Source organism: Mytilus galloprovincialis, chromosome 4, assembly GCF_965363235.1.
Source record: "Mytilus galloprovincialis chromosome 4, xbMytGall1.hap1.1, whole genome shotgun sequence".
In the NCBI taxonomy this organism is placed as follows: domain Eukaryota; kingdom Metazoa; phylum Mollusca; class Bivalvia; order Mytilida; family Mytilidae; genus Mytilus; species Mytilus galloprovincialis.
This window is the reverse complement of record NC_134841.1, coordinates 71,984,963-72,129,141: the sequence shown is the minus strand read 5'-3', so window position 1 is coordinate 72,129,141 and position 144,179 is coordinate 71,984,963. Positions and strand designations below refer to the sequence as shown.

At 32.9% G+C, this 144,179-nt stretch overlaps 3 protein-coding genes and 4 long non-coding RNA genes across 10 annotated transcripts in view; 2 read left to right on the top strand and 5 right to left on the bottom strand.

Annotated features, from left to right (window-relative positions):
- Nucleotides 1-11,401, top strand: part of LOC143072877 (uncharacterized) — a 16,447-nt gene extending 5,046 nt beyond the window's left edge. Inside the window, exons 2-4 of one of the 3 annotated variants that reach the window (XR_012977343.1) lie at nt 7,039-7,176; nt 9,464-9,514; nt 10,885-11,401. This is a non-coding gene — a long non-coding RNA (uncharacterized LOC143072877). The other 2 variants (XR_012977342.1, XR_012977341.1) reach the window with 2 other exon arrangements.
- Nucleotides 11,402-19,058: 7,657 nt separating this feature from the next.
- Nucleotides 19,059-23,009, bottom strand: LOC143072876 (uncharacterized). Its single transcript, XR_012977340.1, has 3 exons — nt 22,838-23,009; nt 20,428-20,477; nt 19,059-19,202 (listed from the first exon to the last, which is right to left on the bottom strand). It is a non-coding gene; the product is annotated as an uncharacterized LOC143072876 (long non-coding RNA).
- Nucleotides 23,010-49,380: 26,371 nt separating this feature from the next.
- LOC143072875 (condensin complex subunit 3-like) lies at nt 49,381-76,148 on the bottom strand. Its single transcript, XM_076248007.1, has 23 exons — nt 76,079-76,148; nt 73,074-73,178; nt 72,050-72,274; nt 71,402-71,630; nt 70,837-71,067; nt 70,161-70,353; nt 69,537-69,686; nt 68,590-68,706; nt 67,702-67,915; nt 66,675-66,851; nt 66,271-66,378; nt 65,897-66,016; nt 63,634-63,849; nt 60,603-60,784; nt 59,703-59,877; nt 57,635-57,805; nt 55,721-55,841; nt 55,029-55,145; nt 52,727-54,557; nt 51,635-51,730; nt 51,108-51,194; nt 50,651-50,722; nt 49,381-49,571 (listed from the first exon to the last, which is right to left on the bottom strand). The coding sequence occupies exons 2-23, from the start codon at nt 73,170-73,172 to the stop codon at nt 49,541-49,543; spliced, it is 4,962 nt and encodes a 1,653-aa protein (XP_076104122.1). The 5' UTR covers nt 73,173-73,178; nt 76,079-76,148; the 3' UTR covers nt 49,381-49,540.
- Nucleotides 76,149-81,070: 4,922 nt separating this feature from the next.
- Nucleotides 81,071-87,367, bottom strand: LOC143070746 (universal stress protein YxiE-like). The gene is made up of 4 exons (XM_076244914.1): nt 87,216-87,367; nt 83,001-83,108; nt 81,847-81,965; nt 81,071-81,514 (listed from the first exon to the last, which is right to left on the bottom strand). The coding sequence occupies exons 1-4, from the start codon at nt 87,295-87,297 to the stop codon at nt 81,323-81,325; spliced, it is 501 nt and encodes a 166-aa protein (XP_076101029.1). The 5' UTR covers nt 87,298-87,367; the 3' UTR covers nt 81,071-81,322.
- A 20,225-nt stretch (nt 87,368-107,592) lies between these two features.
- Nucleotides 107,593-110,756, bottom strand: LOC143070745 (uncharacterized). The gene is made up of 3 exons (XR_012976676.1): nt 110,629-110,756; nt 109,607-109,666; nt 107,593-108,215 (listed from the first exon to the last, which is right to left on the bottom strand). It is a non-coding gene; the product is annotated as an uncharacterized LOC143070745 (long non-coding RNA).
- Nucleotides 110,757-130,458: 19,702 nt separating this feature from the next.
- LOC143072873 (uncharacterized) lies at nt 130,459-135,331 on the top strand. Of its 2 annotated transcripts, none has more exons than XM_076248006.1 (2): nt 130,459-132,039; nt 133,735-135,331. In XM_076248006.1, the coding sequence occupies exon 1, from the start codon at nt 130,748-130,750 to the stop codon at nt 132,023-132,025; it is 1,278 nt and encodes a 425-aa protein (XP_076104121.1). In that variant the 5' UTR covers nt 130,459-130,747; the 3' UTR covers nt 132,026-132,039; nt 133,735-135,331. The 2 variants fall into 2 exon arrangements, with proteins under 2 accessions (XP_076104121.1, XP_076104120.1); XM_076248005.1 differs by having other exon boundaries at nt 133,732-135,331.
- A 5-nt stretch (nt 135,332-135,336) lies between these two features.
- Nucleotides 135,337-142,882, bottom strand: LOC143072874 (uncharacterized). Its single transcript, XR_012977339.1, has 5 exons — nt 142,478-142,882; nt 141,039-141,101; nt 140,473-140,540; nt 138,526-138,590; nt 135,337-136,091 (listed from the first exon to the last, which is right to left on the bottom strand). It is a non-coding gene; the product is annotated as an uncharacterized LOC143072874 (long non-coding RNA).
- Between the last annotated feature and the right edge of the window lie 1,297 nt (nt 142,883-144,179).

The following is a 144,179-nucleotide window of genomic DNA, read 5'->3' as shown; positions in this document are numbered from 1 at the left end:
CCTATAAAATTACAAGACCAAAAATGGTGACCCAAGTTTTTATGCATACAATGACTTATACTGATGTAACTCGATTCAAAATACAAGTGTGCCAAAAAGTTTAGAAATCGGGAGATATGCCATTCGGTATCGTGTTACGAGTTTAAACGTTGAAAATCTTTATCGATACATTGAATTCGTTTCGTCTAACGTTATAGCGTAGAAACGTCACGTTCCGTAATATAGCGTTACTGATGTAAACAAGATGTCCACAGCTCCGACTGCAAGGGATTTCCTTCTGTTAATTTGAGTTTCCATATAGTGTACAAGCAATTCAGGTATGCAACTTGTTTATTTTATCAAGTTTTACCATTTGTGATACATTTTTCGTACTTGAGCGCTCTGGTATTGTCTCTATCGTCCCCGGGTAATCTACCCGGGAGCTTGCACCATTGAAGGTAATGGAGGGCGAGCTGGACTCAGTGACAACAAAAAAAAAATAAAAAAAAAATGAGTCACTGAGACCAGGGCTGGACTACACACTTTGTATGTCTATCACTACTTTATATATCTGTCACCACACTTTATATTCTGTCACCACACTTTATATATCTGCCACCTCACTTTATATATCTGTCACTGAACTTTCTATATCTGTCACCACACTTTATATATCTGTCACCAAAATTTATATTTCTGTCACCACACTTTATATATCTGTCACCACTCTTTGTATATCTATCACCACACTTTATATATCTGTCATTACACTTGACATATCCATCACCACACTTTATATCTCTATCACCACTTTAAATATCTGTCACATGACTTTATATATCTATCACCACACTATATATATCTATCACCATACTTTATATATCTGTCACCACACTTCATATATCAATCAGCACACTTTATATATCTCTCATTACACTTTATATATCTATCATCATACTTTATATATCTGTCACCACACTTTATATATCTGTCACCACACTTCATATATCTGTCATTATACTTAACATATCCAACACCACACTTTATATATATCCATAATGTCTTTATATATCTATCACCCCACTTTATATATCTGTCACCACACCTTATATATCTGTCACCACACTTAACATATCCATCACCACACTTTATATATCAATCACCTCACTATATATATCTATCACCTCACTTTATATATCTATAATTACACTTTATATATCTATATTTACACTTTATATATCAATCAACACACTTTATATATATTTCACCACACTTTATATATCTATCACCACTTTATATATCTGTCACAAGACTTTATATATCTATCACCACACTTTATATATCTATCACCATACTTTATATATCTGTCACCACACTTTACAATCTGTCATTATACTTAACATATCCATCACCACAATTTATATATCCATAATGTCACTATGTATCTATCACCCCACTTTATATATCTGTCACCACACTTTATATATATATCACAACACTTTATATATCTGTCACCACACTTTATATATCTGTCACAACACTCTATATATCTGTCACCAGAATTTATATATCTATCACCACACTTTATATATCTGTCACCACACTTAACATATCCATCATCACCCTTCATATATCAATCACCTCACAATATATATTTATCAACTCACTTTATATATCTATCATTACACTTTATATATCTGTCACCAGACTTTATATATATCTGTCACCAGACTTTATATATCTATACCCACACTTTACATATCTGTCACCACGCTTTAAAAATCTATCACAACACTTTATGTATCTGTCATCAAACCTTATATACCTGTCACAAGACTTTATATATCTATCACCACACTTTATTTATCTGTTACCACACTTTATATATTCATCACCACACTTTATTTATCTGTTACCACACTTTATATATCTCCCCAAACTTTATATATGTGTCACAATATTTTATATATATGTCACCACACTTTATATATCTGCCACCACACTTCATAAATCTTTCACCACGCTTTTAAAATCTGTCACCACACATTATATATACATCACCACACCTTATACACATGACCACACATTATATATACATCACCACACCTTATACACATCACCACACCTTATATATATATATATATATATATATATATATATATATATATATATATATATATATATATATCACCACACTTTATATATCTGTCACCAGACTTCATAAATCAATCACCACACCTTATATATCTGTCACCACACTTTATATATCTGTCATCAGACTCTGTCACCACACTTTATATATCAGTCACTATACTCTGTCACCACACTTTATATATCTGTCACCAGACTCTGTCACCACACTTTATATATCCACCACCTCACTACATATATATCTATCACCTCACTTGATATATATTTTACTCCATTATTTATGACTTTATAAATCTATCACCACACTACATATATCTGTCTCCATACTTTATATATCTGTCACTACACTTAACATATCAATGATCACACTTAACATATCCATGATCACACTTTATATATCACTCACCTCACTATATCTATATCTATCTATCTACTCACTTTATATATCTGTAACAACACTCTATATATCTGTCACCACACTTTATTTTTATCCACCAGACCTTATCTGTCACCACACTTAACATATACATCATCACACTTTATATATCAATCACTTCACAATATGTATCTATCACCTCACTTTATATATCTATCACTACACTCTATATATCTGTCACCAGACTTTATATATCTATCCCAACACTTTATATATATATCACTACACTCTATATATCTGTCACTAGACTTTATATATATATCACCACACTTTATATATCTGTCACCATACTTAACATATATATCACCAAACTTTATATATCAATCACCTCACTATATCCATATCTATCACCACACTTTATATATCTACCTCCACATCTAATATATCAATCACCTCACTTACTATATCCATCACCACACCTTATATATCAATCACCTCACTTTAGACATTTGTAAGTACACTTTATATATCTTATCACCACTTTATGTATCTATCACCACATTTCTATATCTATCACCACACTTATATATCCATCACCTCTCTTTGTACATCTGTTTCTACACTTTACATATCTATAATCTTACTTTCTTTATCTATCACCTCACATTCTTTATCTATCATCTCACTTTCTTTATCTATCACCTCACTTTTTTTATTTATCACCTCAATTTATATATCCATCACCTCGTATGATATAGCCATCACCACAGTCTATATATTTATCACCTAACATGATATCTTCACTTCATTTATCTATCACCACCTTCTATATACATATCACCTCAATTCAATTTATTTTTTTCTATCCCCATACTTAATATGTTTGGTATATTCTCTTACTGTATAAGGCTATCACAACTCTATGTGTATCTGTTAAAACCATGTTTATACCAATTTGAAAGTGGATATAAGCATACTAACGATTGATTTATATTTGCAGCAATCTGTGTATGTTTGCTGAAAACTAAAAATGATTCAGTTCGGCACCTATCATTGTAACTATTTGTTTTTCAACATGGTTGATTTTGTTGCACAATCATACACATTTCAATTTTGAAAACTATTATTGTCATCGTAGAAAAGACTGGTGTTTGTGTGTGTATCTTTTCAGAAAATGGGTGGGATTCTTATTGCTATATAGAGATATTTGAAAAACAAACAGAACATATTAAAGCACACCACATGACTGATATCTGGATAGTATATATATACAGCCTAGCGATATATGTAGGACTGTATCTGTAGAACACCAAATTGAGGAATAGATATCTATGACCACACTCTACATATCTATCACCACTCTGTATAATTAATAACCTTACTGTATATATCTATCACCACTCTGTATCATCAATCACCAAACTGAATATATTTTTCACCACTCTGTATCATCAGTCACTATATTGTTTATCTCTATCACCACACTAGACATCTATCCCCACTCTGTATCACCAATTACCACACTGTATATAGCTATCAACTCTCTGTATGTATCTATCACCACTCTGTATCATCAATCGTCACAGTGTATATATCTTTCACCACTCTGTATCATCAGTCACTATATTGTTTATCTCTATCACCACACTAGACATCTATCCCCACTCTGTATCACCAATTACCACACTGTATATAGCTATCAACTCTCTGTATGTATCTATCACCACTCTGTATCATCAATCCTCATAGTGCATATATCTTTCACCACTCTGTATCATCAGTCACTATATTGTTTATCTCTATCACCACACTAGACATCTATCCCCACTCTGTATCACCAATTACCACACTGTATATAGCTATCAACTCTCTGTATGTATCTATAACCACTCTGTATCATCAATCGTCACAGTGTATATATCTTTCACCACTCTGTATCATCAGTCACCATATTGTTTATCTCTATCACCACACTAGACATCTATCCCCACTCTGTATCACCAATTACCACACTGTATATAGCTATCAACTCTCTGTATGTATCTATCACCACTCTGTATCATCAATCCTCATAGTGCATATATCTTTCACCACTCTGTATCATCAGTCACTATATTGTTTATCTCTATCACCACACTAGACATCTATCCCCACTCTGTATCACCAATTACCACACTGTATATAGCTATCAACTCTCTGTATGTATCTATCACCACTCTGTATCATCAATCGTCACAGTGTATATATCTTTCACCACTCTGTATCATCAGTCACTATATTGTTTATCTCTATCACCACACTAGACATCTATCCCCACTCTGTATCACCAATTACCACACTGTATATAGCTATCAACTCTCTGTATGTATCTATCACCACTCTGTATCATCAATCCTCATAGTGCATATATCTTTCACCACTCTGTATCATCAGTCACTATATTGTTTATCTCTATCACCACACTAGACATCTATCCCCACTCTGTATCACCAATTACCACACTGTATATAGCTATCAACTCTCTGTATGTATCTATAACCACTCTGTATCATCAATCGTCACAGTGTATATATCTTTCACCACTCTGTATCATCAGTCACTATATTGTTTATCTCTATCACCACACTAGACATCTATCCCCACTCTGTATCACCAATTACCACACTGTATATAGCTATCAACTCTCTGTATGTATCTATCACCACTCTGTATCATCAATCCTCATAGTGCATATATCTTTCACCACTCTGTATCATCAGTCACTATATTGTTTATCTCTATCACCACACTAGACATCTATCCCCACTCTGTATCACCAATTACCACACTGTATATAGCTATCAACTCTCTGTATGTATCTATCACCACTCTGTATCATCAATCGTCACAGTGTATATATCTTTCACCACTCTGTATCATCAATCACCCTACCCTTTATATGTATCACCACTGTGTATTACCTTTCAACACTCTGTATCATCAATCACCCTACCCTTTATATGTATCACCACTGTGTATTACCTTTCAACACTCTGTATCATCAATCACTTCACTGTATATATATATTACCACTCTGTGTCATCAATTATCACACTGTATAATAATCACTCTGTCATTAATCACCTTACTTTATATATCTATCATCACACTGTATATATTTATCACCACACTATATACAACTTTCACCTAACTCATCATATGTCAAAACAACTTATGTATCTATCACCACACTTTATATATCTATCATCAAACTTTATATATCTATCATCACACTTTATACATCTATCACCTACCTGATCATATGTGACAACACTTTATATATCTATCACCACACTGTATATATGTCACCACACTTTGTATATCTATCACTTCATTCTATATAAGAAAGACCTCATTTAATTGATACACCATCTCAGTTTATATATGTATCATCTTATTTAATATATCTATCAATACACTGTACATCTATCACTACATTTTATACATATATCACCACACTGTGTATCTGTTACCACAATTTGTATATCTATCATCTCACTTTATATATCTTTCTATTAAATTTATATATCTATTTCCTCATTTTATATATATATGACATCCCTGAAAAATTTTATTGACCTCACTGTTGATATTTTTTCACCATATTTTATATATGTATCCCCTCCACATATGTCATGTATGTATCTTTTAACTAACTGCACTGTTTAAATCAATCACAACACCATTGATATATATGTCACCACATAGTATATATATATATTTTACAGATCTAACATTGTTGGATTGATGTTTAGATGAGTTGTATATACATTATGTACACAGCCATGTATCACCATCATTGATGGCGATCCGATGGATTAATCTGTTGGAAAGTTGTCACTGACTCAGACGTACTTATATATATATCAGCAGGGTTAAAGAACATCAGTTGTTAAACCTGTTAGTCAAATGCGTTTTGTTTAAAAAATACTTTTTCACTTTGTTGGTCTTTTGGAAAATGTTGTTTGTGCTGTTTTTAGACCCTTCTACAACGAAATTTGTTTGACATGCACACGTATAAAAATTGCGGTTTTTATCCAACGCAATCATAGGTTTGAACGTAGTTTTCAATTTAGACTCGTTTATATATATATATATATATATATATATCATCCTTTTGTTTATATATCATCACACTGTATATATCTTTATACTATTCTGTGGACCCTTTACCTCACTGTATATACACATAATCCCACTATAACTAAGTCCACACTTATCACCTATCTATATATATTTATCACCATCATATCATATTTATAGTAACACAATGATTATATCTATCATCATTCTTTATCTATTTTTCACAAGACTGTATACTATAACTTGTTGTATTTTCTCTAAGTCAGAGAAATGTACTGGTCATTGTATAATTTGCAGTGGAAGGAGATATGCAGATATGCAATGTCCACTGAGATATGTTTGTATAAGCTTGTATACTTGTTATGTAGCAATTATCAAATTCATTATTTATATTTGTGTTCTTCTTGCAGAAATACCAAACAACATTTTGCAGGGATTTAGAGGTCATTGGTGAAAATGGAAAAAAGGAAATGGTTCATCTAATTTTAAGTGAAATAACAAGAATAGTTAAATGATTTACAACCAAGCAGCACTCAGAAATAGTGATGGTAAAGTATTTTTAGAAAATAATACTCGAAAAAAGATATATACAGTGTGGTGCTTTATAAATTACCGTATATATTCTTCCATTGCTACAGTCGCTGTATTTAGCACCACATTCTTCATATATATCACAACAGTCTCAATAGGGACCCCCATACTATGATTATCTATCACTACAGTCTCAATAGCTATCCCCATACAATGATTATCTATCACTAGTCTCAATAGCTATCCCCATTCTATGATTATCTATCACTACAGTCTTAATAGCTATCCCCATACTATGATTGTCTATCACTTCACTCTCCATACCAATGCCAACAGTCATTATGTATATATCATAATAGTATCATAATATTCTCTATGTATATCTCGGGATAATACAAACGCTACCCCCTTACTTTATTTATCAATCACCTCACTTCATATATTAATCACCACACTCTCTATATATATCCCCAACTCTCTGTATCCGCCCCAAAAGTCTCTCTGTATATCTCCACAAAATAAACACCTATCATCTTACTTTATTTATCAATCACCTCACTATATGTATCAATCACCACTCACACACTCTCTATATCTATCCCCCACTCTTTTCTGTATACCACAAAAGTCTCTCTGTATAACTCCACATAATAAACACCTATCACCTAACTTTATTAATCAATCACCTCACTTTATGTATCAATCACCACACTATATATATATCCACAACTCTCTATATTCGCCCTAAAAGTCTCTATGTATATTTCCACAAAATAAACAACTATCATCTTACTTTATTTATCAATCACCTCACTATATGTATCAATCACCACTCACACACTCTCTATATCTATCCCCCACTCTTTTTTGTGTACCCCAAAAGTCTCTCTGTATATCTTCATATAATAAACACCTATCACCACACTTTATTTATCAATAAACTCACTTTATATATCAATCAACACACTCTTTATATATATCCCCATAATCTCTGTGTCACTCACCACACTGTCAATATCTATACCCACAGTCTCTATGTTTTTGACCACATTATCAACACCTATCACCTTACTTTATTTATCCATCACCTCCCTTTATATATTTATCACCACACACTTACTATATATATCCCCATACTCTCGATATGTATTCCCACAGTCTCTATGTTTATGACCACATCATAAACACCTACCACCTTACTTTTTTTAATCAATCACCTCACTTTATACATGAATCACCACACACTCTCTATATCTATCCCCAAACTCTCAATATCTACCCCCATAGTCTCTATGTTTATGACCAAATAACAAACACCAATCACTTTACTTTATTTATCCGTCATCTAATTTTATATATCAATCACCACACACTCTCTATATCTATCCCCATACTCTCAATATATATCCCCACAGTCTCTATGTTTATGACCACATTTTAAACACCTATCACCTTACTTTATTTATTCATCACCTCACTTAATATAATGATCACCACACACTCTCTATTTCTATCCCAATACTTTCAATATCTATCCCCACAGTCTCTATGTTTATGACCTCACAATAAACACCTATCACCTCATTTTATTTATCCATCACCTCACTTTATATATCAATCACCACACACTCTCTATATTTATCCCCAAACTCTCAATATCTATCCCCATAGTCTCTATGATCATGACCAAATAACAAACACCAATCACTTTACTTTATTTATCCATCATCTGATTTTATATATCAATCACCACACACTCTCTATATCTATCCCCATACTCTCAATATCTATCCCCATTGTCTCTATGTTTATGACCACATCATAAACACCTATCACCTCATTTTATTTATCCATCACCTCACTTTATATATCAATCACCACACACTCTCAATATCTATCCCCATACTCTCAATATCTATCCCCAATGTCTCTATGTTTATGACAACATCATAAACACCTATCATCTCATTTTATTTATCCATCACCTCACTTTATATATCAATCACCACACACTCTCTATTTCTATTACCCCTTCTCTATATCTACCCCCCACAGTCTCTTTGTATATTTCTACATATTAAACACCTTTACTTTATTAATCAATCACCTCACTGTATATTTTCACCTCAATTTATATATTATTTCTATCACACCACTGGGTATACCTTTCAAAGCCCTATTTATATCATTTTAAAAGTAGATATGAGCATGATAATAATCCACCTTTCTGTACAGAAATCTGTTTATGTTTATTCAGATTTTAAACTAAAAATGACTCAATTTTTATTATTTTTTTTTCTTCAGAAAAGTGAAACTAGATTTTTGAAAGATAGAACATAGAAGAAAAAGGAAAAGGTAATCTTCATTAAAATTAAAAGTATTACTCATAGTTATCAAAGGTACCAGGATTATAATTTAGTACGCCAGACGCAAGTTTCGTTTCTACATAAGACTCATCAGTGACGCTCATATCAAAATAGTTAAAAATCAAACAAATACAAAGTTGAAGAGCATTGAGGATCCAATATTCCAAAAGTTGTGCCAAATACGACTAAGGTAATTTATGCCTGGGATAAGAAAATTCTTAGTTTTTCGAAAAATTCAAAGTTTTGTAAACAGGAAATTTATAAAAAATGACCAAATAATTGATATTCATGTCAACACCGACACTTTACTCTTTACATATGTATGTAAAGAGTTAATAAGCAATTAAACAATCCTGGTTGAAATGAAATAATTTAAAAGAAATGTTTTTTAAAGAATAACTGCTCCAACATATCGTGCAATATTTTATGTAAATATCATGTCAGATATCTTTTCAATAAAAGTAGCAAATATGGTATACTAACTGTCAGTCAAAGATTCTATCATTCAAGATGAGTAAACCTTAAAAATATATTGTTTCAGTGTTATTGTACTTGTAACTATGTCTACATGATACTTCTGCTGGCACACGCATAATGTATATACCACCACATATTATGTATCTACTGCAACACATAGTATAATTATGGCCACATATAATATATCTACCGCCACACATAATCAATCACCACACTACATAAGTCATTCACCACAGTCTGTGTATTTATCACCACAATATTTTTGTCTATCACCACACTATTGTCTATCACGACACTATGTGTTGTCTGTCACCACGCTATGTTTGTCTATCACCACAATTTGTTTGTCTATCACTTCAGTATGTTTGTCTATCACCACACTATTGTCTATCACCATGCTTTGTTTACCTATCACCATGCTTTGTTTACCTATCACCACACTATGTATGTCTATCACTTCGGTATGTTTGTCTATCACAACACTATATATTTTAATCATCACAGTTTACATATTCACCAACACATTCTTATTACCAATACTTGATAAAAAGAAATAGTTATGATGAAGCCTTGTTTTCTCTCACATTGTCATTTCATAAAACAAAAAGGTAAATCATTTGAGTCATGGTTCTGTGTAAAGTCATTACTAAAGAAAAAAATAATTTTAACTTTTCATTTAAATGATTGGTCTCACAAATGAATTGTATTTCTGCATTACAAATTTTACAATTTGATACAATCTTGGGATTATGTTCTGTTTTTGCACTGATGAAACACGCTTTATTCTTAGATGGAAAATAAATAACAACTGTTTGAGGCATTGAAATTCTGTATTGTATTGGACTAATTATATATTCAACTGAACCATATATTATTTTGTAGGTTAAACAAGATTTAGTGTTGCCACACAATTAAGAAAGAATACGAACAAGAATTCTTTACAGAACAGGGGAGACTATTTTACTGTGCTTAGATCTGTGTTTTTGTTATAATTAATTAATATTGTAATTTGTTCTTGGATAAAATATCTGCAATGTGGAGGACAACTGAACTGTGTTCTTATATATTGAAGACGTGCAATGTTTTAAATGCATTTAAGATGAACTTTTTACTACTCGGAAAATGGTTATCATTAAAGAAACAAACATAGAATTCATTTACATGAATACATTTTATGTTCTATGTATAAAATGTTATCTAAAAGGTGAAAGTAAACAGATTCCTGGCTGTTTAAAATCAAATCAAAGCAGTTTTATTGTGTAGTTAAGAATGTGTATACGTTGTTCATGCATTTATGTATTTGAATATTTAGAATTGTACAATGTATTGAGTTTAGTGGATCTTTCATTCTATGTTATTTAGGTTTGATTTTCATGAAATAAAAAGTTCTAAAATTTTATTATAACTTTTACTTTGTATCAATGTGACAATTTTCCAGCAACAATCCTATATGATTGCTTTTCTGTATATATAATGAAATTCCTCATCTCTTTATTGACAAGAAATAAATATTGTGTCTATGATGATGATAAGAAAATGTAAACAGTCTTATGATAGGGAGACTTGGAAAATCTTGAAATAATTGTATATGAAGCTCATAAAATAGAGTCAGTGGTTTCCTAAAATATTCAGATTATTCCAGAGGGAACATCTACAATCTTTTATGCACATTTTATATGTTATCGACTGTTAGTAGATATAGGAAGATGTGGTTAGACATGCATAGGTACTTTAGTCAGGGTGAAATATATCCAAAAGACACTTATAGAGTAGGCTGTATGTGTTGAAATTCTCCATGAAAATTTATTCAGTAGGCTGCAAGTGTCAAACTTTGAGGACATCTACAATGCTTCATACACATTTGATATTTTACTCACTGCAAGGGATATATAGGTACATGAAATCTTTCCACAAACATTTATACAGTAGGCTGCAAGTGTTGATATTTGAGAGGGAAAATCTACAATGCTTCATACATATCGGGTATTTTCCCAACTGCAAGATATATATTAAAGAGGAACGAAATATACAAGAGGAACAGTCAAACTCATAAATAGAAAATCTTAGGTACATTAGTAAGGATCAAATCTTTCCATCAACATTTATGCAGTAGGCTGCAAGCGTTCATATTTGAGATAGATCATCTACAATCCTTCATACACATTTTGTATTTTACTGACTACAAGACATGTAAAAAAAACATGAATATGAAATATTTTCAGGAAAATTATAAAGCTGTGGTTTGTGCTCATAGTTGAAGGCCGTATGGTGACCTTTAGTTGTTATTTTCTGTGTCGATTTGGTCTCTTGTGGAGAGTTGTCTCATTGGCAATCAATACCATATCTTCTTTTTTTATAATAAGGAGGATGTAAGTGTTGATATTTGAGACGGAACATCTACAATCCTTCATATATAGATATAACAAGATGTGATATTAGACAAATCTTCATCCAAGTCCCAAGTTGTAAAAGTAACCAATTATAACATGTTTAAGTCAAAGTTCGGTTTTCAACACAGAGTTTTTGCTCACACCGAACGGCAAGCTATATAGGGCCCAAACTATTGTGAACCATTCAAACGGGAACACAAACGAATTTATCTAAATGAAAAAAACGAGAAACACTTATGAACCACGTCAACAAACAACAACCACTGAACATCAGGTACCTAATGAGGACAGGCGAATAACAAATGCAGCGGAATTAATTTTTTTGATAGGTACCAAGCTTAACCCTTAACAGAACAACAGTGTGACATCACAACATAGAAAGACTCACTATGAAATATGAATTAAAATGGGTTAACTTAATAAAAAAAATTCTAAGGGTTCCGCGGAACCCAGTGTCTCGCCTACTTTTGCTGTAAATCGCAGGCTCAACAACAATGAGGAAAAAAATCAATAAAAATATTCCTCTTGATACTATCTTATGATTGTAAGAACCTTCTGTCCAAGTTTGGTAAATATCTAGGATAGTTAATGAATCTAATAAGAAAAATTTAACTGCAGACTGTATGTAAATTAACTGGAAGAAAATCTAAATCCATTTAAAAGAAAAATACAGAAAAAATGGAGTTATCTTTTTACAAAATTTACTTCTGGATACTATCTTATAAACATAAATAAGCTTATGTCCAAGTTTAGTACAAACCCAGGATAGTTTAAGAAAGTTATTAAAATTTTAAAAACTTTAACCACAGAGTGAATGTAATGTTTCGCCACAGAAAAACTAAGTCCATTTAAAAGTAAAATACGGAAAAAATGAATTTATTTTTTTACAAAATATACTTCTGGATACTATCTTGTGATCACAAACAAGCTTCTGTCCAAGTTTGGTAGAAATCCAGTATAGTTTAAGAAAGTTATTAAAATTTCAAAAACTTTAACCACAGAGTGAATATTTGTGGACGCCGCCGACGACGACGCCGACGACAGAATGTAGGATCGCTTAGTCTCGCTTTTTCGACTAAAGTCGAAGGCTCGACAAAAAACATATAACCACAAACTTGAATGTATACACTGAAGGAATGAGTTTGATATATGCCACAATGATAATACAAAATCATTAGAATAAGGGATTATATGTTAAACAATTTCACATGGATAACCACAACCTTTATTGTAAAGGATCACGTTTGGGAGTTTACCGACTACAGGAGCTATATTGATACTAAGGTATAACTGAAATCTATCAATGTACATTTATACAGTAGGCAGTATGTGCTTGAATTCGAGAAACAACACCTACAATCCTTTGTGTACATTTGATATAATACAAATTGCAGGATAATGGTCAGAACTTGTTCAGTAGGCAGGATGAGCTTAATTCGAGAAACAACACCTACAATCCTTTGTGTACATTTGATATAATACAAATTGCAGGATTATGGTCAGAATTTGTGAATCTGCACAAACTATCGTATCGTTTATGTTGGCACCACCCACAAAACATAAACCGTTAGTTCTTTATCTGTATTTTTATCTTCAAGTTGTCTTTGTGTTTACTTTTGTAGGACATGTATCTGCTCATTATATTACTCGTTGTAATTATCACCATCTACTCTAAAACTCCTAACCGAAATGTAATAATCTTTTGGCATAATGTTAACTTTCTAATGTTGTAGTGCAATTTATATTGTAGTAGATTTTTTTAAGCATGAACGTATTTTACAATAGATTTATTTGAGAGATACACAGTGTTAAGGATTTGTATAGTGAGAAGGATTTTGCGGTTTATACAAATTCTTGCCAATATTTATCCATAAATTCTGAAAACCCTTTATTACAATAATTTATACCTTCTTATAATCTTAACCATATTACATGTTAATGGATTTTACACTCATTTTCTGAAACCCTATATTACAATAAATTAAACTTTCCCATTACAATAAATTAAAATTTCTCATAATCTTAACCATATAATCTTTAAGCATCTCATTCTTTTATCAGATTTTTTATAGCGTATACTTTATACACTTGGAGATTCACTTATATTCCCATGAAAAGCCTGAAATTAACAGGTACGCAAGCTCAAAATATAATTGTAGTTATCTTTATTCGTTTTGGCATTACTTATATCTCAATTATTATATAAATTAGGTTAAATCTTAAGGAGTTAATATACAGTTACACGAAAGGCTGTTCTCTCAGTCGTATTGATTTAAATCAAGAAAGGATTTGTCTTCAGAATAACCGATATTGCTTCAATTTAATACGCCGTTTCACACTGTGTTCCTTTTTTGAATAGCAGGTACACTTGTTCCAAGTTGAGGAGTAATTTTTAATCAATTATGCGACAGTTATATCAGTTGTCCATATAGCACTTGACCCTTTTTCAACATGGTATTGAAAAGTCCAACATTATAGGGGTAAATCATATGTCAGCTGGTGTTCGCACACCAAACTTCAAGATCATTTAAGATCGACAGGTTATATTTTATAAAGTATCATCATTCATCGAAACATTTAACAGAGTGTTATAAGCAATTAAGATATTTTCTTCATTTCATTGTAAAATATGTTATAAATCTGAACATCGGACAGACGCTAAATCAATTTTTAGTCAAGCAAATCTGTTAATGCTACATCCATTTCTATGATTACTGATAGAATAACTGAATGCAAACAAACAGAAAAATATATTGAAAACTTCTTCAAATCTTGTATCTTGTACGTTTTAACAAATTACAAAGTTTAGTCATATATTTTTTTAAAGTTTATTCATATGTATCATGACAAATGTACACGTATCAAGTTGAACTTCTAACTAATTTTACTACTGACTTCTGTGCGTGAAATATTCGTCGCTGGGCGTTGAACATTTGTTCTAAAACAGTTGTTAGCATGACACGGGTTATGTTCTTCTCATATATGTTATGATGGTATGATGCTAAACCCCTAACGGGAAGGATTGTGCCTGATGTTCATATGATGAAATCATAATCTTTCAGTCAGTTTAATTGAAGTCTGGAGCTGGCATGTCAGTTAACTGCTAGTAGTCTGTTGATATTTATGTATTATTGTCATTTTGTCTATTTTCTTTGGTTACATCTTCTGACATCAGACTCGGACTTCTCTTGAACTAAATTTTAATGTGCGTATTGTTATGCGTTTACTTTTCTACATTGGTTAGAGGTATAAGGGAGGTTTGAGAACTCACAAACATGTTTAACCCCGCCGCATTTTTGCGCCTTTCCCAAGTCAGGAGCCTCTGGCCTTATTAGTCTTGTATTATTTTAATATTAGTTTCTTGTGTACAATTCGGAAATTAGTATGGCGTTCATTATCACTGGACTAGTATATATTTGTTTAGGAGCCAGCTGAAGGACGCCTCCGGGTGCGGGAATTTCTCGCTACATTGAAGACCTGTTGGTGACCTTCTGCTGTTGTTTTTTATTTGGTCGGGTTGTTGTCTCTTTGACACATTCCCCATTTCCATTCTCAATTTTATGCAACAGGAATTAATCAATATATATACCATTAAAAAAATCAAGTACTCAGAAAACGTAGAAAAGTTGTTCCAGCTAATGATTTAGTAACAAACAAATGTGGTAGTCGTAAGAGGTAATACTTAATTAAATTCCATAAGAGTGAAATTATCTTTATTCATGATAGCAAGTTATCTATGTCAAGTAATTTTATATCACAACCAGATCTGAGCTTAAATCATGCCTTGAACATTCAACGATCCGTGTATATGAGAGAGTCGACAATTTGCTTAAATAAAATGACTATCTTCAGTTAAAAACCAAATCCTCTAAATATTTGCGGCTTCTGGTTGGTACTCCACAACATATATATTTTTTTATCTTTTTATCTGTATCTCTATTATTAACAAATATCAGTCTTTCTTCAATAATTCTAAACCACCCACGGAAAAAGATATATTCAGTGAAGATTTTTGGTGTGGTTTGTGTTGCTAAGTCTTCAGTTTTTTTATGTTTTTTTAAAACTGTTGTTTGTGTTTGTGATTTGGTCTTTTTCTTTTTTATCCCTGGCGTTGTCCCTTTATTTTCTACGTCTCAGTTTGTAAGTCCCTTTGGTATCGATCGCCTCTCTTAAGCTTAACTTCTGCGAGGTTTTGAATAACTGCATCTGCTGTATGTTCCCTTCAAATCGATTGATAGTTGTGACTTTTTGAATCGCTATACTACATTTTCAATCAAATGGTAGAAGTTTTTTTTATAAATAGCCATTTATTATCAGCAACTAATAATTGTATGTCCACTTCGGTCAGGAAAATGATGAATACGGCATATATACTTGTAAAGAACTATGACGAAATCATGTTAGCTATATATTTTCTCCATAAAACTGTATATTAATGTTCGGCAAATAAGTTAAAATGCATGACTGTAGTTTTTCGTATTTTTCGCCATTGTCCATAGATTTGTTCGTGTGTTCTGTACAAAAGTGTATTATCAAAAGACATTTTCTTCATGAAAACTGAATATCAATGTTCGGCAAAAAAAGTTAATAAACGCATGACTATTTTTTTGTATTTTTTTCCCCAATTACCCTTAGATTTGCTCGTGCACATGTGTTGTTATGAACAAACATGTATTATCAAAAGACAGTAAATACCGTGTAGATTCCATTCACTACAAACAAGTTAAAAATATCTAACGGTACCTTTATGATTTTTTTGCTTTGAATAATTAAGACTTGATTTTCTCAATGCTAGTATGAAGAGATCAACTCTTTCGACATATGTCTTTCGGGATTAGATATTTCACTTTATAATAAATTCCAAGTATTACCTAAATTATGAAATAACGTCTTTTGAGTAACAAACAAGTTTTAACTGATCAACTGTATAAATTCTTCAATGGTTTCAGTACATACAAATAAACAAAAAAATATTCAGAACCACGGCTGATACAAACTGGTTCCTAGAATTCGAAACAATACCAACTGCCTATATCTCATAACCATAAACAAAACATATACAGACTATATGGGATTCACAGACAATAAAAAGACTAGATGTATCTTACAACCATAGAAATGCAAAGACTGTTTTAAAAACCATGTGCAGACTATTTACATTCAGATAACTTTAAAGAACCACAGACAATACATTCAGACTGTGAAGGAGAACCACAGACAAAACACACTAACGTACCTTACAATTAGACAATACTTAAGAACACATGCAATACATATAAGTTTGAGCGGATTAACGACCAACTATAATGTAAGTTTTTTTTACACATTGTTGTCAATATAATCGAATTTTATACATGTGAGAGGTTAAGCTAGCTATAAAACCAGTTTCGTTTAAAGCAACCAGTTTCAAAATCAGAAAATGTCTGTACCATTTCAGTAAAAAGACAGGTATTATACCAAATATGTCCGTTTTTTAAGCATTGTTATAAATAAATGGAATTTGATGTGACAGTCATTCAAGCAAGAGGTTTAGCGCTATAAAACCAGGTTAAATCCACCATTTTCTGCATTTGAGAATGCAGGTACAAAATCAGGAATATACAAATACAAATATAACAGTTGTTGTTTATTCATTTGATGCATTTCATCATTTGATGTATTTCATCATTTGATTTTGCCATTTGATTGCTTTCCTTTTTGAATTTTTACTCGGAGTTCAGTATTCATTTATTTCACCTTTTATGCATTCTGTTTGATGTGTTTTTGCCTTTGATCAGGAACGTTCCATTTCTGCTTTTCCTAGGAGCTCTGTATTTTTTTATTTTACTTCATACAAATCAAGCATATTCTTTTTGCTCTGCATGTTCTTAATTTGTGTCACGGAAGGAGACCCATATCATGCGTTATTCTAATACATGAAGAAAATCTTGAAGTAATCTTTCAATTAAACATTGTTTTACACATGCTTAAAACTTAAAAACTTGAAATATGGTATGTTTATCAAGAAGATAACTATCCAATGGAGACTTTCAACAATGGCAAAACACATACAATATTGTATAATGTAGTTCAAAGGAGAAAACCAACCATGTCAGTGAGTAGGTTAAAATCAATCCAGTTTAGTCTGATGTAAAATCATTCTGTAATTGCCAAAAGTGCATTTGATATAAAACATGTATAAGGCAATTTCCTATAAAAATTTAATTTCCAAGGGACATTACTAATAGTGAAAAAGTGGATTTGAAATGAATTTCAATCTAACCCTAATACTTGCTAAGATAAACCTTCAATATAAATTTCGTAGCAATCCTATGAATGATGTAGATTTGAAAAGGCTTTCCATGCAATATTTCGTATAATTTATATTTCCAAGGGGAATAGCTCCTTCAATAATAATTATTTGGAACTGAATATGACTCCCCTATAAAAAGAATTATAAACACTAACTTTCATAGGAGCTACATTCAGTTAAAGGGTAATCAAGTATAAAGGTATATTAAAACTGCTTCTGCATCTTCTAGTTGTTACAGATACACATGTTAGAAAATGGTTAAAAAAGATATGCATTTGTCACTTTACTAGGAGAATCCAATGTTGTCAAAGAACACCAAGCATGAGAGGGAGAATTGACATAAAGTATTTTTTAAAGAACATAATATAACATGATTTATTGTACATAACTCTTTAATACTAATTGAATATAACTATAACACAAATCGAAGTGCAGTACAAATAATCTCCTCTGTTCTGTAGACATTCTTGCCTCTCATTCTTTCTTAATTGTGTGGCAGGCACTAAATCTTGTTTAACCTAAAACATAACAATATGGTTCAGTTGAATAAATAATTATTCCAAAACAATACAAAATTTAAAAGTCCCAAACAGTTGTCATTTGTTTTCCATCTAAGGACAAATAGGAGTGTTTCATCATTGCAATGGCAGAATTCCAAGACAGTATCAAAATGTAAAACTTATAGAAATACAATTCATTTGTGCGACCAATCATTTAAAGTTCAAATCATTTTTTTCTTGGGTAATTACTTTTCTTTGCTTTACAACTGCGATGATTAAAATATAAAGTGTGGTGATAGACAAACATAGAATGGTGAGAGACAAACATAGTGTGGTGATAGACAAACGTAATGTGGTGATAGACAAAGATAGTGTGGTGATAGAGAAACATAGTGTGGTGATAGACAAACATAGTGTGGTGATAGACAAAGATAGTGTGGTGATAGACAAAGGTAGTGTGGTGATAGACAATAGTTTGGTGATAGACAAACATAGTGTGGTGATAGACAAACATAGTGTGGTGATAGACAAACATAGTGTGGTGATAGACAATAGTGTGGTGATAAACAATAGTGTGGTGATAGACAAACATAATATGGTGATAGATATACACAGTGTGTTGATTTATTATGTGTGGCGGTCGATATATTATATGTGGCCATAATTATATTATGTGTGGCAGTAGATACATAATATGTGGTGGTATATACATTATGTGTGTGCCAGCAGATGTATACTGTAGACAATGCTTCAAGTGCAATAACACTGAAACAATATATTTATAAGGTTTACTCATTTTGAATGTTACAATCATTGACCCCCAGTGAGTATATCATATTTGCTGCTTTTACTGAAAAGATGCCTGACATGATATTTACATAAAATATTGCATGACATTTTGGAGCGGTTATACCTTAAAAAACATTTCTTTTAAATTATTTCATTTCAACCAGGATTGTTTAAGTGCTTATTAACTCTTTACATACATATGTATAATACTTTGCTAATTAACTCTTTACATACATATGTATAATACTTTGCTAATTAACTCTTTACATACATATGTATAATACTTTGCTAATTAACTCTTTACATACATATGTATAATACTTTGCTAATTAACTCTTTACATACATATGTATAATACTTTGCTAATTAACTCTTTACATACGTATGTATAATACTTTGCTAATTAACTCTTTACATACATATGTATATTACTTTAAATTTCAATGAAGATTACCTTTTCCTTTTCTTCTATTTTCTATCTATCAAAAATCTTGTTTCACTTTTCTGAAGAAAAAAAATAATAACAATGATAGGTGTCACATTGAGTCATTTTAAGTTTAAAATCTAAATTAACATAAACAGATTTCTGTACAGAAACATGGATTATTATCATACTCATATCCACTTTCAAGTTGGAAGTTGAGAGATATACCCAGTGGTGTGAAAGACATAATGTATATATTGAGGTGAAAATATTAACAGTGAGCTGATAGATATTTTGAGTGAGGTGATACATATAAAATGAGCAATTGATTTACAAAGTGAGGTAATTGGTATTTTCAGTAAGGTGATATGATATATTGTGTGGATATATACATAGAGAATTTTGGGTAAATATAGAGAAAATGGGGATATATATAGAGAGTATGTGGTGATTGATATATGTAGTGAGGTGATAGATAAATAAAGTAAGGTGATAGGTGTTTATGTTGTGAAGAAAAACATAGAGACTTCTGGGTTAGATATAGAGAGTGTGTGGTCATTGATAATTTTTGCGAGGTGAAAGTATATAAAGTACGGTGAAAGGTGTTTATAAAGTGGTCATAAAGATATGGACTGTGGGGATAGATATGGAGATTATGGGCATATTATACGTATATAGAGAGTTTGATGTGATTGATATATTTAGTGAGGTGATTGATAAAAACAGGAAACTGATAGGTGTTTATGATGTGGCCATAAACATAGAGACTAGTGGGATAGATATTGAGAGTATGGGGATGGATATAGAGAGTGTGTGGTGATTGATATATAAAGTGAGGTGATGGATAAATAAAGTAAGTTGATATGTGTTTATAATGTGGTCATAAACACAGAGACTGTAGGGATAGATATCGAAAGTATGGGGATAGATATAGAGAGTATGTGGTGATTGTTATATAAAGTGAGGTGATGGATAAATAAAGTAAGGTGATAGGTGTTTATAATGTGGTCATAAACATAGAGACTGTGGGGATAGATATCGAAAGTATGGGGATAGATATAGAGAGTATGTGGTGATTGATATATAAAGCGAGGTGATGGATAAATAAAGTAAGGTGATTGGTGTTTATAATGTGGTCATAAACATAGAGACTGTGGGGATACATAACAAGAGTATGGGGATATATATAGAAAGTGTGTGGTGATTGATATATAAAGTGAGGTGATGGATAAATAAAGTAAGGTGATAGGTGTATATAATTCGGTCATAAACATAGAAACTGTGGGGATAGATATCGAAAGTATGGGAATATATATAGAGAGTGTGTTGATTGATATATATAAAGTGAAGTGATTGATAAATAAAGTGAGGTGATGGGTGTTTATTGTGTGGAGATATATACAGAGAGACTTTTGAGGTAGATATTGGGAGTTGGGAATAACAAACAAATGGAAGTTTTTAGCGACCTTGACTGGCTATACAGCCCTTGCACGGTTGGTGGGGATATATATATAGAGTGTGGTGATTGATACATAAAGTGAGGTGATTGATAAATAAAGTAAGGTAATCTAAGGTGTTTATTATGTGGAGATATACAGAGAGACTTTTGGGGTAGATATAGAGAGTATGGGGATATATATAGAGAGTATGGGGATATATATAGAGAGTATGGGGATATATATAGAGAGTGTGGTGATTGATATATAAAGTGAGGTGATTGATAAATAAAGTAAAAGGGAAGCTTTTGTATTATCCTGAGATATACATAGAGATTATTATGATATATACATAATGACTGTTGGCATCAGAATGGAGAGTGTAGTGATAGATAATCATAGTATGGGAATAGCTATTGAGACTGTAGTGATAGATAATCATAGTATGGGGATAGCTATTGAGACTGTAGTGATAGATGGTCATAGTATGGGGATAGCTATTGAGACTGTAGTGATAGATAATCATAGAATGGGGATAGCTATTGAGACTGTAGTGATATATAATCATAGTATGGGGATAGCTATTGAGACTGTAGTGATAGATAATCATGGTATGGAGATAGCTATTGAGACTGTAGTGATATATAATCATAGTATGGGGATAGCTATTGAGACTGTAGTGATAGATAATCATAGTATGGGAATAGCTATTGAGACTGTAGTGATAGATAATCATGGTATGGAAATAGCTATTGAGACTGTAGTGATATATAATCATAGTATGGGGATAGCTATTGAGACTGTAGTGATATATAATCATAGTATGGGGGTAGCTATTGAGACTGTTGGGATAAATGATCATAGTATGGGGGTAGCTATTGAGACTGTTGGGATATATATGGAAAGTGTGGTGATGAATGCAGCGACTGTAGCAATGGAGGAATATATTAAACACCACACTGTATATATCTTTTTTTGAGTATCATTTTATAAAAATACTTTACCATCACTATTGCTGAGTGCTGCTTGTTTGTAAATCATTTAACTATTCTTGTTATTTCATTTAAAATTAGATGTACCCATGTCCTTTCTTCCATTTTCACCAATGACCTCTAAATCCTTGCAAAATGTTGTTTGGTATTTCTGTAAGAAGAACACAAATATAAATAATCAATTTGATAATTGCTACATGATTAGTTTACAAGCTTATACAAACATATCTCAGTGGACATTGCATATCTGCATATCTCCTTCCATTGTAAATTATACAATGACAGTGAATGACCAGTACATTTCTCTGACTTATAGAAGATACAACAAGTTATAGTATACAGTCTGGTGAAAAATAGATAAATAATGATGATAGATATAATCATTGTGTTACTATAAATATGATATGATGGTGATAAAAAGATATAGATAGGTGATAAGTGTGGACTTAGTTATAGTGGGATTATGTGTATATACAGTGAGGTAAAGGGTCCACAGAATAGTATAAAGATATATACAGTGTGATGATATATAAACAAAAGGATGATATATATATATATATATATATATATGCTGTGTGGTGACATATATAGCAATGATGTTGTGATTGATTTAAGCAGTGCATTTAGTTAAAAGATACATATGTGGAGGGGATACATATATAAAATATGGTGAAAAATTATCAACAGTGAGGTCAAGAAAATATTTTCAAGGATGTCATCTATAATACTAAAATTACGAGGTCCAATTTGTCAGCTGTCATCACGTAAAAACGATGAATCAAAGAATTCAACTTTATATATAAATAATATAGTACAAAGGTGTAGATTAAAAATTACACCACTCCAGGCCCTTTTGTTTTCCACGTAATTAATATTGCTAATAATTAAGAAGTTCCGGGTCGAGTCCGATACCGATACCAATAGTATATTCATCTGTTTAATTTTCTGCATTTGACAGGCGCACCACCAAACGGTGTATTCAGGATATGCTGTATACACGGGTCATAATCACAGGGTTGACAATACTAAATTGTCAAATTGTTACCTATTGTAGTATTTTAATCAGTAAGACTTTATAAGATAACAATACGAATACTAAAAATAAGGCGTATAGGTACAGTTTTCAATTTGTTAGCGGGCATGACGTAAAACAGCGAATCAAATAATTCAACTTTATTTATAACTAATATAGGACAATGCTGTTGATAAAACAAATACTCCATCCCAGGACTTTTCATTTTCCAAATAATTAATATTACCAATAATTGATTAGTTCCAGTTAGACGGGTTCAAACAGAAAGATTTGAAAGCAGAGAAAACTGTGATAGCTATATCTTATAATCGGCATGACTTTATCAGATGACAATACTAATACAAAAATAAGTCTTGCGCATAGTTATATACTTTAATTCAGTCACGGACCCATGATATCACGGGTGTGTTCTAGTATATATATATAAAATGAGGAAATAGATATATAAATTAAGGTGAAAGATATATAAAGTGAGATGATAAAGTGAGATGATAGATATACAAATTGTGGTGACAGATACACAGTGTGGTGCTATATGTATAAAGTGAGGTGATAGAGATATAAAATGTAGTGGTAGATGTACAGTGTGGTGATAGATATATTAAATAAGGTGATATAAAATGAGGTGGTATATTAATAAAATGAGGTCTTACTTATATAGACTGAGATGATAGATATACAAAGTATGGTGACATATATACAGGGTGGTGATAGATATACAAAGTGTTGTGACATATGATCAGTTAGGTGATAGATGTATAAGGTGTTATGATAGATATATAAAGTGTGATGATAGATATATAAAGTGTGATGATAGATATATAAAGTGTGGTGATAGATACATAAAGTGTTGTGACATATGATGAGTTAGGTGATAGATGTATATAGTGTGGTGTGGTAATAGATATATACAGTGTGTTGATAGATATATAAAGTAAGGTGATTAATGATAGAGTGATACTAGATTATGCCACTGTCCCAGATTAGGGGAGGGTTGGGATCCCGCTCACATGTTTAACACCGCCACATTATATATGTATGTGCCTGTCCCAAGTCAGGAGCCTGTAATTCAGTGGTTGTTGTTTGTTTATGTGTTACATATTTGTTTTTCTTTTATTTTTTTCTAACATGAATAAGACCATTAGTTTTCTCGTTTAAATTGTCTTATCGGGGACTTTTATAGCTGACTATGGGGTATCGGGTTTGCTCATTGTTGAAGGACGTATGGTGACCTATAGTTGTTAATGTTTGTGTCATTTTGGTCTTTTTGTTGGTAGTTGTCAGTTGTCTCATTGGCAATCATACCACATCTTCTTTTTTAAATATAGAGTGTGATGATTGATGATACAGAGTGGTGATAGATATATACAGAGAGGTGAAAACTGATACAGAGTGATAATAGATATATACAATGTTGTGATTGATGATACAGAGTGGTGAAGGATGATACACAGTGGTGATACATATAAACAATATGGTGACTGATGATACAGAGTGGTGATAGATACATACAGAGAGGTGATAGCTATATACAGTGTGGTAATTGGTGATACAGAGTGGGGATAGATGTCTAGTGTGGTGATACATATAAACAATATGGTGACTGATGATAGAGAGTGGTGAAAGATATATACACTATGACGATTGATGATACAGAGTGGTGATAGATACATACAGAGAGTTGATAGCTATATACAGTATGGTAATTGGTGATAACGAGTTGGGATAGATGTCTAGTGTGGTGATACTGATAGAGATAAACAATATGGTGACTGATGATACAGAGTGGTGAAAGATATATACACTATGACAATTGATGATACAGAGTGGTGATAGATATATACAGTAAGGTGATTAATTATACAGAGTGGTGATAGATATGTAGAGTGTGGTCATAGATATCTATTCCTCAATTTGGTGTCCTACAGATACAGTCCTGCATATATCGCTAGGCTGTATTTATATACTATACAGATATCAGTCATGTGGTGTGTTTTAATATGTTCTGTTTGTTTTTCAAATATCTCTATATAGCAATAAGAATCCCACCCATTTTCTGAAAAGATACACACACAAACACCAGTCTTTTCTACGATGACAATAATAGTTTTCAAAATTGAAATGTGTATGATTGTGCAACATAATCAACCATACTGAAAAACAAATAGTTACAATGATAGGTGCCGAACTGAATCACTTTTAGTTTTCAGCAAACATACACAGATTGCTGTAAATATACATTAATCATTAGTATGCTTATATACATTTTCCAATTGGTATAAACATGGTTTTAACAGATACACATAGAGTTGTGATAGCCTTATACAGTAAGAGGATAAACCAAACATATTAAGTATGGGGATAGACAAAAATAAATTGAATTGAGGTGATATGTATATAGAAGTTGGTGATAGATAAATGAAGTTAAAATATCATGTTAGGTGATAAATATATAGACTGTGGTGATGGCTATATCATATGAGGTGATGGATATAAAAATTGAGGTGATAAATAAAAAAAGTGTGGTGATAGATAAAGAAAGTGAGGTAATATATAAAGAATGTGAGGTGATAAATAAAGAAAGTAGGGTTATAGATATGTAAAGTGTAGTAACAGATGTATAAAGAGAGGTGATTGATATATTATATGTGGTGATAGATAATAGAAAGTGTGGTGATAGATACATAAATTGAGGTCATAAGATATATGAAGTGTAGTTACAAATGTATAAAAAGATGTATATTGGGTATGGTTATAGATATATGAGGTGATGTAAATTAATGTGTAGTGACAAATTATAAAAAAAGGTGACAGATTTATAAAGTGTGGTGACAGATATATATAAAGTTAGGTGAAAGTTAGTTGATTGATATATGAAGGGTGGTGATATATATAATATATTGTGTAATCATACGTTTTTTGATTGAGTAAAGTCTGCCAATTGATATTTTATCGTATGTTTTTCTATGTTGTGATGTTATGCTATTGTTTCAGAAAAAGGGAGAAGGTTTGGATCCATTAAAACGTTTAATCCCGCTGCAAATGTTTGCACCTGTCCTAAGTCAGGAATCTGATGTACAGTAGTTGTCGTTTGTTTATGTAATATATACGTGTTTCTCGTTTTGTTTATATAGATTAGACCGTTGGTGTTCCGGTTTGAATGGTTTTACACTAGTAATTTTGGGGCCCTTTATAGCTTGTTGTTCGGTGTGAGCCAAGGCTCCGTGTTGAAGGCCGTACTTTAACCTATAATGGTTTACTTTTTAAATTGTTATTTGGATGGAGAGTTGTCTCATTGGCACTCACACCACATCTTCCTATATCTATATATATATAAAGTGTGGGGACAGATTTATAAAGTGTGGTGACAGATATATTGAATGAGGTGATAGATGTATTTAGTTTGATGATAGATATATAAAGTATAGTGATAGATATATAAAATGAGTTGATAGATATATATATAGTGACCTGATGGATATATTAAGTGTGGTGATGGATATGTTAAGAGTAGTGACAGATATATAAAGTGTGGTGACAGATATAAAATGTGTAGTGACAGATGAATGGTGTAGTGATAAATGAAGAATGGGGTGATAGATGTATAAAGTTTAGTGAGAGATAAATATAAAGTGAGGTGATTGATATATAAAGTGAGGTGATAGATATATAAAGTGTGGTGAACGATTTATAAAGTGTGGTGACATATATATAAAGTGAGGTGATAGATATATAAGGTGTGGTGATGTATATATAATGTTTGGTGACAGATATAAAAAGTGTGCTGAAATATTTATTAAGTGTGAAGACAGATATATCAAGTGTGGTCACATATATATAAAGTATGGTGACATATATATAAGGTGTGGTGATAGATAAATAAAGTGGGGTGACAGATAAATTAATTTGGGTGAAAGATACATAAAGTATGGTGACAGATATATAAGGTGTGGTGACAGATATATAAAGTGTGGTGACAGATAAATAAAGTGTGGTGTCAGATATATAAAGTCTGGTGACAGATATATAAGGTGTAGTGATAGATATATAAAGTGAGGTGATAGATATATATATATATATATATATATATATATATATATATATATATATAGTAACGTGATAGATATATAGAGTGATTGATATATAAGGTGTGGTGACAGATATATAAAGTGTGGTGATAGATATTTAAAGTCCGGTGACAGATATATAAGGTGTGGTAAAAGATATTTAAAATGTAGGGATAGATATATATAGTAACGTGATGGATATATAAAGTCTGGTGATGGATATATAAAGTCTGGTGATGAATATGTTAAGGGTGGTGACAGATATATAAAGTATGTGACAAATATATTAAGTATGGTGACAGATATAAAAAGTATGGTGACAGATATATATAGTGAGGTGATTGATATATAAAGTGTGATGATGGATATATATAGTGAGGTTATTGATATATAAAGTGTGAAGATGGATATGTTTAGTGTATTGACAGAAATATGAAGTGTGGTGACAGATATATTAAGTATGGTGACAGATATATATAGTGAGGTGATGGATATATAAAGTGTAATGACAGATATATAAAGTATAGTGACAGATATATTTAATCTGGTGACAGATATATAAAGTATGGTGACAGATATATAGTGAAGTGGTAGATATATAAATTGTGGGGATAGATATAAAGTCTGGTGACAGAAATATAAAGAGAAGTGATAGATATATATATATTGCGGTGATGGATATATAAAGTGTGGTGATGGATATGTTAAGTGTAATGACAGATATATAAAGTATGGAGACAGATATATAAAGTATGGTGACAGATATATATAGTGAGGTGACATATATATAAAGTATGGTGACAGATATATATAGTGAGGTGATTGATATATAAAGTGATCAGGTGATAGATATATATAGTGAGTGAGTGAGGTGATTGATATATATAAAGTGTGATAATGGATATGTTAAGTGTTTTGACAGAAATATTAAGTCTGGTGACAGATATATAAAGTATGGTGACAGATATATATAGTGAGGTGATGGATAAATAAAGTGTTATGACAGATATATAAAGTATAGTGACAGATATATAAAATATGGTGACAGATATATATAAAGTATGGTGACAGATATATAAAGTGTGTTGAATGATATATAAAGTGTAAAGTGTAATGACAGATATATAAAGTATAGTGACAGATATATATAGTGAGGTGATGGATATATAAAGTGTAATGACATATATATAAAGTATTGTGACAGATATTTAAAGTATGGTGACAGATATATAAAGTATGGTGACAAATATATAGTGGGTTGATGGATATGTAAAGTGTGGGGATAGATATATAGTCTGGTGACAGATATATAAAGAGTAGTGATAGAATGGTGATAGAGATATACAGTGTTGAACAAAGTGGTGATTAATACAGAATGGTGATGATTAAATAGTGTGTTGATAGATTAATAGAGTGGTGATAAATATACAGAGTGGTGTTATATATATTCAGTGTGGAGATTTTAATATATTGGTGATATAGAGTGTAGTGATAAATAAAGTGAGGTGATAGATATTTATATTGGTGATACATATAAAAACAGAAGGATGATAGATATATACACTGGTGATAGATGTTTGCAATGGTGATATATATATACAATTGGTAATATATGTTTACATTGGTGATAAAAAATAAATATTTTTTTTATTATGAAGATTTTTTCAACTCGTTTTATGGCATTCCCGACCTGATGATTATTTTCATTTAATCTAGGTGTGTTTAGTTTTATCTTAGTTGTTCATTGGTCAATATTTGATTATGACGCCAAATTTTCAGGCTTTTGAAATTCCCATTGTGACGACATGAAGACAGAAAAACAGATTTCACCACCTAATCTCTTGCAATACCATATTTATCCACTCTTGACAGTGTCAAAATTAATTGATTTTGATATCACCTAAAGGAATGTGTACATTTTTATAGTCATGCACCCAAAACTACTGTTATAAACGTCATTTGCCAATTTTTTTTACGGTTATTTGTGATTTCCAGATTTCCCAGGGATTACAAGTATCACCCTCATACATGACCAGGGGTAGGAGGGGTCCTGATCCCTTAAACATGAAATCCCGATTTTTAAATAAATTTAAATTCTGACATGTATCCAGAAATTCAAAAATAGAATTCCTGTATCTCATTATAGATCCCAAAATCCTGAGCCTAAAAACACCAGATCCTGGAGTCCCGATAAAGGTCCTCTCCCCCCCATATACATGCATGATCCATATCCATCTTTTTAAAACTTCATGGACGCCGCAAGAAATCATTTGGTCACCTCCTATGAACACTGACATGATAATTACACATGAAAAGTATTTATTGTCGGACTCTTTTGAACCAGATCACATTTTGTAGTTTGAAAAGGAAAAGGAAAGGGGGGGGGGGGGGTGAAGCCTCCTTTCCTAGTTAAAATGTTATTTTGCATTTTGAGTTGATCATGTATGTTTTCATTGTTACAATGCATTATTTTTCAAACCTTTCACGTGTTTTTGTTATGTGTGCTCTTAAGGACTCGAAAGAGAGCCACTTCAGCAAATGAGCACGACGTGTATTTTCTTTCGCAGATAAATGTAAATAAAAGCGTACAAATTTATCTCCACATAGGAGATTTTTTTTCAAAAAGTGAAAGTAGAAATAACCGGATCCGCCCAATTCCGGCCGTGCATGCGCACAAATGCGAGGTTACAGTCCGGGTTACAATATCTATAACCTTGTATATTATATACCTCCATGTAGCCCCTCGGACTTCCTGTTTACTTTGAAAGTTGTTGACCTACAAATTAATGTTGACGTTTGAATCATCTACAGCAAACATCATTATGTTTAAATTTAACAAATACTATTTTTTAATAAGTGCACAATCTTTGAGAATGATTTAAATAACCAGTGAAGGATATCCCTGCTTATGCGTAGTGTGGCATTCCAACAATGACGTCACTAAAAAATATAATGTAGGTTGGATATATTTAGAATATCTCGTCATACTGATTTTTCAGGATTGTAAAAGAAACGTAAATAGTGTAAAGGAGAGCTCAATATACGATAATTTCGAGAGAAACAGAAGGGAAATGTGTAAAAAAGTGTTTAAAGTCAATTTATTCATTTGTGTCTCCCCATTTCATCATTCTCAGTAAGATTTGTTGGGGGGTTTTCCACACTATTATAAACAAAATGAATGATGTGAGGGAATGTCACTCTGGTCAACCCCATTGGGGATTGACGTCTTGAAGCCGTCTTCCCCAATAAATGAAGACATTTATTTTATATTTACAATACATACATTTATTACATACAATTTATTTACTGTAATTTTTTATTTACAATGACACTTTCTACAAATCAAGTAAGTGGTTTTTAAAGTCCGACACATTTTTGATGAACGAAATTACGTCCTCTACGGTTACGTGTACATACAGAAGTTCTTAGTATTTAAGTTACAGTTAGCAAACTTTGCTTTTGATGTATCAATTTGGGTCAAGTTGTATAGCTGTATGAAATTTATGTCTTGATTTTGTTTAAGTTTCGCCGGTTTAAAACGCATCCCAATTTTTTAAGTTTTTCACCCTAACAAAATGGTTTAAAGTATAATGACAGTAATAAGAGTAGGTGTGCAGTTAAATACTTTTAAAAAGTGAAACCATTGAACTATATGTTTCGCCTTTGACACTCCTAATCTTGAGTAGTATCTTTAAAAACATCAAAAACATTAATACGTAAAACTATTCAGGTTATACACCATTTGATTGTTGAATAATAATATTTATTATTTATCAGTATTACAAGTATTGTTTAGTACATATGAAAGAATTAAGCAAAACAACTAAAGAAGATTTAAGTTTAATAAATCTAACGTACATTGCTGTTTTTCATGTAACAATAACGTAATGTAACCGTAGCCTCAGTAATTATTGTTACATTCGTAATTAATCGGTTCCTCATCCAACTTTGCATTCCGGCAATTAGTCTCCAATGTAACAATAATATTTTTATTGTTAGAGGGAAAACGGTAGTATTTAATTTTCCCAGCATTAGGTTGGCCTTTTGTGTACCCAAGGCAGGTGAAGGAAGTCAAATTAGGAGCGCTGTGATTGGATGTAAGGGTACAATATATTTTTTATTTATCTATGAATAACTGCAGTGTGTATATTTACAATATAAATTTTAAAACCTATTGAAATATTTTCTAGAGAATTATTCGAAAAGACTTGCAAAATTTCATAAAGGACTAGGTCCGGTAAGTGTGTGAAAGATTTTAACTAATTAAGTCATTAAAAACGATCCGATTGAAGCTTAAATATGAAAAATCTCTCAAATATGCCAAAAAACGTCACTTTTGAGATTGTTTTTGTCAAAAATGAAAGTGGCCGCATCCGTGTTCATCCTCAACCTTTATATATGTTATGTATTATCATAAAATACAACTTACATTGCAATATTAAGGATGAACACGAATGCGGCCACTTTCGTTTTACACGGAAACCGTCTAAAATTTAACTAAAATGATAGAATTTTGAAGATTTCAGTAATTTAGCATGACTTAATGGTGCTACAACCCGATATATGTGCATTGTATTGTCAAAAACAACCCATATTTATGTAGCAGAAGCATTCAACTGTCTAATAAATAACTAAAAGTTTACATTTTAACAATTTTGTAAAACTGTTATATTTTTGGGCCAAAAAGGGGCCTTACCGGACCTACTCCTTTGGTGCAAAATGACGGTGGGCATGGATAACATAAACAAGCTCCGTTGGAAGTTGGTCATGATACTATTTGGCTTTAATTTTTAAAACAGAGTAATAAAGTACTAACACAACATATAACTGTTTTATCCAGGTTTTTATCTTAAAAAGTGGTAAATTTAGAAAATGTTAACATTGTCGCCAATGGCAGAATAAATAGTACCGTTTTCCCTATACTGAAGATAGCAAGGGAAATCAAAGTCACTCAAACTTCAATTCTTTTATACTATTTTGAAGCTTTTGATTAGTACAATAGAAATTTTTCACTGAGAACAATACTGTGTTGAGAAAAGTGCTGAGTCATCATGATAGGTCAAATTGATTGGTAATGAATGATATAAAACTTTATTCTAGGATGTCAATATTAAATATATTGTGTAAAACGCACCATATTATAGTTCTTTTGTATTTGATTTCACCTTTCGCAATGATTTTTTCAATTGGAAACACCAGAATTCAAGTCGCGACAAATATTTTTTACTGAAATTTCCATGTAACCGTAGCCAGTGCCATAAACATATTGACAATGAGACAACCTCTCCATAATAGACCAAATGACACAGAAATTAACAACTATGGGTCACAGTGCGGTCTTTAACAATGACCTAAGCCCAAAATGCATAGTCAACTATGCAAGGCGCCCAATTTACATTAATGTAAAGCAATTCAAACGAGAAAACTAACACCGCCACATTCTTTATATACTGTCCCAAGTCAGGAGCCTGTAGTTCATTTATTAACGTTGGTTCATGTCTGCCATGTTTGTTTTCTGTAAGTTGTTTTGTTATTATTTAGGCCGTTAGTTTTTCTCATTTGAATTGTTTTTATTTTTTATGTAGGAGACTTTTATAGCCGATCATACGGTATGGTTTTTACGGTTGCCTATCATAACTTAGATCCACTACATTTACACTTTGGTGGATATTTATCTCAGATGGCATACAACATCTCCTTATTTTATATATTCATATACTAAATGTGTTTTAGAAAATAAGAAGCCTATGTTAACTTCTGGTCAAAATGATACCTGTTCTATGAAATAAGTTGTGTGTTAGCTTTCTTGCAGTAATTATAATATAAAAAAGAAGATGTGGTATGATAGCCAATGAGACAACTGTCCACAAGAGACCAAAATGACACATACATTAACAACTATATTTCACCGTACGGCCTTCAACAATGAGCAAAGCCCATGCCGCATAGTCAGCTATAAAAGGCCCCGATATCATGGATATGACAATGTAAAACAATTCAAACGAGAAAACTAACGGCCTTATTTATATAAAACAAGAATGTGTCCATAGTACACGGATGCCCCACTCGCACTATCATTTTACATGTTCACTGGACCGTGAAATTGGGATCAATACTTTAATTTGGCATTAAAATTAGAAAGATCATATCATAGTTAACATGTGTACTAAGTTTCAAGTTGATTGGACTTCTACTTCATCAAAAACTACCTTGACCAAAAACTTTAACCTGAGCTTCACACTATCTTCCTCTTTGTTCAGTGGACCATGAAATTGGGGTCGATACTTTAATTTGACATTAAAATTAGAAAGATCATATCATAGGGAACATGTGTACTAAGTTTCAAGTTGATTGGACTTCAACTTCATCAAAAACTTTAACCTGAAGCGGGACGAACGAACGGACGAACGGACAAACGAACGAACGAACGAACGGAGGCACAGACCAAAAAACATAATGCCGCTCTACTATTTATTGTAGGTGGGGCATAAAAATGAACGAAAAACAAATATGTAACACATAAACAAACGACAACCACTGAATTACAGGCTCCTGACTTTAGACAGGCATAAACATATTAATGTGGTGGGGTTAAACATGTTAGCGGGATCCCAACCCCCCCTCACCTTGGACAGTGGTATAACAGTACAGCATAAGAACGAACTATAACCAGATGCTCCGCAGGGCGCAGCTTTATACGACCGCAGAGGTTGAACCCTGAACGGTTGGGGCAAGTATGGACACAACATTCAAGCTGGATACAGCTCTAAATTTGGATTGTGATTAAATTGTTTTGTTTTTTTTGCCTTTGAGCAATTCACTATGCTGTTGAATATTAATCCTCTCAAAAAAATGTTTGAAGAAATTTTCTTTTTATTTATGAAATCTGAAATGAGAAAAATTTAACCCCCCCCCCATTTATCATAAAATATTAAAATGTAACAAAAGGTGCTTGTTATGACTGAATGGTAAAGATTGTTTTAATTTATCAGTTGGTAGTAAAAGTGAATATACATTGTATATTGTATAAAACTGATTTAAGTTGACTCCACTACTATTCTGGACAAAGAAAGATAACTCCAATCAATTGAAAATTTCTTGCTTTTGCACAATACTGTGCAATTAGATATTTCTGGGCAATACTGTGCAATTGAAAATATTTGCTATTGCACAATACTGTGCAATTGAAGATTTCTTGCTATTGCGCAATACTGAGCAAATGAAAATTTCTTGCTATTGCAAAATACTGTGCAATTGAAGATTTCTTGCTGTTGCTGAATACTGTGCAATTGAAAATTTCTTGCTATTGCACAATACTTAATATAATAATTTTGGATCCTGATTTGAACCAACTTGAAAACTGGGCCCATAAACAAAAATCTAAGTACATGTTTAGATTCAGCATATCAAAAAAGCCCAAGAATTCAAGTTTTGTTAAAATCAAACTTAGTTTAATTTTGGACCCTTTGGACTTTAATGTAGACCAATTTGAAAACGGGACCAAAAATTAAGAATCTACATACACAGTTAGATTTGGCATATCAAAGAACCCCAATTATTCAATTTTTGATGAAATCAAACAAAGTTTAATTTTGGACCCCGATTTGGACCAACTTGAAAACCGGGCCAATATTAAAAAATCTAAGTACATTTTTAGATTCAACATATTAAAGAACCCCAAGGATTCAATTTTTGTTAAAATCAAACTAAGTTTAATTTTGGACCCTTTGGACCTAAATGTAGACCAATTTGAAAACGGGACCAAAAATTAAGAATCTACATACACAGTTAGATTTAGCATATCAAAGAACCCCAATTATTCAATTTTTGATGAAATCAAACAAAGTTCAGTTTTGGACCCTTTGGGCCCCTTATTCCTAAACTGTTGGGACCAAAACTCCCAAAATCAAACCTAACCTTCCTTTTATGGTCATAAACCTTTTGTTTAAATTTCATAGATTTCTATTGACTTATACTTAAGTTATGGTGCGAAAACCAAGAATAATGCTTATTTGGGCCCCTTTTTGGCCCCTAATTCCTTAACTGTTGGGACCTCAACTCCCAAAACCAGTCCCAACCTTCCTTTTGTGGTTATAAACCTTGTGTTTTTTAAATTTCACTGATTTCTATTTACTTAATATACTAAAGTTATTGTGCGAAAACCAAAAATAATGCTTATTTGGGCCATTTTTTTGCCCCAAATGCCTAAACTGTTGGAACCAAAACTCCCAAAATCAATCCCAACCGTCCTTTTGTGGTCATAAACCTTGTGTCAAAATTTCATAGATTTCTATTCACTTAAACTAAAGTTATAGTGCGAAAACCAAGAAAATGCTTATTTGGGCCCTTTTTGGCCCCTAATTCCTAAAATGTTGGGACCAAAACTCCCAAAATCAATCCCAACCTTCCTTTTGTGGTCATAAACCTTGTGTCAAAATTTCATCGATCTCTATTCACTTTTACTAAAGTTACAGTGCGAAAACCAAGAAAATGCTTATTTGGGCCCTTTTGGCCCCTAATTCCTAAAATGTTGGGACCAAAACTCCCAAAATCAATCCCAACCTTCCTTTTGTGGTCATAAACCTTGTGTCAAAATTTCATCGATTTCTATTCACTTTTACTAAAGTTACAGTGCGAAAACTAAAAGTATTCGGACGACGACAACGTCGCCAACGTGATAGCAATATACGACGAAAAATTAAAATTTTTGCGGTCGTATAAAAATCAGTTGAAAAAGGCTCAACTCATCAGATGGACAAAAATACAAATGGTAGGGACTCTGTGGGATTTTTTAAAGTGAAATAATTACACAAAAAACATGTATTATTTGAAATATATAGATGGTAGAAATATAATAGGATTAAAGTTTTTTTAATTTTTTTTTTTTTATTTACATGTACAAGTGTGGACACAGATGAGTGTGGATAGTATGTTTGGATGTTTGACAGTGTTTTATGATAAATGTAGTTGTATGATTTTCCTATATGTGTTATTAACTGTGTTGCACGATGACAACCAACCTGAGCATTAGGAAAGTTGTTTATTTTATATTTAGTTTAGTTTTTATGTTCAAAACGGGCATGGAAGAGACACTAATTGCACTAGTTACCAAATGATTATGATAGAATATGTTCCACATCTTTGATTTTGGATACATTTTATAGTTAGGAGAGCAACACATAATAGGTTCAATTTTTCGTGACTTTTTTTAAATTGGGAGATGATATCTGAGAACATGATAAAAGGAGCCTGTAATTCAGTGGTTGTCGTTTGTTTATGTGTTACATTTTCGTTTTTTCTTTATTTTTTGTACATAAATAAGCCTGTTATTTTTCTCCTTTGAATTGTTTTACATTGTCATTTCGAGACCTTTTATAGCTGACTATGCTGCATTAGCTTTGCTCATTGTTGAAGGTTGTGTGGTGACCTGTAATAGTTAATTTCTATGTCATTTTGGTCTGTTGTGGAGAATTGTCTCATTGGCAATCATATCACATCTTTTTTATATGTATTTGCTAACTATTTGTATGGTTCTATTTATATATCTTTGTGGTGGCTTGTCAGTATCATTAGTAAAACACTTTAAAATGTTGAATTGATCCTCAGATTAGAAGACATTTATTGGTTTTTAGTAATGACAATGCCTCACATGATGCTTGGGCCTGATGAGCTAGAAAGTAAGCTTCTGTGCTGTTTTCTATCAATTCTTTGATAATATCTCCTTCAAAGCTGGTTAAAGCAAAACAAATTTGGTCAATGGACAAATAATGTTTGGTTCAACTTACATTGTACATTTAATAATACACTTAGACAGAGAGCTACATATAAATCCAGTGATATACTTTGTACTACAGGTCCTTCATGAACATCCATCAACCAGAACCATATCTCAATAACATGCCATACTACATGGTTGGATCAGAAGTCCTGAAAAAGACATGTTTTTTTTTATCGTATTTAAAGTGTATATGCATAGGTTAAAACTTTCACAAATTTGTGGTATAATCACTCAGTGTCTGGCAATTATCAATCGCTTCATGCACAAATTTATATAGGTTGAGCATAAGTGCCCCTCTGTTGGAAATAAAAACATACCTGCACCTAATTTAATTCAACTGATGAAGAAACATTCAAAACTATAAAATGTTATCCAAGACTTGTCAGTGTCTATATATAGCTATTCACCATCGCCACTGAATCAGTGATATATGTACACATAAATACATGCAAGACTAAAATTAAAGTATATATATAAGACTAAAACTGACATTCGGTCTTTACCTTCATTCCCCAAGTCGTGTTCAAATCTGATTCATAATAAAATAAAAATTACACCCAATGAAATCAAAGGCGAATTAAGAGCCCCCCCCCCCCCCCCCCCCCTTGTCTGGAAAAATATGGTTGATTGTTTAGAGAACCACTGGAGCATGGCCGGAGTGGGCCCTCTCTTAGACAGTCAGTGGACCCCCACTTATGAAAATTACTGGATTCGCCACTGGAAATATCCTTCTAATAGACTAGCGTTTAAATCCCAGTTTTCTAATATGGTAGCTAGGTGGAATCTAAAACTAAAAAAATTGAAAAAAAAAATATTTTAAATATTTCAAATGCATGTACATGTGATAATACAAATTCTCCAAATTTCACTGTATTTTCCCTTTTGATGTTTTTCAACTACAGCCAGTTTGGTGTGGGTTGATGTTTGATGTTTGATTGTTGTACATGTTATATATCGACATGAGATTTGTTTATATAAATAATACTTATTTCCCTAAATTCAAATAAAATAGATGTGAGAAATTAAAAGAAACCATATGCAAATATTAAAAAATTATTCGCATTTGTTCTGTTGATTGATAGTGGTACACATATGAAGAAATGGTGAAATCACTTATATATAGTTCTGATCAAAAGTTTCATGATAAACATGCATGGTAAATAGTCTAAGTAGTAGGTTGTTTGAAGTTAGCATCATATTCAACTGTGACAGTGAACATCTTTTTCAGGTCTACAATCCATATAAAAATCTGTATATATGTGGTATAATTTCTAATGAGACAGCTTTCCAGAGGTTAAAATAACAAAGTAATTATAGGCATCCATACAGCCTTAAAAAGTTAGAGAAAAAACAGTCTAGAAATGTTAAGCAACAATTAAATTAAGAAAAGTAATGGCCTGATTTGCATCTTATAAACAACAGGTTTGGAACCCTCCCCCCAAAAAAATTCAAAGAGCAGATTGCTCTGAGGGATACGATTGCCGTTGTTTCATTGACACATGTACAAATGTATACATGTAGCTGGATAATATTATTTTCAAAACTAATTCTACTGCACATGTAAAATAGTTACAAAATAGCCAGTCCCGGATAAAAGTGTATGAACAATGTAATTAGGCCTATTGTGTTTTATTTTTGTACTATCAATTCCAAGTTTACTTTCCACAGCAGTCACTGAGACTCAGAGTGAGAGAAGATATTTCACTTCGTATCTTATCACGTATTTTCCTACGTTAATTCTAGGAGGAACACCATTTCTAACTCTTTAAATATTTAATTTCCTTTCGGTCAGTGATCATGACTCCTTTCCGTACACATTTATCTGTTTAAATTGCGATCGTTTTCAATATAATACACTTTATTGACAGAACGAGCTAATACTCGACGTATTGTTTTGATTCAGAATTCACGGAAGTTACTTCCGGAAGGGAGACAACTCGAAACAATAATTTGGAAGACTCCATTTCGCCTGAAGGGGTGTTCTACGATGTGGACTATATTTATTTTAATTTAAATGATGCATATGATTTAAAATTATGCAATAACAATAACTTTCAATAGCAGACATACATAGAAAAGATCCCATGAGTTAACCAGATGCTCCGCAGGGCGCAGCTTTATACGACCGCAGAGGTTGAACCCTGAACGGTTGGGGCAAGTATGGACACAAAATTCAAGCTGGATTCAGCTCTAAATTTGGATTGTGATTAAATAGTTGACACAGCATAGGTTTCGGACACAGAATGAATGTGGTCTATTAATGAACTTAAAATATATTTTGCCTTTGAGCAATTCACTATGCTGTTGAATATTAATCCTCTCATAAAAATGTTTGAAGAAATTTTCTTTTAATCTATGAAATCTGAAATGAGAAAAATGTAACCCCCCCCCCCCTTTTTTTTCACATCCCCCTTTCCCTTTTTCCAAAACTGATCTCAATTCAAATTTCTAATGGAGTTTGCAACAATAACTACTCATTTAAATACATCATAAAATATTAAATATAACAAAAGGTGCTTGTTATGACTGAATGGTAAAGATTGTTTTAATTTATCAGTTGGTAGTAAAAGTGAATATACATTGTATATTGTATAAAACAATGATTTAAGTTGATTCAACTACTATTCTGGACAAAGAAAGATAACTCCAATCAATTGAAAATTTCTTGCTATTGCACAATATTATACAATTAGATATTTCTTACTATTGCGCAATACTGTGCAATTGAAAATATTTTCTATTGCACAATACTGTGCAATTGAAGATTTCTTGCTATTGCGCAATACTGTGCAATTGAAGATTTCTTGCTATTGCTGAATACATTGCAATTGAAAATTTCTTGCTATTATACATTACTTAATATGATAATTTTGGATCCTGATTTGAAACAACTTAAAAACTGGGCCCATAATCAAAAATCTAAGTACATGTTTAGATTCAACATATCAAAAAAGCCCAAGAATTCAATTTTTGTTAAAATCAAACTTAGTTTAATTTTGGACCCTTTCTACTTTAATGTAGACCAATTTGAAAACAGGACTAAAAATTAAGAATCTACATACCCAGTTGGATTTGGCATATCAAAGAACCCCAATTTTTCAATTTTTGATGAAATCAAACAAAGTTTAATTTTGGACCCCGATTTGGACCAACTTGAAAACTGGGCAAATAATAAAAAATCTAAGTACATTTTTAGATCCAGCATATCAAAGAACCCCAAGGATTCAAATTTTGTTAAAATCAAAATAACTTTAATTTTGGACCCTTTGGACCTTAATGTAGAGCAATTTGAAAACGGGACCAAAAATTAAGAATCTACATACACAGTTAGATTCGGCATATCAAAGAACCCCATTTATTCATTTTTTTTATGAAATCAAACAAAGTTCAATTTTGGACCCTTTGGGTCCCTTTTTCCTAAACTGTTGGGACCAAAACTCCCAAAATCAAACCCAACCTATCTTTAGTGGTTATAAACCTTGTGTTTAAATTTCATAGATTTCTATTGACTTATACTTAAGTTAGTGTGTGAAAACCAAGAATAATGCTTATTTGGGCCCTTTTTTGGCCCCTAATTCCTTAACTGTTTGAACTAAAACTCCCAAAATCAATCCCTTCCTTCCTGTTGTGGTCATAAACCTTGTGTCAAAATTTCATAGATTTCTATTTACTTAATGCCCCAGTCCCACTAGACCACGATCGCACCACGCTCTCCGCGATCTAAAATAAATTTAGATCGTGGTGAGGTCGCGGTATGAGCGGCATGAAAATGTAAATTTTCGTTGCTTTCACGATGCTACTACGTCCTCTCTACGCTTCTACAAAGATCCCGCTACGATTATACCACGTTCGAACCGCGCTTATTCTGCGACCTCACTACGCTTATTAAGATCTTTCTACGCTCTTCACGTTCTCACTACGACCATACCACGAGTTATCCGATTGCAACACGATCTTACTGCGATTATAACACGTTCTTACCACGATTATACTACGTTCATAGTGCGATCTTACTACGTTCTCAGCAATAACGTCAACATCGTGTTCCATATCAATACAGTTCAATTCCTTCTATTTATGATTAAAATCGTAGGTAGAGTCATACAGTCATGCCACCAAAATCTACCAGAACACGTGGGCATGGTGGTAGCCTAGGAGTTGATGTAGAGGCAGAGGGAGCAAAGTAACGAATCCTGATCAAGCAGAGATGTCGGACCGACTAATCCAACCTAAATTACAACCTATTTCTGGTCCATAAAGCTCAATGACGATATTTTAGTGCACGATAGCAGAGATGACATAGATGTATCAATATATATAGGAAGATGTGGTATGAGTGCCAATGAGACAACTCTCCACCCAAGTAACAATTTATAAAAGTAAACCATTATAGGCCAAGGTACGGCCTTCAACACGGAGCCTTGGCTCACATCAATCAGCACGCTATAAAGGACCCAAAATATTACTAGTGTTAAACCATTTAAACGGGAAAACAAACGGTCTAATCTATATAAAAACGAGAAGCATGGTTGAGCTGTTAGAGCAAATGGATAATTACATTCAAACAAACAAAATCTAGGGAGCTTTTTTATATATTATATGTGAAAATGACAATGAGAATGATGGTCGTAGTGTGAACGTAGTTAGGTCGTAAGAAGAGCGTGATGAGGACGGCAAGAGCGTGCTAGAATCGTACTATGGTCGTGAACAGCGTGGTATAGTCGTAGTGGAAGCGTAGTTGGATCGCAGTGTGAACGTGATGGTCGTAGTGAGGTCGTGATAACGTCGCTGTGCGATCGTAGCGCAGTCTCTCCGAATAGAATCACGCTTTCGCTACGCTCTCGCTACGATTGTACAGCGACCTTTGCGATCTTACTACGATCTTAGTGCGCTCTCATTACGCTTCTACTACGACCTGATTTTGCCACGACCGCACCACGATTGTTTTGAACATGTTCAAAGTTGGCCACGCTCTTCACGATCTTGAAGACCTCACCACGACCGGTATACGACCTTACTGCGATCTACACGATCGCACTTCGATCATCAAAATTTGCATTTTTTTCACAGATCGTAGTGCGATCGTGGCCTAGTGGGACAAGGGTATTAACGAAAGTTATAGTGCGAAAACCAAGAAAATGCTTATTTGGGCCCTTTTTGGCCCCTAATTCCTAAAATGTTGGGACCAAAACACCCAAAATCAATCCCAACCTTCCTTTTGTGGTCATGAACCTTGTGTTAAAATTTCATAGATTTCTATTCACTTTTACTAAAGTTAGAGTGTGAAAACTAAAAGTATTCGGACGACGACGCCAACACGATACCAATATACGACCAAAATATTTTCAATTTTTGCGGTCGTGTAAAAAATAATTAATTGAGTGGGAAATCCAGAGCAACCATTCAATCGAAAACCCCTTGAAGTCAAGAAAACTATACGCATGCGCATAATTTCCAAAAAAAACCTGGAGCAAGAACGTATATTAAATGTTTATTAAACGACCTAGATAGTTCTCTATTTCTTTATGGAAGTACAATCTCAAATATCAGTTTCATAAAGGTAAAATATAAGAAAAACTCCACTTCAGTTCTTATATGACAGAAAGAGATTGATCGGAATTCAGAGAACTCTCGCATTTTATCAAAACTGGGAATTACCTCTAACGTGTTTCTAAATTTATAAAAACACTAAATATAAATACTGCTTAATTCTGATTTTCCGTGTTGTTAAAAACACGCATATAAGTCAAGGGAATTATCAAACATGAAGATTATGAAAAGAACATTATAGGAAAGTTGTTAAAGTTCAATTCCTTTGTTTGTTTTTACCTTTTAAAGCAAGACAATCATAAGAATCTGAGATGTTCCTTAATGTTTAGAACTAGAGGCTCTAAAGAGCCTGTGTCGCTCACCTTGGTCTTGTGCATATTAAACAATGGACACGGATAAATTCATGACATAATTGTGTTGGTGATAGTGATGTGTTTGTAGATCTTACTTTACTGAACATTCTTGTTGCTACAATTATCTCTATCTATAATGAACTTGGCCCAGTAATTACAGTGGAAAATATTTTCTAAAAATTTACAAAAATTTATGAAAAATGTTAAAAATTAACTATAAAGGGCAATAACTCCTTAAGAGGTCAATTGACTATTTTGGTCATGTAAACTTATTTGTAGATCTTATTTTGCTGAACGTTATTGCTGTATACAGTTTATCTCTATCTATAATAATATTCAAGATAATGACAAAAAACGGCAAAATTTCCTTAAAATTACCAATTCAGGACAGTAACCTAACAACGGGTTGTCCGATCCATGTGAAAACATCAGGGCAGATAGATCTTGTCCTGATAAACAATTAAACCCTGTCAGATTTTCTCTTAATGCTTCGGTTTTTGAGTTATAAGCTAAAAACTGCATTTTACCCCTATGTTCTATTTTTAGCCATGGCGGCCATCTTGGTTGGTTGGCCAAGTCACGCCACACATTTTTTAAACAAGTTACCCCAATGATGATTGTGGCCAAGTTTAGTTTAATTTGGCTCAGTAGTTTCAGAGAAGAAGATTTTTGTAAAAGATTACTAAGATTTACGAAAAATTGGTTAAAAATTGACTATAAAAGGCAATAACTCCTTCAGGGGTCAACTGACCATTTTGGTCATGTTGACTTATTTGTAAATCTTACTTTGCTGAACATTATTGCTGTTTACAGTTTATCTCTATCTATAATAATATTCAAGATAATAACCAAAAACAGCAAAATTTCCTTAAAATTACCAATTCAGGGGCAGCAACCCAACAACAGGTTGTCCGATTCATCTGAAAATTTCAGGACAGATAGATCTTGACCTGATAAACACTTTTACCGCATGTCAGATTTGCTCTAAATGCTTTGGTTTTGAGTTATAAGCAAAAAACTGCATTTTACCCCCATGTTCTATTTTTAGTCATGGCGGCCATCTTGGTTGGTTGGCCGGGTCACGCCACACATTTTTTAAACTAGATACCCCAATGATGATTGTGGCCAAGTTTGATTTAATTTGGCCCAGTAGTTTCAGAGGAGAAGATTTTTGTAAAAGTTAACGACGACGAACGACGACGGACGACGGACGCCAAGTGATGGGAAAAGCTCACTTTGTCCTTCGGGCCAGGTGAGCTAATAAAACGATTGACGTGAGGGCAATGCTCTGAGCCACCGGTATAAGTTTACAGATTGCTTGAAAGCAATCGTATCCCAAAAATTGTTCCAATGAAGATACAGGAAGATGAAGGCAAGCCTGGAGGGGATTCATTACATTTGGAACAACTTTTCTGAAGGATGGATACGTATAAAAATTAAAATATGTAATAAGATTGCCAATAAGACAACTACCCACAAATGTTCAAATGACAAAGCAATTATAGGCAACCATACAGCCTTCAAAAATGAGGGAAACTGTCCCGACATGAAAAGTATGCATTAATACAATTGAGAAGAGTAATGGCCTGAGTTCACAATTCCACTAATAAACAGGTCGGGAACATCTACCCTTCAAATAAACCAGATACTCCAAAGGGCACAGCTTGATACAGAGGCCGAACCCTGAACAGTTGGGGCAAGTATGGACACAACATTAAAGCCTGATACAGCTCTGAATTTGGATTGTGATCAAATAGTCAAAACAGAATAGGTTTCTGACACAGAAAGAATGTAGTCTAAGAACTTAAAACATTTAATTTTAAATTGGACTTATAACTATTGTGGTCCTTTATCCAAAATCTTAATACATGGTTTGAGCACTAGTTGCAGAAAAAAAAATCCTATATATAGACTTAGGGGTCGACTATTTGATATTCTGGGGGAGGGGGCAGGAGGATTTGTTTTTGATCGGTTATTTATTTTTGTAATCTAAGAGGACAAATTATTCATTTTCTGCACTATTGAAGCAAGATTTTTCATTTTCATTAAAGCAAGGGACTAGCTGATTATTCATTTTCACAACTGTATTTATGATATTCGAAAACATACAATTTTTAAATGATTTGTTTATTATAAACAACATATTTGTGTTTCCTTTAAATTTTTATTTTGACATTTTTTTTTTGCATACCTAATGCTATAAATTTTTATTTTGACATTTATTTTTTGCATGCCGAATGCTATAAATTTTTATTTTGACATTTTTTTTTGCATGCTGAATTGATGTGCACGCAACTGCGTGTTGGCGTATAGGGAGCTACGCGCCTGAATACAATCTAATTAAATATATTAAATAACTGGGAATCCTCCCCCTTTATAAGTAGAGACAATCCATAACCTAAAATGTACATCTCAGAAATATTAATCTTAAATTTATATAAATGAAAAGTAAGCTTCCATAAATAAAATTCAACAATGTTTCTTAAAATTGGTAAAAGTGGTATAGTCATACCCCAACATGTTGACCATATATAGACAAACAGTTCACTTGCATTCGATTCGCATTTGAACTATGTGTTTTTTATTGTAAACCGTTTCAAATGTGAATTAAACTAATTCAAATTAGTTAATGTCAATCCAATTTTTGGATCGAATTTAAAGGGGGGTCATATTTAAGTTTGTTTTAAAACAGGGAGATTAGCTAGAGATCAATCAGATTTCATTTAGATGGACTTGTCAGTAGATACAAAGAATTTGGGGGAGGGGGAGTAAAAGATTGGAAAGAGAAAAGTATTTTCTGTTTATTGAACACTTGAAATTTAAAATATAACATCTAATTCTTCCTCGGTTTATCTTTCTCTATTAAAAAAAATGGGAATAGATTTAATAAAAAATCTGCCATTAAATTGCAATTCTACAATAAGTCTAAACCTAAAAAAAAAGTTATCAATTTAAAACTTACCAATGAAAGTCGTATTTTCCCCTTTCTTTACCCTACAATAAACTTTCCTAGGATCCGTGGATTGCGAATATCGTCCACATATAAAACGTTAACGTAAATTAATGACGTCATGTGTTAAAACAGTTATTGGCCAATCAAATCGGTATATAGAATTTAATATGCACGCGCTCAGGATGACCCTTTAACCCGAACTCCTACGTCGTTCGGGTTAACTAGATACCATTGAGATGGGAGCCATCTCTGTGGGCCCCGCTGTCAATAACGTGGGGTAAATAAGTTGTATGGATAATCTGATATGAAGCATTATTTGAAGTCATTACACAGTCTCATGTGTGATTTTATTCTAAGATTTTAAGTTAAAACTGATAAATATTCTCAACTTACTTTCATAGTATAATAGTGATATGACTCGGGAGGTAGAGCGGACACAATTTGTTAAGAACAACTAACGGATGGACAGACCGACGGACTGATCTTTGACATAGGATGCATACATTATGACATATTCTCTGGTGTTGGTTAATATATATATATGTTAAGTTGAAAATGTTTATCGGGTATAAAGTATGAAATAATAACAGCTGTCCTCTCAAAATATAGTGTGGATCAAATTTGTTAGCGATGGACAGACCGACAGACAGACAGACCTTTGACCTAGGAAGTTGTACATGTATACATCATGACACACCCTCTGGTGTTGGTTAAAATGGATGTCAAGTATAATATTTGAAATCATAACGGTTCTCAAGATATAGAGCGGACACGATCTTCACCACAGGACAAGGGGTTGTCAACTGAAACCAAAGTTTTTGACCTTGACCTTTGACCTAGGAAGTTGTACATACATCATGACACGCCCTCTGGTGGTGGTTAAAATGGATGTCAAGTATAAACTTTGAAATCATAACGGTTATCTAGATATGGAGTGGACACGATCTTCACCACAGGACACGGTGTTGTCAACTGAAACCAAAGTTTTTGACCTTGACCTTTGTCCTAGGAAGTTGTACATACATCATGACACACCCTCTGATGTTGGTTAATAAACATAATAAGTATTAAGAATAAAATCATAACGGTTATCTAGATATGGAGCGGACACGATCTTCACCACAGGACACGGGGTTGTCAACTGAAACCAAAGTTTTTTTTACCTTGACCTTTGACCTAGGAAGTTGTACATACATCATGACACGCCCTCTGGTGGTGGTTAATAAACATGTAAAGTATAAAGTATGAAATCATAACGGTTCTCTAGATATGGAGCGGACACAAAATTAAAGTGTTACGGACGGACGGACGGACGGACTGACGGACTGACGGACTGATGGACGGACGGACGGACAGACAGAGGTAAAACAGTATACCCCCCCTTTTTTAAAGCGGGGGTATAATGATCAGTAAAGAAGGCGAGACATTTCAGTGTGTGCACTCTTGTTTTATTGACATATTTGTTTTTTTATAGTGAATAAGATCATAACACAATGTTGACTGCTGTACCCCTAGTTTTAACATTTTTACATATTATGTGTTTGTTTTGTTCACACATTTTTGTCAATGTAATGAAATTTTATGCCACTGCCATACCAGTGAGAAGTTTATCTAGCTATAACACCAGGTTTAATCCACCATTTTCTACATAAGAAAATGCTTGTACCAAGTCAAGAATATGAGTTTTTTTACAATTGTTTGATGTGTTTGAGATTTTGCCATTTGATAAAAGGACTTTCTGATTTGAATTTTCCTTGTTTCTGTATTTTTGTAATTTTACCTATTGCTGATCATTTATGTGATTTGAAGTGTCTATTTATCTATTATAATTTTTAACATATTATGCAAATTGTACCCAAATGTGAAAATTGTAATTAAAGGGCGATTACTCCAATAAACAGTCACCAGACCATTTCCTCCATAATGTCATCAAAGATCTTGCCTTGCTGATAATTTTTTCTTATATAAGTTTCTATCTATCATTTATTATTTTTTAATATGTAAGGCAAAACACATAAAATAGGGTAAAAATTGTCATCAAAGGGCAATAACTCTTATAAGGATAGGAATGACAATTTTTACCATGAGACTTAATAGACCACTTTCGAGTTCATCCGTCACCGGAAAAAACTCGTCAATTATACGCGCTTTTATCACCGTCATTTGTGCGTTTTGGGGCGTCGTCACTTCCCTTCCAATGTTGAGCGAGTGGTTGGAAAACTATAATTCTATATTATACGAATTATTCGGCAAATTGAATTCTCAAAATTGACAATCAACACTGCTGTCATTAGGGAATTGTCAGTAAGTACCTACAGAGCAACCATTATTTCTAGTTTATCCTGCACAAAGACGATCACTAAGACGCTTGATGAACGTAAATAGTGCAGGGATACAGGCGACCCCCTCTATCTGGTAAATGACGTCATAAAGGCGTGCATAATTGACAAGTTTTTGCCGGTGACGGATGAACTCGAAAGTGGTCTATTGTAGAACTTGCCTAGCTACTCATTTTTGCAAATAAAAGTTTTTCTCTATCTATTAAAGTTCTAAAGATAATGGACAAAAATAAAATTTGTAATTAAGGACAATAACTTCTATAATAAGTCATTTGACAGTTTGGCCTATATGGACAATTGGTAGAGCTCAACATTCTAAACATTTTTGATGTGTGGGCTTGAAATGAGGTGTTTTTTGTTGTGTTTTTACACTTTCTCTTAAACTACTCTGTCACAAAATATGCTGTGGTTAAGCTAGTTGTATCTGTCCACACAACTCCCCTCTTTCCTTTTTTCAGAAAATATGTTGAAACAATAAAGCACAAGGTTAGAATTATTTAATTTAAAATAATAAAATGTCAGAACTTTTACAAAAAAAAAAATATGAAACACTTGAAATAGACTTGTACGTATAAATTAAGAAAGTTTATATTGATGCTCTGGTATCAATTATATCAAACTCCTGCTGTCATCTAATGCTTATCAATCTGACTGTTTGCTTCTCAGAGTTCTCCTGTACAAATAAATATATGATTTCCATGAATGCATACATTTGCAGTATTTCTAATGTCAACTAAAACATATATGCATATTAGCAGTGTAGAAAAATATAGAAAATATTTGTATGAGGCTGAGAAATGGAGGGAAATGCAAGGCTTAGTTGAGTAATGTTCACCCTGTTCCTAGCAGAGTACCAATGTTTAATATATGAACAGTTAAGTGTTTTTGTTTATCAAAACCTTCAATAATATATCAGGTTCAACGTGGACGAGACCCCCATTCCTTAATTTTAGAAAATTAGTGGTTTTTATTGTTTGTTTTTTTTTTGGTCAATGTTTTCATGAGATTTCTGTTTTGTATTTTTAGCAAGTTTCTAAGGGAAGCAAGTAGATGATTTAAAATGTTGCAAAATTTCAGAGGTTGTTGTTTTTTGCTGTGTAATATATTTATTTTTGTTCATTACTTTGTACACAAATTAGGCTGTTAGTTTTCTAGTTAGAATTGTTTTACATTTGTCATTTCAGGGCCTTTTATAGTTGACAATGGGGTTGGGCTTTACTCATTGTTGAAGGACATACAATGACTTATAGCTGTTAATTTCTGTGTCATTTGGTCTCTTGTAGAGATTTGTCTTATTGGCAATCATGCCACATTCTTTTTATACTCTCTCTGGATTTTTTACTGGCAAAAATTTTCATATTGTACACTGTGTTATAGATTTTTGTTTTTGTTTTTGTTTTATTGAGTAATAATTTAGTCAAATGCCAGACCTGTAAGTCAAAACTTACAAAATAACACTTCTAAGATGAATTATAGAACAAAATCTCATCAACAAAGAAACAATTTTGTATCAGATAGAAGTTTTATCATAATGATGCTTTACTTGATTCAAAGTTTCTTAGGTAATCCATATTTTATTCTTAGAATTCTAAAATCAATAAAGCTATGAGATCAAAAACACTGTATATCAAATTATACACGATGTTGGACCCTGCCTTAGGTATTATAAATCAGTAAACTCACTATGAAGAGTATACTTCCTACTATTCACAAGTCTTTGAAAGTTATCTAATTTGTTTTTTATAAACTTACCTTGATCTAGGCTGATTGGTTTCTGGTACCTTGCTATCTTGTTTGGTTCTTGTTGATTTTCCTTTCTTCTCACTGGAAATTTAGAAAAATATTTAAACCATTTTAAAAACAAATAGAAATCAATGTCTTTTAACAAAATAACAATGAACATTTTTTCCCCCAATATTTTGTTTATTTTTGTTCAAAATACAGGTATATGTACAGTGGTTAGATGTGATACTTATATATATGAGAGCTTTTAACTTATTTTAAGTATATAAATTAAACTGAAAGAAAACGAAAACAAATTCCTAAAAATAATTATACCTATCAACATAACATAATAATTCCCACCATAACAAAGCCTTTAACCTCTTCTTTTTTTAAAGATTATTTTTTCACAACTGTCAGGTCAGATGTGTAAAGAATTTTTAAATAATCATTAATTAATTGCCATTGTCACATTGAAAATTCTTACTTTGAAACTTCCTCTGTAGCCTTCTTAGTTGGTTTTACAGCTGACCTTGTTCCTCTAGATGGAGATTCAAAAACAGTATCCATATCACTAAAATTAGAGAAAAAAAAATAAAAAAAAATGTTAAATCATTTTTATTTTAATACACAATAATGTCAAGACAAAAAAACTAGAGAGTAAATTAAGTATCTCTCTCTTATAATGCCATGATAAAAATACTAAAGAGTAAAATAATATTCTCTCTTCACAAAATGAGACATATTCCAGGCTGCCAGGACACACATATTGGATTTAATACATTTTTAGGTAAAGGTTGGTCGCCCCATCTCAATTTTAAACAACAATTATAGCAATATAAGTAAGATTTTATAATCATACCTATAATATCTGTAAAAATATTATCTAAGAATTTCTGCAAACAAGCCAGGTATAGTCAACTACAGGATCAGTATTCATCATAAACACTTATAACATTCTTTGTCATTTTTAAATATAAGATTACATTTTTTAGCACTATATTTCATCTTTACCTTTCATCCAAAACAGTTTCCAGGTCTTTAGTCATTTTCCTTGACGATTTTATCCTATGATGGGAAACCTTAGCAGGGGAACCACTTTCAGAGTCACTAAAAAATAGATACAGGAATAAATAAACAATCTACTTTTCAATTTACTAAATCTGCAAAATTTGAAAAATGTTAGTTCTCATATAATAGGAATTTACTGAACTTCTTTTACATGGCACTTTAATACAACTGTCATGCAGTTAGTGGCTAAATTGCACAAAATGTAATTACAGGTGCTGTGACTGGTAAATTATTGATTTCAACAGCATTTTATTTATAGTAACTTCATGATGTTTATTGGAATCAGTGCCATTGCTGTCTGATCAATCATATGATTTTACACTAAGCAAAAAGACTGAAAAAAATCAAGGGGAAACAAATTCTCTCCCTCTGTTATAACATGGGTCATAATTTTTCTCTCTATTTTCAATTGTTAAATTTAAGAAAATAACTGCTTCTCTAAAGTTTGAATGTTGAAAATCTATATTCAACTTGGAGAAAATATTGTTAATCTCCGGCAACAGAGTAAGATTTCACATGTACAGCTGTTTGACATTTATAATAGACTTTTTTTATATAGATTAGACCGTTGGTTTTCCCGTTTGAATGGTTTTACACTAGTAATTTTGGGGCCCTTTATAGCTTGTTGTTCGGTGTGAGCCAAGGCTCCGTTTTGAAGGCTGTACATAAGTCTATAATGTTTTTCTTTTATAAATTGTTATTTGGATGGAGAGTTGTCTCATTGGCACTCACACCACATCTTCCTATATCTATTAAATTAATTCAAATAAAACAGTAAATTTCAACTTAATCTTGACCAATTGCTTTCTGTAAGTTCTATTAAAAGAAAAAATAGTTTACTGCTGTTATAATCTGTTATATTTTTGTTGAACATCAAATATATTTTATTGATAAAAGACCCCATGAAAATCTCATATTCTGCTTGACAGATTTAATATATCTATAAAAGTTTCATTTTATTAATATTTCTGATTAACATTTCCATTACTGACAAAAACCTAAAATTAAAATCATAAAGACAACTTTCTACCGTACCTGTCTGCTGCTAGTTCTTGTAATGTAATGGAAGGTTTTTTGATAGACCCTTTCTTCCTGGTATTCCTGGTGCTAGACACAATAGAGGAATCTGTGTCATCATCAGTTATTTTACTTGCTGCAGAACGTCTACTACTAGCTGTAGACTTGACAGAATCGTCATCTGAGGTATCTACTGGCTTTCTTCTTGTCGATCTGGACGAAGATTTAACAGATTCCTCACTGTCTGAAATTAGTGTTTTCCTAGTACCCCTGACTGGTCTTTTAATTGATGAATCAGTTGACATTGTATCTTCATCATCAGACACTGAAGGAGTATTTTTGGCTTTTGTTCTGGTACCTTTAGCTGGTACTTTCTTCCTAGTATTTCTTGGGCTTGATTTCAGAGTTGAATCAGTGGAGGGTAAATCATCATCACCTGCCATTTTCTTTGCACGTCTAATATTTCTGGTGACAGATGTGACAGGAGATTTAGTTGATGGCTCTCCTGACACATTTCTATTGCGTCTGGTGCTTCTGGTGACAGAGATTACAGATGAGTCAGTTGATGGTATATCATCCTCGTCCTCTGATGAGGCAGCCTTTTTATTGACCCTTGGTGATTTTACTGATGAACTAGTTGACAGCTCATCATCAGAGAGTATAGATGATGCCTTTCCTCTTGTACTTCTGCCAGTATTTTTCACTGGGGATGGTGATTTCTTGGCTATACTACTAACTGGTTTAGCAGCATCTTTCTTTTGATCTACTACCCTTCTGCTTCTAACAGAAGCTGGACTCTCTGATGGTTTTTCTTTGCTTTGAATCTTTTTGGCCACTGGAGTTGTGACTGTGGCTGATGGCTGTCCTTTTGTTGGAGTTATTGTTTTAGGAGATTTACCTCTGGTTGCTCTTTCAACTGGAGGTGTTGCTGTGGTTGGTGTCCCAGTTCTGGTATTAGGTTTGCTCTTTATAGGTGTCATTGTTCTCGGAGAGTTGACTTTTGTTGCAGTCTCTTTCCTTGTTGGAGATTTGCCTTTTTGTGGCGTACCTTTCGAAGGTGTTTCTGATCTGGATGGGGATTTTGCAGATTTCCCTCTTACTGGTGATTTTCCTTTGGTAGGAGTTTGTACTCTTTCAGTAGTTTTCTGGCCTCTTGTGGCTGTTCTGCTTTTACCAATACTTTCTGTTGTTGATGGAGATTTTTTAGCTGGTGTAGGCTTTTTGGGTGATTTACCCTGCAAATGTTTTTCTTCTGTAGCTGCTTTTCTTTTGGTAGGTGTTTTTCCTCTAGCAGGTGATTTCTCAACTCTAGCAGGTGAACTCTTTTTAGAGGACTTCCTATGAACTGGGCTATGTTCTTCAGTAGTTGTTTTCCTTTTTGTGGGGGTTCTCCCTCTAGGAGATTTATCTGCTCTAGCTGGAGACTTAGAAGGGGATTCTTTCCTTGCTGGAGATTTCTTAGAAGATGAACTTTTAGGTGATTTGATTTGAACCGGACTTTCTTCATCATCTTTTGTTTTTCTTTTAGTCGGCGTTCTGCCTCTTAATGTAGATTTTTCTGTTTCATTCCCAGAAGATACAGTTTCAGTGTCCTGGTTTTCTTCAGTAGATGCAGCATTTCTGCTCTCTACATCTGTAAGTTTAGATGGTTTCATTGTCTTGGTGGTTTGTCCTTTAAGAGGAGTTACACCTTTGGCAGGTGTTCGTTTAAGACTTTTAGATGGTGTTTTTATTCCTATTAACCTGGGTGTATCTGGCTCTTCCTGAATTTCTGGGAAAACTGGCAATTCTCTTATATCAGCTTCTAATTCTGATGCATCTAATGACTTGGTTGATGTTATTGATTTTACTGAAAAATAGATCAAAAGTTACACTTTAGGAAAGCAAATTGGTTCTGAAAATTAAAGCAAACAAACTTCCATCAAACAACACCATATTGAACAATAAGTTGCAAGTAATGTCATAGACTTTAATAACACTTTATTTAAACATTGCAGGAAATTCCATGCTGAGTGGGTATAATATTAAAATTACTGCAAAATGACTGACTGAATAATCTGAATATCCAATAAAAGAACCACTCAAATTTATATAGTCCTAGATCAAATATCAAATTATTCTTCATAATTAAAGCTGAAAAATATGTAAGGAAAATTATGGACCATAAGTTTACCCTCATATAGACAGATAAGTTTATTGCAGTATACCTCCTACTTCATTAACAAGGAAATAATAGAAAGTTCACATGTGGAAATTTGTAAAAATACATTTTCTAATTTATGATATAAAACTCTGTAATTACAACAAATCAATTATTTACTTCTCTTCAAAGTTCTTGATTCTTGAAACAAGGATCCTTCCAGTTGTTGGGCTGTATCGTTGAGAGCTGAACGGTCAACTGTTGTGTTGGCATCTCCATCTCCTTTCTCCTCCATGGCTATAAAAATATATTAGAAATTATCAAAAAGTTCATTCCCACATATAACATCAAATTAAACTTGCATCCCATACCTAAAAGGAGGAGTGTTCTTTGATAGAATTCAAAGGCAGTCAGACTGTAATAAAATGAAGTATAGTTTTTAGAAAGAAGCTTCTATACTTCATTCTGGCAACGTAACAATTTGAAACAAAATTTATCGACAAACATATGAGAAAATTAACACTGGACAACAATTGACAGTAATAACACACAAATTCCTGTTGAATGAGTTGTGCTAAAACTTAAACAAATTTTTTTTTTCATGTACGACTTATGACTTCGATTATCACTGAACTTGTACACTTTTTTATTTAGAGGCATGCTGAAGCACATCTCCAGGTGCAGGGTTTTCTCGCTGTATTGAAGATCCAAAATTTGGTGGCCTTCTGCTGTTTTCTGCTCTTTGGTCAGGTTGTTGTCTCTTTGACACATTCCCCATTTCCAATTTTACAATTCCTTTGACTTAGAAGGACAAATAAATATTGTCATTTTGGCTTTACAGCCTCTTTTTCATTATTACAAATTTTGATTACCTTCTGTTTGCTCATCAGTGTTATTATCTTCTTCCATGCTTGGGGATTCCTCAGGAAGCAATGAATTAACATAAGCTTTGATCTTTTCTACTGTCTTCAGACATGGGTTGTCCTTTATAACCTTTACAATAAATTAAATATTATTTTCATTTATTATTTTCATTTGGTTTGTCACGAACTCAATTACTTTACCAATTTTGTTTACATTTAAAAGATTTGTTGTACCTTGCATAAAAATCCTGATTGTTTTTGGACCAATCCTGTGACAGAAGCAAAATTCTTAAAACTGGCCTCCACATTTAAGATATATACTAGAACACACCCGCGAAATCGCGGGCATTCAGAGCGTAGTTTAAAGTATGTAAAGTGTTGTTGGAAGAATTTTGTAAAATACAGAATGACTGGAGAATTTCAGCAAAAGTATCATAAGTCATAGGTTATTGGGGACAGGAAAATGTTTTTTTACCCTCCACCTTTATTTCCAAAGTTCCCAATTTTTGGTTTTCTATCAATTTCAATATGAACATACATTTAGTATGTTATGAACATTTATTTAAGTAAGGAGCCTGTAATTCGGTGGTTGTCGTTTGTTTATGTGTTACATATTTGTTTTTCGTTCATTTTTTGTACATAAATAAGGCCGCTAGTTTTCTCGTTTGCATTGTTTTACATTGTCATTTCGGGCCTTTTGAAGCTGAGTATGCGGTATGGGCTTTTCTCTTTGTTGAAGGCCGTACGGTGACCTATAGTTGTTAATGTCTGTGTCATTTTGGTCTCTTGTGGAGAGTTGTCTTAACATGGCAATCATACCACATCTTCTTTTTTTTATGTAATCAATGAATTTTGTAAAAGATTTAATGACTGGAGAATTTCAGAAAAAGTATCAAAAGTTCACATGAATAGTTTTAGCGCTTATCTGTATATTATGAACATTCATTACTATATAAATATTAAAGCGTATTTACTTTCAATTCTAAGTTTACTAATCGATCCATGGTGATCATTGATATAGTATACAGACCCTCTCTATTTAATAAACTCTGTGACCGCCGTGGATAGTAAACTTGAAAATGATGGAAGATAAAATTTTGAAAATACACTTTATTCGTAGTATATGTATGTTCAAAGTATACAGAAAAACGCAAACCGGAAGTCTAATCAGACTTTAAATTTCGTACAATGACGGGACAATATCCGGATGTCTTTTTTCTCGTTTTTCTCCTAAAATAACTCAATCTGAATAATCATATGAATGGATGACAAATGCGACTATGCACTGTACCTATAGGACACAGAGGCGTGTTGATTAATTTATTCTGGAAAGAAGAGAAGCGACACCAAAAATGAGGTCTTCTCGTTTAATAGTATAGATAAACAGAAAATATGACAAGAACTAGCTCACATTGTTGTGCTAAGCATAGCCCTGGCACTCAAAATTCATATTGGAAACAGGAAATAGCTAACCGACAGAATTGAAAAGCCCTTACAAGTTGCAACTGGCAAGCTAATGACTAAATATAATACTTTTCAATAAAAGTTTGACAAATATTTTAAGTTCATTTAAAATATATTGAAAAGTTCAATGAATCAGCAAACTGGAAGTGGGTATCTGACATGTGAAAAGTGTTCACACCTCCTAACTTATCACTTTAAAGCAGCTTGTGGAATATTATGTCATTCTGGTAAGTAAAACTACAGATTTGTGTACAAAAAAATCTATGTTAATTCCACATATTGAAAAATTCATAGAATCGGCAAACAGGAAACAGTGTCAGAAAAATTGTTCACAGATCACAACTTATCACTAACAAGCTGCTGAATCAAATTCTGTTCTGCAATTCCCTCAAATTGTGTTAAATAAACACAAATAATTGTTGGACAAACAGACAGGTTAAAAGCAACATGTATAATTACTTTTGATATCTTCTCAGTTAGCACTGCAATCTCTTTAAGGTTAACAACATTATTAGGTGAGAATTCCAACTGGTTTAAGACTTTGACAAACACCTTGAGAGTATTAGCCTCGGGGTTAGACAGAATTTCATTACATATCGTTATAGCTAAATTGTCATGGCCTGGATTCTCCTACAAATATAAACAAAAAGTTAGTCCTAAAAAGTTGTATTTCACTAAAATCTATGTAAATTATAAACAGAAGGATTTTGCTAAAAATAGTTTATTATTACAATTTATCCTCACATAATTTTTCCTACAATATTCAATGCCATCTTTGTTTATCAAGAAAGAACAGGTGTCACTAAATTAAATTTGTGGTGGATAATGCCAAAGCTATTTAGAGTGAAGTCTAAAAAAATTACACTTTATTAATTTGTGTGCATCCTAAGCACTTTTCGCGATTGACCTTCATCCAGAATGCTCAAACCCAAGGATGTATAAGATCTTAAAACATACAACAAATAGAAGTTTTTAACGACCTTGACTGGCTATACAGCCCTTGTACAGTCGGTATAAAACATAAAGAACTAACTAAAAAGGACCATTAATATAGCCAAATTCATATAAGGTCCACCTTCCATTGGGAAGTTTGATCCATAAACATTAACTTGAATAAGTACCTGTTTTCAATGCAATTGATAAAAAATTCATAAGGGTTCCACGGAACCCAGTGTCTCGCCTACTTTTGCTGTTAATCGCAGACTCAACAAAAATGAGGAAAAACATCATTAAAAATTTCCCTCTCGATACTGTCTTTTGATTGAAAGAAGCTTCAAAGTTTGGTAAAAAATCCAGGATAGTTTATGAATCTAATAAATGTTTTATAAACTTAAACAGCAGACTGTATGTAATGTTAACTGGAAGAAAAACTAAGTCCATTTATAAGTAAAATACGAAAAAAGTGAATTTTTTTTTACAAAATTTACTTCTGAATAATATCTTATGATCAGAAACAAGCTTTTGTCTAAGTTTGGTAGAAATCCAGGATAGTTTAAGAACATTATAAAAATTTTAAAAACTTAAACCACAGAGTGAATGTTTTGTTTCTGGCAAAAAAATTAAGTCCATTTATAAGTAAAATATGGAAAAGTGGAAATTTATTTTTAAAAATTTTTCTTCTTGATACCATCTTATGATCATAAACAAGCTTCTGTCCAAGTTTGGTACAAATCAAGGATAGTTTATGAAAGTTATTAAAATTTTAAAAACTTTAACCACAGAGTGAATGTAATGTTTCCTTGCAGAAAAACTAAGTCCATTTATAAGTAAAATACGGAAAAGTGGAAATTTATTTTTTACAAAATTTTCTTCTTGATACTATCTTATGATCATAAACAAGCTTCTGTCCAAGTTTGGTACAAATCAAGGATAGTTTATGAAAGTTATTAAAATTTTAAAAACTTTAACCACAGAGTGAATGTAATGTTTCCTTGCAGAAAAACTAAGTCCATTTATAAGTAAAATACGGAAAAGTGGAAATTTATTTTTTACAAAATTTTCTTCTTGATACTATCTTATGATCATAAACAAGCTTCTGTCCAAGTTTGGTACAAATCAAGGATAGTTTATGAAAGTTATTAAAATTTTAAAAACTTTAACCACAGAGTGAATGTAATGTTTCCTCGCAGAAAAACTAAGTCCATTTATAAGTAAAATACGGAAAAAATGGAATTTTATTTTTACAAAATTTACTTCTGGATACTTTCTTATGATCATAAACAAGCTTCTGTCCAAGTTTGGTAGAAATTCAGTATAGTTTAAAAAAGTTATTAAAATTTCAAAAACTTTAACCACAGAGTGAATATTTGTGGATGCCGCCGCCGCCGCCGACGGAATGTAGGATCGCTTAGTCTCGCTTTTTCGACTAAAGTCGAAGGCTCGACAAAATACAACTCAATTTATCCTAATCATTTTGATTCATTTTGCACTTTAATATGTTATCGGTAGATTTGATTTTAGTCCCATCATTTAATGGAGAAAAAAAAAAAGATAATTATAATACAATTGTGTTGATTTCTATACATACAGTAGTTTGTTCTTCAGATTTCTGATTTTCCAGTAGCAGTTTTGAGTTTGTCAGTTGTACCAACAATTCAGCGACATTGTCTGGATTGACTTCAGCAAGTGGACTAGATAATGGAGCACTAACTATGGTCTTCAATGTGGGTAGGAAAGCTTCCTCAATCATTTCTTGGTTAGATCTAAAATAAAGAAAATTCATATTTTCCACTATTTTGATATTCATATTTCAAAGTGATTTCTGGTTTTTTTTCATTTTAGTCTGTCAATCAATAGTTTACAATATAAAACCTCTAATATAATCTGTAGCCACTGTAAATTTCCCAATGTCCTCAGTTTGACATGAATTTGTTGCTACATTTTTAGAATTTTATACAGAATGACATAAATACTATCAAACAAGTATATGGACTTTGACAGAGAGTTGTCTCATTGGCACTCATACCACATTTTCTTAAATCTATAGATTGGTAGATATTCTAGTGCTCTGGTGGTTATGTATATTATTTACTCTTGTTTGCATTTTAAATTCAATATACACCAATGCATTAACATAAAGTTAACTGAACTTTGGCCTCTTTATAGAAAAGTTTTCTTTTGTAGCTTTTTGTGTCTCATAATTTTAAATACATATGTTATTTTCGTAACTATAAAAGAACATTTGTATTCTTTCCTATATAAATCAAGAAAAGATATGAAATCCTCGAAAATAAAAGCAATTCTTCAGCATGCTTAATTTAAATATAGGAATTCATTCAACAAGCACTGCCACTGCTTTATAGCTGATATTCCATGCATTACTATTGAGTCTTAAACAGCTTAAATAACCATCAGGTAAATATTGTGTGTATGGTTTTCAACTATATCATTGACGGAGTAATCAAGTATGTAATCTGTATATAAATACCTTCCAGCAAAAGCAAATATTGGCAGAAACGTGCCAAGGCAATGACGAAGGTGTGTATCATCTTCAGTTACTGGGTTATACCATAACAATAATAGGTGAGACAGGATCTTTGAAGATACCACTCTTCCTGACAACATAAGTTTCGACATGCCTTCTGCAGCAATAGTACGTAGTTCAGAGTTCTGAAACAGAATTTTTAAATATCTATATACAGGTTTAGATGAACATAGCTACTAAATATGTTAATAATGGTTGGAATTGTTCAGCACTTGATCATGTTAAATATACCACAAAGTTGAACATACAAAATTACTTATTTTTAGTCTTGCAATATCCAATTCTTTTCTTAAAAAGTTGTATTCAATCAACATGATAGGAGACAGGCTATACTATGCCTACCTGTTAATTCTAATTCTTCTACAGAAAGACCAACTTTCATGTCAGCAAGAACCATTCTAGTACATTTGTCACAAATTGTGTAGGTGTTAGAATGAATCAAAAAATGTTATATGTTACAACTTCTCATTGTCAAGATGTTGAACATTGCATTTGTAAAGTCATAAGGCCAATTAAAATTAATTGAAAGATTTTCATCCCTGCTGCCCCTCAGAAATCATTCGCCCCGAATCGTTTAATTTAAAAAAAATTACAATTTCCAGATTTTGTTCATTTCCGTCACCGGTAATCATAGATAATTTCGTTTCATTCAAAACATTGAGTAATCAAAACACAATGAATAAGTCAACATTTTCTACTGCTCTATGATGACAACATCATCTACCGAGAATAGAGATTGATTAGGAATAATACGCTGTGTCCAAGAAACGCAAATCATGGTAAGTGATTCAGTTAAAAAGTTGACAAACATACGCATTTTATTATAGCATTAAAGCTCTTAGATTTACTCATGGCTGTCGATTTTTGTTGACAACAACAAACACCCTCTGTCATAATACCCCCAAAAAGAAGATGTGGTATGATTGCCCTAATGAAACAACTCTCTACAAGAGACCAAAATGACACAGAAATTAACAACTATTGGTCACAGTACGGCCTTGTAATTATATTTGCACCTTGCATAAGTTAATAAAGCACCAACCCTATTATTTTCAACCCTGTTTTTGAGTTTACATTTTATTCTGAACTCATAACACTTGTGTTGCATACAAATGCATTTGCTTCATTTTATGGGGATTACAAACCATCACTGAGAAAGCAAAATAAAAATTGCATGAAGAACCATGGTTGCCTGTCAGAGACATATTTATTTCAAAATTATAACAAGAGTGCACACGCTGAAATGTCTCGCCTTCTATACTAATCATTTGCTATATATGTCTCTGATATTAAGTTGATAGTCCTAAGTATAAAGCTTTATTATATTACAACTGTCTCATAAACTTAACATTAACCAAGATAACTAAACAAAGACCAATGAACCATGAAAATGAGGTCAAGGTCAGATGAACCATGCCAGGCAGACATGTACAGCTAACAATGCTTCTATACAACATATATAGTCGACCTATTACTTATAGTTTAAGAAAAATAGACCAAAACACAAAAAAATAACACTGTGCAATGAACCGTGAAAATGAGGTCATGGTCAAAAGAAACCTGCGCTACTGACATAAAGATCATAAAATATTTCCATACACCAAATATAGTTGACCTATGGCATATAGTATTAGATAAATAGACCAAAACTCAAAAACTTAACTTTGACCACTGAACCATGAAAATGAGGTCAAGGTCACATGACATCTGCCCGCTAGACATGTACACCTTACAATCATTCCATACAACAAATATAGTAGACCTATTGCATATAGTATGAAAAAAACAGACCAAAACACAAAAATTTAACTATAACCACTGAACCATGAAAATGAGGTCAAGGTCACATGACATCTGCCCGCTAGACATGTACACCTTACAATCATTCCATACAACAAATACAGTAGACCTATTGCATATAGTATGAAAAAAACAGACCAAAACACAAAAATTTAACTATAACCACTGAACCATGAAAATGAGGTCAAGGTCAGATGACACCTGCCAGTTGGACATGTACACCTTACAGTCCTTCCATACACCGAATATACAAGCCCTATTGCTTATAGTATCTGAGATACGGACTTGACCACCAAAACTTAACCTTGTTCACTGATCCATGAAATGAGGTTGAGGTCAAGTGAAAACTGTCTGACAGACATGAGGACCTTGCAAGGTACGCACATATCAAATATAGTTATCCTATTACTTATAATAAGAGAGAATTCAACATTACAAAAAATCTGAACTTTTTTTTCAAGTGGTCACTGAACCATGAAAATGAGGTCAAGGACATTGGACATGTGACTGAAGGAAACTTCGTAACATGAGGCATCTATATACAAAGTATGAAGCATCCAGGTCTTCCACCTTCTAAAATATAAAGCTTTTAAAAAGTTAGCTAACACCGCCGCCGCCGCCGCCGGATCACTATCCCTATGTCGAGCTTTCTGCAACAAAAGTTGCAGGCTCGACAAAAATTATGTACGATTCCTTATACATGATATAAGCTTATTATTACACTTGCAGATATGAAAAACATGTCACAAGAGGGTTTCAAATGAAATAAAATTTAAAAAATAAAATCCTCCCACCAACCCCATTTTTTTCAAAAATTTGGATGAAAATCTACTAATTAATTTTAGTTGACCTTATGTCAAGTAGCATCTTAGGAGTGTAAGAGAACATTTTTTTTTTGGAGAAACAGACAGACAGACAAAATGAATGTAATAAAGAACCATCTCCAAGAGTAGAAAAGTTTTTTTTAATTTTTTAAACCAATAAAGAAATAATTTCGTTGATCTTATTTTACTAAAATCCCTTAAATAGGTATACAGAATGTGCACAAAAATCACAGTAATCATACAAGGCCATCTTGACTAATCATAGGACATAGAAGTGCTGACAGACACACAGAGTGATAACCTCTTATTACACAGAAAGACTTAAAGAATAATTGGTCTTAATCAAATACCTGGCTATCCAAGAAAGCTGTGAGGAATGCTACCAGTTTTGATGCCTGTTCAGAATTATCAGTTGGTTCCTCATAGAGATCACAACTAGTATTGAGTTGTTCTTCAGTAGGCTTCTTACCAGCATGTTTAATAGCTTCTGTACCATGCATGTGTAACAAATCAATCATCACTTTCAGAGAAGTCACTCTGACACATTCAACGTCAATCTGGGAAGCCTGAAAAAGGAAAATTCTATCTTCTTAAAGTCATGGCAAGAAGGATGAACAGTAAAAGAAAAATTTTAAGGAAATACACTTATAAACATATAATTTTTCTGGAGTAATAGAACTTTATCCAAAATTGACAGAAAGAATGCAAGTAATTTGATATTAACCAGAACACATTGGCCACATTGTGGGTCTGTGACTGAATTGATTTTTATAGTATATGTCTATTTTAAGCAAGATTTATGATATCTGTTGAAGTCATGTAGTACATTAGGCGAACAGTTTTCTCAGCTTGCAATAGCTTTCTGTCTGAATCCTCTTCCTTTTTTCCTACTATAAGGGTTTTTTCTGAGTTAACAGAGTGCTCCATTCTGACTCAGATCAATCCATTCAAAATGGAGAATTATGTAAACTTTACTATTGAAGTTAAGTAAGGGAATTAGTTCTTATTTGATTATTTCACTTTTCAAGTCAGAAAACTTATTGATGATTCAACTTGTCAAACTCTTATTATCACTTGTCTTGGTCAGGTTTTCATGAACACCTTCTGGGTAACCTAATTCAGTTAGGTTTGTGACTTTAATTTTGATGCAAAAAAAAAAGTAACTCTGTGTGCTCATGGAGGGAGTGGAAATAAGGGGCATAAAATCTGAAACTGATAGTTATAAGGAAAGCATATCTGGAAATCATTTTGTTTTCCAAAATTATTTCCCCAATTAAATCAAAAGTAATAACTGGCCATAACAAACAACCAGGGCTCACACTACTTCAGAATTATAGGGAGAAGTGACTTCTCTTTTTGAAACTGATAGGGAGTAGTGGTGAGATTTGAAAGAGAAGTGCTCATTCGCGCGGTGCGCTACAATGTTTGGATTTTACAATAGTATAAAGGGCCATATGTAAATAATGTTCTTTTTATATTGTTCAATTCATATCTGAGAAATAAAATTACAATTAAATTAACATTTTAAATTAAAAGTTGTTTAAATTTTACTAAGGTTCTTGTGAGAAACTACCAACTAAATATCTAGCACTAAAAAAAATTTAAAAAATGTAAAGAAATTATAATATATCAATTACAATTTAATTAAAAATTATTTTGTGTATGAAATTCAGTGTTTCTTATAAAAAAATATAAAAGTTATTAAGCTGGGCCATATAATATATTGATCTCAGAGTTAAGCAATTTTAATCAATAGTTTGAAACAATCCATAAAAAAATATAGGGAGTTATATACACCAATCAATTAGATGTAACCAAAAGTCTCTTAATGTGTGTGGAATGCGTAATTTTCCCCTTTGGGATCAATATTCTTCTGTCAACTGTTCCATCCGTGCGTCCGTAGGTATTATTGTAAAAGTACGGATTTCGGTCATAGCTAGCCCGGTTCAGATCCGTAGTTTAGAAATCGGTCAATGGCGGACGAATGCAAGAAAATTTACAAAAATAAACAATGTTTGACAAGTTATTTGGATAGGAACATAACGTTTTTAATGCAATAAATGGATTAAACATTTACTGGAGGCAACTTTTATCACGTTTAAATGAAGTAACAAACTTATTTTGCCGCCGAAATTTAGGTTGATGTACGTTTTCGAATAAGAACTTGCGGAAATGCACGAAGTGATAAAAAGTTGTATTTTTATCAAATAACCTGCTTCACATTGCGAAGACAATGCTTCAACCTCTTTTCTAAAGACAATGAATCGTTTATGTCTGAATTTCTTTAATTATCAATAAAAAATTGATGTTTCATCAACTTGGTTAAAATTGAAAATGTCCGATGACGGAAGCGACTGAAAGCGAGTATTGTCAAGAACAGGGCGACTTGTTTTCACTTTTGGGGGTCGGGGAAAGCGAAGTGACGGTCGGGAAGGCGACTTCTTCGCCCAAGTCGCCTGGTAGCGTGAGCCCTGAAACAACAGCTTTCATACCAAATTAAAAGTAGCACATAAATTTTCCTTGTTTGGAAATTGAAGAAGCGACACAAAAAAACAAGCCTCCTCATTTAGTATTACAGAAGTTATACAATATTTGATACATTTTTTTTTATACCTGCATGAACAGTGGTAGATGTACTAGAACCAGATCTTTATTTAACAGACAACACATCCCTAGTGACCTGACAGCCATGTTTCTTATTCCTGCATCTTCATTCATTATTCCTGGTAATATCTATAATATAAAATTGATATATCTGCAATATAACATTGAACACATTTTAGAGTATTTTCTGAGAAGACATCTTACTTTCAAGAGTGAGAACTTTCTAAAATTTGTATCAGAACAAAACTTTAAAAAAAAAGTGAAGTCAATAAACTGATGACATAAGAATAGTGACTACTTTAGGCCAAGTAAACAATCAATAAACTGACAACTTTGGATCTTGTGCATAATATCAATGAGTCTTAATCTAGCGTTAAACATACCAAAGTCTCTATCAAAGTTTGAAGAGTTGGGTTCAGTGTCTTCAGTGGCAATGCTTCTAACATCTCAGCTACAATGGCCTGACATTTCAGTAATGTTGCAACATCAGTCTACAAATAAAACATTGGACTATCATCAGTATCATATATTATAGTATTATAGTATTAGAAGTAGTCATTTCATGATTTCTTGAATTAAATCTTTGAGAGATGTTTCACTGTCATATTTTTCTAGTACCTTATAATGATTTTACTTAATAGATCAAAGTAAAGCATGGGGAACATTTTTGTTATTATTTCTTAATTTTAAAATAAGCATAACATAACATAATATGAATGCCTTGCAAAATTTTCCTACTGTACAGTACACTCTTGTTCCAAACTGATAATTATTCTCTGTGAAATACCTTTTCTGATTTGACTTCTTCTGTCTGTGGTTCATTATCTTTCAAAACCTTATCCCTTTCTTCATCAAGACCTTTGATTGACTCTTTGATCTCTGCAGCTTTGGAGAAATCTTGACTGCGGATACTCTCATCCATATCTTCCTTTAACTGATTGATTTTAACCCTAATACCAGCAATCTGTTATCCAAAAGAATAATAATCAGAATGATTCATTAGTGTGTTTACTATAAAGCTATAGATATCTTTATGTTTAACTGTAATTATAGACAAACAAGAATGTGTCCTGAGTACACGAATCCCCAATCCGCACTATCATTTTCTATGTTCAGTGGACTATAGAATGGAATAAAATCTCTAATTTGGCAGTAATATTAGAAAGATCATATCATAGGGAACATGTGTACTAAGTTTCAAGTTGATCAGACTTCAACTTTATCATTAACTACCTCGACCAAAAACTTTAACCTGAAGCGGGACAGACGAACGGACGGATGAACTAACTGACGCACAGACCAGAAAACATAATGCCCATAAATGGGTCATAATAAATGGGGAAATTTACTGTAGATAGCAATAACACTGAAATACAACTTCATCCCATTCCTTAAGGTTATTTGAAAAAGAAAAAAATCAGGAGTTGTACACTGCCATTAGATTAAAAGGATTCTGTAAAAATAGGTCACTTATATCTTCTTATTTTTTTGAATTATTGGTGATGACATTCTAACAAAATATGTGTCAGAAAAATAATAATTTTGTTATTTTAATAAATTGGTGAGAGAAAAAAATTACTAACGGCTTGACACTGATTTTTTGATTTCACAGTATCCTATTGGTGTAAACAATAAATATTTTGATGTGTCATTTCTTTAAATGTTTAATTACTTACTTAATTACTTGTACTGCATTGTTTTTAATAGTTCAAATAACTTTTTTTCTACTTGATACAATGATCGTCATTCTTGCACAAACAAAGACAAAACAAATGTTGTCATAACAGAAGCATCGGAAAGATTAAGTATTCTACCTTCAGGTCATTCTGTCGTCTCATTTCCTCGTTGACGTCTTTCTCCACAGTAGTGATTGGTTCACGGATATCTGATATGGTCACTGCCATTTGGTTCACCAAACTATCAGAATAATCTTTTATCTCACACAGTCGAGGAATGATAAATTTTACAAGATTGAAGGCTACATGATCTGCAGTTAACATTGAACTCAATAAGTTCTCCATTGCTTTTCTAAAATGTTGAAAAGAACATAATGAATAAATATCTTAAATATTGTTTTTTTATTGACTTATAAAATTTAATAAACCCCTCCTTATCAATAGCATTTTTTGAATCAGTCTTCATCCCATAAAATTGAAACAGCCATATGACTCAATTTCAAAAAGATAAGTATTTGTATTAAAACCATATTTTTTTTTAATTTTCGTTAATTTTTTTTTTAAAACAAAATCATTTCTATTTTCAAAAAAGATGGTGATTAAGTGACAGTTTAAAAAATACATAAATGTGTGAATCAATTTCATACAAGTGAGTAATTCTATAAAATTTGATAAAAATTTAATTTGTACCGATTAGTTGCATAAAACTAAAAAGTACAAAATCTTATGCTGTAAATGTTCCTAGTGGGTTATCACCATGCCATATTTTAAATCTTATTCATTAATATACTTAGGGACGACATCAAAAGTTCAATGTAGGATAAAAAACTTAATTCACATAGTTTTTTCACTGACCCCACCCCCACCCCCTCTTAACTTAATTTGGGAAAAATTGATTTACCAATAGGGATATATGTATAAATCAATTTTAGATATACAAAACTTGCAGAATTTTAAACCCCCCACCCCCAAACTATTTGATTTAAGTTTTTTATCCTACATCGATCTTTTGATGTTGTCCCTTACCTGGACACTGTATCTGCTAAATCCATGTAAACAGTAATAGCTAACAACTGTTGTATAACAAACTGTTTCTGTAACTGTATATCAATATCATCACAGCCTTTCAAGGTATCAACATATCTAGAAATTTAGAATAACACCATTATAAACATACCATTATGAATATTTAATCTCTTATCCATTTGTTCTTGTATGTGTGTTCTATGTCTCATTATTGTAGATGTTAAATTATAATATCTTTTGTGAATTTGTTTTTTCACATGATGGAAAAATGTACATCTACCTATCTAGCTGAGGACCACCTCTGGGTGAGGGATTTTCTCGCTGCGTTGAAGACCCATTGGTGGCCTTCAGTTGTTGTCTGTTCTTTGGTTGGGTTGTTGTCTCTCTGACAGATTCTGCATTTCCATCCTCAATTTTATTAAACAACTCTCATATGCATGTTGTATAATACTATGAACAATTTTAATACATTTGTTTATGATTCATTTATTTTCTAGAGGATAGTGACTGAAGCCTGACACAGGACATCAAAATGTTCAAGTAAATAAATGAATTGTGGTGCAATTTTTTTTCATCCCAAAACTTTTAGGGAGGATGGAAAGGATTTTTTGACAATGACTTAAATTTAAACAGCTCAGTAACCTTTTTTGAACACAACACACCTTCTATTAGTGACAAAAAATCATGGTAAATTTCAACAAACCAAGTTCAGAAGAATTTTTAAGTTAGAGATCTCAACATATGCAAAGGGCTGACAAATTTGAAAAAGTACAGACTGTAATTTTCACTGTGGAATTTTTTAATGTATGCATTATTCTTTCCAGTAGTGTTAAATATTTATATTCACGGATGACAAAATGATTACTATTAAGTTTTTAAATGATTATAGCTAATGATAAACAAATTTCTATCAAATTTCAAATTGAATATAATACTTTTTCACTCACTCCTTGATATAGTTTGAAAATTCCAAACAATTTGGTAGAACTTTTTCTAAATCAGCATCAAAATCTGTTCCAAGACCATGAATGTGTTTACACAACATATTCCAATACATTACACTTTCTGCATTCAACTTCTCTTGTGGTATCAACACCCTGAATATTACAAAAACATAACAAATAAATATTAGGTCGGAAGTATAGTCTTGGTATTAACTAAAACATTCAGTCAACAAATAAGTCTTAAATTAATACTGGTGCAAGTTTAATACAGGTGAAATTAATAAAAATAATCTAGTTAAAAATGGGCATAACTCAAGAATGGTAAATGATTAACAAAAAAAAAAAAATTGAACTCTGTCTATGTGTTGTGGTCCTTAGCATTGTGTATGCGTTTCATAAAATTTAGATGAGACAAACTTAAGTTAGAATGTGGAAATTAAAATTCAAGAAAAAAAGAGGCAGAACTCTAAAATGATAAGTGACTCATGCCCAAATTCAAACTCTGTCTGCGAATTTTGGTTCTTACCATTGTGTGTGTTTCATAACTTTTAAAGTAAGAGTTCAGAAATGAAATTGGGACGAACAGACAGAAAAACAAACGGAAGGATGGTCAAGGGTAACACTTACTTTTCATTCAAGATATCAAAGTTTTTAATTAATTCTGCAGTTGATGTGTGCTTGAACAATGTGTTGAGAACTAATTCACATGTGCCAGTGGCATACTCTACATCCAGTGCACCAAGGAGCTCCAAAACATTGCCACCAAATGTTCTTAGCCAAGCCTGCAGTAGTTTGGAAGAGCAAGCTTCTTTTACACTCTCTATAGTAAAAGGTAGAATATAAAGAACAAAAAAATATATATATACATAATATGCTATGCAATTGTCATTAATAGTGATGTAAAAATATTACTCATCTCTGTTATAATATGATATGTTACAATGTTACAGAGAGCAAAGTAAGTATTCAAAATTGGCAGCTCAGATTATTTCTAAAGTTACTGTATTTAATAGATATCCATATCATCCTATTTACAAATATATGACTCTTTACAAATGGTTGAAATTTTAGCAACAATTTTTATAAAAATCATATTCATTTATGTCTATGCTTTCTTATAATGTAAGTAGTAGTAGATGATAAGCCACCATCAAATTCTAATAATACTTTAATGATCAAACAAAGCCTGTCCTAATTTTTTAATGAAAGCTTAATTTTTTTAAAAAGTCTTCTTCTTTTTTATGCATGGTCAAAATTAATTTAATTACAGTTTTATTTTTTGTGATTGAAACAAAATACCCACCAACTCTATCTGTGAGACCTTCTTGTAAAAGTCTTTCTCTGTTAGCTATGGACAAAGCCTTGATATGAACTTTTTCACCCAATACATTATAAGCTGTCTTTCTAACTGTATCTTTAACATCTCTTGTTTTCTCTAGGATAGCTGGAAGAGTTTTAGGTGAGGGCGCTATACAGGACATCACAGCACGTCTTACTTCTGGGTTAGGATCTGACTGGATTAAGAATAAGTATGCTGAAATATAATAGTAATAAAATTGAGAATGGAAATGGGTAATATGTCAAAGAGACAACAATCCGACCAAAGAGCAGATAACAGCCAAAGTAATGCAAATTTACAATATTTCTATTTTGTTTTGTTAGGATAAATCAAGATTTTAGCAAAAGTTATTACACAATTACTTTTTGATGTCTCACTTACAGTCTACTTCTAAAATTGAAAATATTGATAATCTATCAAAATAAGTGTATTGTCCCCATTTTTAGCAACCTTTACCAGTGTATTGCTGAATTGCAACAATATACGTGAAATGAGAATATTAATAAATCACTTGTTATCAAAATTTTACCTTTAATAACTGGACAATTTTCATCCTTAGGATCCTGAAGTCTAGCCAACGCCATAACTGCATGAAACCTAACAACAGGTTCTTTATCACGTAATCGTTCAAGCATGCACTGATAGATCTTGTCATATAAGTCATCATCAATCTGGGCATCATCTCCAAGATTGTTCAAAATTTTGTTGATCAGCTGACAGCATCTGAATCTTACTGCTCTTGAATTGACATTATGTGACTGAAAATATAAGTGTGAGATAATTAAAATGTCTTCAAAGATGTTACTTGAAGGATTCAATAGCATGGAAGTTTTAATATATGATAAGACGATTTAATTGGTGCAGTCATGACTGTTTTAATATTCTTTCTTTTCAAAATCATTATAACAAAAATTGGCAAACTGTTTGGCCCTTCATGCTATTTTTTCACTTCTTAAAAAAATTGCCCCTTTTCAAATTCTAAACTTCAATATCTGATGGGTTCTTTTGGAGAAAATAAATAAAAATTTGGGTCTAATCATCGTTGCAACATTTCTGTTTAAATCATAGATTAAATGAATAAAAGTAATTGTAGCTATCCAGTATCCAAAAATAAGAATTCACAGAAAAAAACATCAGTTAGATGGTGTGTTAATGCAGACATAACCAATAAAGTTACCTTTAAAAGAAATTCAAACATGTTTAACAACAATCTGTTCTGTGATACTTCATCCAGTAAAGAGTCATCCTTATCAGTACCAGGCACTTCAGGATCAGGATTAACAGAGGTCACAAACTTGGCGATAAAATCTATTGTCCTCTCTACAACAGGCTCACGTTGAAATACAATCATAGGATACTTCAGATAGTGATTAAAATCACTCCAAAATTTGGAAAACTCAGTCTAAAATGTAAAGAATAATATTCAATAAAGATGTAGATACATGTTGTTTTTGCTAAATGGTACCATACATGTATATATTTCAGAAATATACATGCATTACACTACAATCATATTTTTCAACTAACTTTATAGTTCTTCTTTCTGCCTAACAAAGGGGACTGCAATATTGATATTAAGGATTTCTTGTGCATATATATATATATATTTCATGTATATTTAAGAATTATGACAAGACAAAGCTACAATGTAGTTACATTTTTTCTTTAAAGATTTTTAAGACATCAGGACAAGCCAAATTTTGTTTGACAAGTGTTTCAACAGTAAATTTGTATAGAGAACATGGGGAAGTTGAATTTAAATAATTATACTTCCCAAAGGGTGGTTGTCTTTTAATAACACATGCAAACAATTGAAAGCTATTTTGCTGGGAAAGCCCTTATAAACATGAACAAATGTATTGGTCAATGTAATATGCATGTACATAGAACATAATTTTGCATTGCTGAAAACAAGATATACCTTTCAGCTATCTCAGTTTTTAATAACATTTTTAAAATGAATGCTCTGTTATTTTTTTTGTCTTTTAAATTATTGATTGTTCTGCACAAGAGGATAGCATTAAAAAAAGGTCACCCACTGACAATAAGTTAGCTTGCATTTGGCTACCACAAGATAATAATAACATGAAGTATAATATATCCAAATAACAGGCTAAAGAAAAGGCACAATTCAAATTCTAGAGTGTGTTGTATTATAATTGTAGTCTTTTGTTTGTATATTATATTTTTATTCAGCTTACCTTGTCATACAATTTTTCCATATATTTTAACAGGTTACTGTGACTTTTCATACTGTTCTGACACTGTTCAAACACTTCTTTCATTGTTGGCTGCTTCATGTTGGCCTAAATAAATTTGAAATTGTTACAAAGGCAAAAAATGCAGTTCATTGATAATAAGAAATTAGTCAAAATTTTCAGGTCCAACTGATATGATTTATAAATGAGAGGAATTTGATCTGAGCTTTGTGGAAATAAGCGATACCTTGAATGACCTTATTACACTGTTATTATCCGATAAACACTTGAAATTTTAATATTCGCACATATTGATGACTTTTAAACATTGATTATTAAATAATGTTACATTATAAATGGAATTTATAACTTAAAAACGATTTACAGAGAGCAGTCAAGTTTATAAAGATTATTATAAATATAATGTGTACATCCCACATGGTGAACATTGTGATTATATTGTTAGCCATGTTGGATGTACACACTATATTTATAATGACAGTGTTCTAGGATTATTATACATTTGCAACGTTCCAAGTTGGTACATGTATCATAAATTCACTTTCCCACAAGCTGTCTATCTTTTAAATTTTAGGTTCAGACGTCCCCAACTCGGACATTTTCGTTTTGTCAAGGAGAAGCAGAGAAAAAGGGAATTCATAACAATTCGACTATTGACCGTAATAGCATAGTTTTTATCACAAAATCAGAAAAATTACGGAAACATCATAATGGTTGGCATCTATGTGATATTGGAAGAAGATTTGTTTTAATATATTATTATAGAATGATATGAGCAAATCAGCCCTATTGGCCTAATACGGATAAATCAGCCTATAATAGATGCAATACTGATGACCTTCCACTGTCGATATAAATCAAGAGTTAATATTGCTTTTCAAAACAAAAAAAAGCTGTAATATGGGATGTTCACTTCCGGTTTTGATTTTCTTCATCTAACTTAACTTTAATCATTTAATAACAGTGTTATGAACTTGCTGTATTGACATTGTTATAGATTCTTGGTCTGACAGCTGTACCCGAGACTCGAAGAGACCTTGAAATTATAACAGGGCCAATATATACAGAAACAGCAAGTTAATAACACTATATTATTGACATCTCTGCAGATTTAAGGGTTTCATAGTCCAAATTATTATGACATCTTGAAAGGCTATTATACTTTTTTTCTTTGACACCTTACATCGATGCAGGAAGGTGTCAAAGCAAAAATTTAAAATAGCCTTCCCATAAGTCATAATTATTTAGACTACGTCATAAGTGGATCCAGGGGCAGGGTTCTCACTAGGAATTTTTCATGGTGAGTCCTGGGACTCATCACTTTTAGAAATGGTGAGTCCCAGCAGATTTTGATGAGTCCAGGATGCATGTAATTTTTTGTGTCTCAATATGAAGAAATATGAAGAAATAAAACTAGAACGATGCGTGTTAGATTGATAATTTTTATTATATCTGATAATAAATCATGTTATTGTATCTTGATATTGTTCACTACAACATGTATTACAGGCATTTAAAAGGCACTACAGTACATACACAATAAAGCATTTATTATAAAAGCACTATAGATCATTAATAAAACACAAAGCAGATATATAAAAGCACTACATTTTACTGATATGATTTTGTTGGTCAAGCCAGTATTTATAAGAAATTTCGATTGTATGAACATAGTTCATATTAATTATTATTAATTAATTTTAATTAATTTAATCACTGAGTTAATAATCACTTTGATGTTTGAATCACGATAATCATCATTATATTTAATAAAAGCAAGAAACTATAAAGTGAACTCTGTTCAACATAATGAGCTTGGGTAAATAGTGATTATATTTTAATTATGTTTTATTCGGATTTTCCAAACAATTTTTACCTTTGTTTACGATCGTGATGTTCAACATGCACAATACGAGAAAATTGTTACATCATTCGAAGACAAGTAGAATTATTCTCATCCGTATTTTTTTTTAATCTACACTGTTTTATGACATATTTTAAACACCAAGAGTCATTAACGAAATATTTTATTATTTGCTTTCAAGTTCACATAAATATTTTACTTTCTATGTTTCAATCGATAAGTATGTGATGTTCAACACGTGGAAGTAGTCAAGCATTTCAAATACTCGTAAAATTACAAAATCGATAAAGTTATAGGTAACTTTATCATATTTATTGATCATTTTGAATAGAATTATGAAATTTTAGTATGAAATATGTTTAATTTTTAAAAAATCGTATCAGTCAACAAAAATATTGTTCCGCGCATATCATAAAAATGTCAACTTCCGGTATAGTTTCCTGTCAAAACAAAGTCGGAATCAAGAATCTTCTATGGACAACGATGTGTCTGGGACTCAGGGGATAAAACGAGGACGCGTCCCAGGGACTCACGTGTTTCAAAAATGACGCGTCCAGCTTGAATTCCATGCGTCCAGGACGTGTATACGCGTCTTAGCGAGGAACCCTGCAGGGGGAGGGTTTCTGGGGTTGAAACCCCTTTTTTTGGGGACGATCAATGCATTTGAATGGGGACATATAGTTGGACTCCCCCCCCCCTTTGTCCTGGGTTGGGAACCCTCCCCTTTTTAAAATGGCTGGATCGGCCCCTGGACTAGCGGTTTCATAGATGAAATTCACATCAAAATCAAGGCAAATGACGTGAAATATATGATTTATAGAAACATTAAATTTATATAAATTTAATTTTAATTTATATAAATTTAATTTTATTATTTAGATTAAGCCATGGCTTTAAATCTCCTTGATACAACACTAAACCAGTTTGCATTGAGAGCAAATCTTGTTTTGTAAACACGGCCATATTCAGAAAATATTTGAATTTTCCGTATTTTAGTTTTAACAGGATTTAACATTTAAACAAATTTATGTCCTGAAAACCGGTTTATAATAAAATTCCTTAATGATAAATTATAATTAATAAGTGCATGTCCATAATAACAGGTGTAATTGGCTTTGTTTACCTTTTCCAGCTTTCAAAATTTTGAAAATAAAATGAGCGCCAACAAAACTACTTCCGGATCAAATAAAAATATTACCTATAAAAGACTCCGATCCCGGACACGAACCCCGAATCAACTATTGGGATTACAAGATTCGCTTTAAAATTAAATACACTATTATCTGAATAAATCAACAGCAAGCAAAAATAGAGATTGTTGCTAATAGGGACACAGGACGTTTCAGTTTTTTTATATACCTGTAACAAGATATGGACATTAAATTTGTATACACCTATATTAAATTGACCGGACATTTGCGCTTTTTTACTATAGACGTCTACGGATAATTTTGATGAATTAACTTATATTTGTAGTTAGTTAAACTCAATAGTAAACTTAAACATAGAATTTAAAGTTATAGGCTAGTAAAGGATTTTTTTTTATGTCACGATGGATTTGTATTGTTGAATAACAGTCGATAATCATTAAGTTACAATCAGCCAAGAGTTGAGAAAGATAACATAGGAGTTGTTTATGAAATGTGGGCGAAATACCAATCAGGACAGATTACAAGAGCTAAATTTGTTCATTCCCTTAGCTTCCGATATCTAGCGAAACGGACTTACTATTCACGTCTCAGTTATGTCTTTAGATTTTTAACTTTCAGCCATATTTAGTGGTGATCCAGAATTTTCCCCACTTAGGCCCACCAGATACATATATATGTGTATATATCAAGTCTCTGAGCCCACTGACTGCCTAAGAAGGTCCTCGGTCCCGTCACGCTTCAGTGATTCCCTATAAGATGAGATAAGCTAAGTTATATTTTATTTCCAATAGTGGACCCATTACGGGCATAATCAGTACATTGATTTTTTTTTATCACACAATTGCAATAGACAATAAACAAAAAAAAAAATAGAAATACGTTTGTTAAAAAACATAAAATATAAATTGAGTTAATAATACAGATTCAGATTCAGATTCAGTGTTTATTAAAGTCTCACCACATACAGTATTGTTGTTCATATGCAGGAGTCACCAAGGGCAGGTGCTTAAAGGACACGCAAGCCTCTTCAAAAATCTGAAAAAATTAAACATTTTACAACACAAGCATAAACTAATACTTAAAAAAGAATTACTATATCATAGTCCTCCTTGTGGCTGAAGCACATACATAAGATTAATATGTAGTTATCCAAATGCAGGAGCCACCAAGGGTAGGTGCTTAAAGGACATAGTAATATATTGTGTAAAATTTTTGTGTAAAAATATTTGGATTTGGATGCAGCCTCTATAGGTACAACCTGTCCCAATGCTTTAAGAGAAAAAAGAGATTACACAAAATATACAAACAACGGTATGAATCATGAGTATTTTTTATTTTGTTTTATAAAATCACACATTTCATACAAGCTGGTCAAAACATTTACTAAATTTTATCACCGGTATAAGGAAATAATTCGTAAATATAACTCAACATGCAGACATCTTATACGTTCAGGTATTTCACATCCAATATTTTATGGTAATATTCTTTACAAGGCACAAAAATGTCAGTATTCACCTCAAAAGCTTACAAAACCTTTAAACAGACTTATTAAGTAGGGATAAAGTTACGATACTGTTTTCAGATCATTAAAGATTGCATATTTTGGCTTTAAAATTGATTCACTTATAGGGTCTTTGCATCGGAACTTAACACATTTATTTTTGTTAAAAACAGTTATTGGCATGACACGGGTTATGTTCTTCTCATATATTTTATGATAGTATGATACTAAACCCCTAACGGGAGGGATTGTGCCTGATATTCATATGATGAAGACATAATCTTTCAATCAGTTTAATTGAGGTCTGGAGCTGGCATGTCAGTTAACTGCTAGTAGTCTGTTGTTATTTATGTATTATTGTCATTTTAATTATTTTCTTTTGTTACATCTTTTGACATCGGACTCGGACTTCTCTTGAACTGAATTTTAATGTGCGTATTGTTATGCGTTTACTTTTCTACATTGGCTAGAGGTATAGGGGGAGGGTTGAGATCTCATAAACATGTTTAACCCCGCCGCAATTTTGCGCCTGTCCCAAGTCAGGAGCCTCTGGCCTTTGTTAGTCTTGTATGATTTTTAATTTTAGTTTCTTGTGTATAATTCGGAGTTTAGTATGACGTCCATTATCACTGTACTAGTATACATATTTTTAGGGGCCAGCTGTAGGACACCTACTGGTGCGGGAATTCTCGCTACATTGAAGACCCATTGGTGGCCTTCGACTGTTGTCTGCTCTATGGTCGGGTTGTTGTCGCTTTGACACATTCCCCATTTCCTTTCTCAATTTTAAGATATCCTTGTTCTCATTACTCATTAACCAAATAAACTGGTCTTTAATTGTCAACATATCAAAATTAGCACAATATTTCCTAGCACAAAGTATTAATTTACTTCTTTCATTATTTAATGAGGTACAATTAAGAAGAAAATGTAACTCATCTTCAACTTCAGAACTTGAGCATCAGGGACAAGTTCTATCGTGTCGAGGAATACCCTGATACCTTCCCTTTTCAATCTTTAGGGAGTGTGCTGAAACACGCAGCATTGTCAGATTTTTTTCTAATATCAACATTGTGGATTACAGATAAATATTTTTCACAGACAAAATTATTTTTATAAAGTACATAAGAGCATAGTCTATATAACCAACCAAAATTTTCCCACAAAAGAGGGGGCCTAGGCTCCCATTAATCTACCTCTGATATTCATATACAGAATAGATTACTATATTATTGTGCTATGCAATTATTTTTAAACACGATTGTGCTATAAAATGACTATCAAACTTTTAACTATAATGAAAATTACGACTTTAATTCTGCGAAGCCCGGATCAGACGGGGTGAATGCCATTTAGAAGCAGATATTGTAAAAGCACAAATGTGCTTTAACTTGAAGCACACATGTCTCTTAAAATAAGCGCAATTGTCCTATAAAAAACGCCGTTGAATAGTATATGTCCACTAGGCGCATCAATAATTGCTACATTTTGCAGGTGCATATCAAGGAATAAGAAAAGGTGAAGGTCTAGTGAGCCAACCGTTCAATGAACGTTTTGACGAATGGTTGTAAAAATTATGTTCATTTATCGAATATGTAGCACCATTAGAGGTTGGCGTCCCTGCCCCATCAATCCACCTGTGTTTAAATAACGAATAAAAGGACACGGGATATTTGATTTTTTTTATCAAGGACATAGGCGGATCCAAAGAGGGGGGGCTGGGGGCCCTGGCCCCCCTTTCGTGGGAAAAAAATGGTTGATTATATAGGGAATCATTGAAGCATGACTGGAGCCCCCCCCCCCCCCACGCCCCTTAGGAAAAGTTCTGGATCCGCCATTGAAGGAGTAGTTCCGTATTTTTTTTTTGTGTATTCAAAACTTATCGTACGACAATCAACTTTTTAGCAAATTACGAGTACTTGCATCCTGTAGATCAAGCTAGCTTCATTCGATTAGATTTAGTTTCGTGAAATTTTAAATTTGAATTGATAAGTGTTACAATGACCCTCGCGCCTTACACATGGTGCATTCATAGTTTTTGTAAAGACATATATTCCATATACCACACGAACCGAATGGATTATAGTTTTACAATGAAGAAAGCTTGTTCCTACTAGCTGTGACGAATATCGACAAACGAAGCATTGGTTATAGATTTAAAATTTGAATTTATTAATACTCTTTAGTATACACAAATGATAATAGAATTACCAAATATACTGAACAGTACAGCAGACACCATTGTCCCAACTCCAAAGACACAACAATCCTTAGGAAACGAAAACCGTAAGTTTCTATGTGGCAAAAATTCAGCAGCACCTGACTATGGTATATAGTCAAGTCAGCATAACAAAGATTTAGTTAGCAAGTGTAAAATAACGGTGTCAATGATGACTAAATATGTATTCCACTTGACGTATCCACAACACCGTCCACTTTTCTTAATTGTGATATCACCGAAAATTGTGATATCACCGAATGCGACTTATCAACAGAATTTACTGGCCGTTTTAACCCGACGAGTGTTACCAGTAGAGTATGACTTGAGCACCAGAGTTAATCCATGGGGCTGGTTTTGCCCAATCTTGATCCCCCCAAATACCATTGACACTTCAATACATCAAAATTACAGTTAAACATAGAAACATCTTAAGCAATAAAGAAAAATACAATATTTAAGATTCATATCTTAAAGGGAGAGAGAGATGACTTTTGAACGATATTAAAATAAAATAGCTACATAAACATTCAATTCATTCCTAGAAACAAGGTTACATGTATGTTTGCTGAAGAGCAACAAAAACAAATGGCAATATTCAGATGTTATTTTCGAGTTGTCATAAACGAGGAAGCGAGGACGGAGTTCTGGTTTCGACAACTTGAGTATGTCGATGGTCATACCATAGAGACAACATAGTCCAATATTTCTTGTAAGATGCAATCATATCATCTACCAATAATTCTGTATGCAGCAACCATCAACCAAGATGTTTTGCTGTAAGCTCTTGAATATTGTACTAATACCGATAGCTAAACTGTGACATGAGTGTCAATAGATCTTCAAGTTTTTAAATAAAGGCCTCTGACAAACGCAATTGCAGACTGACTGAAAGTAAGTATATCTAAAATGAATAGAGAACTTTAACAGGTGATATAAAAGAGTTTAAAACTTAAACAGTTTTTTCAGTGTTTCACCCAGGAACGTATTTGTAATTGTTCAGAATGTGTGGTATAGGTAAATATGATAATTGGAACGCATATTAATACAGTATAGTTAAGGTCAAATTGGACCAATTCATTACAATGGGTGTTATACCTTTTTAAGTGACAGTATATAGGATATACTTAAGAATCCACAAGCACATGCTTCAGGATTCGATAATGAAAATTTTAGTAATTTTTTAATAATTTCTTTGTGAAATAAATCCTGAAAATGTCATAAGCAAAGCCAAAGGCAGAGTAAGCAGAACCTAAATTTAAGAGAAAAATGAACATTTATTACAATTAAATATAGCCAAGCCACAACCATGCATTTCAGAGTATTAATGTTGTGTATCTTGTGGAATGACTTTCTATTTAGAAATACCGGTAACACTTTTGATCATTATTAGATTCGGAAACATAAACAAGTCTAAGTCACTGGTCCCGTTGACATTCTTTGCCAAGTTTACTGATTGTCAACTAATCAATGGAGATGTAGACAACAATGCTGTCAACCCCGATATACCAGTACTGGAACAGTGGCATGGTGTAAAATATAGTCACTGACACTTCCTAGAATTGTCCGTCTGATAGCTCCGAGTCCGCGACTTCCTAGAACAATCAATGACGCTTTACATTCCTCAGCAGTCGTTACTATTTTGTGACCAGGATCTCCTTGCACACGTATCACTTTACCTTCAATCTGAAATCAACAATTTTGATACATTTTAGTACAGCAAAAACGTGAACATTTTTACACTCCAAGTGACATTGAAAGCGGACTAAACGACCGGCCAGTCTCTGTTTTTTGTTGGTCATTGTGAAAATTGAATACTATACTTCTATGTTATAAAATTGAGAATGTAAATGTGGAATGTGATAAAGAAACAACAGCCCTATATAAGATCAAAACACAACCGAAGGCACCAAAACATATCAATGAACTAAAATTAAAAACCATGCTAATATACTGAGGATACGGAAAAAGTAAAAAAAATATACTTCTATCAACTGGAATATTTTCTTACTGCTTACCTCGTATTTTTTAAGGAGTTCTTCAAGTTGACTGCATAGTTTAACTGCATCGTTTGTTTCTTTTTGGAATGCCTTTTCTATAGCTTGTAAGTTAAGAGATTGGAAAGAAGAGAACAAAACTGAAATGAATCAAATAGATTATAATCGTTTTAACGGTTTTGGATATCACAGATCATCATAGAACAACATTTGCACCAAATAATACCAAAATTAGTCAGACACTGTTGCCAGATAAATAGATTTCATAACATGGATTTTAGACCTGTATTTCAATCAAAATTCTCAGCAACTTTTTGTGCGATTATCATGACTATGAAGAAAAACAGACCAAAAAATTTGAAAAAAATGCTGGTTCGCAAGTTTAAATAACTATCAGGCTTGTAATTTTGTACACCAGACGGACGCCATCCCGAGTTGGAATAACCGTTTCACAAATGATATCGCGGATATGTTCCGTACTTCGTAACTACAAACCGCTTCCCTTATGAATGTGCCCTACCGAATTAGACTATTTACCAAATTTGTTATAACATAAGCAACACGACAGGTGCCACATGTGGAGCAGGATCTGCTTACCCTTCACTTCCGAAACACCTGAGATCACCTAGTTTTTGGTGGGGTTCGTGTTGCTTCTTCTTTAGTTTTCTATGTTGTATCATGTGTTCTATTGTTTGTCTGTTTGTCTTCTTTCATTTTTAGCCAGGCGTTGTCATTTTATTTTCGATTTATGAGTTTGACTGTCCCTCTGGTATCTTTCGTCCCTCTTTGAAGAGCATTGAGGGCAAAAAACTCCGAAAAGTTTTTGGCAAATACAGCTACGGTAATCTATTTTTTGGGTAGAAAATCCTTAATAAGTGCAATGTCCAGTTAACAGTTGTTCTTACGAATTTGAAGTTGATGTTGTAAATTTCATTTATCAAATGTTATAAGTGAAAATTAAAAACAAATATGTATATGAAATCCTGGCTTTTTGCAATAATTAACACCCTCCATAATGTATTGAGAGATCTGGTTGAAACTATTGAAGAAATAAACTTGGAAAACAATATACAAGTACCATATGATAGACAAGGTCTGGCGAACAGACAGACAGGGGTTGAACAATATACTCTGACGTTTTGTCGCGATAAAAATAAAAAGATTTTCATACTGACCTCCCATTGTCATGTGCTCTGTACATCCCATTGCATGATTGGCTGTATGGTGTAAACAATGTATTACCAGAACTTCGTCGTCTTTTCTATAAATATTCTTTGAAAACCCTGAAAAATCGTTAACTGTACATATTTATTTGTCGATTGCTATATTACTATGCTTTATCTTTTGTAATTGTAGCTAAATATGTAATAGCTGCATATTTTTAATCTCATCTTTTTCTTATTGTAGATACGAACTTAGACATTTTTTGCTAGATTTCTTTTGGCAACATAAAGAATTGCCAAAATTTAATAGTAAGATTTTATGTGAAGAGAGCATCTGGTTCCAATCCCGATTTTGGTAGGGGGCCACGTTGCTCAATGTTGGAAAATTATTGCCTGTTGTCTGTGTTTTAGTCGATCTATTGATCTATTCAATGATTGTACTTTCATGTCATGATAGAAAAAAGTATAGAACACGAATTTATAACCACACGATCCGAGTAAAATGTTTAAAAATTCCCTCAAGAGTATATCCTGGGTCCGCTCATATAGCCGTTATAAAATCTAAAAAAAAAAAGAACAGTGAATTTGGACTGCCACTCGAAAATCAAAGTTTATTTGGATAAGGACACACATTTAGCCTGGGTACAGAGAGCGTGGCATTCTCTTTTCGTGTGGCATCGAACTTACGTCCCTATTCTGACCGCGGCTGCGAAATTGTATACTTCCCCTCTTTAAATGATTTACTGACAGTCGTTAGAAGACCTAGAAGTGACCGTATTTCTACCACTCGTCACCTTTGGGGGAAATGATCGGGGGGGGGGACGACTTCCTATGTACACAAGATGATAGGACGTGCCTCTGGAATAGCTATAGGTCACCCTTTCAAACTTAAAAATATGTGAAAAGTAAAGTAAATATGTATAAGGCCTATAAAATTCCTCTAACTTCTTCGTCTGTAAATTCAGTCTCTCGGTGTTCGGGCCGGCTGTGTTTTTATCAACTTATTTAATCCCACATTCTACGCCACATGAAACCCGAACAATATGGGAAAAGGTAACATTTCCCTACGCAATATATGAACGGGATACACTTTTTGAATCTAAAATATAAGAAAAGGTTCAGTGGGTAACAGAACTCCAACTGCACCCTAGCAAATAAATATTGTAACCATGGTAACGTGACCAAATAAAGGAACGACAACGAAACAGACGGACGGACATTTTAAAACATTTATATGGCACAACAATGTATCCTGTGGTAAATCCCATGTACTAAATAATACGATATATATTTACAAGTTTATTCACAAACTGTACATTACCTCAGACCAGAGACTATTGACAAATATAAATAAATTTCTTTTCGTTACAAGGCTTAACGAATACCGTTATGCGTAGTTAGCGGGAATTAAATCATTCGACGGTTTGCATTCAATCAGTCTACAAGTTTAATTCAATTGCTGTTAAGGTCTGTTTGACTTTTATTTTGTTTTTGTTTAAAAAACACTTGTTGTTCTATAGGTACTGTCTTTCACACGTATATTAAGATTATTCTTATAGAATTTTACAATTCAATAGATGCACATGTATACTTCCAAAGTTGCGAATTGTTTCTAATTTTTGTAATTATATTTTGTAGATTGTTCAGGCTGTTGATCATACTTCTAGTGAAGAGAATGTGATAAGGACCGTTTTTTGGCGTAACACCTGCCATTTTAATTTTCTTTTCCACATGTTATTATGTTCCGAATGTATTATTAAAAGACTGGATGCTGCAAACCTACATCCCATAGTATATTGTGTTTTGTGTTATTTAGCCTTGTATAGAAAAGAAATGCTTTATGTTCGGTTGAACCCGTGAAAAAGAACATAACTGTTTATACGTGTACAGAGAAAATAATGACCGACGCATGGTTAATTCGACTGATGGCTAGCTTTATAATCTGCAGTAAACGTTTAACTCTCAGACTTAACCCCCAATCCCGCCTGTAGGCGTGATGGCGACAACCATTCTTTGATGGCCCGTATGACCCTCCATACCTTTTTGGAACTGCCCAACCTGAACTGTCAGGATAGCAGGGACTTCAACCAAGCAGTTCATGGTCAATAAGGCAACGACCATTTTCTTATCGGGGGGGGGGGGGGGGGGGGGGGCTGGGATTTTTATTGTGTTTATAATTTTTTTTTTCAGAACCTTCCTCCGACAAAATATTTTTTTTCTTATGAGAAGGAAAGCAAATTTTTTTTTTCCTATAATGTGGAACAGAAATACAATTTTTTTTCACAAAACCATAAAATTAACATAAAATTCATTTTAATTTTTTAATTGATGTAAAATGTAAAGTGCATGGCTTTGTCTATATCCTGGCATTGGCTGTTGTCTCAGTTGTTTTTTTTTAGCCCACTTTCTACATTATGATATTCTCGGAGTCCGTCATACAGGTATCCTTAAATTTTAATACTGCAATTGAAGTGGCCACCATTGCCATATGTAATGGCAAATAGTGAGTAGCTCCAACTTATAAAATCTACTGTTTCCAACTATGATAATTGACATTCCATTGAAAAAAGTGGTAAAAAGAATGATACAAACGGAAAATACTACCAGTATACAAGTCTGTATCATACACAATCAGGGCTATCTTAAAAGACTGCTTATGATACCATATCTATTCCAGTTATAAAATGACCATTTCATGTTTATAATAGTTGCAGTTTTAAGTATGGTCTTACAGTAGTAACATATATATGCGGGCGATTTGGAATTCTTATAAATATTTCTGGATCAAACACTATTATAGGAACATACAAAAAGTGATAAGGTATAAAGATCTATAAATAGAAATCTTAGCTTAATCTGTATACTGGACAGATGTTTATAATCTGCAGTTTCACTGTCTCGTCTGTTGTTAGTTTCACCATTCTCTAATTCAGCAGTGCAAAAAAAAAATTTCAAGCAGGTGACAGCATACATTTTTTTTCAGCTTCAGTGCAAAATATAATTTTTTTTTCGGTCAGCTAGGCCATCAAAATATTTTTTTCAAAAAAATCCCAGGCCCCCCCCCCCCCCCCCCCCCCCAGATAAGAAAATGGTTGTTGCCTAAACTCTTCTCAGACGTCTGTTTATGAAAATATGGCACTTTGAAAGCTGTTTAAGAGTTCAAAATCGGAAAAACATGAAAAGTAGTCAAAATCAGGTGGGGGTGGGCATCTTTTGATGGCCACTACGTAACTGGTAGTCATTGTAGGTATAAACTATTATCGTAAATTCATGCATAGGTGGTATAGGAACACAAAGAGGTATAATATGGCCAATAGGAGACTAGTCTGTGAAATCTAGGTCACCGTTTTGTCAAAAATCCGCAAAAACAGACATTTAGGCAGACCTGACTTAACAATAATAATTCGCCAGCAAGACACTTAAGTCCCATAAACTCCCAGTTAGCATGAATGGACTGCTGTATCTATAGGGTAAGACTTGAATGACAAAGAAACACAGTCTGGTCAATGTTCACCTCTCAAGGTCGTTTTAAAATCGGAAAATAGACGGAAAATGACCATTTTTCAGTGGGGGTGGGTTCAAACCCACGAGAAAATCTTCCACCTCCCACCCGATCCCCAACCATGCCATCCGCCCCCAAATCTCAATATATAGTTTAATAGATGAGCATCAGTTACAGCATCAAGAGTCTCCTAATTTGCATATAATTTGCATATGATTGCAAATGTTCGAAAATGCCTGATTTTCCAGAAACCTCTTGGGGGCGAATGAGTTAATGTACTATAGTTACATATTTACAAAACATTAAATCATTACAGTAGGGCTATATTGAAGTGCCTTTTCCCCTTATTCCCTCGGAAAATTAAACTTCATGACGACAATGCATTCAATTTGTCAAATATTTATCACAATTTTGAATAATATTTAATAAAAAAACAACATGCAACCCCATCACATAAGGGCTCAAATATTGGCTGTAACCGGCTTCCCTAGCTTACATTTGTGTGTATTTGTGTATTTATAGATTCGTGTCAAAGGTCACGTACTGGCCTTCACTAGAATGAAGAGAAATATAATTATATGCTTCAATCATAATTTAAAGACATTTCAATTGATCGATTACTAATCATGTTTTGCTCACACAAGAATCGATGCATAAACTGATAAAAGACTGTTGGTAACGTTACAGCGATCTGACAAAAAGACTGCATGAGCACTGAAACTCACATTGCAAGGCCGATTCCGCTTCGGTGCTACCATCCATCGCCAAAATAACCACTCTTTTCTGCACCGAATTTTCTTCATCCATTTTATTTTGTATAGAGCAATCGGCTCAGTGAACTTTACAATCGGGATATATTCAATATATCAGTTTTGTATGGCAAGCAGCCCTTGTCACCATATCGTTGATATTTTTCCAGTATTACTGGCTTACAAAACCATTTCAACGTCATACTAAATAGGAAGAGAACTCTTTAGATGTTTATAGACAAATATGAACAATATAATGCAATTTACTTCCGGGTGGGCCGGGAAAATAGTAATTTTTTGATTGATTCGATTCAATTTTTCTTAGAATGTCCACTCTACATTAACTTTAGACATTCAACACTTAGCTGATATCTCCATAGAACATATTTTATTTGGAACAGACGAAATTGCTGTTGAACAAAACACAATCCTTTTCAGAAATGTACATAGTTATATACGCCATACAAAAAGATTATTTGATTAATATTGCTGTATCTTAAAATGTACTCGTATCCAACTATTATACTGTTTAAACATACTATATCTATTGTATATATTTTTCATATTGTACTGAAATATATAATTGCTGTCATCTTGAAATTTTGTATATTGTACTGATATGGAGAGGATTATCTTAAGTTGTTATAACTTGTATCCAATCCTATCTATAATACTAAAATTACGAGGTCCAATTTGTCAGCCGTCATCACGTAAAAACGACGAATCAAAGAATTCAACTTTATATATAACTAATATAGTACAAAGGTGTAGATTAAAAATTACACCAGTCCAGGCCCTTTTGTTTTCCACGTAATTAATATTGCCAATAATTAAGAAGTTCCGGGTCGAGTCCGATACCGATACCAATAGTATATTCACCTGTTACCGATTACCTTATCTGTACGTTCCGCATCTGACAGGCGCACCACCAAACGGTGTTTTCAGGATTAATATGCTATATAGTATTACACGGGTCATAATCACAGGGTTGACACTACTTAATTGTCAAATTGTTACCTATTGTAGTATTTTAATCAGTTAGACTTTCTAAGATAACAATACGAATACTAAAAATCTGGACCAAAATAAGGCGTATAGGTACAGTTTTCAATTTGTTAGCGGGCATGACGTAAAACAGCGAATCAAAGAAATCAACTTTATTTATAACCAATATAGGACAATGCTGTTGATTAAAAAGTACTCCATTCCAGGACCTTTTGTTTTCCAAATAATTAATATTATCAATAATTGATAAGTTCCAGTTCGACGGGTTCAAACAGAAAGATTTGAAAGCAGAGAAAACTGTATATCTTATAATCGGCATGACTTTATCAGATGACAATACTAATACTAAAATAAGGCTTGCGCATAGTTATATACTTTAATTCAGTCACGGACCCGCGATATCACGGGTGTGTTCTAGTTGTATATATTTAGACAATAAAATATGTTTAAACAAGCAATTTGTTTCAGTTTTTTACATCAATAATTCACTGTTGTTTTTCTGTGTAATTTGTTTAAGGAATAGAGTGTTCGTGTTCTATGGTACTGACAAATATTTTGGTAATTCCTGTATATAGATATAGGAAGATGTGGTATGAGTGCCAATAAGACAACTCTCCATCCAAATAACAATAAAATTGAGAAAAGAAATGGGGAATGTGTCAAAGTGACAACAACCCGAACATAGAGCAGACAACAGCCGAAGGCCACAATGGGTCTTCAATGTAGCGAGAAACTCCCGCAGCTGTAGGTGTCCTTCAGATGGCCCCTTAAAAAATATGTATACTAGTAAAGTGATAATGGACGTCATACTAAACTCCGAATTATACACAAGAAACTAAAATTAAAAATCATACAAGACTAACAAAGGCCATCTTAGGCTCCTGACTTGGGACAGGCGCAAAATTGCGGGGTTAAACATGTTTTAAATTATGAGATCTCAACCCTCCCCCTATACCTCTAGCCAATGTAGAAAAGTAAACGCATAACAATACGCACATTAAAATTCAGTTCAAGAGAAGTCTGACTCCGATGTCAGAAGATGTAACAAAAGAAAATAAATAAAATGACAATAATACATAAATAACATAATATGAATGACCGTCGACAAATGGAGACAGAAAGGCCACATCCAGCAGGCAGGTTGCAGTCTGGTCTTGATAAAGTATTCAATATATCAGTTCGGCGAACAGACATTCCGGTCAGACATGCAAACCCCGGCCACAAAAAAAAAATAAAAAAAAATACGCCCGTTTTTATTTATCATGTTCATTTAATGCTAAATAATTCTGTTGTAAATTTTTGTTTCTAATAGCAAACTAGAGGCTACAGAGCCTGTGCCGCTCACCTTGGTCTATGTGCATATTAAACAAAGGACACAGATTGATTCATGACAAAATTGTGTTTTGGTGATGGTGATGTATTTGTAGATATTACTTTACTTCAAACACTCTTGCTGTTAAAAGTATATCTATCTATTAAAGTATTATGCACTGTGCCAAGTAGTTAGAGAGAGAAACATTTTGTAAAATTTATGAAAATTGTTAAAATTGACTATAAAGGACCATTTTGCTCATGTTGACTTATTTGTAGATCTTACTTTGTTGAACATTATTGCTGTTTTAAGTTTATCTCTATCTATAATAATATTCAAGATAATAACCAAAAACGGCAAAATTTCCATAAAATTACCAGTTCAGGGGCAGCAACCCATCAACCGGTTGTCCGATTCATCTGAAAATTTCAGGGCAGATAGATCTTAACTTGATAAACAATATAACCCCTTGTCAGATTTGCTCTAAATGCTAAAATGGTTTCAGAGTTTTAAGCCAAAATCTACATTTTAGCCCCTATTCTATTTTTTGCCATGGCGGCCATCTTGGTTGTCTGGCCGGGTCATCGGACACATTTTTAAACTAGCTACCCCATTGATGATTATGGCCAAGTTTGGTTAAATTTGGTCCAGTAGTTTCAGAGGAGAAGATTTTTGTAAAGTTAACAGACGACGCCGGACGCCAAGTGAGGAGAAAAGCTCACTTGGCTCTTTGGTCCAGGTGAGTTAAAAAGTGGACAAGATTATTGTTTTCAATCCAGTTCCGGCCAGAACTTGTTTAAGGCAAAAATCAGAGTCATTGTTTCTCTAAAATATCTAAGACTGCTTCCTCAAATCAAATGGTTCGTACCTTAGACTTTAAATCTATCTAGAGCGTATAAAGACTTGGGATCATTATTCAGCTATGTTATTTTAATAGTGCGGTGACAGAAGTGTAAAAAGTCGTCTAGATCGCGAGTTTAATCTCCCCAAATAACACACGGCTAAAAATGGTCTTAACTTAAAGACAAATATGTCTTCTTTAGTTTTTGCCCTGTCGTCAGAATTTCGTACGGTCACTTTTTTTTTAAAAGTCGTTTTAATGACTGGTATATTATATTGGAGAAATTCAACCCCCCTTTTTCAAAATGAAAAAATGTGTATGTTTGCTTACATTTAATTGAAATAGTTTTTCCTGAAGCTATTTTTATATGTCAAAATATTCCATTCAGTATTTTATTTTCTTCTAATCTATAAAATTTGCGAAGTTTAGACTATTTAAAATTGAGGTAATTTTAATTGCAAATTCACACTCAAACTTTAGTTTCCTCTTCATAGTAGTAATAAAATTTATCCCATAATATTTTAAGCATATAATATTTAATAAAACTAATAAGTGATAAAAATTTCGGAACCAACATATGAAAAAAACCTGAAGAAATCAATGGAAAAAGAATAGAGTAAAAATCTTCAATTTCAACACGGAACTCAATCACTTGCCTTCCGTCACATTTTGTGTATTAGTCAATAATTTGCTCTCAAATGATATATGAAATTACTACCTTTTCGCTATTATATACACATATTTTCAATTAAAGTGCACTGATATATGCCACTTACTTTGTTTGTAACGTAACGGTACCCAAATTGCACCTATTAAGCCAAAATAGTAAAAATAATCTTACAAGATTTCCTAGAGACCGTAAACAATTTGTATTTTTATGATTTGATACTATGCACATCTTTCAACATAAGTAAAACTATTTAGATATGCACAAAACGTTCACAGTATTTATCAACAGGTGAAGTGTTTACTGAAAAAGCAAAATGTACTGAAACGTCGCCATGCGACGTCACCAAAACGTCATCTTTTTAAAATGATCAAATACAATATGTTACAAGTCTCCATTTAAAAACAATAAAGAGTAAGCATGGACTAATATCCAATTGTTCAAAATATTTGAAGAAATTAAACAAAAGCTCTGTTATAAGAATTTTGACAGTGCGAATTTTAGCATGGATGCAATTTGGGTACTCCTCATTTCCGAATCATTGATGGTTTGGAGGTCAGTTTAGACCAATTTTTCTATGATTCCATATGGATTAACAATCAAATTGGTGTACCTATATAATAAAGAAGGATACGGCTACAAAATAAACACAGAATGGAAATTTTTTTCTTTATCATAAAAAAACGTAGGTGAAAAAACTGTCAAAATAGGTGCAATTTGGGTACCGTCACGTTATTATATGTTTATATTTTATGTTTTTTCGTTATAAAACATCAAATATATACTTTGTCAGAAAAGTCTTATTGTAAAATCAAAATAATTGACGGATAGTTTCAGTAAATATTCCGTGATATGTCAGTCCTTTGCAACTTTTTTTTGCTCCGTTAATTCCAAAAAAAAGACAAAGGTCGTAACATTTTATGCAGTGCACCCTTTTTCACGCTAAGAGCGCTTGTGTAACGTCGGTGGTTACCTGGGCGTTTGTTTTTCACTAAAACGCTTGAATCCAAGGTAAACAACAGTATTTCAAGGTGATTTCATCGTGAAAATTACAGATGCCGTCGTATTGTTGTGTCCCCGGTTGCAAGGAAAGTGGAGGTCATAAATTCCCGAGTGACAAGGAACTAAATTTAAAGTGGAGAGTGGCAATAAGAAGAACAAACGAGACGAAAGGACTTTGGAGACCGGGAAAACATGATATTGTGTGTCATATGTTGTTGTTGTCTGGTAAATTCCTCCGTTGACTTCGGAGCACCCTGTCGTAAACAGGTATAAGGAAAAGATTGGTGGTGGTGTTCGGAAAAATAGAATTAAATATATCACTAAAAGTTCCTTTGTCTAAACTATTGTCTCACACGATATTAAGTTCACAGATTGTTATTATACATGTAATTTATTAAGGTTCACTGCCCTAAGATTGTGTAATTCATAGATTAAATTTCTGCTGATTTCTTCAATGTCTCTGACAATGTCACTTTGTATTTCCATAAAACCCATTCTGGTTAACATTGAGCAATCCAGAATACAGTGCATGAGAAGCTCTTCGTCGTTACATATTTCTTCTGCTGTGTCAGTGTTGATTTTCCTAGCCAAAATCTGCTTTAATAGAGCTAAATGCTTTGATCGTGGTGACTCTAGTACTGTGCATTTAAGGATGAAATGGCATCTGTCCTCAGTGTGTGTTTTACAAAGAAGGCAGGTTTCAGACACTGCATGTTGATTGAATCTTTTGCGATCAGCTTGGAGAGTGTAGGTACCTGTGAGAAGGTGAGCTTTGATTGTGGCTTTTGAGATGTCCCTGATGTTGTTCTGAGTTGTTTTCCAGATATTGTGTGGATGTTTGGTAGCCAGGTTCAGATATTTTAATGATTTTTTCTGTTGAATCTCATCTCTCCAGGACTCTTCCCAGTATTTGTTGATAGCTGAATCGATTTGCTTCTTCCATAGGGTTTTACTTGGTGGATTGTTCATAATTTCGAATGCTGTTGGAAGGCTATATTTCTGTAGGATGATCCTTATATGTGTAAACCAGCTGTTACTTTTTTCATCCTATCCTTCATTGCTAACTGCCGTCTGGCAATCTCATGTTCTATGAACTCTGGGTGTGAAGCAATGTTGAAAAAGGTGGTCAAGGAGTTTCGCTCTATATGGACTGTAATTGGAGTTGTCCCTAGTAAAGCATACACTGCAAGGTTAGCGCATCTGCCAGGGAGCCCTTGGATCTGTTTCAGTAGTTTCCGCTCATAGATTTTCAAAGCGTTGAGTTCTTTTTGCTGTAATTTTACTACTTCAAGTCCATATGTTATTCTGGGCCTGCTAAATGTTGTAAATATTTTATTCGTTACTACAGGATTGATACCATTTTTACCGTGTAAGCCAGCTCCTAGTAAGGCATACATTGTACGTCGTCCTTTCTTTATTCTGCTTTCGATATCATTTTTCTTGTTGGCATTTCTCACTATCCCAATATGAGTTGTTTCCTGGACTTCTGCTATTGTTTCGTTTCCAATTTTCCATTCCTGTGGCTCCCTTCCTCTTTTGGTGTTAAAGATCACTGCATCGCTTTTGGAGGAGTTTATTGTGACTTTGTCTATTTTGGTTGAGTCGTTCACTATATTCAGTGCACACTGTAGATCTATAGGGTTAAAAGCAATCAGAGCAATGTCATCAGCTACTGTAGGTGCCCCGATAAATGTTGTTCCAATTTTTGCCCCAGCATCGTGTAGTTGTAAGGTTTGGAGAAGCTGATTGTTGTATCTTTTATACAGGGATGGTGAAAGTTTTGCTCCCTGTCTAATGCCTTGTTTTGATTGGAATATTTTGCTCAGGTTGCCTTTCCATTTGACCTTGGCATTTGCTTCTGCAGCTCATAATCATTTCACACTCTCTGATTACAAGAATTAGGTTAGTTTACCCTCATTTATTACAAAATGTGTTTGTATTTTTAAAACTTGTTACAATTTAAATTGATGCATGCAATTTAAAGGAGGAAACGTCGGATTGGTTTTAATAATTAAAGTATTTTAAAGATATATCTAGCTGCTACCCAATGACAAATTTAAATGACGAAATTGGCATAGACATACATGTAGTGTTAGATTTTGTTTCTAAAAAAAATAACTCTTTTTCTTGATATTATGTTACGCGGCTTTTTTGTGCTTATGTGGCAGAGTCATATTTGATTGATATATTAAAATATGATATTGTTGATTATTAATTTTATTGCAGTGTTTGATAGTTTAGTTACTCATTGTTTCTATTTCTAGCACTATTGTTCTAGTATCATTCTCTTTTTTGTAATAATGTATTGGAAAGTTAACCAAAGAGTTAGATTTGAGTGCTTTTAGGACTTATTTCAGTATATAGATATCTAAAGGAATAAATATGAATTGTAGTTATTCCCCTTTGCCCATATGTTATATGTACTGTCTTGTCATGTGAATATTTATTATTTGTTATTATATGTTGTAGGGTCTTAAATATTTGTGTATTAAAAGAACAGAACCCTGGAATAGTTTTCGTTGTATTTGACCAGAAATTACCCCGTTACACTTATGTTAGACATGTTAGTAATAATCCATAATGAGTCAAACCATATGATATTTTAGTTTGTTCTTATGTTGTGCTGTTACACCACTGTCCCAGGTTTAGAATGGTTCCGTAAGCGCTCACGTTATCCTGTCACATTATTGATGAACCTGACTAAGTTAAGAATTAACCTCTGCAATCACTGATGATTATTGTTGAACTGCTGTCTGTCAATTTTGTTTAGTTTTTTTTAATGTTTTATTCATAAATCAGGCCGTTGGTTTTCTCGTTTGAATTGTTTTACATTTGTTAGTTCGAGTCTTTTTACAGCTTACTACATAATATATGATATAGGTTTTACTAATTGTTGAAGGCCGCTCGGTGACCTATTTTGGTTACTAGTAACTTCTACGTTATTTTGGTCTCTGGATGAGAGTTGTCTAATTGTCAATTATGCCACATCTTATTATTTTTATATGATTGAGTTTTTCCTGAATTCGTTATCTGTGTTTGTATGGAATTCCATTTGGTTAATGGCGGAAAGAATGAACATTTAAAAATATCTTATCTTATCTTATCTTATCTTTTATATTACCATTTATATGTTGACGTGGTATACCGTCAGATAGTAACACCATCGTAAATGATATAACTACTTTGCATAACAATTAACAATATGAATAATAATTTTGAAGAACGTCTTGTATGCTAATACAGCCATTAGGTATCATGGGCACAGCAAAATGATATTCAGAATTAAGAGTGTATCTAATCCCGACTGATCGATGTGTGTAGCCGATGTTTTTTTTTTTTTTATTATTAGATACGTTTTGCACTCTGCATTACACCAACAGCATCATAACATATTTTCCTTAGCTTTAACGGAAACGAGAAGTATTTTCTATACTGTTAACTGATAGGAAAGGGAGATTGCACTTTTCATTGAACCTATATTTAAGACTAGGAATACTGTTCTTATTCTTTTCTTTAATTAGGAAGGTTTCGTTGTACACAGGAAATTTCTGAAGTATGTATCTCGAAACTGCTACTATTGTCGCCTATGGGGAATTAATTGGGTTGGTTTTTTTTTCGCAATTTGTACCACATATACATTCGTGTTGTGGTAGTCGGTTAAAACTTAAGCATCCGTGATTTCTGGTTCGCTGCTAATATTATGGTACTGCATGACTGCATGACTGCAGACATATGTTGATTATATATAAGTTTATACAAAAAGGTTTGAACTGCAAGCAGGGAAGGACAGTTGGACTGTCATTGAATATTGGACGAAAAGAGTTTGTTGAGCATGTATTTTTTTTAGCAAAGGAACAATGCATTGAGACTGAATTCGTTAGTTGAAGCAAGGATTTCAAGATACAAATCCTTGGTTGAAGCACCAATAACATTTAGCTTAAAACACAGAAAAGAAAACACAATCTCTGAAATATCGTACACGTGTTCTTATAATCTTGTACATAAATAGGGCAAGTTCAAAATTTAAAAAAAGTCACGGGTCTTGTTGTTATTTTGATTCTCAACTGAGCATTATTGCCGATTTATAGTTGTATGAAGCAGGTCTGTACACGTTTTTTTGTTTAGCGGCATTTTGTCCAAGGTTATGGCTATCTTTCTGATATTGTTTTACATTTAACCCCTTTGTTTTGTTAATTTTGTTATGATTTACGTTGCGTCATAGATCAAATTTATTCGTTCAGTGTTTGTTCACTTGTTTTTGTTTATATGTCTTTTGACTGCGTTTAGCCATTTTAATTGATATTTTATAGTGTGTCTTTCTATGTTGTTATGTAACAAGAAGCTGAAGGTTGGGGCCTATTTTAACGTTTAAACCCGCTGCATTTGTTTGCACCGGTCCTAAAGATATGAACCTGATGTTCAGCGGTTGTCGTCTGTTGATGTGGTTGTCGTTTTATATTTTTTTATACAGATACGACCGTTGGTTTCCCTGTTTGAATGGTTTTACACTTGTCATTTTACGGACCATCTATATAGCTTGCTGTTCGGTGTCGGCCAAGACTCCATGTTAAAGACCGTACTTTGGCCTATAATTAATGGTTTACTTTTATAAATTGTGACTTGGATGGAGACTTGTCTTATTGCCACTAATACCACATCAATTCTTATATCCTATTGATATACCGGTACTTTATCCTTCCATCTTCAATCAGATATAATCAATTATAATAAATTTGTACATTTAAATTAAATTCATTTAGCTGCATGCGTTGTTGGAAATACCGAAAGTCAGCATTATTTTCATTTCTAAAAGTTTTCTACTTTTGTTTTACTATACGATTCTTTTAAAGACTTCAAAGCGGACCATTCATAGTATGCGACCAATTTTTGGATGTGCAGTTAAATCAAAGATATTTTTTACAGAATTAGGCAATAAATATAATATGCATGACACCCCTTATTATTTCACATTAGTTGTAGCTCAGTCAATTACACTAAAGGGGCATGATTTCGAAGGAGACCACTATCTAGCCGAGACTAAATGACATATATACTCGTATACTATATAAGCAACTACCGGTCACCGTAAGTCTTTCACATTTATTCGTTCATTGTGTGTTAATTTGTGTTACTACGTTTTTTGATTGAGTGAAGTCTTCCATTTGATATTTTATAGTGTGTCTTTCTATGTTTTGATGTTATATTATTGTCTCAGAAAAGGTAGAAGGTTTGGTACCATCAAAACGTTTAATTCTGCTGCAATTGTTTGCACCCGTCCCAAATCAGGAATCTGATGTTCAGTAGTTGTCGTCTGGTTATGTGTTTCATAAGTATTTCTCATTTCTCGTTTTTATATAGATTAAACCGTTGGTTTTCCCGTTTGAATGATCTGACACTAGTAATTTTTGGGGCCCTTTATAGCTTGCTGTTTGGTGTGAGCCAAGGATCCGTGTTGAAGGCCGTTCTTTAACTTATAATGGTTTACTTTTATAATTGTTACTTGGATGGAGAGTTGTCTCATTGGCACTCATACCACATCTTCCTATATCTATTTCAGCAATGAGAAAGAACTTGAAGAAAACATATCGCATAATGTAGAAAACGAAAATTATTAGTTCATTGGAGTCCATTATCGGCATGAGTTTTGTCATAAACAGATAAATTCAGTTCTATAATACAGAATATTTACTGTTCTACTGGTATTAAGCCAATCGCAACGTCTTGATTAAACTCTTTTGAAAATATAATAATGTTTATCGGTTTACTGATAATACAGGTTTAATAAAAGCTAAAATTCCGCATTTATTTTAGAGTCTTCCCTTTTAAGTGAGATTAGGAAGGCCGAGAACGGATCCAGCCGGAGACAATTGATTTTTTGACTTAATGGAGTATAGCAAATATCGTAGAGGGTGAACTTTTCGACTCTTTATAATAACACAATATTGCAGTGGTTGTGTCCAGTTATATCGTGAACTGTTATTGCGATGAAACGTTTTTCCGAGTGCTTTTAAATTGAGGATGAAACATTTTTATATAAATACTTGATGCTGATTTGAAACAGACAGTGCTATAGTTTTTACACATCTTATAAAATGCTGATATCTTAATGGTGGACGTTTACTAACTAAGAAAGGAGAAAACTTTAATTTCTAGAATTCAACTGTAATAGCATATAGATATATGCGTTTCCAAGACTAATTTCTTTTTTATGAATTTTGATATTTTTCATTGTGTGTTAGTATTATCTTTAATAAAACAGTTGTCGCAGTACTGGTGCAGTGGCGGGATCTGGCAAGATGATGGGGGGGGGGGGGGGGGGGGTCCATGACCCTATAATTCTACGTTAGACCATATGTTAAAATATTCTACTGTGGTACCACAGGGAAGTTGTGTTTCTCTTGTTTACCATAGCGGCCGGTTCATCACTGTTACCAGTTTTGAATTTTATCCTCCGAGTACCGAGGAAGCGTTATTAGAGTTATGGCCTAGCGTCAGTGTGGGGTCGTGCTCCTCGTTCACTCTAATTTTCCTTAGAGGAACTTTTGTTACTTCTGCTACCAGAAGAACACCTACTTGCCAATATTAAAAATGCCGGCGGTTTGTATCGTCTTGCCAGACCTCGTTTACTGTTTTTTTCCCTGTGGCCGATTTGATTCCACATAAGATTTCTTGAATTATTTAGTATTAAGGAGTTGCGGAATGATTGCCTATGAGACAACTCAACTGTACAAACGACGTTGGTATCAGCATCTAAAGGTACCCGTACAACCTTCAACAATGAGCAATCTTTAATTAAAGAAGTCTTTATCTTCCGAAATGTTGCAATGGACCGTGAGCGCTTGTAACAATGAGTATTTGTCCAATTGACAATTTTAATAGAAAATAATGAAAACATTTTTTACTTTTATTTGAATACCATTCACCGAATTAGATATCCAGAAAACATGCTGTAGTGAATTTCCCGACCTCCCCCATTATGCTTGATGTATACTTTGTCGCCTTTCTCAAGTTGTAATACCATATTAAGGGTCCCCATATTATGACCTGTATAACCTGGATAAATAGCTACTGTCCTTTCCTTATTTTTCCACAAGAAAACTCGAAGTTCCCTTTTGTTTTGTGTCATTACAGTGCATGAGAATTGATACACCCCTGGTTTTGGAGCTGTGTATACTCCAGTTATCTGATCATAATCATTATTGATGTTCGTCCAAACTTTGTTAAACTTTAAGATTTCACCATTTCCCAAAGTTTTTGACGCAGTCAGTGGACCGTGAAATTGGAATCAAAAATCCAATTTGGCATTTGAATTAGACAGATCATATCATAGGGAACATGTGAACTAAGTTTCAAGTTGACTGGACTTAAACTTCAACAAAAACCACATTGACCAAACTCTTTAACCTGAAGCGGGACATACGGACGGACGCACAGACCAGAACACATAATGTCCTACTATCGTAGATAGGGCATAACAACACAGCCGCACACAGTTTAAGTGTAAATAAAGCATGTATATCGGTTTATTCATATTTTAAAAAGTTGTACCAAATAAATTGAATTACAATTACACATAACTTCAGTATCCATTAAACCATAAAAATATATGTATATGCAACATGTACACGAGTAATCCAGGTAATATTTATTATAAAAAAGATCAATCTCACACAAAAAACGACATATTGAGACAGTAGATAACAGTTACCTGTTCCTGTTCCTTTGATTTTCTTGAACATGCTATGAAGCTCTTCAAAACTGGCGTTTTCTGTTTAACAAAAATCACATGAATGATCAAACAAGAAACTGAAGAAAAAACCGCGAATAAAATAGATAGCAGGGTATATAATGCATATTAAACTTTATCATTCTTATTATTAGTAGTTGTAAAATATGACATGGGATGGTTAAGTATTTTAAAAAAAACAAGGAAGCAATCAGAACCAAAAGTTACAAGTCTCTTAACTTTTATGGACGCCAAATGTTATGAGTTAGTTGATCGTTATATAAAATAACTGTTTAACATTATAAGACGGATATGTCCCAACTATCGTAACAACAGTTCCGTCCTCTTTCCTCGAATGTGACATACCGAATAAGACTTATCACCGTGTGTGTACTTAAATGAATCACAGGTCGGGTGCCATATGTGGAGCAGGATAAGTTAACCCTTCCGGAGCAATTGAGATCACTCCAGTTTTTGATGGGTTCGAGGTTTTTTTTCGCCATGACATCGTCAGTTTGTTTCGACTTTTGAGCTTAAATATCCCTTAACAATTTGTGTTTGCTTGCTGAGAACATAAAATTGAGAATGGAAACGGGGAATGTGTCAAAGAGACAACAACCCGACAAAAGATCAATGGGTCAACACAGCGTGAAAATTCTACGCCCGTAGACGGGCTTTAAAAAATATACTAGTTCAACGAAAATGAACATCACAATTAATACGAAACTTTTAAATGAAATAAAATCTAAAAAACACAAAAGACGAACAAAGGCCAGAGTCAGGCGTAAACAATGCGGACGGTAGGTTAAACACGTTTTGTGAGATCTCAGAACTCCTCTATACCTCCAGCAAACGTTCATTAAAAAAAACCCACATCAATACGCACAGAAAAAAAAGCAGGCTGATGTAAGATAACGTAACGGAAGAAACTTAGCAAAATGACAAAGATGATTGAACATATATATAAGGACTATCTAATATACATACCAAGTTTAAGCGTATCAATGTATACGATCCAGAATCCGCCTTATAACCATAGCAACCTATTACTAGAACAACTGAAATCAAACAAACAACAGTCATGGCGGTCACTGTTAAACAACAAAAACAACAAGCAGTACACTTCAAATGTGAGAATACTGATAAAAAACTAAACATAAAAGGCTTAATTACATCATTGCGTGTTATTAAAATTTGATAATAAAAGAAATACTATATTTTAAAATTTATAGATTGCTTTGCCCTTCCTGGAATTATATATATATATAAAAAAAACGTGTAGGCTAAGCCCAAATAAAATACAAAGACATATGTTATAACATTAACCAAATAAAATAATGTTGTACATATAAAAAAGAAGATGTGGTATGATTGCCAATTAATGAGACAACTATCCACAAAAGACAAAAATGACACAGACATTAACAATTATAGGTCACCGTACGGTCTTCAACAATGAGAAAAGCCCATACCGCATAGTCAGCTATAAAAGGCCCCGATAAGACCATGTAAAACAATTCAAACGACAAAACTAACGCCCTTATTTATGTAAATTTTTTTTAACGAAAAACAAATATGTAACACATAAACAAACGACAACCACTGAATTACAGGCTCCTGACTTGGGACAGGCACATACATAAATAATGTGGCGGGGTTAAACATTGTTCAGACTATTTTTTATAATGTTCACAGATTTAAAGTCTGGCTATTAAGATGTTTAATATTGTGTAGAAATTATGGGAAAATTGAAAAAAAAAGATTGCATTCTTTTCAATAGAATGGTTTTTGATACATTTTTTCACCCCCCCCCCCCCCCCCCGAAAAAAAAAATTGAATTAAAATTATTTACCATAGGAAATAAGGACTTTCATTTGCTATGTGTTTGCTAAGTGGAGGACTCCTGAATACCAAAGGTGCAAACATGTGTTTTGCCAATGCGTGTTCAATTGACTGATATGCGTATATATAGCATTCTGCAACTCAATGACAATTGCTAAGGTATAGAATGTCAGACACAATACGTTCAGTCAACAATCAAAATACTAGAATATGTCTATTGTAATTTTTACAACTAATCGTGATGGATGTATGATCCTATTCACTTGACACAGGATTAAATACATTGTTTTACTCTAAGTTACATGTTGTTTTTTTTTAAAGTAAAACAAATTGAAGTTTTGGAGAAAGACATATAAACGACCGTAATAACAATTAGTTATTTGGTATTGTTATCAATTTTTTATAAAACCTAAATTATCTTACCTCCTATACATTTCTAGGAATATGATTGGTTAAAAGCGACCTCGTGGAGACTGTGTATATTCAATATTAGGTTAGTAGGGAGGCGGGGCTTATTTCAATACACGGTTAGTAGTGAATTTGCGACTTTGGCACTGTTTGATTATTTAAAGTATTGAAAGTTCTGTTTAATATTTTTATATCAAGGTTGTTTATTATAGATATTTATCGTTTACACTAGTTTTTTTTTAGTGCAAATCAATTGAAAAAGGTTCTTAAAATTGAACATCTGAACACTTTAATACAGAAATAAGGAGATGTGTTGTAAAAGCAAATAAGACAACTTTAGTCTAAATTCAACAAATAAAGATAGTCGGTAAGATAAATTCGTTACATAGTGTGCTAGTGACCTAATTCGCTCGAACCCCATATAGAATTTACTGACCCTGTATATATCATATTAGGTTACTAACACACTATGTAACTAATATTACACACTCAAAAGTGTTACTGATGTTTGAAGCTTTTATTTGAATGGATGCAGCCTGCATAAGCGGATACGGTATGCGGGGAGAGGCAGTTTTGGTGGTAAATTAATTTACCTTTGACCAAATTAGACAATAATGACTAAAACAACATGTATTATTCTGCCACTAATCCCCCATGTAGGAATAGCCAGAATAGTAAAATACAAAATGTAGGAATAGCCAGAAGATACCGTTGAAACCCCATTTTTTTCATTTTTGTTTTATTTTGTGAACGTTTTAGGGTATTCCGTGGTTTGGACCCCCCTTTTGCAGAAAGGCGGGTTCCGCACCTGGTCTGATATCGTCAATGATAGTATTAAATGATGATCCGATCATTCAACTGATTTTTTTATAGTTTGGTCTTGTGCTGTGCTAGTTTTAGGGAGAAATTAGCGCACACAGACATTTTTAACCCTGCCAAATTCTTTACGTTCCTGTTTCAAGTCAAGAGCCCGTAATTCAGTGCTTGTCGTTGGTTCATGTCTGTCATATATGTTTTTCGTAAATTGTTTTATTATGAATTAGACCGTCAGTTAAATTCGAAAGGTATTGATTCTTATTTTTCATGTCGGGACCTTTTATAGCCGACTATAATTGCTTAAATCCATTTATTATTTTTAACTTTGACAATCATATCACATCTCCTTATTTTTATGTTGAAGATATAAATGTGGTTTGATAAAATGTTGTTCTTACTAAAAAAAAAACTGTTTCGTTCGTTTGTCGGATGCTATAGTTGGGAAAATTGAAAAGTTCCTGAATCGTGACATTGATAGAAAAAAAAATCATGTTGAAGGATTTTATGTTTTCTCTGTCTTTCAGATAACAAGTCCTCTCACATCCTTGATAACATTTAATTTTACTGGAGCTTTTTCTACCAGTTGCTATAGCTTGTAATAAACAGACATCTCACTTGAAATTATACCACATCTTCGTATTTAAACATCATGTTAATTGACATATACGTGTCTTTTCTTGGATCAGTGGTTAGGCAGCAGCAACCGTTTGATTTTCTGGGGGGAGGGGGGGGGGGACAATCTATTTTTTTCGCGACAAGTCGAAAAAAAAAATTTTCTTTCAATTTTAGCATTACATACAGTGGCAGCTTAGGATGAAACAAACAATTTTTTTTTTCTCAGGGTCAAAAACAAATTATTTTTTTCTCCAAAAACTAGAAACAAACTTTTTTTCCCAAAAAAATCCATAGTAAACTTGCAAGCGATTGTACAGTCAATAAAAATATCCGACATGGAGAAAATGAATATATTTTGATTTCTACTGGAACAATGGCTTTGAAACTTTCAGACAGGTAAGACTATTTATCAGAAAAGGTACATATGAAAGCATAGCAAACATTGATTTTTTTATGTTTATTTGACATTTTGGGTCGCTGTTGTGTGACAATTTTGATCGTTTTACACGGAGCTCCACCATTCTAAGGAAAACGTTTGGATGCATACATCGTTCTTATTATTTTATTGGTTCATATTTTACATCAAGAATGTTTTAGCTATCAAAACTTGAAGCAGAAACGTTATATAGGAACATACGAGTTCATCAAAGTTTTCCATCAAGCAACTTGTTATTTTGCAAATGTCGGAGCCCCGCTTTACAGTCTCTCGAATGACCAAATTATTAGAAAACCGTACAGTTCCGTTCCCACACTGTGGTATAATTAAGTTTTAAAATGACAACGGGTAGTAACCTCGTCATACCGAGAAGCGTTTAGTACAGTGATTTTGTCATAGTTTGGTTAAGATGAACATGGTTGTGCTAAGTTACTTCCCCGAACGATTGCATCAGTTCAATTCAAACGGTAAAAAGAGCAAATAAGATGTCTTAATCGGCATTGTTAGCTAAACGATCTACATTGGAATTTTTGTTTTCAAGAAACTGACATAGAATAAGCTAACTATCGAAATTGCTATGGTTTGGTTAATTTACGATATGGTTCGGTTAAGTGTCTAGAAATTTGTCATGGTTTTGATCAAGTTTGTCATGGTTTAGATCCAAATCAATATATTTTTTTTTCAGCTCAATATTGAAAGTTTGTTTAAAAACGCTTGTAATAAAACGAAGTTACACAATTTATCAACTGACTAAGAAGAAAAAAGCCTTTTAAACCAAATTTAGATGGTGTTATGGGCAATGCGTACATTAAACAATTTCTTGTCTTAATATGCAAATAGTTCAACTACGAGTGTCTCGTAAAAGAATAAGAATAAATGAGCACATATATATTAAGGTTTCGTTGTACACAGGACATTTCTGAAGTATGTATCTCGAAACTGCTACTATTGTCTCCTATGGGGAAATTAATTGTGTTTTTTTCGCAATCTGTACCATATAGCATATACATTCGTGTTGTTGTAGTCAGTTTAAACTTAAGCATCCATGATTTCTGATTCGCTACTAATATATTGGTACTGCATGACTGCAGACATATGTTGATTATGTATAAGTTTATACAAAAAGGCTTGAACTGCAAGCAGGAAAGAGAGTTGGACTGTCATTGGGTATAGGATGAAAAGGGTTTATTGAGCATGTAATTTTTTGGCAAAGGAACAATGCATTGAGACTGAATTCGTTAGTTGAAGCAAGGATTTCAAGATACAAATCCTTGGTTGAAGCACCAATGACATTTATCTTAAAACACAGAAAGGAAAACACGAACTCTGAAATATCGTACACGTGTTCCTAGAATCTTGCTACATAAATAGGTCAAGTTCAAAATAAAAAGAAAATAAGTCACAGCTTTTGTTGTAATATTGATTCTAAACTGACCATTATTGTCGATTTATAATTGTATGAAGCAGGTCTGTATGCGTTTTTTTTTTTAATTTAACGCCATTTTTGTCCAAGGTTATCCTTATCTTTCTGATATTGTTTTACATGTAACCCCTTTGTTTCACTAATTTTGTATTAACGTTGCGTCATAGATCAAATTTATTCGTTCAGTTTTTGTTCACTTGTTTTTGTTTATATGTCTTTTGATGGAGTTTATCCATTTTAATTGACATTTCAGGGGCGGATCCAGCCATTAAAAAAAAAGGGGGGTTCCCAACCCAGAGTAAAAGGGGGGGGGGGGGGGTTCCAGCTATATGCTCCCATTCAAATGCATTGATCGGCCAAAAAAAAGGGGGGTTCCAACCCCCGGAACCCCCCCCCCCCCCCCCTCTGGATCCGCGCCTGCATTTTATAGTGTGTCTTTCTATGTTGTTATGTTACAAGAAGCTGAAGGTTGGTGCCTATTAAAATGTTTAAACCCGCTGCATTTGTTTGCACCTGTCCTAAGATATGAACCTGATGTTCAGTGGTTGTCGTCTGTTGATGTGGTTCTCGTTTTATTTTTTATACAGACAAGTGATTTACACGTCTGATTTACACTTGTCATTTTACGGGCCCTCTATATAGCTTACTGTTCGGTGTCGACCAAGACTCCGTGCTGAAGTATGTACTTTGACCTATAACGGTTTACTTTTATGAATTTTGACTTGGATGGAGACTTATCTCATTACCACTCAGTCAGGATTTTACTTCATCAAAGTTATCTCCCCATTACGCCAGTTCATTTTCATAATCGTAGAAATGGAAGCCATTGTAGGGATGACGCGCTGCCAATTTTGCTCTTGAAAACCGATAAATTCATCCACATAGCGCCATAACGATCCTTATATATGTCAGTCGTATTTTAAAAGACAAATGTATCTACAAGCTAATGAGCATCAGTTAATGATCTTGTCTGCATTGATTCAACTTAAAACTGCATTTTTATCATCCAACTTAAGTACTTTAAGTTAAAAAAATAGCTATTCGAACACACCTACACTGTTTTGTGATTCATTAGATAGGTATTTTACTTGACCCATATCTTTCATCTTTTCGTACTGTGATTTGTTTATGTTATAAAGTAAACCTGTAGCTTTGATATATAAAAATGATAGAATCTGAAGCGTGATGATAAATCAAATACTCTTGCTTTGTACGTTTTAAAGACAAAATATACACCTCAAACACGCCCTAACATAAAAAGGTGCACTCGATTTTCTGTTTTCGATACAATTGTTACCCATTGGCTGGATTTTTTTCTTGTTTTTCTTCGTTTAGGCAATGAATATCATATGCATGACACCCCATATTATTTCACATTAGTTGTAGCTCAAATTAAACCAAAAGGAAATGATTTCGAAGGAGACAACTATCCAGACCAAACGACATACCGTATAGAGGGTTATTTTCGCGGGTGTAGAATTTCGCGATTTGAATAAGGTATACGAATTATTTTGGCGGTTATTATTTTGGCGGATTCAAAACTTTTATCAATACCTTTGCATGTAACGTTTAAAATTGGCGGAATATATTTTGACTATTTTGTTCTATCCGCGAAAATAAGCGCAAATTTGCACCCCGCGAAAATAACCTGCTATACGTTATACTCGTATATATAAGCAACTACAGGTCACCGTATATTAAGTCTTTCACATTCATTCGTTCATTGTGTGTTAATTTGTGTCACTACGTTTTTTGATTGAGTTAAACCTTCCAATTGGTATTTCATAGTGAGTCTTTCTATGTTTTGATGTTATACTATTGTTTCAGTAAAAGGTAGAAGGTTTGGTACCATTTAAACGTTTAATCCTGTTGCAATTGTTTGCACCTGTTCTAAATCAGGAATCTGATGTTCTGTGATTGTCGTCTGTATATGTGGTTCATAAGTGTTTCTCGTTTCTCGTTTTTATATAGATTAGACCGTTGGTTTTCCAGTTTGAATGATTTTACACTAGTAATTTTTGGGCCCTTTATAGCTTGCTGTTTGGTGTGAGTCAAGGATCCGTGTTGACTTATAATGGTTTACTTTTATAAATTGTTAATTGGATGGAGAGTTGTCTCATTGGCACTCAAACCACATCTTCCTATATCTATTTCGGCAATGAGAAAGAAAGAAAACATAACGTGTAATGTAGGAAACGAAAATTATTAGTTCATTGGAGTCCATAAGTATGAGTTTTGTTATGATATTAACATAAAATCAGTTTTATAATACAGAAAATTTATTGTTTTACTGGTAATAAGCCAATCGCAACGTCTTGATAAACTCTTGAAAATATATAGAAGTCTTTTGGTTCCGAAATGTTGCAATGGAAGCGCTTATTCCAAATGAGCATCTGTTCAATTGACAATTTAAATAGAAAGTAATGAAAATATTTTTTACTTTTATTCAACTATTATGTGTATACCATTCACCGAATTAGATATCCAGAAAATATGTTGAAGTTGCTTGCAGATTCACTGTACATGTATGTCTGTCCCTTAACTTGTTGTTTAATGTACACTTTGTCGCCTTTTTTAAGATCTAATATCATATTTAGAGTTCCCGTATTATAACCAGGATAACCAGCATAAATAGCCACTGTCCTTTTCTTATTTTTCCACAGGTACACTCGAAGTTTTTTTTATCGTTTTGTGTCATTACGGAGCATGAGAATTGATACACCCCTGGTTCTGGAGATGTGTATACTCCAGTGATTGGATCATAATCATTATTGACGTTCGTCCAAACTTTGTCAAACTTTACAATCTCACCATGTCCCAAAGTTTTTGACGCAGTTAAAGAAGCTGCAAAGGCTGAAAATACTTTGTCATGTTGACTCAAACCTGTACAGAAAAAAATTGAAAATCTTATAGCTTTTTTTTATAATAGTCATATTTGTGGCATGAAAGAATAAAAAAAAAAACATAATTAACATTAAAAGAACTAAAGCAAATTATTATTCGGAGAGGTAGTACACCGCTAATCTATTATGAAATTAGTTTATTAGAGTTGCACTTATAGATTATATTGAAACAAGAATGTGTCCATAGTACACAGATGCCCCACTTGCACTATCATTTTCTATGTTCAGTGGACCGTGAAATTGGAATAAAAAATCTAATTTGGCATTTAAATTAGACAGATCATATCATAGGGAACATGTGAACTAAGTTTCAAGTTGACTGGACTTAAACTTCAACAAAAACTACATTGACCAAAATCTTTAATGTGAAGCGGGACAGACGGACGGACGGACGCACATACCAGAAAACATAATGTCCTTCTACTATCGTAGATGGGGCATAAAAACACAGCCGCACACAGTTTAAGTGTAAATAATTACATTTAGATGTTTCATTAAACTACGTTATTCTGATTGGCTAATTGCAAATCACGTGTTATTCCTTAAGCAATTACATTACACAATAAAACTTTTTGATTATGATAGCACGAGGTCCAACATTAAAGTGCATAGGTGAATTAAATAATGTTTTCATGTTCCTAGCTAAAAAAATGTAATTATAAGTATTGAATGCTTCTTTTTGTAACTTCATAGGGTTGTAAAAGCGTTGACCGTGCTCCATACAAAATGTACTTCGGTCAACGCTTTTACACCCAAATAAAGTTACAAAAAGAAGCATTCAATTCTTAAATAAAGCATGTATATCGGCTTATCCCTATTTCAAAAAGATGTACCAAATAAATTAAATTGCAATTAGCACAACTTTAGTATCACTACACTACTGGTACACCATAAAAATGTATGTATGCAACCTTTACATGTGTAACCTGGATGGTGATATTTATTATCAAATAATTACATTAGATGTATGTTTCAATACAATACGTTATTCTGATTGGCTAACTGCACATCATGTGTTATTCCTTAAGCAGTTGTATGACTCAATAAAACTTCTCATTCATGATGACACGAGGTCCCACAATAAAGTGCACAGGTAAATAAAATAAAAACTTGATAAAAGGCGTGTTTTCATGATCCTATAGGTAAAAATGTAATTATAAGTATTGAATGCTTTTTTTTGTAACTTTATAGGGTTGTAAAAGCGTTGACCGTGCGCACATTTTAAGTATGAAGCGCTTCCGCGCTTCATACAAAATGTACTTCGGTCAACGCTTTTACATGCACCCCAATAAATTTACAAAAAAGAGCATTCAATTCTTAAATGATCAATCTCACAAAAAAATGAAATATTGAGACAGTAGATAGTATTACCTGTTCCTGTTCCTTCGATTTTCTTGAACATACTATGAAGATCTTCAAAACTTGCGTTTTCTGTTTAACAAAAATGACATGAAAGTTCAAACAAGAAATTAAAGGAAAACACACGAATAAATATTAGAATATCAGGGTATATAAAACAAACTATATATAATATCAAACTTTATCATTCTTATTAATTCTTTTTATGGTATCTAAAATTATCTATAAAACCGAGGAAACAAACAAAACTAAGAGGTCCAAGCGGTGAATTTAACTTTTATGGACGCGGCCACTATGAGTTGGTTGACCGTTATATAGAATATCTGTTTAAAATTTTATGACGGATATATATGTCTCAATTATCGTAACCACAATCTCGTCCTCATTCCTAAAATCTGACGTACCAATAATACTTATCACCGTGTATGTACCTGCACAGGGGCGGATCCACTGACTGCCTAAGAGGGGGGGGGGGGCCGCTCCATTCACGCTTCAGTGATTCCCTAAATAAGCAACCAATTTTTTTCCAAAAAAAGGGGGGGGACCCCCCCCCCCCCCTAAATCCACCTCTGCTGCATGAATCACAGATGGGTGCCATATGTGGAGCGGCAGGATTAGTTAATGAACCTGCAGCACTTGGGATCACTCCAATTTTCGGTATGTTTTTTTTCGACATGACATTGTCAGTTTGTTTCGACTTCTGAGCTTGAATATCCCTTTGGTATCTTTCGCCTCTCTTTATGATCCAATCTGATTAAAAAAACACAAAAGACTAACAAAGGCTAGAGGTTCCTGACTTGAGTAAGGCGTAACCAATGCGGGCGGTGGGGTTAAACATGTTTTGTGAGATCTCAACACTCCTCTTTACCCATCCGATGTTGAATTAAAAAAAAAACCAGCAATACGCATAGTAAAACTCGGTTTAAAAGAGGTCCTATTCCGATGTAAGATAAAGCAACAGAAAAGACTCAGCAAAATAACAAAGATGAACATATATTAACAAAGGACTAGCAACATTTAAGATATATACATACCAAGTTTAAGTGTATACGATCCTGATTCCGCCTTATGACCATAACAACCAATTACTAGTACAACTAAAATCAAACAAATAGTGTCCATTGTTTAGCAACAAAAACAACAACAAGCAGTACACTTCAAATGTGAGAATACTGGAGAAAAAAATTAAACATAAAAGGCTTAATTGCATCATTGCGTGTTATAAAATTTGATAATGAAATTTGATAATAAAAGAAATATTATATTTTTATAGATTTGTTTTACCCTTCCTGGAATTATAAAAACCTTGTGGGATAATTTCCCGTCATAAGCAAATAGCAATAGCATTTAGGAAAAGAAGTTCGTTATGAATATTCCAATCAAATATCTGCCACTGGAAATTTAAAAAAAAACATTTACCAAATTAATAAAGAATAACAAAAATACACCGAACTCCAAGTTAAGTTCAATAAACTGTTGACACAGAGATATGTCTCGCCTATCGGCATAACTGAAATTTCAGAAAAAAGACAATCTGATGGACAGCAACATCTATACTACTAAATGGAGCGACCGATTTGATTTAGACGCAACTCTTTGAAACCGGAAATATTTATGATATGACGTTTGGAAATGTAGTGTTTTTTACTTTCTAATTTGTCTTTGAAACAATATTTTTTTTCCACAGAGAACGCCAACTTTTGAGAAAATGTCCAATTTCGGAGACCGTGATCGATCCGTGTCTTATACGCTTCCGTGCATGCTCAGTTGACATACCGCCGAGAAATTTAAAAACTCAACCTTTGCCCAATTCTGAATTTTACCGCGATTTCGTGGGCATCTTCTATTTGCTTATTAATTCAGTCTCTGGACCACGATCTAGTGGACAGGGCATGAAAATGGTCGACAAACTGATATGTACAGTTAGTATTGTAATTTTTATAGAAAATATCGATGTTTATTGTAGTAGTTCTTATCAATAAAACTTAGGCCGAAAACTAAACTTAACTTGAAAAAAAAATTGTCAATTAATTTAAAGGTACTGGACCATGAAAAATGAGACATGGTCAAGTGATTTTGAATTAATCAACAATTTTTCAATGTTAAGTTATACCAGGAGGAGAGTTTCATTTTAACACCAATGATAGAACCATACTGTTCCATGCGGCAGTAGTTGCAACCTTATATAACTAAGAGATAACTGGGAGATATATACTATGCAGGTGCTGCTGGAATGTTGCTACATAGAAATGAAAAGTTCACAATTAGGAATCTGAAATTGTAAATGCTCTTTTGTTCCGACGTTGGAAAGTTCCGGGCGATAAGAACTAACTAGCCGAAAAGTTCCGGAGGGAACGTATGAACTAGTTACTTTGTTCTTCCTCTGGTTTAAAAGTTCCACCGGAACAAAGTGACTAGTTGAAAGGTTCCAAAGGAGTATATAAACTAGTTAGAAAGTTCCTTTTTGCCAAATTAGTCAAAACCGGAATTAACAAACTAGCACAAAAGTTCCAACGGAACTTATCAACCAGGCAGAAAGTTCCATTTGGAGAACTGATGCAAAGTAAAAGCGCAACATATTATATTTGAACCTTTCAAAGGGAAACCAACATACTAATTACAAAAGTCAAAAGGAACTTATTAACTAGCCACAAAGTTCCTCTTTGGCAAATAAGTCAAAACCGGAACTATATTATTAAACAAACTAGCCCAAAAGTTCCAACGGAACTTATCGACCAGTCACACACTTCCATTTGGAGAATTGATGCAAAGACCCACATGAGGAGGGGGTATTCTTCCCTCTCTTGAAGGTAATATGAATACTACATATTTGCATAATAATGCAACTTATTCCGTTTTATGTGAGCTATGAAATACAACTTAAATTTTGCTGGACTGAGGAGCTTGTTCTTCCCCCTCCTCAGTACATCAAAATTTAAATACTTTTTCATTATTTCTCCAAAAATAAAGTTCCATGCCCATTTTTCATATTTGTCCCCAAAGAAACCACTTTCAATGCGTTGGGTATTCTTGTAAATTAATGATTTGCTCTTATTTATACTGATACTCATTCTTCCCCCTCTTTCTACAAAAAGGACGAAATATATGGTATATTCGAAACGAGCTACATTGTTCCTGGACTTTCCAATTAGCCACTTTTTTCCGGAACTTTTCGACTGCAATCGGAATAAAACAACTAGTTGGAAAGTTCCATCGGAACGAAATAACTAGTTGATAAGTTCCGACGGAATAAAGTAACTGACGGAACATAGTGGCTGTTACAAAATCATCTCTTTTTGTCGTAATTGTTGGTTTTGAGTCAGACGCGTTCAACATAGCCACCAAAGTTTTAATTATTCAGTGAGATAACATCATCTTTTTAGCATAAAGAAAAGTTTAAGATACTGCTCACTTCTTTTCTCTGCCTAAGATGTTCATGTATGAAATCAGCCTCATATGAATAAAGGAAATGGACGACAAGAGGGACTTGTTCCCATGGGAATGTTGATTGTTTTGTTGAAAAATACGTCATACAAACGTAACAAATGTGTCGTCAATTTAGAAATCAAGCATATTGATAATGTCAGCCTCAGAGAATTTTTTGTTTCAATAAGGGTGATTTTTAACAATGTAGGATTTATCCCTCCCCAAGACAAGATACTTGTACCTTGGTCATTCTTTGTTTTATGAAAAAAAGGGCTACTTAGTTACTAAAATTGTACGCAAGGGTCTATACCTAAAAACTCAGGCGATTGGGTATATGATACAGATATTTTTTTTATTTTTTGTTGTTGACTAAAATATTTAATTTTCTATATTTATAATACATATCTATCACTTCTGTGCATGTCTCACCTTGTTTTGAGTGATTTCAACGACTCGGAGAAAATACCAAATTTTACTATCCATACTTAGAAGACAGGGCCGTAACTACATGGAGGCAAATGAGGCAAATGCCTCATGTTGGAAATTTCAACAACAAAAAGTTGAAACAAAAGCTTGTCTTCATATCAAAATAATTACATTAGATGTATGTTTCATTATAATACTTTATTCTGATTGGCTAATTGCACATCACATGTTATTCCTTCAGCAATTGCATCACTCAATAAAACTTATCATCCATGATAACACGTGGTCCAACAATAAAGTGCACAGGTGAATTAAACAAAAAAATAATATAAAATTCGCGTTTTCATGATCATAGCTAAAAAATGTAATTATAAGTAGTGAATGCTTCTTTTTGTAACTTCATAGGGTTGTAAAAGCGTTGACCGTGCGTACATTTTTAGAATGAAGCGCTTCCGTGCTTCATACAAAATGTACTTCGGTCAACGCTTTTACACCCCAATGAATTTACAAAAAGAAGCATTCGATTCTTAATTGTTTTCACGGCGAGTGTCTTGCAAGAAGCAAGTTCTCTTCACTGTGAGTCTCTGAGTCTCAATTTTGTCTTATATCCGAATATTCACAAAGTCTTTACGCTGTTGTTGGTTCTTCCTGTAACATTTGTATGTTATGAACGGTTATTCTCAGCATTGCGTAGACTGAAGACTTGGGAAATATCTACGATGACGGGTGAACGGTTGTGTGGTTTTGCAATGTTGCATGTCCAGACATTGTGCGAGAAAATATTTTAAGGAGATACGATGCTACTGGACACAGAAAAAATATTTGTTTCTTTATGGAGAATTGAACTTAATATTAAAGAATATAAAACTGGCTCTCTTTTTTAGCTGACATGGGTTAAATTAAAGTCAGACCACCAATCTCCCGGTATCAAATATATTTTGCTTTGAGAGCAGAATATTGTCGAAAAAAAAAAAGCTAAAAATTAACTGCGTTTTAGAGTAAGAAAGAGTCCGGGAAACGCTCAGAAAGCACGATTTTGCGTCATTTTTTTCACAGCTTCTGTGGGCCTTGAGCGAGGCCAGACCCCTCGCCGAACATTTTTCGATAATATTTTGCCTCACTTTTGAAAGAGGCTAGTTACGACCCTGGAAGAAAAAAAAAAAAAAAATATCTGTATCATATACCCAAGCGCCAGTGCACCTGATCGTACATACATTAGGACCAACAACAATACTTTTCTATTACTTTGAATAAATTGCTGTCAATTCAAAAATTAGTATAGCAAAGTTTTTATTAATGCGACTGATGGCTGCGTATCGCAAATCCAATAATAACTCAAATTCTTACATCTTATACAAAAATATTTATTTTTATCAAAGTTGTACATATATCGATTCTAGTTTTTATAAAGTACACGTGTTTACGCTATTTATAGAAAGGTCTGTTTGATTGGATATATAAAGTATGCGGGTAGAATTTCGTGCACGGGTGGTTTGATAGTAGTTCAAGTCATTCGAGTCATTGCAGTTTAGTGCTCTAGATGCTTTTTTCGAATTCTTACAATGAATACATTCAACCTAGTATGGAAAATTCTGAAAGGGAAAAGACTATTCCTAATACCAAAGCAAGTTTAACAACCCAACAAGTTGCGGACAAAGATATGAATGATAAGTATTATTTTGATTTTGTTGCCAATGTATGAATGACAAAACGTTATTTAGTAAAAACAATAAATCTGCTATTGATAATACAGAATTTGTATCACAAGCTATTTATTGCTCATCTTTTGGTTAATGATTGTATTGAAGAAGGGAAGACCAGACCTCTTGTTATAAATCTGTTATCAATTTCGACACATTCTTTGCCTTTTGTCAGTGCACGCTTTTAGCGAGGTCACCGGCAGAGTAATTTCTATATCGCCTTTCATGTAATGAGGTAATGTAACCAGATTTAAAATGACTAGAAATTTGTATAGATTGATTGAGTCACGTTTTTCATGGGACTATAGTTTTATCTTGAGGGACCAACAGGTCAGGAATAACCACCAAGATTATACCTCAATTGACGTATAATCCACCAATTGACATAATGGTATAGACCAATTGACGTATAATTCTTTGTTTTTCAAAGCAAATTATTCAACCAAAATGGAGCATTTTTTTCTTAAAACTATATTATGGTATGAAAAGTTTTTACATGTCAAACATTCCTAGTTTAGTGTAGTGACATAACATATTGCATTTAATCAATAATTGTATTTGCAGTTTCTTCTGTTGTCATCTTGTCAATTCTTGCAGAGGCGGATTAAGGGGGGGGGGGGGGGGGGGGGCAGGGGGCCCGGCCCCCCTTTTTGGAAAAAAATTTGGTTGCTTATATAGGGAATCACTGAAGCGTGACTGCAGCGGGCCCCCACTAATGAAAATTTCTGGATCCGCCACTGTCTTGATTGGCTAATTGACCACTAATCACCTTTCAATTGACATCAATACTGTCTGCACTCAGGTGATTATGAGTACAACTCCTCAGGTGAACGGAGCTCTTTGTTAATAATTGACTTTCATTATTAAAAGTCAATCATGGTCAATAGTACAGATGTTTCAACAAAAGAATTGTTGTATATGTTACAGTAAAAAGATGAAATTAGGAATTACACGTAATTACTAAACATTTCAGTAAATACCTGTAATTACTAGCAAATTTAGTAATTACATGTATTTACTAGTTGGTTCAGTGATTACTGGTATTTACTGATTATTTTTGTCATTTTTACAGCTATTTACTGACTTGATATTTTTGTTTTAAAATTTAAGATATAATCCAAGATACCAAATAAGAAAGTAAAAGGGTAGGTATTTTAGGGCTGACTTAATTAAGGATTTATGAATATAAGGCACACCTTTAGTGGTTGTGAATTGAAACTGAAAAATGGTTGTTTTAAAAGTATTGAAACTCCCTTAATGTCATTTGCAGCATGAAGACAATGATATCAATCCAAAATTGAGATATACATTTGTGAGAAGTTTATGGGCAACTTTGCCAGCTCTTTTTGATGATAAACATTTGATAATGTCAAATTTGGTTGAATAATCTTGATAATTCTTAAAATCTCATAATTTTTTATATTACAATCTCCATCAGGCATACTCTGCTTACTTCATTTGCTTTAATATTTTATATTAATCAATTAAATCAAAATCAATCATATTATGTCATTTTTAACCTATTTTTTTAATTTTCTTTACATTATGTTTGAAAATTACATTGTAATTGTTCTGCTCATTTTGGACGCCGTGATTGGCAAATAACGGGCGTATGACATTTGCGCCGATTTTGAAAATTTTCATTCTTTCATTTGCGCCGATTTCATTTTTTCATTTGCGCCGATTTTATATTTGCTCCTAATTAGATTTACAGGTAAGTTAAAACTTGTACATGGACTGTGCTATACCATTGGTAAAATCTGGTTATAACTGTTTTTCATCCATGTTTAAGTTAATTTTGATTCATATTGTTCTGGAACTTCGTTGTAACTTGATGGTCATATTGCACATTGAAACGGACCGAGAAGTAAATTCTTTAATCATCGAGGGCCATACATATCGGAAGATCAGTGTTCTCAAACATAGTTAACTATACATATCTTACTAATGTACCATAAAATCGTGTAACGCCAGAGTTGCCACGGATTTTATTGTCAAAACACAGATCGAGCATAACCATGTGGTAAATGTCCGAAAGACAGATGCTAAAGAACTACGGATACGGTCAACAAGGAAAAAAGTCTGGAGATGTATCTTGTATGCCTTCTTCCACCTCCCAGTGGTGAGCAGGGGACAACAGTTATATAAATGTTGTGATTGACAATTCATTACATTTGTACAAGTGGCAAATGGAAGAGGTCTATAATGATAAATGAAAAATAACATGACTTGGATGGAGAGTTCTCTCATTGACACTCACATCTTCTTATATCTATTCACCTGTAATTTACCTGTAATAAAATCGGCGCAAATGAAAACAAAAATCGGCGCAAATAAAAGAAAAAATCGGCGCAAATAAAAGAAAAAATCGGCGCAAATGAAATGCAGATCGGCGCAAATGCAAAACGCCGCAAATAACATATTTGTTGTTTGTTGTTGTTGTTGCATATAAACTTGCCCAATGACATAAGTCAAATTCCTTTTACAAAATAGTTTTATTTGCGACTTCTTTTGTCAGACTGTTGTGATAAAGCTTACATTCTTCACAAACAAATTTATACAATTCGATGATTTTAAGAGTCACATTTCATATTTTTGTATTTCTCTTTTTTATGAGTTTTTCAAGACCTCCAAACTCTTATATACCCGCAACAAAATTTTATTATGGTTTTTATCTGTATAAGAATGATCTTTTGTGGATTGAATAAGCCATTCCTTTTTATTTTCTTTCAATGTTGTCATTATGTTTCTTTTTGTCGAGCCTGCGACCTTTGTCGCAAAAGCGAAAAACAGCAAACCATTCTGTCGTCAGCATCATTCACAAGTATTCACTATGTGGTTAAAGGTCTTTAAATTTTGATAACTTTCTTAAATTATCCTGGATTTCTACCAAACGTGAACAGAAGCTTGACTATAATTATGAGATAATTTTCAAGAAGTAAATTTTGTGAAAATAAAATCACGTTTTTCCGTATTTTACTTATAAATGGACTTATATGCCAGTTAACATTACATTGGCATTTTGGTTGAAGTTTTTAAAATTTTGATAACTTTCTCAGAACATCCTAAATTTCTACCAAACTTGGACAGAAGCTTGTTTATGATCATCATATCCAGAAGTAAAGTTTGTAAAACAAATCCCTTTTCGTATATTCCTTCTAAATGGACTTCGTTTTTTCCCCAGTTAACATTACATACACTCTGCGGTTAAAGTTTTTTTTTTAACATTTAGTACATTTCATAAACCATCCTCGATTTTAACCAAATTTGGACAGAAGGTTCTTACAGCACTAGTCAAAAGATTTGATATTTTTCCCCCATTTTTGTTGAGCCTGCGACTTACAGCTAAAATAGACAAGATACTGGGTTCTGCGAAACCCTTACAATTCTAAATCTGAATACATCGGTAACCTATTTCCAGCTAGGGGTTGAATTGAAGGTCACATGAATACGTATTCAATGAGGTCCAATTATTCACTTGCAAGTGAAAAAAATCATCAACCATGTTTCTCTGCTTATTTTAGTAAAATAGAACCAGATTGACTGATAAAAGTGAATTATAATTTCACTATATAATTTCCATTAATGATTTAACAAACAAAAAATCATATTTAATTTATTTTATATCTCGTAGCTAATGCTCTTATAACAAAAAAGGTACATTTTAAGCTGATCATTTTTTAAGAGTACTCACTGATCTTCTATAGCTAGAATTACCATAACTTTTGATCAGCTTACAATATTACAATATTGTTTTAACAGTTAGTAAATAGGTGTAAAAATTCATTTTAAAATTAGTAATTACTGGTAATAACTGGGCCGTTTCAGGAATTACTTGTATTTACCAAGTACATCGGGTATTACATGTAATTCCTAAATTTTAGTAATTACATGTAATCCCTAATTTCACCTATTTACTGTAACATATACATACATTCTAAAGAGATGCAGCAGGATTTGACAAAACTGAAACTTTAGGAGGACTCAATAATGGTAATAAAATAGGCTGCAAGTTGCAAAATGATGCTCCTATCTCACACTAGCATTTGATGACAAAAAAACATGCATTATACTTCAATTGGTCTATACCAATATACCTCAATTGGTGGATTATACGTCAATTGAGGTATAATCCACCAATTGGTGGTTATTCCTGACCCGACCAAGAGGTCATAGGTGAGTTACAGTTTTGGAAACATGAAATTTCTGCTTTAAATTCGAAATGCTTTTCAGAGTATACAATGCAATACAATACATTTTATTTTTCCAAATTAAAGGCCCTTTAAGGCGCATAACATTAATAACAACATGACATAAACATTACAGAGTGATTAAACAGATCGAGAACTCTAGATTTCCTGACGTCAGAATATATTTACACTATAGTAATTTCAAAAACACATGACCAATATACTAATATAGCCTTGAAAAACTGACCAATCAACTCAATTAACTACAATGCAGTGTGGGCTACTACTTGTTTACTACCACTTGAAAAAACGTGGAATTAGTGAGAAATAAATTGTGTTTTTGTTCCGCGAATATGTTTAATGTAAAATATATAACATAATCTTCAATTTGCATGCTCAGATTAAAAAAAGTGTTGTTTACTTGTTTCACGATTCGACTTTATTTTTCGCCTTGTAAAAGTAATAACTGACAGGTTTTTCCCCCATTGTTATATATGCATTGTACCTGTGCATTAATTTCACATCGTGAAACAATAAAATTTGATATGCAGTGGCCACTGTCAAGTATGACACATGTTTTGGCTGACTTAATAAACCTGTCTATTGACATTTCAAAAAAAATTTCTACCTCGAAAAACACTAAGAATTGGCACAAAAACACTACTATCTTAACTGATGTGTAAACTTTTATTAGGACTTGGAACTTTTATCGGTCGGCTGCTGTCATACTGACTTCTGTGCAATATTTTCAATCATATAAATCCTTTGGATTAAAGTGGGTGCAATATTGCCCACTACGTGTTCTAAAACGTGCTTTGTATCCAGAAACAAAAGATGAGGTATGAGTACCAAATGCGATATCTTTTCATCCAAGACACACATACCTGCCAAGTTTTCAAAATGCCCATTAGGGTTTTACGTGCAAAATGGCTCCCATAGTCCCACAAAACCTTCAAGGGGACCTTCAAATACATGTTGATGTTGTTTTTTGGCTTCTTAATACTTTTACAAGCCTATAGCCATGTAAATTGTGTCCGAGTTCGTTGAAAATATAAAAAAATCATCATCTCCATCAGAAAGAAAGAAAAAAAAGGAACTTTTGAAATACTTACAAAAAATGAAACTACAACTGATTGCGTCTTTCCTTCAGAACAAAGGAAACAATTTGAGATAAAAAAAAGTCCTAAATACTGAAATATGTCAAAAATCAATGCTTGTAGATTTTGTTAGGGACGACATAAAAAAATCAAAGAAGGGTAAAAAACTTTATCTAATTAGTTTGGGATGGGGTCAAAATTACTTCAATTTGTGTTTAATTGACATCGATTTTTATATATATTCTTATTGGTCGATCATTTTTTCCCAAATTAAGTTAAAAAAAGGGGGGGGGAAACTATATGAATATTTTTTTTTATCCTACATTTAACCTTTGATGTCGTCCCTTTTTGGCTTAACATTGTCAGATAAGAATATAAAAAAAAATGTCTTTTGCAGTTTGTGATATGATTGCCAGTGGGACAACTATCCACCTACAGTTCAAAGTAAGTGGGTGTAAGTTATGATAAGCAACCGCTATGCCTTCAACCATGAGAAGGACCTATATCGTATAATCGGCTATAAAGGACAAGGCACGATAAGGCCTGTTTTGCCACCCCCCCCCCCCCCGCCCATTTTCTTATTTTTCAAATTCTGTTTTGAAAAGTTATCATGTTAAAACATTCCCTGAGGTTTGAAGTTTATTTGGATGAACTTCAAAACAACTAATTTTCGGAACTGGGTGAAGAGAGGGGGGTTAATTTTCTGTTATTATTCAAATATTGTAAGTATTATTCGTTTTGCAGGTGATTTTACAACATTTTAATTTTTTTTAGTGCCTGCGCCAACGTGACCCAGGATTTTTTTATTACAATATCATGAGAACTGTTTTTGCTGTCTAAATCGCCAAAGATTTTTCCGGGTCACGTAGGCGTGAACGATATTAAATTTTAAGAAAAAATGGCTAAAAATCGTAATTTTTCCTTCTTTTAGCGTTTTTGGTGCCCTTTTACCCCCCTCACCTCACCCATTTTCTGAAATTAATGGTTTTGAAGTTCATCCAAACAAACTTCAAATCTAAGGGAATATTTAACGTGATAAAGCTTTCCAAAACAAAATTTAGAAAATGAGAAAATAGGGGTGGGGGGTGGCAAAAACGGGCCTTATCGTACCTTGTCCTTTCCTTGGATTATACTTTCAACTTGTTGTTTCTTAAATAATACTTTTCATCGATTTGAATTACAAGGTACATTATCCTATATTTTTTTTAAACTGGTATATGTCCCCAACAGATATTTGACACACTCTATAAGGATCGCTTTTTTAAACTATTTAACCGACTGTTATAAATGGCTAGCTTTACCAGTGGCGGATCCAGAACTTTTCCTAAAGGGGGGTGAGCGTGCTGACTGACATAAGGCCCCCCCCCCCCTGAATCCGCCTATGTTTACACTAGTTAGTTCGTATTATGGATAATTGTGTTCTTCAATTGTGTTCTGTTGCTGTCTTGTGACCGAATACCCAAGATCTCCGTGTCATCATCAATCATATTAATGGCTATCTATCGGCTAATTAAAACACTCGTTTCTTTGCACATATCATATACAACACTGTTCGATAATCTGAGCATGGAAATAACACTTTATATCACGAATTATAAATGTGTTACAAAAAAAGTGAAAAACTAAGCAAAATTGTGATTCCCGCAATGCATGAAAAAATTAGTTGCATTTCAGTAAATAACACGTGTTCTCTGTTGGATGTAAACATGTAGTATAGTCCATCTTGCATTTTTACTCATAAGTTTATTGGATTGATAAAAAACCCAGGTAAAAATAAATTGCGTCACACGTAAATAAACAATTACATGTGCGAGGACATAAGTATGCTAATTTATGCATATCCATATAAGGTAGTGTTCCAGACCTGTTAAAGAAACATAAAATAATAATTCAAATGCACGAGAAAAGGGTCAGTGGTCAAGGGGAGATAATTTTGCTAGTAAAAAGTCCCATCTATAATTGTGTATTCGGATGCTACCAGTATTGCTTATTGACCTTATTCTTGTCTATAAAATAATCAGATTTTTCAATAAAATCTGGACTGGTAGAGGGACAGGATTAAGTTTAACATGGAGAGAATATAATGTATAGACACTTTACAAGGTCAGTTATCCATACGGGACAGCCTTAATGTGGTTTACCGTATACTGACAGTCAGAACTGTGCGGTGGGTATAGCGGAGTCAGGTAGTGGTAAAACGCAATTACATAGTTTGGCGATGTCAATGTTTTCTAGTTGTGTAAATAATTATATTAAGGTTTATGACCCCTTCTCATTTGCCGAACTTTTCAAACTTCAAAACTACAGATATAATGAAAAATAGAAATAGGCTATGTTGTACATATACCAAGGGGAAACTTGATGCAAAGCATTATTATTTACTGTTTCATTGGATTTAATAGAAAAAGAGTACTTTGTGGCGAATAAACCAAGATTTTTATAGAAAATCCACAGCCTTAAGTGCAGACATTTTTGTTATAAAATTTGAAACATAGATTGCTCTCACTTTTCTATGATGTGCTAGTGTTTATTTTTTACAAAAAGTTCTAATCAACCTGTAAATTCCGAAATACCTCGTGCTGAGTCACTAAAGTCGAGCGCACCCTAAAAGGTGTACTTGATTTGGTCCATATTTTTATTTGTTTTAACTAACCCGAATAATTCAGTCGTTATATTCCGCTGATCTACGAAGGCTACATTAACGCCTGAACGTCTTCCTCGATCAAGACCGTCAACCGGAAAATTCACACCGCTTTGCAATATGGGAATTTTGATTTAAATTGGCAGCTAAAGAAGGAGGAGTTCCGGATGTTAATTGATGATAAATGATGTAAACTGATGTTAATTGATGTTAATTAATTATTATCGGATTTGTGTTAATTGAACACACGTGTTTGGTAAGACAATTTCAAGAGAGTTGCGCAGACTCGTATCCTGATCGCCGCTGATTGGCTCTCTCTCACAGAGAGCAGGCGACGCGGCCAATGATCACAAGGAGTTCAAGCCCTCGTGTGGGAGAAAATCGGACACGGAAAGGGCTTGAATTATTCGAGTTAGTTTTAACCAACGAGTTAGGGAGCTACCATTTGATTTTTATAAGGGGGGGCTAGGATGAAATTTGAAAAAAATAGGCAGGACAGGAGTTTTGAGTAAAAAAAAAAGGCAGGATGAGACACTTACAAAAAAAAAGTCAGGACGCAATTTGGGTAAAAAAAAGTCAGGATAAACTAAAAAAAAAAAAGGCAGGACCGAACAGAGTGAAAAATAAAAAGGCAGGACAGAGATTACAGCTAAAAAAAAATGCAGGACAAAATTTTTCATCCTAGCCCCCCCATAAAAATCAAATGGTAGCTCCCTTAACTTCATAAAAAAAACTTGTTTTAATGAAATCAATGCTAGCACTGCATGCAATAATCCTATATCTATCAGTCATCAAATTGTCAAATATGAGAGTACAAGGATAAAGGTAGTGGATTTTCTATAAAATTTCCATATGTTTAGCATTGAATCAACATTTTAAAGGGTGCATAATCCTTAAGTTAATATACAATACAATACAATATTTTTGTTTTCCAAATTAAAGGGCCCATTAAGAGCATAACATTAATTACAACATGACATAAACATTACAGAGTGATTAAAGAAACATAAAATAATAATTCAAATGCATGAGGAAAGGATCAGTGGTCAAGGGGAGATAATTTTGATAACTATTAGACTATTTAAGTTAACTAATTTTCTGATTTTCTTAGTTGCAGGCCTTTATCGAGGTATGCACATAAAGTAGATAAAAATTTGCTATCTTCATTAATCATGATCCATGAAAAAGATCTTTTCTATTTAAATTATCTAAACTGGGGTATTTTTCGATATAATCAGTCATATCTCTTCAGAGGTTATTGTAAAGAGGGCATTCCAGAAGAAAGTGCATTTCATTTTCAATACAATTTGAATTGCAATATAAACAATACATATCCTCTCATGTTGAGGTAATATTTCATTTTTACCACTCGTTCATGTCTGCCAGTTTCCATTCTTAAACAGTGATTGCTGAGTCTGTATTTTGTTAACATATGTTTTAGATATTGAATGGATACCTAGAGATAAATGTTTTGAAGCAGATGCTATAAGCAAGATTTTGATTTTGACTATGGGGGCGTCAGTGTTGAGTTTTTTTGAATTTATAGACTCGGTGGCGGATCCAGGGGGAGGGTTGGAAACCCCCTTTTTTGGGCGATCAATGCATTTGAATGGGGATATATAGTTGGAACCACACCTTTTTAAAATGGCTGGATCTGCCCCTGAGATTATATGCATGGACCTCATTCAGTTGATAGATGTGCTAACAGTAATAACAAGAACATTGAATTATTTAATTCTAGATGATACATACAAGGTTCATCAGGTGTAATTGCTTTTTTCTTTGACTGGAAGGAGGACAACAATTGGTTGCCCCCTATAATTTAGTATTATCAGATTATTACATGGCATTTTTCATATCTCATGTATTATCAGCCCTAGGTTCAATATCAGCCCAAGAGCCGCATGGCTCGAGGGCTGATATTGACCGAGGGCTGATAATACATGCGATATGAAAAATGACATGTTATGATCTTTTTATCATATGCTTCAACAGTAGAGGAAAAATAACAGATTCATATATTGATCCTTTGACCGAAGTTTAAAGAGTAAAAAGTTCACGGCCGTCGGGCCAAAAATTTGATACATTCAATATGAAATCTTTCTATCACATGCCTCAACAGAGAGAGAAAAAAAAACATTTTAATATGGACGAATGGACAAAAAAATAATTCAACAATATACATAATGATCATTGTTTGGAAAAGTCAACTTTTTAAAGAAACTTTCTAAATTATGTTTCAGAAAAACTTTAAAAATGCATTTATTAAATAATTGTTTGTTTTGTTTTGTTTTGTTTTTTTGTTTTTTTTTGTTTTTTTGATTTCTCTATTATTTTAAACAATATACTTTCCAGTATCCAAATAATTGTTTTGTACACTACTTTGTAATGTTTTTCACTGAAAACGTAGCATTGAGGTGTATTTTCCGGAATTAGCCGAGTATTACCGGAATGCCATGTGATAACGTTACGGAAAGGCATGTGATAACAATCGAAGCATGTGATAAACTTTTCATATCAGCCCGCTAAGCACCAATTCGAAAAATATGGAATTTACGTCAATTTAATGCTATTATCATACGGTAAAATTTATATGTTATTTAGTCTAAGTATATGATAAGTATAGTTATTAAACATTATATTGTGCCATTTTGGAATTTGTTAAATCAGAATAATTTGTTACGTCAACCTTATGTGGCCGAGATGCTTGAATTCAATGATACTAGAGACATTTATGTTCATGGCTCTTATAAGAAAGCCTTGGTTCAGATGATTTTAAAGGCACTGTACTAGCTTCACATAAGCATTGTGACCTAGTATTGATATAATTTTAAAATTGGATTTTGAATAATGATAAAAATGCATTACAAACAATCTTCTTTATTTTGTGTAGTTGGTTATGGTTTAGGTATTTCCTACTCAACATTATTGTTTAGTATAACATTATAGATATGCCGCTTGGCTAGTGTAACGATTAAGATATGCGGCTTGACTAGAGTAAAGATTAAGAATTAGATATGCCGCTTGGCTAGAATAACAATAGAGATTGACGCTTGGCTACAGTAACGCTTCAGATATGCCGCTTGGCTAGAGTAACGATTAAGATATGCCGCTTGGCCAGAATAACAATACAGATTCCGCTTTGCTTAAATAACAATACAGATATGCCGCATGGCCTAAATAACAATACAGATTGTCGCTTGGCTAGAATAACAATACAGATTGCCGCTTGGCTTAAATAACAATACAGATTGCCGCTTCAACTTGCTTGGCTTAAATAACAATACAGATTGGTGCTTTGCTTAAATACAATTAGATACAATTGTTACCCATTTTTTAGAATTTATCCTTGAATTACATAATGGAAGGGCAGACACGAAAATTACTTAACTAAAAGATTGATATGTTCTTCATACGCGGTAATTTTTTTTTTTAAATCGGAGGTTATGCATTTTCAACATCAAACCTGGTAGATACCCATGTCGTCGACTTGATATCTAATTGTTCTGCTTATTAGGGACGACATCAAAAGTTCAATGAAGGATAAAAAAAAACCTTAATTCATATAGTTTTTTAACTGACCCCCTCACCCACCTCTTAACTTAATTTGGGAAAAATTGATTGACTCATATGGATATATGTAAAAATCAATGTTGGATAACCAAATCTTGCAGCAGTTCAACCCCCCCACCCCCAAACTATTTGAATTAATTTTTTTTTTTTATCTTACATTGATCTTTTGATGTCGTCCCTTAATAACTATGTAATAGATAAATTGAAAACTTATGCAAATGGTGTTTTTGAAATAAAACACTTCGTAATCGAGAAGAAAATTGTCACATTATTTGTTTCTATTAACTTTCAAAAATTTTGTTACTATAGTAAACATTACAGTAAGCATTTGTCGCCTTCTCTAACGAACAGCTTTTGTTCTATTTCAATCGGGTTTCCACCTTTAAAGGTCAATGTAATGTATCTGAATGCTACATATCGCTTGTCTATAATATGCCATAAATTCATAAGATACACTTTGCACTAAAGTACTAAGCTGGTTTATTTTGGATACAGGTTCTTTATACGGCTAAATTATTTTATAATTATGGTTTCAAAGCTTAGTGCAGAGGTACTGTAAACATGGCAGATGGAGATCCGAATCTGCTAAAGATGGATATGTGAAGGAAAATATTATTACCGGCTCAATTATCTGTATCTCATTTAGGGATTTAATTACAATAAATTGATCATACATTTGCCGACCTTTGTTTTTTCGAAAATGCACTTGACTTTTGCAAGTGGCTACTCCCATGTGAGAGTTTTGTATTTATATCATGTATATATTGATAAATGTTTAATGTTCGGTTGAGGTTACGAATAAGAACATAAATGTGAAGATTTTTCTGAAATCTCGATAATTAATCTGGATTTTTGTCCATTAGAAAAAATCTCAATATAAACAAATGCATGCAGTAATTTCTGAATTTTACAGTAAGTTTTGTTAACCAATCAATCTCAATGGGGTTTAATTCAAAGTCTGGAATTCTTTGGTACGGTTTTTAAATCTGTTCACATTGATATCCAAATGGTCCAAAATTGAACTGTTTTTAATTTCATCAAAAATTGTATAACTGGGGTTTTGTGATATGCCGAATCTCACCACTTATTTAGATTTATAGTTTTTTTGTTTTCAAACTGTTGTCCATCAGGGGCCAAAATTCAACAAGGATTGGATATGCTTTTTTTTTATAAGCTGAATCTAACAAGGTATCTATAGCTAGATTTCAGATTTTAGGCCCGCTGTCATGTAGTTCACATTGAAGTCCAAGGGGTCCAAAAAAATAATAATCTCATGGTTCCTTGATATGCTGAACCTAACCATGCATTTAAATTTTGGATATTGGACCACATAGAATGGGTCTCACGGAAATATATTTGTATTATAAATTTATAATATAGAACATATCTCATTTAAAGCTTTCTCTAATGAGAAAGGTATATATGCCCGATATACTTACTAAAGGTGTGATGAGATGATTGGAGCTGTTAATTTTCTCCTTGATAATATTTATGTACGTTTCTGTAACAAAGTTTATTGACAGATCTAGGTATTCCTAGGGGCACTTATTGCATCCCTTTAATAGAAGACTTGTTTTGAAACAAAGTTTATGACCAAACTCCGTAGAGACCCTTTTCTCTTGACTGTTCATGACGTTTTCACACTAAATCCATTGGATGTGGGATGTGCACGGTGTGATAATTTAATCTTAGTTGCATGATTATTTTATTAGTTGTTTTGGGCTTTGAACTAGCTATCAGTAACTATCAGAGTACTCTCAGATCTGTACTTGGTGTCTTTGTTATTGGGATAAAAAAGTACCCGGTCACGTTCACTCTGTTTTTGTGAGATGTATTTCTATTTGTATCCATCTGATGAGTTGAGCTTTTTTCAACTGATTTTTATAGTTCATTCTTGTGTTGTTCTGTTACACCACAGTCCAAGGTTAGGGGGAGGATTTGGATCCCGCTAACATCTCCACCCACATTCTGTATGCATGTACCTGACCCATGAAGGAGCCTGTAATTCAGTGGTTGTCGTTTTGCTATGTTACATATTTGTCTTTCATTAATTTTTTCTACATTAATTAGGCCGTTTGTTTTCTCTTTTGAATTGTAATTACATTTGTCGTTTCCGGGCCTTTTATAGCGGATTATGCAGTATGTGCTTTGCTCATTGTTGAAGGCTGTACAGTGACCTATAGCTGTTAATTTCTATGTCATATGGTCTCATTGGCATCATACGGTTACCACATCTTTTTATAATTGGTAATTAAATCACAAATTCTAAATTTATAAGTTCTTAGACCATATTCATTGTGTGTCAGAAACCTATTCTGTGTCAAATATTTAATCACAATCCAAATTCGGCATGTATCAATCTTAAATATTGTGTCCATACTTGCGTTAATTGTTCATGTTGTACCAAGTGGCAACCTGGAATTTTTTTTTTAAAATAAAGCCAATCCATATCAAACGTAGTAACCTTCAACGGACACACCCTGTTCCATTGTGCCAACATGCAAAACTTTTAATCTAAATAATGACGTCTGTAAACTGATGAAAGTCTCAAGGATGCTTTGGTATGGGCTTTGCTCATTGTTGAAGGCCGTACGATGACCTATAGTTGTTAATGTCTGTGTCATTTTGGTCTCTTGTGGACAGTTGTCTCATTGGCAATCATACCACATCTTTTTTATATTTGTAAAACAGGTACTTCTCAAATAACAATTATACAATTTATTTATTATAAAGCAAAATAATTAATGAAAACATATTTATACTGTAAATTCAAACAAAATTTCCAAGTATTTATTGCTTGGTAATGCTAAACATTGGACAAACAAAATACATAATTGTTGTCATTTAAGGACGTGTTCAAAATAAATCATGCTATTAAAATTTACAATATAATTTTATTTGAGTGAAATCTATCCTGGTATAGCAATTTTTATTAAAAAAAATGTATCAAAAATATGATTTTCAGTCATTGGAAAATATTTGGATTAACTGGAGTATACGAATATGTAGTTCCTTGCAGACTATCTGCTTTTGTTAACGTGGTACCTAACACTACAGGGAGATAACTCTGTAAAATCAGCTAAACATTTTAATTACATTGCAAAATTAAGAAAATATTAAGCTTCTCAATGATCAAATATTTTTTTTAAACTGCTATATATCCAACCAAATTTTATTGAGAAAGTGATTGGTTAAAGTTTTTTGAAATTTTGAAATTTTTGTCAAAGGGTCAAAGTAAATATTTTGTCAAAATTTTATGAAAATTCAACAAGCCAAATTGATTTTAGTCAAGGTGTTAGGTACCACCTTAAATATGTGATTAAGTCGTCAAGTTGACAGTAGAACCTTGAAAAAAATATTTAAATTCACATGACGACAATTTAACTTTAAAAAATTGTCTACATTCACAGCTCAACAATTTAACATTAACAAAATTGTTGGTTGACAGATGGACAAATTAACTTTTACAAATAATTGTCTACCTACATAGGTGGACAATTTTCCAGGGTGAGTGGTAAGGTTAGGGTATCAAGGGCAGCTAGGGTAAGGATTATGATTAAGGGTTAGATTAAGAAGGTTTGCTACTAAGTTTCAAAATAACAAGCTTTTTAGGGCATTATAAAAGGAACCAAAAGAGCAAAAAAAATTTTTAAAAATAGGTCAATGTGCTTATTTTCCAGATATTAGCCATTGAAATTTTGGCGGGAAAATAATCTTTCTTGACTTTTCCATGCTTTATCATTGACAAGTTTAAGTGCCCAAAAACTAATAAAAAAATAACAAGGATTTTATAAGACTTCAATAGATATCTTATAATTTAACTACGTCATCCCGTTTCCGGGACCAGATGAGATGTTCGTGCGCATGTGTAGCTTCAGTTCGTAGCTTTATTTCATAGAAGGCAGACGTGGTCTGTAATTGTAGCTTCTATAATGAAATATTTTATCACAATAACTACGAGGTAGTTATTTTTTTGTTGTTTAATATGTAAATAAACTCGAGGGGTTTATTGTTTATATTAATTTTTTTATATTTTTCTCTGTTGTAAATTTACGATAAATAGACCGTTTTACGGCAGTTGATATTTTTTGGTGTAAACAATGGCGGATGCCATGCTCTCGAAAACTGATTCAAAATCCTTGAAGAAAGGTTCAAGTGCTTCAAATGAGGCAAAAGGTAAAAATCCTAAAAGAAAATCATCCGGTGATGATTCTCGTTCAAAGAATGACGATACAAATAGTTGTAGTAGTGGTGCAAAAATTGTCAGCTCCGGCAAGGCCGGAACTGATGCTTCAAGACTTAAAGGTCTGAGTCAAAATACTGGCGAAGCTAGTAAAGAGCCCACTTTAGCTGAGGTTTTTTCAGTTCTGAAGAACATGCAACAGGAACAGAGTTCCCAAAAAACTGATTTTGTGTCTCTCAAGTCGATGGTCGACGAATTGTATTACGTTGAGCCTGAGGGTTACGATGAAAGCCAGGGTGCAGACCCTGAGGTTTATGATGAAAATAATAATGACAATAATGATCATGTTGGTGATACTGAGGTTGCAGAACCTCCAGCTAAAAAACAAAAAACTGTTGACAAAGAGGGTGACAATGTTTTTAAAGCTGCTGCTCAAGCTTATAGGTCAAAAGATAATGTTGATACAAGTGTAGATGACACTTTAGCTGACACGGTTAATGAATTTTTCCGTGAGGGAATATCTGATGAAAAATACAATGAACTGATGAAATCAGTAGCTAGACCAGAGAATTGTGTTTCTCTTACAAGGACTAGAGTAAATCAGCTCATTTGGGATTTACTCTCTCCTCAAACTAGATCTTTTGATTCGGTCATACAACAACATCAAGAGACTGTTGTTAAAGCATCATGTAACATTACAAAATTATTAAATATGTTGTGCAAACTAAAATCTGAATTGGGTGACGACTGTCAACAAGAAATGCAGTCTTGCATAGATTTGGGGATTGATTCCATAGCTTTACTGTCACAATATAACAAGATGACTAATATAAAAAGAAAGGAATATCAAAGATTTGATTTAAGTCCTGAATATCATCATTTAAGTTCACCCTCAATTCCTTTCACTGACATGCTTTATGGTGACAATGTCCATCAAAAGTCGAAAGAAATTCAAGACATGAACAGACTTGGTCGAAATTTAAATAATAATAATAATGCAAGAGGTAGAGGAAATGGTTTTTCTCGAGGAGGTAGTTTTGGTAGAGGACGAGGTTTTGGTAGAGGCCGTGCAGGGTCTCGTCGTGGTGGATACAGAGGTGGTCGAGGCCGTGGTTACGGCGGTAGAGGCCAGTATTCAAATGATCAAGGTGGTTCAAAAAACTTGAGAGGTGTTCCAAGTTTCCTGAGGAAGTAAATTATGCTAAACAGGTAAGTTTAGCGGGTGTCTCTGATATTAAACCTTTTACAGCAGGTAGATTGAAAAATTATGTTGAAAACTGGCAAAAAAATTACTTCTGATAAATTTATTTTGGATACAGTTGAACACTGTCACCTTGAATTTATTGATAATTCAATACCCACTCAAAGTCTCACACCATATCAAAGAATTTTTGATAAAGGCCAGGAAAAGATTATAAATGACGAAATAGAAAATTTGAAAAAATTAGGTGTAATAGTGGAAGTTAAATTTGATACAGATCAATATATATCTCCAATTTTTACAGTTCCAAAGAAAAATACAAATGAGCATAGAGTGATTCTTAATTTAAAAGAATTGAATAAATTTATTATTCCCCATCATTTCAAGATGGACACTTTTGAAATGGCTTTAAAATTGGTGAAACCAAATTGTTTTTTCAGTTCAATTGATTTGCGTCATGCATATTATTCTGTTCCTATAGCAGAGGAACATCAGAAACTATTACGTTTTATATGGAAAAACACTATTTTTCAATATACCTGTTTACCAAATGGTTTGCTATCAGCACCTAGAATCTTTACAAAGTTAATGAAGCCTGTTTTTGCAACTTTACGGCAATTTGGTTATATGAATGTAGCTTATATTGATGACTCTCTTTTGCTTGGAGATACTGAAGATGAGTGCATAGAAAATGTACAAAATACTAATGATTTAATGGAGTGGCTTGGTTTTATAATTCATGAAAGAAAATCTGTGTTCAAGCCTGCTAAACAAATTGTCTTTTTAGGCAATATTATTGATTCTGTATCTATGACAGTTGTGTTGCCAAAAGAAAAAGTAGAAAAAATTGTATTAGAATGTCAGAATCTGATCAAGAAAAACGTAGCTAGTATACGGTTAGTTGCCCATGTTATAGGCTTGCTAATATCCACTCTTTCAGCTGTGGATTTTGGTCATTTATTTTACAGAAATTTAGAAATTGAAAAGATTCAGGCTTTAAAATTTTCATTTGGGAATTTTGATCAAAATATGACTATAACATTTGCCATGAAAGCAGATTTAAAATGGTGGGTTGAAAACTTACATTGTCAGAAAAGAGTCATTAATAGGAAAAATCCAGATTTTTCTATGACAACTGACGCCTCATTAAAAGGCTGGGGTGCTTTATTTAAAGACCAAAAAATTCAAGGAAGATGGAATGATGTTGAGCAAACTTATCACATAAATGTTCTGGAATTGTTAGCCATTTCTTATACTCTGAAGGCTTTTTGTAAAAATTATTCAGATATACATGTGAAGATTTTTTGTGACAATTCTAGTGCAATTGCTTATGTTAACAATATGGGTGGTATAAAATCCAAGCAAATGAATGAAATAACCAAACTTTTGTGGGTTTGGTGTATTGAAAGAAATATATGGATTTCAGTAGAACATATTCCTGGTAAATATAACGCTGCAGATGTTGAATCAAGAAAAATTGACGATCATTTAGAGTGGATGCTTGATAAGCAAGTTTTCCATAAATTAGTGGAGATTTGGGGTACTCCAGACCATGATTTATTTGCCTCTAGATTAAATTGTCAAGTTAAGAGTTTCTCGTCGTGGAAACCTGACCCTGAGGCAGTATTTGTAAATGCTTTTAGTATTTTATGGTCTGATGAGGTATTTTATTATCTTTTTCCCCCTTTTTCTCTAATTAGTAGATGTTTACAGAAAGTTCAGAAAGACAGTGCAGAGGTTCTGATGATTGTACCATTATGGCCGACTCAGGCATGGTATCCAGTTTTACTAGAAATGTTGATAGACTTTCCAAAAATGTTGCCTCGAAAGAAAAGACTTCTGTCCATTCCAGGAACGGAAAAGATTCATCCTCTTCACAATCAGTTAAAGTTTCTTGCTTGTCGGTTATCAGGAAAAATTTGGAAAACCAAGGCATTTCAGACAAGGCTTCCAAAATCTTTTTGGCGTCTTGGCGAGACAGTACGAAAAAGCAATACTCAACTTATGTCAAGCAATGGTTCCGTTTCTGTAGTAAAAGGAAAATTGATCCACTTCAACCAGCTTTAAATGAAGTCTTAGATTTTTTAACAGTGCTTTTTGATAAAGGATTAAGTTATAGTACGATAAATTGTGCAAGATCTGCATTGTCAGCCTTAGGAATAATGTTTAATGGAGTGACAGTTGGCTCTAACGCTACAATCATCAGATTTTTAAAAGGTGTTTATAATTTGCGACCTTCAGAACCTAGATATAGTGAAACTTGGGACGTATCTAAAGTTTTTAATTTTTTACGGAAGTTATCTCCCGTAAAGTATATTTCGTTGAAAGATTTAACATTGAAGTTAGTAATGTTAATTGTTTTATCCACGGCTTGTAGGACACAGTCGTTGTTTTTACTATGTTTAGACAATTTAGTTAAAGGAAAGGATAGTTATACTTTGTTTTATTCAGGTTTATTAAAACAGAATAGACCTGGGTTTAATGTACATTTTGTTGAACTTTTTGCTTATCCTCCAGATAGGAGATTGTGTGTTTTTACTGTTTTAAAAGAATATTTGATGAGAACAGCTCAAGCTCGTGGTAATAGTCAGAAACTTTTTATAAGTTATGTGAAACCGTTTAAAGCCGTTTCAAGAGAAACAATTAGCAGATGGATCAAAACTGTGATGTCTAAATCAGGAATTAATTTAAAATCTTATTCTTCGCATAGCGCTAGATCAGCAGTTGTTTCTAAGGCTTTCCATAATCTGATTCCTGTGGAATGTATTTTACGAAGAGCTGGTTGGACCAGTGAAAAGACTTTTGCTAAATTCTACAAGAAGCCGATCGAGTCAGATGAACAACGTTTTCAGAGAGCTGTTCTGAGTACATAGAACTTTATTTGTAAATGAACTTTGTATATAGGAGGGATATATTTGTTGGTTTTTTTTTGGAGGTTTTTAATATAACTTTTTGACTTATCTCAGGGCTTGTGCTCTTTGAAGTCTCATCTGGTCCCGGAAACGGGATGACGTAGTTAAATTCCAAAACTAAACGAGACTTACCTTGGTAAAAGTTGAAGTTCAGTTGGAATTTAACGTAGTCATCTTTAGTTGTAGGGATCAGATGCCCTCCCGATATCCCTCCCTCTTTTTTGTGATGTTGTACTTAGTACTTTTGTATGCACAAACCCTTCGACTTTGAAGACTGAAGCTACACATGCGCACGAACATCTCATCTGATCCCTACAACTAAAGATGACTACGTTAAATTCCAACTGAACTTCAACTTTTACCAAGGTAAGTCTCGTTTAGTTTTGGAATTATCCATGTAAAAGATTTATAAAAAGAAAAATATGGATCAATGGGCAAAATTTTGTAAGGCATTCAAATGGATAAAACCAGAGAATTCTGAAAATCTGACAAAATTCCAAAATACGACAAGCAAACATCCTTAAAGGGTAAGGGTTAGGGTTAAGTAAAGGATGATAGCGAGTTTGAGGGTAAAGGAAATTCTCTATTAATGTGCAATTAAGTGCCCTATATTTTGTTACTCGTGAGATAAAAAGGAAGAGATTATTTTAATATAGGCATCTGTTGACTTGTCAACCTGTTGACCTGTCTACCAGTCAACCAAAAAAAGACTATTTTATTCTATCAAATTGTCAACCATTACAATTATAATTTTCCATTTCATCAAATTGTCAACAATAATAATTATAAAATGAGAAGTATTAGTTTAATAACTATTTTTATAACTATATAAATATAATTTTTTATTTGCAAAGGAATACATATATAAAGCCAGAACTAGATATCTGTATAGTACATTTGAGCCAAACAAATAACAGCATTAAAACAAAAAATTGTTAATTTACAGTAAATGGAAAAATTAACAGCATTAAAACAAAAATTTGTTAATTAACAGTAAATGGAAAAAATAACAGCATAAAAAAATGAATCGTTTGGCTTTCAGAATTATCATTTAAAGATTTTATTAAACAAAAAAGCAATATATATCTTGTCTGCTTAGTTGTTATTGTCCATTGGATTGACCACACAAGGCAGCAGTAGAAACGCACCTGTAAAAGAAATAAAATAATATTTCATTTCTTGACAATCCATAGTAATTTTAAGTAATGTTAAAATATATGAATTAGGTAATGTTTAAATATTTGAGTGTTAATTTTTCTTTTAAATCGACAGAATTTGTTGTATATAAAAATACTTGTTTTCTATTCAAATTTATTGATTTACCAAAAAATATTGCAATAGAGATTGTGTAGCTAAATTTGTTATAAAATGAAAGCCATTTTAATAATCTAATTTTGATTTCAAGGTGTTAACATCACTATTACCAATATTAAATTAATTATTTATTGAGTGTCAGACAAGAGCAGAAGCTATAAAGCTGTAAATTTGAAAAATTTACATACAATGTACATGATAAAATTATTCAGAATACCGGTATTTCGATAATCTTTCATTGGTAATTGGTTCTAGTTTTATGACATTTACTTTGTTTCTCCTTATATTGAATGAAGAAATGAATTCTTTGGAAATTTGTATTGAAAGAAATACAAAACTGAATAAGAAGAAAAATATAATTAAGACATCTTATCTATGCGACAGCACTTGCCATTTCATTGCAAATAAATGTGAGGTTATCTCCCCTTTTCAAGTATTCACAGTTCTTTAATATGATAAAAACAACAGTTCTTTTTATGATTCAGTTCATGGTTATTATGTAAAAGTTTAAAAATGGTATAAGAGAAAGTAGATAAAAAGGACTATAAACCTTCTGAACTGTTTAGAGCATTAAAAACATCTGATTTACATCTATAAAGGCTGCAGTAGAAAATATAAAGATGAAATATAATTGCAAATAATAAAGATTTATAGAAATTTAAACTGTCCATAACATTACATCAATTAATTAAATTTGTAGAAGGGTAGTAATGCCCTTTACCATCAGGCGTCAAACGGTCATTATTGGCTACTGTTAGCATCAAATTGATTGATAAAAATATCCTTCTGGTGATTTGTCAGAGGTCTCAAATAATGATCGTTACAGTTATTTTTTGGAAAAAAATTATAAGGCTTCACCACACTAATTTGATTCCTTGTTCGACGGACCCGCCCGCACCTATTTTTTTCAAAACAGATTTTTTTTTATATTCCCGTTTCCCGCATCCGGAAATGTAATCGTGTCTATTTCCCGCACCGTTTTTTTTTGGAAATATTATAAAAAGATATCAACATTGGTTTCTTTCCCCCTTACTTATATTCCCTATCCAAAAATGTTCGTTGTTAGAATAAAGTACAAAGAACTTCTGAAGGATTTGCCTTCAAATGCAATTATATTGTATGCTGGCAAAACAAAACTATCTATAGCCGCTGCATGTTTATGCACCTGTCCTGATTGATTCAGGGGCCTGTCGTTCAGCAGTTATCGTTTGTTGATGTTGTTCATTGGTATTTTCCTGTTTGGATATATAAATTAGTTCGTTGGTTTTTCTGTTCGAATTGTGTATGCTAATAATTTTGGGATCCTTTATAGCTTGTTGTTTGGTCTGTATCAAAGCCCTGTTTTAAAAGGCCGTACTTTGACCTGTACTTGTTATTGTCAGGTTGAGAACAACCCTCCCTCAGACAAGGGATGTAGAAAAGAAAATAGAAATACCAAGGATTTGTATAGTTCTTCTATACAAAACCTTTGAAAACTTAGAATTTTGTACTCAAAAAGAGGACAGTTACATCCTATTTTAAACAACTTTTTCTAAAAGAGGGGTCCACTTATTTTGAATAATATTAAACTGTTAAAGTAAATGTGTTAATTTAACATGGTAACATGGTTAAAGTCCAGGAATATTACAAAATTACATGTTTTGACCATTTAATACTAGATAGATATATAGTTCTTTGAGAAAATATGAGCCCTTTTGTGCAAACAAATATATTATAACTTATATTGATCCCTCATAAAACATGTAAAAGGGATATTTATAACATTAAGGGGTTGCCCCCAAACTGATTATGACTGGATGGAGAATTGTCTCATTGTCAGTCACACATACATAGACCAGATTTATTTCTTGGTGAACAGGGAAAAAATACTTCAGAAATTAAAAAATGTCAAAGTACAAGTTATAAATCAAGTTTTATTATTGTCAAAACATACTATTTTATGTTTACAAAAAATATAATCGCTCGCCTTTACTTTACAAGCTTCGCCTCAAAAATTTGCAAATTAAATATTTTTTTATTAAAATTTTCAAATCGCTCGCACCAAATTTTGGAGTCTAAAAATCCGTAGAACAAGAAATTAAATTGGTGTGGCCTAACTTGATTCTTCAAAATTTGTTTGATTTTTTTTCATTGTCTAAAACTTTACATTTTATTGCATGCTCCAAATTTTACAGTCGGCGTCATTCAGTAAGAATTTTTACGATTATTGGTTATAAAAGTACCCCCATTACCACCCTCTTGTATGTGGACAAATAAATATTTTCTCACCTCAAAAAGATCCAAATTCTACTCCAGCGGAGCCAGTATCCAAAAGGACAAGCTGTGATGCTAACCTGTAATACAAAATTGAATCAGTTATATACAGCTAATTTCCTAATGCATGCAGATGAAGACTTTGGTTAGTTTGCTTGCTTTGTTTGTATAGTGTACAATTATATTGGGAAAATGTCCAATTGAATTTAAATATGATATATACAGGTTTAACTATGTCATATATATTGTTTGGAGATGTCAATCTTAATTACAAAGCTTGAATAAACAATTATACAAACAAAGCAAGCAAGCCAACCAACGTTTTACTCTACAAGCATTAGGAAATTAGCTGTAAACTGTTCAAAAATCGACAGTGGATTAAATATTTTACATTGTGATTAAGGAAAACATGGATTTCTGTGGATATTAAATGATAGAAAGTTGGTTGATAGAAAATTGGTACTTTGTTCAACATTTAAGTTTGTGTTTCATAACTACTCAAGAAATCCAGTGGATATTTAGTTTAAATCTTGATAAATTAAAAAAAGTCAATCAAAGAGCAGATTGCTCTGAGGGATTATTATAGACTAAGGATTGCCATTGTTTGTATTGACACATGTATACATGTAGCTGTATATTATTATTTTTAAAACTAATTCAACTGCACATGTAAAATATAATTTACGTAATCTGAATAGTTACACGTTAACAGTATGAACAATGTACTTGTGTTTTATTTTTGTCACTTCCAAATTTACTTTCCACAGCAGTCACTGAGACTCAGAGTGAGAGAAAGTATTTCACTTGGTATCTTATCACCTATTTTCCTACGTTAATTCTAGGAGGAACCCCATTCCTAACTCTTTAAATATTTAATTTCCTTTGGGTCAATGGTCATGACTTATTTCTGTACACATTCCATGGTTTAAATTGCAATGGTTTTTTATATGATACGACGTTTATCGATAGAACAAGTTAATTTTTCTCGATGTGTTGTATTGTTTTAGAATCAGTTGAGTCAGGAACATATATATTATTTAGATATACCAAGGATCTTACTATACAAATCCTTGGATATACTGTTCACAGGTTGAGTGGGGAATCCAGAGCAACCATTCAATCATTCAACCCCTTGAAGTCAAGAAAACTATATACATGCACATAATTACCTAAACAAACCCTGAAGCAAGAACATATATTAAATGTTAAAGGTTCTCTATTTCTTTATGGAAGTACAATATCAAATATCAGTTTCATAACGGTGACATATAAGAAAAACTCCATCAGTTTTTATGACAGAAATAGATTTTTCGGAATTCAGAGAACTCTTGCATTTTTATCAAAACTGGGGAATTCCTTCTGACGTGTTTCTAAATTTATAAAAACACTAAATATAAATACTGCTCAATTCTGACTTTCCGTGTTGTTAAAAACATGCATATAAGTCAATGGAAATATCAAACATGAAGATTATGAAAAGAACATTATAGGAAAGTTGTTTAAGTTCCGCCCCTTTGGTTTTTTTTACCTTTTCAAGCAAGACAATCATAAGAATCTGAGATGTTCCTTAATGTTTAGAATAAAATGGTTGACGTGAGGGCATGGCCCTGAGCCAATGGTATAAGTCTACAGATTGCTAGAAAGCAATCGTATCCCCAAAACAATTTCTGTTTCAAAACTTGACAGTATCTCTACTATCTTGGACAATTATGTACCCTCTTACCTCTGGAGCTGAATATCTCCATGTAATGCAATCTTTACGATACCCGAATCGTTATTTAATTGACATCCAAACACTTTTAGATTAAAATAAAAGAATATAGTTCCAATGTCCCACTCGTTGCACTTATTTAATATTTCCATAGGCCATAATTATATTAAAAAAAGTTGATCGTTCACCATTATAGAACTTGTCCGAGATATTATGTGTTATGTGGGGGATAAAAATTTAGGTATATCTACCAATATGTTTGCAGTATCAGATCGTCAATTCTTACTTTCAACACCATGGAACCAGTCCTTACATCAGCCTATAAACAAATAATAAAAGCAGTATACTTGTATGAAATATTCACTTTACAGGTCAATCCAAGCACTATAGATATACTTGTTAAAGAAATCTGTTGTGCTTGTATTGATAGAAAAAAGTCAACTGATAAACATTTCTTGTGGATATGCCATACTGTCCTCATTAACTTTAAAGATCCATGAAATTCTGTTGTGCAGTTTCAAAGGACTTGTAGTGCAACTGTTACAGCAGTATAGGCCTTAATTTAAGTTCAGAGGGGCATAACGTAACCCCTAGAAAAAAAAATTGAACCATAATTTCTTCTTTATATGCACAACTACATAGTATTGTGTACATACTACCTTGTTTTATGAAATTGTGGTTTTAGAGGAGTTGCAATGACAAGAACCAGGCTGACGAACAGGACAGACAGGTCAAAAATATTATACCCCACACAAACTCCCATTTTACATGAACTGAGTTCAGAAATTAAAAAATCTATGTAATTATTAAAACTTACTTTAAAAGTCTGATCCAATTGCCATTTTCAGTCTCAATCCTTAAGGACAAGCCCAAAGCTAATCTGTAATGTTTAAACAAATAATCTGACTTATATATTCAGTTAAAAAAAATATTCTGGATTTATTTTTGGCAAATAGGATATGAATGATGTAAAAAAACAAAATTTTGTCTTGCTTAAAAATCGAGCTTCATGTGAAAACCCTGGTTCCACCCCACGAAACTCAATTAGTCTGTGAATATTAATGATACTTCAGTTAAAACAAGAATGTGTCAACACTACACGGATGCCCCACCCATTCGCACTACCATTTTCTATATTCAGTGGACCGTGAAAAGGGAAGAAAATCTCTCATTAAACATTAAAATTAGAAATATCATATAGGGAACATGAGTACTTAGTTTCAAGTTGATTGGACTTCAAGTTCATCAAAAACTACCTCGACCAAACACTTTAACCTGAAGCGGGACGGACAGACGTACGAACGTAAGAACGAAATAATGGACAGACAGACCAGAAAACATAATGCCCATGAATGGGGCATAAAAACATGATTTATTTCTTTGTGTCTACTTTCTATGTTCGTTGTGATTTATGTGCCTCGTACCAATCTATGGAGTAAAGCCAATAGAACCATATTTTTCAGTTTATTCTTATTGTCACAGGTTAGTCCATTGTTGGTTGAGCACTCACAAACATGTTTAATCAGTGGCAGATCCAGCACTTTTTATAAGGGGGCCCCTTTGACTGACATAAAAAAAGGGGGGGCACTTCATGCTTCAGTAATTCCCTATATAATCAACTCGTGTTTGGAGATATGAATGAAACAAATTCAAATAAATATATTGTTTGATGTCTTATGTACATTTTCATTTCTATATCTATAAATCTATAAAAATTGTATGGCTATTTTCCTTGGTTGAATTGGAAACAAAAGAAAGTCATTAATATACACAAATCAAAACATTTTTAAGCACAATTTTTTTAAACATTTTCTCATTGTTGAAGGACTTGTCTGTGAACTTGTATATGATGAACAGCAATCAAATAAAAGGGTTTCTTTGTTGTAGACCAAGTAAATTTGACATTTTCCCTCTCTTATTCTTCAATTTTTCCTGCTTCTTAATAACAGGGACATTAGAAAGAACCAATCGAGCATATCTTTAGTTTGGCTGCATCATTTTTCCACGTGGACTGCTTGCCAAAAATGAAACCAGATAATCTCCAGAAAACTTCAGCATGACATCTCAAAGTCCCCTTCTACAGGCATAGGCAGAAAGCCTGTAGCTGTCGTAGGTCGCTAGCTAACATCCCAGCCGCCTGTCCTCGCGAGTCTGCGACGTAGGCCATCTCAACATCCATGACTGTCGTCCCATTTGGAGGTAACCAGCTACTTCGAGGAAACGCCACAAACAGCAAAATCACTTAATCCTACTTACATTGCCTATATTTCTTCAAGTCTTTTACTTTGGGCTGCTTCTTCTGTCCTCTTTGGTAGAATTGGAAATAAAAGAAAGTCATTATTATTCAGATTAATGTACACAAACCAAAACATTTTTATAAACAATTTTTTTGATACATTTTCTCATTGTTGAAGGACTTGTCTGTCAACTTGAATATGAAGAACAGCAATAAAATAAAAGGGTTTCTTTATAAGAATGTTTTTTTGTGGATTGAATCGGTCAATTACTATCAAATATCAAATGTATATCATTTCAAAATTACATAAAAAGATCCCTTTGAATAACGCACACCATATCCTGAAAAAAAAGATACCACTGAACTATCCATAGAACAAAAGCAAGAAACAGACAATAAAACCTGACCAATCAGAACTAGCTCAGAAAACAACTGTTAATTGTTAGAAAAGTCTTTGAACTTGAAGCACAATGTATTTCTGAAATGATCATTTGATATTTGTTCTGTCAATATCAAATTGTTTTCAAATTAAGATTAATTTAATATTCTGTTACAAAATTCGACTATTAAGGTGGTACATCTGACCTTCAAAACAGCGGTACCCCAAAAATAACCCCTGGTTTTCTGGAAATCTTAAATTAGTGTACTATAGAGCGCATTAATCCCAAATTTTTTAATGCAAACTGACAGACAAGTGAATTTTAGCTCAAAATGGTCGAAATATATTTCTCTTTCACCAAAAGTTTCATTTCTGCAAATTTGTTGGTTAAATTAAGTAAACAATGACATCAAAAGCACTATTTTGTGTTACAGTAGGCCTATTTTTACATACGTTCAAAATTTGAGGGAGTAATTGGTGGTCTGACACCTACATAACACTAAGGAGATAACTCTGTAACAAACAGCTGAACATTTTTATACACAATTTTTTTTAAACATTTTCTCATTGTTGAAGGACTTGTCTGTGAATTTGTATATGAAGAACAGCAATAAAATAAAAGGGTTTCTTTGTTGTAGACCAAGTAAATTTGACATTTTCCCTCTCTTGTTCTTCAATTTTTCCTGCTTCTAAATAACAGGGACATTAGAAAGAACCAATCAAGCATATCTTTAGTTTGGCTGCATCATTTTTCCATGTGGACTGCTTCCCAAAAATGAAACCAGATAATCTCCAGAAAACTTCAGCATGACATCTCAAAGTCCCCTTCTACAGGCATAGGCAGAAAGCCTGTAGCTGTCGTAGGTCGCTAGCGAACATCCCAGCCGCCCATCCTCGCGAGTCTGCGACGTAGGCCATCTCAACATCCATGACTGTCGTCCCATTTGGAGGTAACCAGCTACTTCGAGGAAACGCCACAAACAGCAAAATCACTTAATCCTACTTACATTGCCTATATTTCTTCAAGTCTTTTACTTTGGGCTGCTTCTTCTGTCCTCTTTGGTAGAATTGGAAATAAAAGAAAGTCATTATTATTCAGATTAATGTACACAAACCAAAACATTTTTATAAACAATTTTTTTGATACATTTTCTCATTGTTGAAGGACTTGTCTGTCAACTTGAATATGAAGAACAGCAATAAAATAAAAGGGTTTCTTTATAAGAATGTTTTTTTGTGGATTGAATCGGTCAATTACTATCAAATATCAAATGTATATCATTTCAAAATTACATAAAAAGATCCCTTTGAATAACGCACACCATATCCTGAAAAAAAAGATA

Coding starts and splice junctions, on each gene's coding strand:
- LOC143072875 (XM_076248007.1), bottom strand. CDS start 73,172: ATGAAGCAGCCAACAATGAAAGAAGTGTTTGAACAGTGTCAGAACAGT. Junction 71,068..71,401: donor AAATTGTCCAGTTATTAAAG/GTAAAATTTTGA, acceptor ATTATATTTCAG/CATACTTATTCTTAATCCAG. Junction 70,354..70,836: donor AGGTCTCACAGATAGAGTTG/GTGGGTATTTTG, acceptor CTTTTACTATAG/AGAGTGTAAAAGAAGCTTGC.
- LOC143070746 (XM_076244914.1), bottom strand. CDS start 87,297: ATGGATGAAGAAAATTCGGTGCAGAAAAGAGTGGTTATTTTGGCGATG. Junction 83,109..87,215: donor AGCGGAATCGGCCTTGCAAT/GTGAGTTTCAGT, acceptor ACGATTTTTCAG/GGTTTTCAAAGAATATTTAT. Junction 81,966..83,000: donor AGAGCACATGACAATGGGAG/GTCAGTATGAAA, acceptor GATTCATTTCAG/TTTTGTTCTCTTCTTTCCAA.
- LOC143072873 (XM_076248006.1), top strand. CDS start 130,748: ATGGCGGATGCCATGCTCTCGAAAACTGATTCAAAATCCTTGAAGAAA.